Raw genomic sequence first — 144179 nt, forward strand, 5'->3', positions numbered from 1 at the left:
TGTGATTTTTGGTTGGCTGAAGTCCTACCAATGTAGGCAACACGATTGAGTTGCTTTCAGGTCAAATCAAAGTAACTCAATTCATGATCCTCAAAATTCAAATCCCTGTATCTTTTTATATACTTCGAATTGGAGAAAATTGAGGCCAGATTCGGGATCCTGAGCATTTTCCTTTGAAATAGTGTCCTTGTTTTTCATTTTTTCATTAAGTTGAAGGTGGACCAGTCTGGTGAGGTCCACCGGAGAAGATGACCGGAGCTAGGACTCCGGTGGTGCGTTGGCAAGGCCCAATCCATTTGATCTGGTTCTAATGTTTTAATCTTGAGCGTCCATTCTGATTACCAGCTTTGCAACGCATTTGACTCAGGTGTTAGGTGCACTCTAGCGCGTGGCCATCTGATCTGCCACCTCGATTAATGACGGAGATCTGATGGCCCTTGTTTTTTTCTATTTTATTTTTTATTTATGATTTTATGTTTAATCCTTTTATTTTGTTTAATTCATATTAATTTCATTTTTAATCCAAAAAATATGGGACTTTCACCAAAATCTTAAAATATTTTCCTCTTTTATTTTCTGAATTAAAATTATTTTTTGGATTAAGTTTGATATTTTTCATGAATTAAATGTTTCTGTGCATATTTTTAATTGTTTAAAAATACTTCTGACTTTTCAGAAATCATGAAATTTTTTCTCTAAGGTCCTTTCACCTTGTTTGACCTAGGATAAATCTCTTGCCTATTTATTTGGCATTTTGAAGAGATTTTAGGTTTTAACCAAATTAAAATGCATTTTAATTCATTTTTAATTTGATTTTTAATTGATTAAATGTGTAAAAATTATGTTGAGCCATTTTTATGGTCTTGTGATGTTTGACTATTTGTTTGGTCCTTGGTCAAGGTTGATTTGACTTTTGTTGGATTAAAACCATTGGATTTAGGGGATTGATGAAATGTACATTTAATCTCACAAAATGAATGAATGGTTATAATTTGATAAAATTCCTCCCATGACCAAGTTGTGTTTTTCTCATTCCCATCCCTCTTCATCTTCATCCCTATTCTTTCTCATTCCCTCATTTGACCAATGAAATCTCTAATGTCTTAAGGCTAATTGGTTCATTAATGACCTTGTGTCAGATGAACCAATACAAGTATGATTGAGATGGGTCCATCCCTCTTGATATTTTCTTTTAGTGTGTGGTATGTTTTAGTAATTTGGTTCATTATATCAAATCTCTAACATGCATTAACACATAAATTTTTATTGACCGACCTCAGATAGTTGTGACTTCTACATAAGTCCAATTACGATTGCGTAACATAGAGCTAAATTTGACCCTAAAGGCATAACATTCTAGTAATTGAGATTGTAAGTCTCTTATCCTTCATGGTATTGTATGGAAACTTGACATTTTTTTCCTTCCTAGGGAAGATGTCTTGGTTTAAGGATCCATGTTTGTGAATGGATGGTTGAGTGTTCTCCAAAGAATGACTTAATCAATTAAAAAACACCATTAACACTTGACTAACTTTTGACTAACATTTGATTAACTCTTGTTAATATTGATTTACTTTCAAGTCATTTACTTTATGCAATTTAAATTTCAGTCATTTATCATTCATTGCCATTTACATTTCATTTAACTTGTTTATGTTTATGCCATTTTCACTTTGCTCATTTGAGCCATATCTTGTGATTGTAATATTGTTTGTGCATTTTGTTTTTATTTGTGGTCTTAGGACCTTAAAACACTTAATAAACAACAAAAACCCTAAAAAATATTTGGTGGACTGTTGATCTAGATCTGAACTTTTGGACTTAGGATTAGGCAACATCCCCTATGCAAAAAGGACTTGGCCAGTGCCAACATTTTGAGACCAAGTTATTGTGAACTGAGCCTTCATCTGATGCAAGTCTTGGGATTTATTTGAATTTATCTGCTACTTTGTCTTGGTGCTAATTGTTATTTTGGTCTTGTATCTGATGCTTTTTTTTGAGTTGATAAAGGAATATTTCATCTGGTACATGAGAAGACAAAGAAGACTGATAGTTATGGGATTTGCTTGTTTGGATGTGGCTATCTTTATTTGATGCCTTGATCTTGATAATATTTGGATATTGCTAATTGCATGTTGAGTATTGCTTGATTCAAAGTCTAAAGGAAAAGTAGGTTTTCTATATGACATTCTTGTCTGTTGGATTGCATCCCATTGGTTAGATCTTTTCAACTCTCAACTTTTAATTTTGTGCTTAGGATAGCCTCTTCATCTTCTCCCACTTCTTAAATTTCAAAATCTCTCCCCCTTTTCAAAAACTTTCTTTTCTTGTGATTTCAAACTTATACCTTATTTTATATAGAAACTTTGGCCTTATGCCAATGAATTTTCAAACCTTTTCTTAAATCAAATTTGTAAATAAACTTAATCATATTGACTTAAAATTTCAAAAGACAAAAAGAATTAACCACTTCATTCAAATTTTTGGCCCTTTGTGCCATTTTCATTTAAATTTTGTATAAAAGCAATTCACCAACTTTGAAATTGTTACCAGGAACTACGATGTTTTGATCCCTCATTTTTATGTTGGTACGTAGGCAAAAGTCTGAAGGTATTGTCAAACACAAAAATATAATTAATGAATTCTTTTCTCATCCCTACACTCTATTTTTCGCAAACATCATTTATAACAAAAACACATACACACATACAAAAAGGCTCCCTACGAGTACCTAGGACATTTTGGGTGCTAACTCCTTCCCTGTGTGTAACCAACCCCATTACCTGTAATCTCTGACATTTTATTAGTTTTTATTTGAAAACTTACTATCTTTGGGTTTTGTTCGTACTTATCTCTAGTTTTGGTGAAGTTAAGCTTATCCATAGCCTAATGGTCATGAATTTATGGCTACAGAGTATATGAATGCAATTAAAAACACCATTTAAACCACGACACGACCTCCAGACGAAACAAGCTTACCTTTCGAACTTGAAAGTATGAAGTGAAGTTTATCAATGACTAGGTCCTAAGAGCTGCGCATTCGAGGAATTGTCCCAATCGGGATGCCCAGAAAATTGAAAGGGATATACACTATGCCAAACAAGACCTTAGACAACGCTTTTTTTGGCCTTAGACAGCGCTTTAAAGCGTTGTCTAAACCTCCGCTGCTAAAGGTTTAGACAGCGCTTTTTGAAATCTTAAAAGCGCTGTCTTAGCCCCCCCCCCCCCCCCTTAGACAGCGCTTTGGCCAAAAGAGCTTTCTAAGACCCTCCTATTTTAATTTTTTTAGGTATACCTTAGACAGCGCTTTTGGCCAAAGCGCTGTCTAAGGGGGGGGGGGGGGGGGGGGGGCTTAGACAGCGCATTTCAAAAAGCGCTGTCTAAACCCCCCCTATTTTAATTTTTTTAGGTATACCTTAGACAGCGCTTAAGGCAAAAGCGCTGTCTAAGGGGGGGGGGGGGGGGCTTAGACAGCGCTTTTCAAGAAGCGCTGTCAAAGCCCCCCCCCCCCCCCTTAGACAGCGCTTTTGCCTAAAGCGCTTTCTAATCCCCCTTTAGACAGCGCTTTTTCCAAAAGCGCTGTCTAATGTATACAAAAATTTTTCAAGCTTTTGTTTTAAACCACATTTTTTCCAGGTTTATAAACCAGAATTTCTACCTGTTTTCAACCAGATTTTGACAGACAGTTATCACATTTTATACATGCCATTTTGGCCTTTTTTCTAACAATTTTTGGCTAACAAATATATATATATATACCAATTCAAACCAATTTTGCCTTAAATGTATCAAAATATATACAAATTTATGTACACATTTACAAGTCATTACATATACTACAAATGTACACATTAATTACACAAATTTATGAAAAAACTTTGAGCTCTATCATGAATTGACACCACTCCTCTTTGATTTCGTCCACTTGATCCTTTGTATAAAATGCACACTTGAATTCCTCAAAGTACTACATAATAATATAACATATTTTGAATTAATTCCAACTATTTAATTATATGAGATATGTGCAAATATAAAAATAACTAATAAGTTAGAAATACATACATCGGTGGGAATCACTAATCGGCCCAAAGCAAGAGTATCCCGCATAAACCTCAACACGAAATACCCGCAATCTATTTGATTACGTTGTTGAGGACACTACATGAAAAAAAAATATGGATTATAAATCCTAAGTTTTATCAAGTGTCATCACTAATATAATAAAAAATGTGGTAATTAAAAATATACCGCCACTTTAATCCATGTAATGCGGTTGGCGCTCCTCCTTGAGGTTTGGATATCTCGTTGGGCCCGAAAAGCTTGTAGGACGCTAATAAAATAAAAATGAAGCAATTAGAACAATTCACATAAACTAAGAAAAATTTTGAACATTCTCACTTACGTGTCAATTAGGTCCTTCATATCCGGGTATGTTGTCCAATCATTTCCTAACGAGTCAAGATAATACACAATTTCTCGGATAGGATTGATTGCGAGCAACAACCAATGTCCACTGTAATGATTAGGCAAATGTTAGATGGTAACTTGGAAAATAATTATAATAGATGAATTTAGAATGAAATGCTAACCCGGTATTAAACGGTATAAAAAACAACTTCTCCGCATCTTTATTGTCCGTGAGGATCCGAAGAACATACTCCGTCACGGTATGCGGTCTACTTAAGATTAAACCTAAGTTGACGCTCGCGGGTGCTAAGAATCCGAATGACTCGTCCAAATCATTGGGGCGCATCAATTTGTCATACAAAAACCTAATATAAAAACATCATTAACACCTCTTTTGAAACATAAAGTAAACCGGATTAACATAAAGTAAACATCATTAACATAAGTTGTTTAATTAATAAAACAAAGTAGACCGGATTTACCTAATATATGTATTGACAACGTTGACGCCGATTTCTTCATGACCAAAAACTTGCATGAAGTCTTCATTACCAATCATTTGGTCGTGATCAAAGCCGAAAATCCCTTCCTCCATATGTATAGTCCGAACACCTCCGGCCGGTATATCGGTCATCTCTAGAAATGTCCTGAGGCACGACCTATACTTGGTGGTAGGTTTTTTCCTAGCTACGGTCTTCTTAGCACCAGAACTTTTTACCCGTGCGGAGGCGTTGCTAACCTCTTTTTTTGTTGTGCGGAGGCATTGCTAACCTCATTTTCTTTTGATTTGGATTTTGTGGGAGTCTATTTAACATAACCAAGGAAAATATGTAAGTAAAATTTTAAGCATAAATTTTAAACTTTGAATATACACATTAAAGTTAACATAAGTTTTAAGCATACCTCATATCCTACGCATATGAGGTTTGTCGGCCATGCAACAAACGAACCTACTGCTTCGTGCACCGTTGTTGCATCCGAATCATCGCTAGGATATGGTAATGCTGCATTCGGCTCAACTGCAATATCAACTGATACCTTCAAACATCCAGCAGGGAGCTCTCTAGTGTGGAGTAATACTCCGCTAACGTTATGCACTTTTCCCTTGCCAACCATCCGATAGTATGGTGACGCCAAATACAGCTGACAATGGGAAATGCCCTAAAACCAATAATAACAAGAAATCGTTAATGTGTATATATGTCAAATACATAATTTAAGCAAATAGTTCATTTTAAGACAATTATATGTAATTACCTCTGGAATGTTCGACTGAAAGGTACAGTTGATACTGTTTTTGTCCGAAGCATCTCTGTATACCATTGACGCGCTAGCCTCTCTTTCTCTCCTCAATGCATCAAGCTCAGCTTGCATGGCTTCCAATCTTGCATGAAGCTCCCGATTACTAGGAGCCTTTCCTTTTTTAACACTGAGGGAGGTCGGAGTGACTCCAAATCCCTTACCCCTCACCCGACCAGAATACTCAGGGACATCTAATGCCCGACTAAGTATGGTCTTAGTATCATCGGGAGATAGAGACTGAGATAGCTCCTCCTGAAAAATCATATGAATACCGTATACTTGTCAAATATTTGTGTATAAAAATGTTATTCAATTAATGAAAAAATGTTATACTTACACATTTCTGGTATACGTTTAAAACTTCTTCTTGAGGAACTCCAGATTTTCCCACACGGGCTTCCTTCCACAAAACATGTGCAGGAAGAGATGTTTCTGAACTTTCCTCCTTCTGCAGCTACACATTAAGTCATAGAATTTGATCAGATAAAACTAATATATGATGAACAAATTTGTTTTCGCAATTTATAAATACTTACCATGGATTGTTCTAAGCGTCCATATCCGACACGTCCTTTTCGGTACGGATATGCGGGACTTGATGCTCTTTCCCGATTTGTAGCACTTATTCTTTGAAAAGTCGGGTCTTGTCTTTTGGATTTGAAAGCTTCCCATTCTTCAGCCGATATCAAACTTTCATATTTTCTAGGAAGCTCCGCATCCACAAAATTACCATCCGCATCCTTAAGGAACTTGGATGATAAAAATGTCCGAAACCCTCTAAGAAGCTTTCCGGCCAATTTCATACAAAACCCTCTTCTTTCTTCTTCGATGTTAAAACATCGCTAAGAAAAACATACAGATTGATAGTTAGTATCGGTAATTGAAAAAACATAATTGATACCGTATAATTAAGGGCCAAATGATTGTACCTTTATCTCACTCCAAATTTTTTCTTTGGAGTCTTTCAACTCTTTATTTCTCCAATCATCACATGTAATGGGAATTTCATTCCTTACTAGTGCACCGATGAAACTAGTTAAGGTATGCCCATTAGGTTCTATAAGTTGTCCCTGGTTGTTCCAAGAGACATCTAGTATGATGCCTCGAGATCTTCCTTGGACCACCCTTCGCATTACCGTGATGCCTCTTCAAATTTCTTCTTCCGCGGATACTTTACTAACTTCCTCATGTTGGTCATCAGCCATGTCTAACCTGTAATAAACCAAGGAAACCATCAAATATCAAATATAACTTATAATCAAAGCAATTGAAAACAAAAAAATAAAGAAATCATGCATTATCAGATATAACTTATAATCAAAGCAATTGAAAACAAAAATATAATGAAATCATGCATTATCACATATAACTTATAATCAAAACAAATGAAAAAAATAAATAAAGAAACCATGGATAATTTACCTAAGTCACTAACATCTCTTTCTTTTCTTTGTTGGAATATTAATCACTTGTTTCTTAGCAATGCGTACGGATGAATTGATCCAAATTCCCTCATTATGATCGTTTCTTATATATGACTCATCCGGTATAAGATCCTCAACTTCATCATTTCTATTCAACTCATTCCGTCTAATGCATGACTCATTCTCAACATCAATATCACATTGATCGACACCGCTATCATCAGTCACTTTGTTAGAGAAAAGCACTATAGCCCATTTTGTACTCTTCGGGTCATTCACATAGAACACTTGTTTAGCTTGAGATGCTAGAATAAAAGGTTCATCTTTGTACCCCACCCTAGTAAGATCAACTTGCAAAAATCCAGACTTATCCATTCGTATGCCACTACTATTCACCCACTTGCAACCAAAGATGGGAATCTGAAACTTCTCGTAATCAAACACCCAAATGTGCTCAATAACTCCAAAATATGACAAATTTGCATATTTGGGGTTTAAGTCCTTCATACTTGATATATGCATTGCTTCAGCTAGCACAGTGAGACCACTATTTTGCATAGTACTCTTATCATCTTGTTCTTTGGTATAAAATGTGTATCCATTAATTGAATACGCGCTATGAGAAAACACATGCAAACTTGGACCATATGCCAAACATCTCAACCTTTCTGTTACCGAAGAAGGATCTGAAGAGCACTTCAAATAAATATGATCCTTCAACCATTGTATGAAACTTTGATTGTGCTCTATAACTATCCAATTTTCATTTCTGTTCGGATTTAACCTTCGGAGTACATCCTTGTGCATTTCAACATATGGCTCAACCTCATTATTATTGTGTAGAACATACAAATGAACTTGATCCCGTTCATCCCTTGATATTGTCACAATTTTATTCCCAATTAATTTTTTACCTTCCATTTTGTCGAAAATCTGAGCTCTGGGGAGTCCAATCGATTGAACGTTAGACAAATATTCAGTACAAAACTCAACAGCTTCTTCAACAATGTATCGTTCAACAATACAACCGTCTGGTCGACTTCGGGATTTCACGTACCCTTTTAATATTTTCATATACCGTTCAGCAGGGTACATCCATCTCATATAAGCTGGTCCACACAACTGTGTCTCTTTCACAAGATGAACAACTAAATGAACCATTATGTCAAAAAAAGACGGAGGAAAATACATTTCAAGCTCACACAAGGTAATTACAATCTCTTTTTGTAGTGTTGGTAAGATCTCGGGATCGATCACCTTACTACAAATTGACCTAAAGAAAAAACACAATTTAGTTATGGCACTTCTTACTTTTTCTGGCAAAATAGAACGTATACCTATCGGTAGAAAATGTTCCATTATAACATGGCAATCATGTGTCTTCAAATTCTTCAACTTGAGGTCTTTCATAGAAACAAGTCTTCTGATATCAGATGAGTATCCTTCTGGAACCTTAACTTCACTCAGAGACTTACACAAATTTTTTTTCTCCTTTCTAGATAAAGTAAAAGCAGCAGGTGGTAGATATGTTCGTCTTCCTTTCTTCACGGGTGCTAATTCAGTTCTCATTCCCATTTTTAACATGTCCTCCCTTGCTTTAAGGCCATCCTTAGACTTGCCTTTTATATTGAGTAATGTACCGATAACACTTTCAAATACGTTTTTTTCAATATGCATAACATCGAGAAAATGTCTCACGTACAAAGACTTCCAATATGGCAATTCAAAAAATATCGACCTTTTCTTCCACCCACCTTTCACAATCTTATGTGCAAAAGGCTTGCCAACTCAGTACGCACATCTTTCACCTTTTCAAAAACTTGTTCACCTGACAATGCGGGTGGAGCTCTACGATGTTCGGTGTCTCCATTGAATGCTTTTCTCCACCCGCGGTAGTGATGTTTAGAATGTAAGAATCTACGATGACCGAGAAACACATTCTTCTGGCAAAGTTCCAATCGAATCGTATCGGTTCCGTCTTCACAAACAGGACACGCACGTTGACCTTTAATGCTATACCCAAATAGATTCCCGTATGCTGGAAAATCATTAATTGTGCCAAACAACATCGCCCTCAAATTGAAACTTTCTTTCCTATATCCATCATAAACCTCCACACCGTTCTCCCACAAAATCTTTAAATCTTCGATCAGAGGTGTCAAGTATACGTCTATGTCATTCCCTGGTTGTTTAGGCCCAGAGATTAACATAGATAACATCATGTACTTACGCTTCATACATAGCCACGGAGGTAGGTTATAAATCATAAGAATCACAGGCCATGTGGTATGTGAGATACTTTGAAGACCATGTGGGTTCATTCCATCAGTAGATAATGCCAATCGAAGGTTTCTTGCTTCTGATCCAAACTCAGGATAATCATTATCAATCTTCGACCACTGTGGTGAATCAGCCGGATGCCGATACATTCCATCAATAATTCTTTCATCTGCATGCCAAGTAAGATGTCTTGCATCGGTTTCACTACGAAACATGCGCCTAAATCTCGGAATTATCGGAAAATACCATAAGACTTTTGCGGGAGATAATCTTTTCTTATATCGAGACAAACCGCATTTAGGGCACTCAGTTAACATTGCATATTCGTTACGAAACAAAATGCAATCGTTAGGACAAGCATGTATCTTATCATAGCTCATGCCAATAGAGCACAACATTTTTTTTGCCTCATAGGTTCGATTAGGAAGAACATTATCATCCGGTAGCATTTCTCTCATAAGGGCCAACAACTCTGTGAAACTTTTATCCGACCATCCATTGCCCGCCTTTAAGTTGTACAACTTTAATACCGCAGAAAGTCTTGAGAATTTAGTGCAACCGTTGTACAACGGTTTCTCTGCATCGCTTACCATCCTCTCAAACATTTCAGGACAATCATGAAGATCTTCTTCCAGTGCTTCTACAATCTCTTCAACTCGATCACAATCGTATCTTTCCGTGTCTTTGTCGTATGAAGCATAACTCGTATTACTTTTTCCACTCGATTCAACATTCTCGTTAATTTTCTCACCATGAAATATCCAGCACTGATAACTTTGATCAATTCCATGCCTCAGCAAATGCGATTTCAATCCATGTGCGTCAACCTTACCAATATAACAACAACGCAAGCAAGGACAATGCATTCGTCTGGGGTTTTCAGCGTGTTGAACAGCATACTTAACGAATTCCAAAACCCCACTCTCGTACTCTTTGGTCATTCGATCGGCACAGATCCATGTTTTATCCATGGTTTTCCTACTTATTAAAGTAAACAATTAATCCATACAATTATAAGCTAAGGTAGTATCTTTGAATATCCTAACAATTATAAGCTTTAATTCATTTTAAACTTCAAAAACCTATACATAACCAATGTTAATATAAACTTCAATAACGTATCCGATACGCCAATATACCAACTTTAATACTTAATACATAATTCAAAAGTAGAGATTTTATTTAAAACATTATATCTAAATTGAATAATTATTATTTTTGACTGTTATATTTTGTTTTGTTAACTGCAGTCAATCAAGGTCCATTCAATAATAAGCAACTTACTTATAAAAATATTTTATTATAAAATAAAATACTAACTGATCTTCTTTACTCTTAACTAAATTTCCATATATTTTCAATCTTTATAAATAAATCATTTAATATTTGACACATGTAGTACTACTTCTACCCAGAACAATCCCTAGTTAGTCCCTGCCCCCACATGAGCAACAACAAACAACCATTATATTTTCGAGTGTATTACCGACAAATCATGATTTACAAGCAAAAACCTAAGACTATAACTATTAATTTGTCTGTTTTAGTTGAATTTTTTGGTGCCATTATTACTCTCTCAAACTCTTCTAATAATGCATGAACATAGGTACAAATCCCCTAAGTTTTGAAAGGGTGCAAGAGTTACTAGTATGATGCAACAATTCTGAGCAAACAGTAACATATTCTTACAAATTCATGTGTTTTTGAGTCATTTTTTCCTGTAAAGAGTAATCATACGTGTTGTAGTAGGCATTGGTGAGTATATAAATATATATAGTACAGACAAAGAAAAACATCTTATATGCCACCTGAGTACATGCATTTTATATGCTCAGAAAAAACACACAAACACAAGAAAAACAATAAAAAATAAAAAGAAGTATCTTGAAACATACCAGTTCTGTTCGCTTGGAATCGATGCCCGGTTTTATATGTGCTTCAACAGTTTCGTCAAACTTTGCCTTGGCGTTGGCCTGAACAATATATAATGATATTAAAACATACAGTAAACAATGGAACATTGCAGGTAAAACAGGAACAGTGTAAAACAATGGAATACATTACACACAAAATAGGGTTGAGATTGTTGAGATTGTTGAGATTGTTGAGATGAGGAGTGCGGTGGCGGAAACGGTGGCGGAAACGGCGGCGGTCGCTTGTTTGGGTGACGGCGGAGGTGAATAGGGTTTTCGAACGTTGCGCTGAAAAAATGTGTTTTGGGTGTCTGAGAGGTGAGTGAAGAAGAGGGAAAACAAAAATACGTACTGAGAACGAAAATACAATCCTGAAATTTTATTTTAATTAGAGCTTAGACAGCGCTTTTGTGGAAAGCGCTTTCTAAGGTATGCCTTAGACAGCGCTTTCCAAAAGCGCTTTCTAAACCCCCCCTTAGACAGCGCTTTTGGTTTTAATTTTTTTTTAAAATTTAAAGACTTTAGACAGCGCTTTATCAAAAGCGCTGTCTAAGGTCTATATTTAAAAGCGCTTTCTAAAAGCGCTGTCTAAGGGGGGGTCTTAGACAGCGCTTTTTAAAAGCGCTGTCTAAGACCCCCCCTTAGACAGCGCTTTCATTATTTTCTTGGAACATTTTCAGCGCTTTATTTTAATTTTAACCTTAGACAGCGCTTTCTTTTAAAAGCGCTGTCTAAGATGCGCTGTTAAAAGTCATTTTTGCCATAGTGATAACTGGTTGGATGGGCCAATAAGTCAAAGGTTGCCACCAAGAAACCAAGGTGACTATTAAAGCCCAAATGGGAAATTATTTGGTCTATTAAATTGAGGACCACATCATCTAATGCGGCCGTAATATTGCGGTTGCGGTAGTGTCCGCATCTGCATCAGACCGCAATTGTGGTGTGATTGTAAATCAAACTAAAAACCGCATTATAACGCCGCAACAGTCACATCATAATAAGGAATCGATCGTATTTGCCCGCATTGGACCGCAACATAATACGCATTGCTTGAAAAAATTACTTAGTATACCTTTCTTCGTATTTATAACATAAATTAAAAGTATGTTTTAAAAGATTTAGATAGATATAAAGTGTTGACGGATTGTTAATGAGATATATATAAAGATTCGGAGAGGAAATGAAAGACATGTGAACTCTAATATAAATAATAAAGTATACTATTTCATAGCGATAAAAAATAAAGTCACGGCACAATGACCGCAATACGCATTGCAATAGCCGCATCCGCAGTGACGACAACTGCAACCGCAATTTAAAACCATGGTTGAGATGACATTACACCTGAATCTTAACTTCATGAAAGAGTGAAACAACTTTGAATTTTGATCTTCTTCCCTAAGCCATTTACATTTGGATTTCTGTCCAAGCATTGATTAACCGAGATGATGTTTTTTCTTGACTAGCTTGAGCTTGAGTTTTTGAACTTTTTCTAAATGCATCAAAGTTAATTGGAGCTGCATCATTAGCTAGTGAATGATCCAAAACATTTAAATCGTTAACTACTTCCTCAAATCTCAAATCTAGTCTCCTAAAAACTTCTAAATTCCAAGATTTCAATCTTGATTTTAGAAGTTTAATCTTCTCTTTTAAAATGAAAAATTTATTGTCGTGAATATTTGAAGAATTCTAAACCTTTTCTACCCGAGATAAATTCGAATGTAAGTTGAGTTAAAGGTAGTTGAATACTTGACAAATATTTTACAAATTCAAATAGTCTTCCAAAAAATCATAGAGATGTAATCAATGGCATGTCGAATTGATAATTCATCTCGAAAGAGTCATACTTCATGGTTTTAGCTCCAGAAGTTTAAAAAAACACTATCTTTTAAGGAACTTAATGCGAATGATTCAACTATAAAAACAAGAATACCCCTAGGCACACATTTGAAAAGAAAATCAGTCTTAAGAGATATTGTGTAAATCCCCGAAAACATTTTTTTATATTTGACAACAAATTTGAAACATGCAGTAAGACATTACAATCAATATAACCAAAAAATTCAACTCACTAAAATAAACTATTTTTATAAATACAATATATAAAGTATATCAAATTTAAAATATATATATTTTTATATGTTATATTTTTTTAAACATACTATGACATGAATATAAATATAATACACTACTAAAATTCTCTATTTTTCTGCGAATTTTTAGTTAAATTTTTGCAATAAATTTGTTTCCTGTGAATTTTTCTATTATTAATAGGCCACAGTTAAAACCTTCATGCATAATTCTTTTGGAAGGTATTGTAGTAAAACCGCAAATAAATTGGCACTAAATCCATAAAAATATTTGTAAGTAATATTGCATTTAATTTCGTCGGTAAACTCTAGGTAAATCCGTGGTTAATATATTTTAAAATAAAAAAAAGAATATTTGTTAAATTGAGACATCATTGTAAAATTTGCTTTTGTTCTGCATGTAAAAGTATGGTTTTGTTCAATATGTAAAACATGGTTTTGTCCTTCAGGTAATGTTGTGTTTGAACCAGTTGGATCAGATTGAGAATTTGTCCCTTGTGGAGTATTTAATGAGTTGTGTTGGTATAGGAAACAATGTGAGTTTGTTTAACATGTCGAGGTGCTCTACACAAGACTAAAGATAATGTGGAAATATGGTGAACTTGGATGGTATTTTCTATGTCAGGATTGTGTAATTGAGAATGTAGATCATTGTAAGGAAACTCGGTTTCATTGACGACCTCGTCTTTGGAGATAAAAATTATATCTTCCTTGTTTAGGCACTTGTATCCCTTATGGATAGTAGACACTCCCACAAAAACACACAGGTCATTCTAAGGAAACTCAGTTTTATTGAAGACCACATCTTTGAAGATAAAAATTATCTCTTCCTTGTTTAGGCACTTGTATCTCTTATGGATAGTAAACATTCCACAAAAATTCACTTAGAGTTTATGAATTGGAATTATGTTGGTTGTATGGTCTTAACAATGGAAAGAAAACACAACCAAACAGTTTTAGTGATCTATAATCAGGTAATTTGTTGTACATATCAAAAATATGTAACAAGTAATCAAGGGTAGCAGATGTAGGCAGTCTATTAATCAAATAAATTATTTGTGTGAAGCTATAGTCCTTGAACTTGATTGGAAAAGATGCATGATCAAGCAAAATGAGGAACACGTCTACTATCTTCATGTGCTTTCTCTCAATTGTACCATTTTGGCAAGAGGTATGAGGACAAGTCAATTTATGAAAAATGCCAAGGTGATTCAGAACCATTATGAAAGGCCTGAAAAAAATATATGAAGGTTTATGAAGGTCGTTGAGACCAGTTATTCCATCATGTATTCTTACTTTTAGAATGCTTTAAAGCAGGTGGATTTCTTTCACTCTATGATAAAGATTTTGAGGGAGAAAATTCATTCGAACATGAGATAATGGATGGAAAAGTGGTCATTCTTGGGGAGGAACCTATCTCGAGGCTTCCTTATATATCTTGACTATTTTGTTTTTGATTGTTTTAATTGGATTTTTTGGGCAGTTTTACTTTGTATGACTCGGATTGTCTTTTTACCCATTTGTAAGGGCACTAATATCATACCCTAATTTTTAGCCCTAAAATCCCACATATCATTGGCATCCTTGCACACAAACAAAATCACCTCTTGGTCCCTCTGCCTCTCACCTTTGGGGTTTTCCTTTTTCAGGGATCATCAAGCACCTATTTGTTGGTGTTTTTACCTTTGTGTTTACATGTTGATTACTCATCTAACTACTAATCAAATAGAAAAATATGTTTTGTTTTCTTTAAGTTTATTGTGCAATGTAAGGCTTTTCATAAAGAGTATCAAACATGATTCCTCAGCAAAGTGTGACCAACCATTAATGCTCAAGGAGGATATCTTTTAATGCATGATCTCAAAGGTTCTAAAGCACCTTTCAATTTAATTTTTATCAAGAGTACATCAAAGTTTTGGTGCTTACCTCTCAAGAAAAAGTCAAAGGTTCATGTGTTTATTTTCATGCCTTCTTCACCAAGTTACCTCAAGTTTTGAGCAATCTAATCAAGATACATTCAAGGACACTTTGTTTTGAGCCCATATAATCATCCATGTGCTTTGAAATGCAAGGAACATCCAAGTACACAAGTTTGTTCCAAGTGGTTTGACCAAAAAAGTCAACATTTGGAATCAAAGTTTCAAGGATCGCAACTCCTTCAATTATCAACATTTTTTAATGCTTCAGTTTGCATATGACTCTTCTCAACACGCTCTACAACTTCTCAATAGTGAAGAAGATAAGAAGGAGAAGGAGAACACGAAAAGGAAAGAGGAAGGAAGAGGTGAAGCACACCTGTTTATTTCATTACAGTCGTAATCACTTATGTAAGAGTAGTCACCATGTGGTCATAAGAACCTAGTAACGATCAGAGTAAGATAATTACCTTATCTTTGTCACGAATCTTTACTCCAAGCCTCACCAGATCAATGGTTATATTTTTGAAGACATTGACATATTGTTTCAACCCAGATCATGGATTCATTGTTAAACTGTATAATCGATAATCCGCGAATATTTTTTTCATTGGCGTCTTTGATATATATTGACTCTCCAATTTGACTCAAATATTCTTCGATGTCATCATGTCTAGGAAATGATACATCACCTCGTCTGAAACTTATAAGAAAATCAATCAAGCATCATTCTCCTTCATCTTTTCCCAACTAGTATCCTCCACGTCGTTTGGTTTTGTCTCACGTAGCGCCTTTTGTAAAATTTGTTGAGCCTAACAGATATTTAACCCCCCTTTGCCATAATCCAAAATTACTTGTCTCGTAGAACCTTGTTACTTCAGATTTTACACTAGAGTTAATCAACACTTGATACTACAACAACAAAACTGCATTTTAGCATCGGTCAAAAGCCCTGGCTAAATCACAAAAAAATGACGCTAAAGGGTATTAGTGTCGATCTAGTGTCGGGATTGGGATGAACACCTTAAAGCTGGAAGCAAAAGCACTAACTTTAGCATTGTCTCAACCAAACGCTAAAAGGAAGATAATACACAAAGGCCGACGCAAAAGTACAAACATGTATAGCGTCAGCGTTGGCTGGTGACGACACTATTATGTTTTATGTTTATCTAGTTGGCCCACTACGATGCTAGACATTATATATAAACATGTAGCGTCGGTCACTACGACACTAGATTGCTACACGTGTTTAAAAAGCATCGATTGAACGCAACGCTAGCTTGTTACACGTGTTTATTAAGCGTTGGTTTAAGCTCATGCTATATGTACAAAAATTTGATCAATTCATCAAACGTTTCAGAACATATTTAAAAACCTATTTTTAAAACTTGTTTTCACATATCCATACATAGACAAATATTTTTAACATACTAGTTTATTCCTTAATGGTTAGAACAACATAATTCTAAGTACAATTCAACTAAATCATGTCTCCATAAACTGCATGCTCACAATGATTAAGAATTTAACATCCTTAAATAATATAAAATAAATTTAATAAAAAAACTTGTATATATCCCCTCTCAAAAGAGATGTACGACTATGACTCCTCTCAAGTATCCCTTCCATAATAATCTTCTTATAATAAATAGAGTCAAAACCAGCGTCTCTTTATAATAAAACCTCCTCTTTAAGTTTTGTTTTCTATCTAGAAGGCACGATATAGAACCAAATTTAAGTACATAATAAAACATTTTTTAACTCAACTTCAAGGTGGTTCAAAAACATTAAAAATAGTGATTAATAAAACATTTTTCTGATTAGAAAATTACCAACAACATATTCAAAGACAATTATCCTCGTGAACTTGAGATTAGTATTTGCTATATTAGAAGTAATTCATATTTATTAATTATATTATTTTCTTAGCCCATAAGTTTGTTAGAGGGTATTTTAGTATTTTATCCTATTCTAGTAACCCTAGTTTTAGCTTATAAATAGGGTGACAATCATTGTAACTTTTATCATGTTTTGTAGCCGTCATTCTCTTAATAGAATATTCATCTTTCATTCTACCTTTTGCACCAACAATTGGTATCTAGAGCTCCGGTTCAGATTCATTGGGAAACACGGGAAACACGAGTGAACGTGAGGTCTTGTGTGTTTGATTTTGATTCTTAGATTCGTGTTGAATCTTGAACAAAATCTGATCAGAATTTTAATTCTGTGGGTTGGGAAACACTGTGTGAGAAATCTGAGTGTACTGTGCAAGGTAGAAAGATGAACGGAAACGGCAACATGAACACCAAACTTCCAGTATTTGACGGTAAAAATTGGAATCGTTGGATGATCCAAATGCGTGTACTGTTCGGTGCTCAAGATGTTCTAGATCTTGTCACTGATGGTTATGTTCCGGTAGCAGCAGATGCGACGGATGATCAGAAAAACGCGCAGAAGGAAGTAAGGAAGAAGGATCAGAAAGCATTGTTCTTCATTCATCAATGTGCTGATGTAAATGTGTTTGAGAAGATTGCAGATTCAACGACAGCAAAGGCTGCGTGGGACACACTGGTTAGATGTTATGGTGGTGACACATCAGTGAAGAAGGTGAAGCTTCAGTCCTTAAGAAAGCAATATGAGAATCTCAACATGAAGAATAATGAGAAAGTTTCTGAATACATCTCCAGAGTGATTCTGATCACTAATGAGATGAAAGCGTGTGGAGAAACTCTTTCTGAAGAAACAATCATGGAGAAGGTATTGAGATCCCTTACCTGTCAATTTGATTACATTGTGGTAGCAATAGAACATTCCAAAGATCTGAGCACCATGAGAATTGAAGAGCTGCAGAGCAGTTTAGAAGCGCAAGAGTTGCGTTTAACTGAGAGAACTTCTGAAAGGGAAGTAGAGCAGCAGGCTCTGAAAGCAACTTCTGATAGGAGGTATCAGAAGCAGTCAGAAGCCAGGAGAAGATCTGATGGTGGTCAGAAGTCAGAAAGCTCAACCTCTGATAGACAAAAGAATGCTCAGAAGGGAAAAGAGAAGTATGACAAGAAGAAAATCCAACGTTACTGCTGTAAGAAGTTTGGTCATTTTGCTAGAGACTGTTGGTCAAACAAGGAGAGAAAATCAGAAGAAGCAAATATAGCCAGAAGTTCTGATGACGAATCTGGGCTATTGATGGCCTCTGAATCTGATGATATGGATCTGATAGACTGGTGGTATATGGACACTGGTTGTTCAAATCATCTTACTGGAAACAAGAAATGGCTGGTTGACTTTGACTCTGAAAGGAGGACAAAGATCAGATGTGCTGATGACAAATATCTTAATGCAGAAGGTATGGGAAATGTCAGAGTGATTCTGAACAATGGGAAAACAGCATTGATTCAGAACGTGTGGTATGTACCTGGCATCAGAAGCAATCTGATGAGTGTGGGACAATTAATTGAGAAAGGTTTTTCAATTACCATGAAGGACAATCTTCTGAAGCTGTATGACTGCAATCAGAAGTTGATTATGGAGTCAGAACAGGGAAGGAATAGAACATTCAAGGTGAATGTCAGAACTGCAGACTCAGAATGTCTTAGTGCAACAAGTGCTGAGAAGGAGAGTGAGCTGTGGCACAGAAGATTTGGTCATTTGAATTTCAGAAGCTTAAAACATCTGAATTCAAAGAAGTTGGTACATGGAATTCCTGCAATTAAGAAGCCTGAAAAATCATGCAAAGTTTGCATGGAAGGAAAACAACCACGATTGCCATTTGCGTCAGAAACTGCTCCAAGAGCAAAACATGCCTTGGGAGTTGTACATTCTGATGTGTGTGGTCCATTTCCAGTAGCATCGATTGGAGGGAATAAATACTTTGTGTTATTTGTTGATGAATTCACAAGAATGACATGGGTATCCCTTATTAAGTTTAAACACGAGGTGTTTGATGAATTCAAGAAGTTCAGAATGAAGGCTGAGAATCAGAGTGGTCAGAAGTTGAAGATTCTTAGAACTGACGGTGGAGGTGAGTATAACTCCAAAGAGTTCCAGAAGTTCTGTGAGGAGAATGGAATTGAGCATGAGGTTACTGCTCCTTATACCCCTCAACACAATGGTCTTGCTGAAAGAAGAAACCGCACTTTGCTTGATATGGTGAGAAGCATGCTAAAGGAGAAGAAGCTTCCTCAGAAGCTCTGGGGAGAAGCTGTTGCCACTGCAACGTATGTACTCAACCGATGTCCTACGAAGAAGTTGAAGGAAATAGTTCCAATACAGAAGTGGACTGGAGATAAGCAAAGTGTTAGTCATCTGAAGGTGTTTGGTTCTGTTTGCTATAAACATGTTCCAGAAGCCAGAAGACAGAAGCTGGATGATAGAAGCAAAGTGATGATTCTGATAGGGTACCACAGTACAGGTGCATACAAGCTCTATTGTCCAGAAACCAATAAAATTGAATTCAGCAGAGATGTGATTGTGAAGGAATCAGAAGTTTGGAATTGGGATAAGTCTCAATCTGATTCTGATGTTAGAACTTCTGAAGAAAGGTCAGAGTTAAGAATTTCTGAAGTTGGAGTAAACTCTGACATTGATTCTGATTCTGATAGTGATTCTGACTCTGGAGAAGACTCAGAAGATGAAGGTGACTCTGATGATCCAGACTCTGATGACCCAGACTCTGATGGTAATCCAGATTCTGGTGGCAATTCAGACTCTGGAAATATGCCAGCCCCTGAAGATGGTCAAAGCTCTGGAGGAAGTCAACCATCTGAAGCTAGAAACTCTGAAGCTCAAGACTCTGAACAAGTTCAGAGACCACAAAGAATCAGAAACATCCCCAGAAGATATGCAGAATTTGACATGCTGCAAGACACTGAAGTAGACTCTGAAGGAGAAGTTATTCAGTGTGCCATGTTAGTAGACTCTGAACCCATAAGTAAAGAAGAGGCTCTTAAGCAGAAGCTCTGGCTGAAGGCCATGAAAGAAGAACTTGATGCTATAGAGAGAAACAAGACTTGGAAGCTGACAGAACTTCCAAAAGACAAGAAAGCCATCAGCGTCAGATGGGTTTTCAAGCAGAAGTTAAAGTCAGATGGTTCAATTGGCAAACATAAAGCAAGGTTGGTAGCCAGAGGATTTCTACAGAAACCTGGGTTGGATTACTCTGAAGTGTTTGCACCTATAGCAAGACATGAAACAATCAGAATGGTGATTGCAATAGCTGCTAACAGGAATTGGCCTCTGATGCATTTAGATGTAAAATCTGCATTTCTGAACGGTCCATTAGAAGAAGAAGTTTACGTGTCACAACCTCCTGGATTTGTGAAAAAGAATCAGGAAGGGATGGTGTACAGATTATACAAAGCTCTATATGGATTGAAACAAGCGCCCAGAGCTTGGAATCAGAAGATTGATTCATTTTTCAAGAAGCAAGGCTTTCAGAAATGTGAGATGGAGTACGGTGTCTATGTTCAGCATACTTCTGAAGGAAATATGACTCTGGTATGTTTATATGTTGATGATATACTGCTGACTGGAAGTTCTGAACAGGAGATAGCCAAGTTCAAGAAAGTTCTGATGAATGAATTCGAAATGACTGATCTAGGCAAAATGACATACTTTCTAGGGATGGAATTCAGATACTCTGAGAAAGGTATTATTTTGCATCAGCTCAAGTATGAATTAGAACTTCTGAAGAGATTTGATCTGAAGAATTGTAAGATTGCTGTCACACCTTCTGATACAAATCAGAAACTGGATTCTGACTCTGATGGAAAGGATGTGGACGCTACAACCTTCAAACAGTTGGTTGGTTCTCTGAGGTATTTGTGCAATACCAGACCTGATATTTGCTATTCAGTTGGGATGGTTAGTAGGTTCATGAGTAAACCTAAGTGGTCCCATTACCAAGCTGCTGTCAGGATTCTGAGGTATATCAAGGGAACTCTGAAGTATGGAGTATTATTTGCTTCTGGAAGAAAGGATGAGTCAGAACTTCTGAGTTATTCAGATTCTGATTGGTGTGGAGACAAAGTTGACAGAAGAAGTACTGTCATACCCCAAAATTTGCCCATCAATAGTTCAAGACATTTTTCAGGGGCATTCCGACTCATTTTATGGCACTGATCTTAAAGGGACAAAGGCCCAGCTCACGAATGGCCCAATCCAGAAAATGGCCCAAACTGGCCTGTTCGCTACACGCTCGCCTAGCGAACGTTACGCTCGCTACACGCTCGCCTAGCGAACGTTCGCTACACGCTCGCCTAGCGAAGCAAACGTTCGCTACCAGCTCGCCTAGCGAGGTTGACAGACAACAAAAAATTTCGGGCTTCGTTCTGAGCCCATTAGGTCATGAAAAAGGGCATTATAAATACCAGCACTTCGGTAATGAAAAAGGAAACGAAAACGGAGGAAGACGGACGGAACCCTGGCATAGAAACCCTGGAGATCAACTTGAAGGATTCCGAGTAAAGAAACCCTGAAGGCCGCTCATCCGCTCCGAAGCTACCACCGCCCAACTCAATCCAGCTCGCCAATTCAAGGTTGCAATTCGATTGCAAACAGGTTTGCATTACTATTATCGCTTTATTTTCTTAATTTGCATGTGATACCGCTTTATGTTCTTAATTTGCACGTGATACCGCTTTATGTTCTTAATTTGCATGTGATATTATAATTGAATTCATAAACATATTTGGGGTTTTGCATGTGAATTTAAGTGTGCCTGAATATTGTGAATGCTGAACCATGTAATTATGTGTTGGATGCCATAAGCCATGCTGCAGGTTGAAGTCATACTGTTCTGAAATTCAAAACCCGCAGCCGCTCGCTAGCACATCGCTAAGCGAGCATGTAGCGAGTATTCGCTAGGCCTTCGCTAGGCGAGGCAGCGGCGAACGGGACAGCCGTTGATATTTGTTATGTCCTATGCGTAACCTGATCTATTCTATGTTAATTATGCACTATTTTGCCTGACATTCATGCCGCTGTGTTTTCTTTTGCGGTGTAATCCTCGATTGCACCCGGATTTGGTATACTAACCCGTTTGTTGAATTTTGCAAAGGTTCATATGTCCCAGAAAAAAAGATCGCCGTTTAGGTCTTCCACTTTATTTGTGGGATACCCTTGTGGAGACTCACCCTAAATTGCTTAATTAATTTTAATGTGTTAATTTTAATGTATTAATTTTAATGTATTAATTTTAATGTATTGATTTTAATGTGGAGATTCACCTTAAATCACCTAATTGACTTTAAAATATGGCCTTTAAATATGTGATCTTGGACCTCTCTTTTGCCTTACAATATTACGGTATAACGGTCATGTCCCGCGAATGTAGGGATACACTTAGCAAAGACCCTTCGGTTAAATCATCATAAAATAAATCATAGTCCCTCGGATGTTGCCTTCGAATATATGATTTCGTCCCTCGATGACCCTTCGGTGTAGCCTACGGTTAAAGGATGATCGTCCCTTCGAACGCTAAGGTATCCTTACAACTGTTGCCTTCAATGACCTATCGATGACCCTACGATGACCCTTAAACATCCAAAGGGTAAAATTACTTACTTCTCAATAGTAAGGACAGTTTTACCCTCATAAGGATAGGAAACGTTCATAACGACCTTAGGAAGGTATAACTCTCAATTACTGGATCATAACCTAAAACATTTTCCACCCCTCACACTTTGCAAATCCTAGCAAATCACCACTTGGTATACATTCATACTAGAATCATTGCCAAGTTATATTTTCCCAAACCATTTTCAAAACTAAACGAGATAACCACTTTGTATACATTCATACGAGAATCATTACAAAGTTAAATTCTCTTTTTCAAAACATTTTCTAAACAATTCACCGACACTTTTCATACAAAAATATAAGTGATCCAGCAATTAAGAGCCCATGGATAACCATGGATACAAAGGGTGCTAACACCTTCCCTTTGTATAATGTACCTCCCGAACCCAAAATCTATTAAGGTCTTTCCTGTTCTTTTCCACCTTTCCTTATTGGATAAAAGAAAAGTCGGTGGCGACTCTTGCTATCCGCGACATTGCGATAAAAAGCAAAACACCCCAAGTCAGTTCACCGTATGACAGAACTGGCGACTTTGCTGGGGACACTTTAAAAAGAGAGGTTACCTTAAAAACAAGATCACTTATTCAAATTGTCTGATTTACTTTTAAGGGATTGCTTGGGTATTCTTGAGTGAAAGATCCTACACCGGATCTAGTGTACCTTAGGTAAGTAGCAATAGATCATCGCGACTATCCGGCGTATACCAAAATGGTCAAAATGATGGCTACGGTTAATGTGACGCTTTGGATGTCCTGATGTTCCTCATGTTTACTTGAGGAAAAATTTGGCTTCCGCGTGGTGTCATCAAAGCATTAACCAGACCTTTAGAACCCTAATTGACTCATCCTGGCCATTAGAAAGTAGTGAGATAACTGACTTCGGTTCCGACTGGGGTTGGTTGAGACTCGATACTACACTCTTTGAGATTGGACTTTAGGGAAGCTTTGGTCAACCACTTGGTGTTGCACTGAAGTGGACTTAAAGAAAGGTCGATGATTTGAGATCCTTCTAGAACCCGGTTACTATTCTAGGACAGGTTGAACCAACCAAACTTCAGTGGGGAGGGTACTTACCTATGGAACTCATGCAAGCCTTTAAACCTAGGAATGGTTGTTGTGTGACTTGCTTGTTATTTATTTAACATCATAACATCATCATAACATCATGGCATTGAACTAACCATTTCGAGGACTTAGGGATTTAACTTTGCTCTATTTGATAAAAAAAAAAAAAAAAAAATTAAGAAAAAAGCAATGTTTCCTTTTTTGGTAGTTTATGCAAAGTTAAATTCCAAAAGTCCTTGAAAACATTTCATACATTGCATAGCATAACATTGCATAACAGGTGCTCTAAAAGGGATCAATGTTCTCACGGTTTTCCTCCAAACAGAAAAATGGACCTCGAACAAATTGTCAAAGATCTCCAGGCTCGGAATGCTCAACTCCAGAAGATGATCTTGAACTTATCCAGGGGGCAGGAGGAACTGAAGGCTCTCTTGCTCGAAGAGAAGAAAGACAAGAAACCTGTGAGTTACATTAACCTGGGAAGAAGGCTTAAAAGACAGGCTGCGGGAGTTAGGATTAGACTTCCAAAGGATCAAGAAGAGGAGACAGAAAATGATTCGGAGGATGAGAATGCTAATCCTCTCAATCAGGAGGACGACGATGAAGAGTATGAAAATGAACTGTACTCTCCAAAAGATGCTAAATATAAGTTATTGGAGGAACGCATGCTAGCTATGGAGGGTCAGAAGGCGCCCGGTCTGGATTTCGAAAGCTTGGGTCTGGTCTCCGATGTGGTCATTCCTCGCAAATTCAAGATCCCCACTTTCACTATATACGATGGGGCATCTTGTCCTCAGATGCATCTGAGAGCTTATGTGAGAAAGATTCAGCCGTATACCACTAACAGGAAACTATGGATCCATTTCTTCCAAGAGAGTCTGTCTGGCACACAGTTAGAATGGTACTATCGGCTCGAGAGCTCTGACATCCACACCTGGACTGACTTAGCGACAGCTTTCTACAAGCATTACCAGTATAATTCTGAATTAGCACCTACTCTGTTACAGTTGCAGAATATGACTATGGGATCTAAAGAGAGCTTCAAAGAATATGCTCAAAAATGGAGAGATTTGGCTGGCAGAGTCAAACCTCCTCTGACTGACAGAGAGTTGGTGGACATGTTCATGAGCACACTGACTGGCCCATTCTACAGCCATCTATTGAGGAGTTCCTCATTGGGTTTCACTGAGCTTATATTAACAGGTGAACATGTTGAAAATGGCGTTCGAAGCGGAAAGATACAGGCGGCTACCTCTGATCCTCCGGAGACTCCTAATGTCATCATTGCTCCTCTGCCTAATCATGACGAGACTGTTAATGCTGTAGAAGATGCTGATAGCGATTGCAACCTGGATAGCTGGATTTTCCCAACAATTGGTGACAGACTCAATAATGGGAAGGCTGAAGACACTATCCCGATTTCCTTTAGTCAGGAATAATTGTTATTGCTCATCTAATGTATCAAATTTGGTTAAATGTTTGTCATTTTCATAAGCATATTCATATTCAATAAATCAATGGACTTTTTGCATTCAAATATTGCGCTCTTTATCTTTCCTGTCATTTTTCAAACAAGCTATGTTTTCTTGCACACACTCACGTAACAAATTGCAGATCCATAGCCACTCTGGATCCTGTTGATAATAATTCTGCTACTGTTCATTATGACTTTGAGAATCCGATCTACCAAGCTGAGGATAGAAGCGAGGAAGATTGTGAAGTCCCTAGAGAACTTGCCAGACTGGTACTACAAAAGACTATACAGCCGCATGAGGAATCACTTGAAATTATAAATCTGGGTACTGAAATAAACAAGAGAGAAGTCAGAGGTTTCTTGGGGCACTCGAATTACATTGCCCGATTCATTCCACACTTGACTACTACCTGCAAACCCATCTTCAAATTACTAAAAAGGAAAAATCAAGAGATGGTATGGAATGATGAATAACAAAATCAGGAAATATCTCCAAGAACCTCCAATTCTGATGCTACCAGTTGAAGGAAGACCTCTAACTATGTATTTGACCGTGTTAGAAAATTCAATAGGGTGTGCTGGGGCAACATGACGAGTCTGGTCGAAAAGAGCATGTCATACACTGCCTTAGCAAAAGGTACCGACTGTGAAACAAGATACTCACAGCTCGAGAAAGCTTGCTGCGCTTTGGCTTGGGCTGCTCGCCGACTAAGATAGTATATGTTGAATCATACCACTTTATTGATTTCTAAGATGGATCTTATCAAATATACATTCGAGAAACCTGCTGTCTCCTGAGAGAGTTATCACTGATAATGGTACTAAACTGAACTCTGCATACAGTTCAAAATAAAACCCCCTAACTCTTCTCCGTACCGGCCAAAGACGAACGACGCCGTGGAGGCTGCTAACAATATCAAGAATATAACAGTAACATATAAAGACTGGCATGAGATGTTACCTTTTGCTCTTCATGGTTACCGCACTTCGACAGGGGCAACCCCTTTCTCTTTAGTCTATGGAATGGAAGCCGTTTTACCAGCGGAAGTTCAGATTCCCTCTCTAAGAATTGTGAAAGATGCAGGATGAGTGGATTCAAACTCGACTCGATCAGATAAATCTGATTGATGAAAAGAGACTTGCGGCTGTTTGTCATGGGCAGATATATCAGAAGCGCATGACCCAGGCATTCAACAAAAAGGTCAAGAGACGAGTGTGCCAAATCGACAACTTGGTTATCAAGCATATCATTCTACCACAAGGTGATCCCAGGGGCAAATGGACTCCCACATACGAAGGGCCATTTGTAGTAAGAAGGTATTCTCTAGTGGAGCCATGATGCTTGCTACAATGGATGGCGAAGAGTTCCCGCATCCCGTGAACGCAGACATAGTCAAAAAAATACTACGCATAAAAGAGACCCGCTAGGTCGACGTACCTAGGCAAAAGTTAGGGCATCCCGGCGAACCAAAAGGGTTCGGGCAAAAATTAGGGATAAACATAAAAAATGTGCACCCGGCAAGTCGAAAACCTGAAAAAGGCGGCTTGGGCAAAAAGGGGTATCCTGGTGGATTGAAAACCTGAAAAGGCGGTCCAGGCAAAAATTAGGGATTAAAGCGTATGACTATGTCCCGTTCTCAGACAACTTCATCCAAGTTCAAAGGACTGAACGAGCTAATCACTTTTATCCGACAGCAGGAGATGAGAGACTTGAAGACATAATGACAGTAGTGGGATTAAAATCAATAGGACTTTTTCCGCATAGCTTTCTCTTCGTTTTCTTGACGATTTCCTCTTACTAGGATTTTTGTCTCCTTGTACATGAATTGCCTGTCTATAGGCCCTCTTTCAAAATCAATACAATTTCATTTCCAAAAAGATGCTTTTGTTTTACTTTCTCTGTTTTGTTTGCGTAAACGTCCATTGATTTAACTTGAATTGATATATGCATTTGAATATGATCAATGTTTATCAAAATACATGCATAAAATAACAATGACAATTACTGAAGGACTTCAGGATCGAGGAGAAGGTCTAACCAGGCTTTCCAATGAATCTGTTGCCAATTCTATGCCCCGGCAACGCCAGTTATTCCCCAGAAGAACTTGGCATCACTAGACTGGTCATCTCTTCTACCCCCAGCCAGGCTCTGTTGAATATCTCTGCCATCAGACAGAAATCAAATACCCCCAGCTGAGAAAGGGTCATCAATACAAATATCTCCGACCAGAAAACTGAGATTTATTTCCCCAGTAGCGTCCCCTGACGCATAATTCATTCATTTCATAACATATACATGCATACAATGTTCGCATTTATTTCAGACGCATAATTCATTCATTACATCATTTCACAGCACACACATGCATACAACATTTGCATCTCATGCATCATGACATAGCATGAAGCTAACTTTATTTTTCAGGTCAATTATCCTTCTGACACAGTCAAAACAAAGGTCCATTCAGACGGACATCTTTATCAATTACTTTCAAGATTCAACTATATCCCTCAGATACTGCCTAGCATACGGTATATTCCGAGGTGTAGTCTAGTGTACGACTACTTTCTTCTTCAGATACATCTTTCAGATATACTCCATGTTAACATTCAGTCAGACATCCTCCTAACGATGGCCTCTATAAGTTCATCCCAGACATTTATCGCAAATACAACATATACAAATACTATCAGATACAGCCCAACGTACGGTTCACTCTGATTCAACTCAACATATGACTCTTTCAACTCAGATGCGATCTAGCGTACGATCCATTCTGACCTTCAATAACTCAGATGCGATCTAACGTACGATCCATTTAGACCTTCCAGTCATCAAATACAGTCTAATGTACGACCAAGTTAGACCTTCCAGTCATCAAATACAGTCTAATATACGACCAAGTTAGACCTTCCAGTCATCGAATACAGTCTAATGTACGACCAAGTTAGACCTTCCAGTCATCGAATAGAGTCTAATGTACGACCAAGTTAGACCAGATGTTGCTCAATACAGTCTAATGTACGACCAAGTTAGACATTCATCTCCTCAGATGCTACCTAGTGTACGGTACATTTCTGAAGTGTAGTCTAGTGTACGACTACCCCCTTTTATCATCAGATTCAGCCTAATGGACGGCTCATTCTGCTCAGATACGGTCTAATGTACGACCCAATTTGACCTTCGTCTCCTCAGATGCTACCTAGTGTACGGTACACTTCTGAAGTGTAGTCTAGTGTACGACTACCCCCTTTTATCATCAGATTCAGCCTAATGGACGGCTCATTCTGCTCTGATACGGTCTAATGCACGACCTAGACCTTCGTCTCCTCAGATGCTACCTAGTGTACGGTACATGTCTGAAGCATAGTCTAGTGTACGACTACCCCCTTTTATCATCAGATTCAGCCTAATGGACGGCTCATTCTGCTCAGATACGGTCTAATGTACGACCCAATTTGACCTTCGTCTCCTCAGATGCTACCTAGTGTACGGTACATTTCTGAAGTGTAGTCTAGTGTACGACTACCCCCTTTTTATCATCAGATTCAGCCTAATGGACGGCTCAATCTGCTCAGATACGGTCTAATGTACGACCCAATTTGACCTTCGTCTCCTCAGATGCTACCTAGTGTACGGTACATTTCTGAAGTGTAGTCTAGTGTACGACTACCCCCTTTTATCATCAGATTCAGCCTAATGGACGGCTCATTCTGCTCTGTTACGGTCTAATGCACGACCCAGACCTTCGTCTCCTCAGATGCTACCTAGTGTACGGTACATGTCTGAAGCGTAGTTTAGTGTACGACTACCCCGTTTTATCATCAGATTCAGCCTAATGGACGGCTCATTCTGCTCAGATACGGTCTAATGTACGACCCAATTTGACCTTCGTCTCCTCAGATGCTACCTAGTGTACGGTACATTTCTGAAGTGTAGTCTAGTGTACGACTACCCCCTTTTTATCATCAGATTCAGCCTAATGGACGGCTCATCCTGCAACTCCAATACAGTCTATCATAAGACCCATTTGGATCTTCAACTCAGAGACGATCTAGCGTACGATCCATTCTGATTTTTCATCCTCGGCAAAGTCATTTGCCTAACGAACAACTCACTCTGGTATTCAGATACGGTCCAGTGTATGATCCATTCTGATCCCTTATCCCCAGCAGTATATAGCATACTCCGACTCCCCGGCGAAGTCGACAGCATGATGGATGACTCACTATACGGTCTGATGTACGACCCGGTGTGACACCCATGTCTCCAGATATCGTCTAACGTACGACAGAATCTGGAAATCTCCTCATCAAACTTCCTGGATGGCACCTTTAAGCCCATCTCCGTCAAGACTGATGGACAAGCGCAAATTGTTGGGGCATTCTAGTGTTCAATAATCTTTCACCTCCAGACCACGAACGGCCCATACCATTCTGACTCTCTCGGTTCAAGAATATTGAACAGGGGCAGCTGTCATACCCCAAAATTTGCCCATCAATAGTTCAAGACATTTTTCAGGGGCATTCCGACTCATTTTATGGCACTGATCTTAAAGGGACAAAGGCCCAGCTCACGAATGGCCCAATCCAGAAAATGACCCAAACTGGCCTGTTCGCTACACGCTCGCCTAGCGAACGTTACGCTCGCTACACGCTCGCCTAGCGAACGTTCGCTACACGCTCGCCTAGCGAAGCAAACGTTCGCTACCAGCTCGCCTAGCGAGGTTGACAGACAACAAAAAATTTCGGGCTTCGTTCTGAGCCCATTAGGTCATGAAAAAGGGCATTATAAATACCAGCACTTCAGTAATGAAAAAGGAAACGAAAACGGAGGAAGACGGACGGAACCCTGGCATAGAAACCCTGGAGATCAACTTGAAGGATTCCGAGTAAAGAAACCCTGAAGGCCGCTCATCCGCTCCGAAGCTACCACCGCCCAACTCAATCCAGCTCGCCAATTCAAGGTTGCAAGTCGATTGCAAACAGGTTTGCATTACTATTATCGCTTTATTTTCTTAATTTGCATGTGATACCGCTTTATGTTCTTAATTTGCACGTGATACCGCTTTATGTTCTTAATTTGCATGTGATATTATAATTGAATTCATAAACATATTTGGGGTTTTGCATGTGAATTTAAGTGTGCCTGAATATTGTGAATGCTGAACCATGTAATTATGTGTTGGATGCCATAAGCCATGCTGCAGGTTGAAGTCATACTGTTCTGAAATTCAAAACCCGCAGCCGCTCGCTAGCACATCGCTAAGCGAGCATGTAGCGAGTATTCGCTAGGCCTTCGCTAGGCGAGGCAGCGGCGAACGGGACAGCCGTTGATATTTGTTATGTCCTATGCGTAACCTGATCTATTCTATGTTAATTATGCACTATTTTGCCTGACATTCATGCCGCTGTGTTTTCTTTTGCGGTGTAATCCTCGATTGCACCCGGATTTGGTATACTAACCCGTTTGTTGAATTTTGCAAAGGTTCATATGTCCCAGAAAAAAAGATCGCCGTTTAGGTCTTCCACTTTATTTGTGGGATACCCTTGTGGAGACTCACCCTAAATTGCTTAATTAATTTTAATGTGTTAATTTTAATGTATTAATTTTAATGTATTAATTTTAATGTATTGATTTTAATGTGGAGATTCACCTTAAATCACCTAATTGACTTTAAAATATGGCCTTTAAATATGTGATCTTGGACCTCTCTTTTGCCTTACAATATTACGGTATAACGGTCATGTCCCGCGAATGTAGGGATACACTTAGCAAAGACCCTTCGGTTAAATCATCATAAAATAAATCATAGTCCCTCGGATGTTGCCTTCGAATATATGATTTCGTCCCTCGATGACCCTTCGGTGTAGCCTACGGTTAAAGGATGATCGTCCCTTCGAACGCTAAGGTATCCTTACAACTGTTGCCTTCAATGACCTATCGATGACCCTACGATGACCCTTAAACATCCAAAGGGTAAAATTACTTACTTCTCAATAGTAAGGACAGTTTTACCCTCATAAGGATAGGAAACGTTCATAACGACCTTAGGAAGGTATAACTCTCAATTACTGGATCATAACCTAAAACATTTTCCACCCCTCACACTTTGCAAATCCTAGCAAATCACCACTTGGTATACATTCATACTAGAATCATTGCCAAGTTATATTTTCCCAAACCATTTTCAAAACTAAACGAGATAACCACTTTGTATACATTCATACGAGAATCATTACAAAGTTAAATTCTCTTTTTCAAAACATTTTCTAAACAATTCACCGACACTTTTCATACAAAAATATAAGTGATCCAGCAATTAAGAGCCCATGGATAACCATGGATACAAAGGGTGCTAACACCTTCCCTTTGTATAATGTACCTCCCGAACCCAAAATCTATTAAGGTCTTTCCTGTTCTTTTCCACCTTTCCTTATTGGATAAAAGAAAAGTCGGTGGCGACTCTTGCTATCCGCGACATTGCAATAAAAAGCAAAACACCCCAAGTCAGTTCACCGTATGACAAGTACGTCTGGGTACTTATTCAAATTTCTGGGAGGTCCCATTTCTTGGTGTTCCAAGAAGCAACCTGTTGTGGCATTGTCAACTTGTGAAGCTGAATACATTGCAGGTGTTGTTACTGCATGCCAAGCTGTGTGGATTCTGAATCTATTGCAGGATCTGAAGATTAAAGTAAACAAACCTCTGAAGCTGATGATTGACAACAAGTCTGCAATCAATCTTGCCAGAAACCCAGTGTTGCATGGGAGAAGCAAGCACATTGAGACCAAGTATCATTTTCTGAGACATCAAGTTCAGAGGGGAGTGTTAGAAGTTGTACACTGCAGCACTCAGAAACAGTTGGCAGATGTTCTGACGAAAGCTATCAAGACTGATCAATTCCTCAGATTAAGGGATGGAATTGGTGTTACAAGCTTTGATGGAATATGAATTAAGGAATGGTATTAGAAGTAATTCATATTTATTAATTATATTATTTTCTTAGCCCATAAGTTTGTTAGAGGGTATTTTAGTATTTTATCCTATTCTAGTAACCCTAGTTTTAGCTTATAAATAGGGTGACAATCATTGTAACTTTTATCATGTTTTGTAGCCGTCATTCTCTTAATAGAATATTCATCTTTCATTCTACCTTTTGCACCAACATGCTAGAAGACAATTTTGAACCACACTTTCTAGAGGTCCATTTGCAACCATAACTCAAGGCAAGTTTATGAGTAACTGATTTAAAACTCGTTTCATCAAGCCACACCACATGTTTGGATAACAATAATAAACCTAACATCCTTCCATCAATTGTAGTATCCAAATATTCTCAAACCTTACCTCCATGACCATCATAAAAACAAAAAAATGAAATTGACATATCGAGATCAATATATGCAGCATGCTAAGAAAAGAAATGAGTGAAAAATCACCATCATATTAAGCGAACTAGCCGAAATCGATCTAATGTATGCAAAATCAACTGAATGATTTGCAACATACAAACTTAAAAAAACATAGTCAACAACATTAAGAATTTATAGGTTCTAGAAAGAAGATAGTGTAAATAAATGATCTTTAACAAAGATTGATACAACTTTAACAGAGGTTGAAAATCCGAAAAAGTAGACTCGGGAAACAAAGGAAAGTCTAGATATTTCTATCAAATAAAGTAGACTCACAAAGAAACACTAAAAGGTTCAACTGTGGTCCATCTCTGTCGTAACCACCTAGTATGACATTGACACCACAGCCAAAAGGTCTACAACACCATTATAGAATAGTCATTAATATAATGTTTGGAGAAATACAAATTCAAAAATGACTAGAACACATTCGAGCTTGCCACACGAACGACAAGTTCCTTAAAGACTTTCAACTCATACATAAAGTTTCAGAACTTTTCAATGATGATTAGCTTTTAATTATTAATAGGAACTACAAGACAACTGTGTACCTTTTAGGACCAAATCAAATGTATTATTATTAGGATCAAGGGACCATCAATTTGTTTTTGAACTAAGGATTATTTACTATAAAGTTTTCACTCATATGTTACCTTATTTAAAATTGTGTCCAACTATGAAATTTACATCACCACAAACAATCAATAACTGGTTTCAAAAGATCAGATAGTCTGTATTTCAATAGATCTTTTGATTTTTCAATTTGGTAACTTTGTCATTCATCAACACACAAGTTCAGCATACCATTAAACTCATACGGAAATTAAATCAATTCAATCTTGCCATATAAGAAACATAAATTCATCAATAAAAGAAAATGGTACGCATCTAATATGTTCTCATTCAACAATGAACACATGTAGATTGATTACTGAAAAACAAATGAATAACATATTATAGGGTTTGGTAGAAGAATTAAAATACCTCTCAGATCTACCAAATCCAAATCATTCAGCAAAGTTGAAAGACACAGAGAATAGCCAATGCAGGTTCTGGAAGTTCAGACAAAACTTCTTCAATAGATAATGTAACTTCCCATGATCCACCAAAATATGGGTACAGATAAAGAATCTCCTTTCCTTCCTCACTACCATAACTCTACATCTTTCTAATTGTCGAAGCGTCAATCTCTCCCCCTTTTTTTCTACTTGTTGAATTTTCCGAGTATTTTCTAGAATTCTCTTTAGAGAGTTATGTTAATTTTTCGACTTTTTCACCTCAATACCCCTTTTTTGAAACTTAAATCCTGAAATACCGCAAATTGAAAAAAATTATCTAACTGCCCTCTTTTTTGAACAAGCTCGATTATTCATTTGCTGAGAGTACGAATAAAATTTTTAAAAGAGAGAGTTCGGTCTTTCAATAGCCGAGGAGTCAAAGGTATTAAATAAACAATAAAAATGAAAAAATAATATAATATTAATGACCTCCTCTATTCATTGACCGAGTCCCCTCGTTTAAAAAAACTTAGTATATGAAATTCTAGTTATCAGACTTTGGATGTCACACGGGTTGTTATGACATCCAATTCTGCACAGATAGGGATTATGCAGAACTTAAACGTAAGTGTAGTAAATAACACAAGTAATTGTTTACCCAGTTCAGTCCAACATGACCTACATCTGGGGGCTACCAAGCTAGGGATGAAATCCACTATTAGTAGTATCAATTCAAAGCTAAACTCACCCGTTTACAACTTATCACTTAATCCCTACCCAATGCAATTTCAATCTTACACTAAGATCAGAGTTCCTACTCACTCCCCCTCAATCACCTCAGTGATTACTACCTTTAATCAATATTAAAGACACGTTGAAGTCACACTTCAAACAACTCTTGATTGTGCTTCACAGCTTTAATCAAGATACACAGCACTCACGCTTAAAAGCTTTGAGCGACACAACACTTACAACTCAATGAACACCCTATGCCACAACAATGATCTACTTGATAATGGCTTGGCTTACAAGATACGTCTAATACAAGACTCACAAAAATACAGCAGTGAAGTATGATGGACACACAAAATCTTCACGCCTCAAAATCTCCGAAACTGAATGAAGGAATGCCTTCCTTTTTATATTGCAGTACCTGGGCTTTTGCACCTGTATTCTCCTAAATTTAAGGTCACACGAGTTCCCATAAATTCAACATTTAGGTTACTAACAAATAGGCTATTTGTTAGGTTCATTAAATGTAACTTGGTTGTTGATTTCCTGGTTTTTCTCTAAGCTGTTGACTTCCTGAAGAATAGCCCAAGAAAACCTGAAACAGAAAACTGAACAACCTACAATTTAGCATATGTTGTCAGGAATGAATGTCACGACATTCAGCTTGACATCAAGGATCATATGCTGAGTTTGTTTTTCCAGAAAACAGACTGTACAATTTTGCTGACCTGTACATGACCAAAAAGACCACACTACAGTAACAGCTTACATTAATAAATGTCAAAGTATCCAATTTGACATTTACACATTTGGCCTTAAGTTAGTTCTGTTATCCTCTTGAAGAACAAACTAAGAGACATACTGAAGTGTAGCAGAACACCACTCTGTCTATTATTCAGTATATATTGTCCATGATGAGTGTCATAACATCCAGTTTGACATTCACACAGTAGGCCTTATACCAGGTCTGGTTCTTCCTTGATAACCAGACTGCAAATGAATACTGAGCTCTAACAGAACACCAACTGTTCTATTCCTCAGTAGCTGCTGACAGGGATGAATGTCACAGTCTCCAGTTTGACATTCAATAAATCCTGTATTAGCTAATCCTGCAGTAACTACTCAAGTGTGTCATGACATCAGTCAAGACATCAGAGTACAGTTAGATATTCTAACCTACAATGCAGTCACACATACACACCATGTCATGACATCAGTCAAGACATTAGAATCCAGCTAGTGTTTTACCATATAATACAGCCAATTAAACACCTACAAACTCCCCCTTTGGCAAATTTTTGGCTAAAACACTTTGATCCCCATAACAGAGTTCATAGCAGCGGAATCACACAACTAGCAGGAAATAAACCTAGCTAATACACTCAGAGTGGCAACACACTCACACATATGGAAGTTAAATAAAAACTTCACAAAGAAGCACACATACAGAAGTTAAATCTAAAATCTAAACTTCAACACACAGCAGCTGCAGGGGAGGATCTTCGAATCTGTCAAGAACGTCTGTTTTCACAGACCCATCTGTTGTCTGGGGTATCACCTGTTAAGGATCTTCGAATCTATCAAGAACGTCTGTTTTCACAGACCCATCTGTTGTCTGGGGTATCACCTGTTACTCCCCCTCTTTGTCAAAAATGTTGTCAAAGTCAACAACATAAACAGAAAACATGACAGACTTACAGACTTGGTTTTACTTCACAGTTTCAACCAAGTTAGTACCCACTTGATCTTGCTTCACAGCTTTGATCAAGTAATCACCCACTTTTGCTTTACTGTAGGTACAATCATATCAGATGCCATGACTTTGTTTCTGACATCCAGAACCACTCCTGCATGAACAACGTCCTTGAATTCCTGCAGGTGCATAGGCCTTCTCACGTTAGGGTGTCTCCTTACCCTCTTGTTGCCACACTTGTTGCACGTGGTAAAGCTATGATCTGTTGACCAATCAGAACATAGTTCCATTCCAATCATCAGTGATTGCTATAAGGTCTCAGAGAGACATATTCCCAGTTTGCCTCTTAAGTTTTCAAACTGAGTAGCATCCAGAGCCTTTGTAAATATGTCAGCCAGTTGAAGTTCAGTGGCTACATGTTCCAAAGTAATCACCTTGTCTTCCACCAGATCTCTGATGAAGTGGTGTCTAATGTCAATATGTTTGGTCCTGCTGTGTTGGATGGGATTCTTGGAGATATTGATGGCACTGAGATTATCACAGAACAATGTCATGACATTTTGAGTGACATTGTACTCAGTGAGCATCTGTTTCATCCAAACCAGTTGGGAACAGCTGCTTCCAGCAGCTATGTATTCAGCCTCTGCAGTGGACAGAGATACACAATTCTGCTTCTTGCTGAACCAAGATATGAGATTGTCTCCCAAAAAGAAACATCCTCCTGATGTGCTTTTTCTGTCATCAGCACTCCCAGCCCAGTCAGCATCACAGTACCCAGATAGGACAGGCTCAGACCCATGTGAGTACAGCATGCCATAGTCACAAGTCCCATTGATGTACTTGAGAATCCTTTTGACTTGGTTCAAGTGGCTCATCTTAGGCTCTGCTTGGTATCTCGCACACACTCCAACTGCATAAGAGATGTCAGGTCTACTTGCAGTTAGATATAGTAGACTACCTATCATGCTTCTATACAAGCATTGATCAACACTAGGCTCTCCATCATCTTTGGTTAACTTCAGGTGAGTAGGAGCAGGAGTCCTTTTGTGCCTAGCATTATCCATACCAAACTTCTTAACGATGTTTTTGGCATACTTGCTTTGTGAGAGGAACATAGAGTCCTCCATTTGGTTGACTTGCATTCCAAGAAAGTAGGTTAGTTCCCCAACCAAACTCATTTCAAACTCAGATTGCATCTGTTGAACAAAATGTGATACCATTTGTTCTGACATACCACCAAAGACTATATCATCCACACAGATTTGAGCAATCATGATTTTGCCTTCTTCATCCTTCACAAACAAGGTTTTATCTATTCCACCTTTTCTGTATCCATTTGAGGTCAGAAATTCGGTTAACCTTTCATACGATGCTCTAGGCGCTTGTTTCAACCCATACAAGGCTTTCCTCAACTTGTATACATGCTTAGGTTGGTTAGGATCACAGAACCCTTTAGGTTGTTCCACATAGACTTCTTCATTCAAGTAGCCATTCAAGAATGCACTCTTCACATCCATTTGGAATAGTTTAAACTTCAGAATGCATGCTACCCCTAACAACAATCTGATGGACTCAAGCCTAGCCACAGGAGCAAAAGTCTCATCAAAATCAACCCCTTCAACTTGAGTGTATCCTTGAGCTACTAGTCTTGCTTTATTCCTAGTAATTACTCCTTTCTCATCAGATTTGTTTTTGTAGATCCACTTGGTACCAATGATGTTGGTCCCTTCAGGTCTTGGAACTAGTTCCCATACTTCGTTCCTTTTGAATTGCTCAAGTTCCTCTTGCATGGCATTGATCCAGTACTCGTCAGTCAGGGCTTCTTTCACATTCTTTGGTTCAACCTTGGATACAAAGCAGGAATTTAAGCTTATTCCCCGTGACCTGGTAGTCACACCACTATTAGGATCCCCTATGATAAGATCCTTAGGGTGGTCTTTCTGAATTCTGATAGATGGCATTTTGGTGGTTGCATCTACTTCACATTCAGGAGGAGGTTCCTGTACTTCTTCAGGCTTGAATGGAATGTCAGTTGAACTGTCAAGGAATGTTTCAACATCCTCTATGACATCGATCCCTTCCTCTTTATCATCCATAATAACATTTATGGATTCCATCAGGACATTGGTCCTGTAGTTGAACACTCTGTAGGCTCTGCTGTTAGTAGAGTATCCCAGGAATATACCCTCATCACTTTTGGGATCCAGCTTCCTTCTCTATTCACAATCTGTGAGAATGTAGCATTTACTTCCAAAGATATGAAAGTACTTCACTGTGGGTTTTCTGCCTTTCCATATTTCATATAGAGTGGAGGAGGTTCCTTTTCTCAAGGTGACTCTGTTGTGGACATAGCACGCGGTATTCATTGCTTCAGCCCAAAAGTGCATGGGGAGCTTCTTTGCATGAATCATTGCTCTGGCAGATTCTTGAATAGTTCTATTTTTTCTTTCAACTATCCCATTCTACGGGGGAGTTATAGGGGAGGAGAATTCATGACTTATTCCTTCAGACGAGCAAAACTCATCAAACTTGGAATTCTTGAACTCCGTACCATGGTCACTCCTAATCCGGACCACACAACTTTCCTTTTCCCTTTGAAGTCTGATGCACAGTTCTTTGAAGACATCAAATGTATCTGACTTCTCTCTGATGAAGCTTATCCACGTGTATCTGGAATGGTCATCAACCACCACGTAGGCATATCTCTTCCCACCAAGACTTTCAACCTACATAGGTCCCATTAAGTCCATATGCAACAGTTCCAGAACTCTGGAAGTTGTAGGATGTCCCAGCTTTGGATGTGACATCTTGGTTTGCTTGCCCACCTGGCATTCTCCACAGACTCTTCCTTCATCAATGAGCAACTTTGGGATTCCTCTGACTGCTTCCTTGGATATAATCTTCTTCATTCCCCGTAAGTGGAGATGTCCAAGTCGTCTATGCCACAGCTTCACCTCCTGTTCTTCCTTGGCTGAGGAGCATATTGTGGAGAAGTTAGAGACTTTAGGTTCCCACAGATAACAGTTATCTTTGGACCTGGTTCCTCTCATGACTTCCTGATTGTCACTATTTGTCACAATGCACAGCTCCTTAGTAAACTGAACATAGAATCCTTGATCACACAACTGGCTTATGCTTATGAGGTTCACAGTTAGTCCTTTTACTAACAATACACCACTCAATTTTGGAGCTTCAGGACAGTCCAGCTTACCAACACCCTTGACTTCTCTTTTAGTTCCATCACCAAATGTTACAAACTTGGTGGTAGGAGGATGTAGATTCACTACTAGGTTGCTCATCCCAGTCATATGCCTTGAGCAGCCACTATCAAGGTACCAGTCTTGTCTGATATGTGCCCTTGAAGATGTGTGAGCAAGGTTAGCAACACACTGTTGATTCTCAGGAGAGAAGCGAAGCTTAGGTGCCTGCTGCTTAGGATTGACCTGAGGTGTCTGCTTAGCCGCCCATGTTTGTTTCTTAATGGGGACATTTTGCGTAGACACCTTCTTCTTAGGCCTACCTTGTGGGGTCTGGTTTGGGTAACCATGCAGCCTATAGCAGAAGGGTTTTATGTGACCGAATCTACCACAGTAATGACATCTCCATCTCTTGAATTTCTTCTTCTGATGATTGCTCATTCTGGTTCCTCGATGTTGAGACATTGTATGTGACTTCCCTTTGGATTTCTGAACTTTAGCCTTTGGGCGTGTGCGTTCATCTGATGATCTTTTCCCAAGGCCTAAACCAGAAGTGGTTCCAGACTTCTGTCCTATCTTAAGGATCTCTTCCAAGGTGTCAGATCCCTTATTCAACATTTTGATGGATTTGGTCATTTGGTCTAGCTTAGAGGTCAACACAGAGATCTCACCCTTCAGACCCTCTATGACTTTCAGCTGCTCTAGTTTCTCAGCTTCTAACTCTTTGATGAGTTTCTTATGCTTTTCTCCTTGGATACACACTTCTGCACTTTTAACACATAGTTCTTTATATGAGGCAGCAAGTTCATCCAAGGTGAGCTCATCTCCACTTGAGTTATCTTCTGAGGTACAGACACTGGTCAGAGCAGTGACATGTTTGGCAGATTCTCCTTCAGATTCACTCTAAGTGTCTTCTTCTGACCAGGTGACAGATAGCCCTTTCCTTTGCCTCATGAGGAAGGTAGGGCAGTCAGCCTTAATATGACCATATCCTTCACACCCATGGCACTGGATTCCCTTGCCTTGGTTGAACTTTTCTTCAGAAGTTGATCTTTTCCTTATGTCAGACGGGATGTTCTTGACATTAGGTCTACCCTGTTGATCAAATTTCTTTATGAGCTTGTTGAACTGTCTCCCAAGCATGGCTAAGGCTTCTGATATACTTTCATCACCTTCAGTATATCCTGCTTCTGACTCCTCTTCAGCATTAGATACAAAAGCTACGCTTTTGTTCTTCTTTTCAGCCTTCTCACACAAGCCCATTTCAAAGGTTTGAAGAGAACCAATGAGCTCATCCACCTTCATATTGCAGATGTCCTGCGCCTCCTCTATGGCTGTGACCTTCATAGAAAATCTCTTAGGCAAGGACCTGAGAATCTTTCTTACAAGTTTCTCTTCAGCCATTTTCTCACCTAGTCCACCAGAGGTGTTTGCAATTTCAAGAATATTCATGTGAAAGTCATGAATAGTCTCATCTTCTTTCATCCTCAGATTTTCAAACTTGGTGGTCAGCATCTGAAGTTTGGACATCTTCACCTTGGAAGTACCTTCATGAGTTACCTTGAGGGTATCCCAAACTTCCTTAGCTAGTTCACAGTGGTGCACCAGCCTGAAGATGTTCTTACTGATTCCATTGAACAATGCATTTAAGGCCTTGGAATTTCCAAGAGCTAATGCCTCTTGCTCCTTGTCCCACTCTTCTTCAGGAATCTGCACACTGACTCCGTCTTCACCTGTCCTCATTGGATGTTCCCATCCTTTGTTGACAGCTCTCCAGACTTTGCTATCTAGAGACCTTAAGAAGGCTATCATACGAGGCTTCCAGTCATCATAATTAGAGCCATCCAACATGGGTGGTCTATTTGAGTGTCCTATATCCTTGTCCATGGTACTAGAAAGTAACTTCCCTAGATCTCACCCAGAAAATCACAGGCATGGTGCCTGCTCTGATGCCAATTGAAATTCTAGTTATCAGACATTGGATGTCACACGGGTTGTTATGACATCCAATTCTGCACAGACAGGGATTATACAGAACTTAAACGTAAGTGCAGTAAATAACACAAGTAATTGTTTACCCAGTTCAATCCAACATGACCTACATCTGGGGGCTACCAAGCCAGGGAGGAAATCCACTATTAGTAGTATCAATTCAAAGCTAATCTCACCCGTTTACAACTTATCACTTAATCCCTACCCAATGCAATTTCAATCTTACACTAAGATCAGAGTTCCTACTCACTCCCCCTCAATCACCTCAGTGATTACTACCTTTAATCAATATTAAAGACACGTTGAAGTCACACTTCAAACAACTCTTGATTGTGCTTCACAGCTTTAATCAAGATACACAGCACTCACGCTTAAAAGCTTTGAGCGACACAACACTTACAACTCAATGAACACCCTATGGCACATCAATCATCTACTTGATAATGGCTTGGCTTACAAGATACGTCTAATACAAGACTCACAAAAATACAACAGTGAAGTATGATGGACACACAAAATCTTCACGCCTCAAAATCCCCGAAACTGAATGAAGGAATGCCTTCCTTTTTATATTGCAGTACCTGGGCTTTTGCACCTGTATTCTCCTAAATTTAAGGTCACACAAGTTCCCATAAATTCAACATTTAGGTTACTAACAAATAGGCTATTTGTTAGGTTCATTAAATGTAACTTGGTTGTTGATTTCCTGGTTTTTCTCTAAGCTGTTGACTTCCTGAAGAATAGCCCAAGAAAAGCTAAAACAGAAAACTGAACAACCTACAATTTGTAAGAACAAAAATTGTTCTACAACAGATTCCTTGATTTTGATGATAACAAAGGATGAAACCAAAAATGGCACCCTAACGAAAAGTTTCTAAGTGTGCAGGGTTCTAAAGAAAGAAGAAATGAATCTGATAATGTCATCAGATGCACAACAAGATCAGATACAAATTCTAGAGTATTAGGAGCATCTGAAGTGGAAGCACGTTCAAGAAAGTCTAGAAACTCTGACTCTGGACAAAACTGCAAAGTATCAGAAGCATCTGAACATGAAGTAAAGTCTAGAAGCTCTGATTCTGGAGAAACGTTATCTGTATATTCTGAAAGTTATCAGCGCCATCTGAACTCTCAAGAGATCAACATCAGAAGCAAGATTCCAAGATTCTCCAGAAACACAAATACTCTGATTATGGATTTGCTAATCATGAAGAAGTAACGTTCAAGTCAAGTAAAGATTTTCAAATAGATTTCCTAAACAGAGAAAGAGACGTTAATCTCCACTTCCAAGAGAGAAGATACTACTTGTGGTAAGTAGTCACTTCAAAGATGAAAAGTTAAACTGCAGAAGCTATTTAAGTGATGGAGTAAACTCAGTTTAATATCCACCAGATTCAACCACTACTTCAACTCATGTATAAATAGAGCTGCAATCAATATTCAGCAATAAGAAATCAACTAGCCAAAACTATACTGAATTATTTCACGCTCAAGAAAATCATCTTTGGTCTCAAAGAATTTCACTAAGCTTTTGCTTATTAAGTGAAAAATCTGTTCTTAAGTTTGTAATACTTGCTTTCTTAGAAGCACTCTAGATTACATATCTTGTATCTTTTATTTGTTTGATTTCCTCAAGTGACTCTGTGTAGTCTGTAGACTTGAGAAGACTAAGAGATTTTCTTCTCTCTTAGGTGTTGTTTGTAATCTTTCAAGATTAGTGGATTAAGTCCTTGTTAAAGGCGAAATCCCCTTGGCCGGGTGGACTGGAGTAGCTTTGTGTTATAAGCGAACCAGTATAAAATCATTGTGTGATTTTCTTTTTGGAAAAGCGCTTATTTTTCAAACAATTCAAACCCCCCTTTCTTGCACTTTAGAACAGAAACTGGTGAATACAGAGTGAGATTCACTCTTGTGCTTTAGGAATTTTACCCATGTCCAGCGGCTGTAATCATCAACGATTACTAGTCCATACTTCTTTCCATTGACTGATGCTGTTTTCACAGGACCAAATAAGTCAATGTGAAGAAGCTCCAGAGGCTTAGAGGTAGAAACAACATTTTTCTTTTTAAAAGATGTTTTTGAAAACTTTCCTTTCTGACGAGCTTCACACAGAGCATCTGAAGAAAACTTCAGTTTAGGTAAGCCTCTGACTAACTCAAGTTTAGTTAGCTGAGAAAGTTTTCTCATGCTAATGTGGCCTAAGCGTCTATGCCATACCCATTGCTCTTCGTGAACTGACATTAAACATTTAACATTTTGATCTTTTAAATCAGAAAGATTTATTTTATAAATGTTGTTTTTCCTCTTGCCTGTGAAAAGGACAGAGCCATCGTTCTGATTAATGGCTTTACATGTTTTTTGATTAAAGATTACATCATAACCGTTATCACTTAATTGACTTATGGATAACAAGTTATGCATTAATCCTTCTACATAAAGAACATCAGATATAGAGGGAAGAGTACCATTACCAATAGTTCCGGAGCCTCTGATCCTTCCTTTCTGATCTCCTCCGAAGCCTACAAATCCAGCGTCTTTAAGTTCCAGGCTTTGGAACATAGACTTTCTTCCCGTCATATGTCGCGAGCATCCAGAGTCCAGGTACCATGACTGGTGTCTGAACTTTGCTGCATAGGATATCTGTAACATAGATAATCTTATCTTTCGGTACCCAGAATCTCTTGGGTCCTTTCAGATTAGTTTTCCTAGAGTTTCTTACAACTTTGGGTCTTCTAGCATTTTTAAATTTGTGTTCTTGTGTGTGTGTGTAGTGATATGAAAAAGGCGATTTAATTTGGTTACTGGTAGAGGTTTCATCTTCCTTAGGATCATACCCAATTCCTCTTTTATTATTCTGACTTACTCCATAGATCATGGATGCCATAATACTCCTATCTATTCCATTCTTCAGAAATTTTTGAAAGGCTTCTTCATATTTATAAATAATTTCATTTGAAGTTTGTGGTGCTTGAGACAACGCTTCTTCTAATTCTAAGCTTTTTGTTTTAGCTCCATCTCTTTCTAACGTTAAAGATCTGATTGTATCTTCTCGTGCTAGAATTGTTGTCTCAAGTTTACTACATTCTTCAGATTTTGCTTTAAGAAGGCCTTTAATGTTTTTAACTTTTTGTTTTAATTTCTGATAAGAAGTAAGAGTTTCTGACAAACATGATTCTAAGTCAGATCTAGAAAGTTCAGAAAATACCTCTTCAGATTCTTCGTCTGAGCAGCTGGATGTGGTAGCCATAAGTGCTACGTTAGCCTGTTCATCAGAATCAGATTCTGATGATCCAGATTCACTGTCATCCCAGGTAGCCATCAGTCCTTTCTTTGTTCTGAAGGTGTTTTTCTTGAAGCTTTCTTTTCTAGGATTGTCTTTCTTCAGCTTGGGACATTCATTTCTGTAATGACCTGTTTCTTTACATTCATAACAGGTAATATCTTTGTTAGCTTTACCTTTTGAAGTTGACTCTGATCGATCCCCTCTGGGTCTTGATCTTCTGAAGTTGTTGTTGTTCCTCTTTTTCCAGAGTTGCTTAACTCTTCTGGTTAGTAGGGACAGTTCTTCTTCATCATCAGAGTCTTCAGGTTCAGAGTCGTCAGTATCTGCAGTTTCTGCCTGGAGAGCTTTGGTTCTGTCTGACTTCCGTCTTTCAGGTCTGGACTTTAGCGCCACGGACTTGTTTCTTTTCTGAGGTTCATCCTCCTCTAGTTCTATCTCATGACTTCTGAGAGAACTAACAAGTTCTTCAAGACTGATATTGTTCAGATCCTTTGACAGCTTCAAAGCAGTAACCATAGGTCTCCATTTCTTTGGCAGACTTCTGACAATCTTCTTAACATGATCTGCAGTCGTGTATCCTTTGTCTAGCACTTTAAGACCTGCAATAAGAGTTTGGAATCTGGAAAACATAGCTTCTATAGCTTCGTCATCTTCCATTTTGAAGGCTTCATACTTCTGGATAAGCGCCAGAGCCTTCGTCTCTTTGACTTGGGAGTTTCCTTCATGAGTCATCTTCAGAGAGTCAAGAATATCTTTGGCTGTCTCTCTGTTGGTGATCTTTTCATATTCGTTGTATGATATAGCATTTAGAAGTATTGTTCTGGCCTTGTGGTGATTTTTGAAGACACGTTTCTGATCTTCTGACATCTTACTTCTGGGAACTTCAGCTCCATTTAAGATTGGAGGTTTGTATCCATCTGTGACAATGTCCCAGAGGTCAGCATCATAACCCAGAAAGAAACTTTCGATTCTATCTTTATCGAAAGTTTCTTTCTGGGTTATGATGCTGACCTCTGGGACATTGTCACAGATGGATACAAACCTCCAATCTTAAATGGAGCTGAAGTTCCCAGAAGTAAGATGTCAGAAGATCAGAAACGTGTCTTCAAAAATCACCACAAGGCCAGAACAATACTTCTAAATGCTATATCATACAACAATATTCAAACCAAATGTTGAAGGAAACCCCTCTAAGAACAAAGAGCTACACCAGAACCTCCGAGTGTGGCTAAAAATCATTCTGGGTACTATTCACCATCGCCCAGCCTCCAACTCCTCTGATTACATAAATGCTGATCAAAAATGCATTTTATACTATATTCAGAAGGGTATCCAGATCAACCTTCCTGTTCTCCTTTTCAGATATCTGAGGGACTCTGTCAAAGAAACCAGAAACAATATGAAGCCAAGGTCTTACATCCCTCTGGGAAGATTGCTTTCTGATGTCTTCATTGAGCATGGAATGGTAGACGATCTGGAAAAGACCAGATGTATGGATGATCTGGCAATTGATGTAGGGAAGCCTCTGAATGCCAGAAACCTCAAGAGTATGGGGATAATCAAGAAAATACAAGTCAAGCCAACTCTGGATACAACCTGGAATAGCTTGAAAGATCAGAGGAAGATGCCTCATGGCCTGGCCAGATTCTTCAAGAACGAGCCAAGAGATGCTGTTGCCATCTATCTTCAGCGTCTACTGGATGATGGTGTGGATATATCTGATTTCAGCCTCGACGACTGTTTGGACTCTGAAGAAGACTTAGTCAGATACAAGAGAGGTATTTCTGAGAAGAAGATAACACCACCAGCAAAGAAGGCCAGACTTGAAGGAGCTTCTGGAAGCGGATCTTCAGCTCCTCTGCAAATCTCAACTGGTAAGTCTGTTCCTCCTGTCTCCTCTAATCTTCAGATGGCTTCCTCTAACCCTCTCTCTTCACAACCCATTTATACCTCCTCTGACATTACACCCTCAATCACCAGAACCTCCCAACCTACACCAGTTCTAAACATAGCCAGAACTTTCATTCCTCCCTCTAAACCTGCACAAACTCACCAAAGCACCTCTTCTTCTTCATCCTCTGAACCAGAATCACCACCTTATGTTTCTGTCTCATCTGACCCTGAATTTTCTGACCCTGAATCCCCTACCATAGCCACACTATATGCTCAGAAACTTGCTTCACAACAACAAACACAAACCGCAGAACCTGAAATAACTTCACCACTACAACAAACAATCACCATCCCCTCTGAAACTCAACCCTCTGAAATTCAACCATCTGATCCCCACACCTCTGATATCACCCCACCAAAAATTCCCGCTGCACCTGAAGCAGAATCTGAACCCTTAGACTTAAACCCTCTTTACGCTTCATCCCAATCTTCTGAACCTCAACCTGAACCAGAAATTGAACCAGAACCTCTCACTTTAAATCTTAGCCCTCAAAACTCTCCACCTCACACCTCTGAACCAGAACCTGAACCTGAGCTTTCTAAACCTACCCTTAAGGAAGCCATCTTTATGATTGCAGAGGCTTCAGCTCAAAAGGTTGATTCTCTGGTCACTAACTCTGAAATCAGTGATGATCCTGAATCTGTAAGGACACACTGGAACAGAGTCATTGGCTGGATGACATCTGAGTCCTTTAGGCTGAAGAGCATATCTGAACAAGTCCGAAATGACTACATCAGAAATGCTGAGGCAAGACTCCAGGAGAGACTTGCCAGAAAGGCTGAAGCCAGAAGGCTAGAGGAAGAGAGGTTGGCTAGAGAAGCAGAAGAAGCAAGAAGAATAGAAGAGGAAAGAATTGCTCAGGAAGCAGAAATCCTAAGGCAACAAGAAGCTGAAGCTAAGGCTCTGGCAGATGCAGAAGCTCAAGCTGCTGCAGAAGCTGAAGCCCAGCAGGCTCTGACTTAGGGGGAGTCTTCAACTGTTGTTCCCATGATCCTTCAGACTCTGAAGGACCTTAAGGAAGATCAGAACATCCTCCGAGATAGAATGGACAAGCAAGATACGGTCAATGAGAACATCCAAAAGATGCTTGCCATGATCTTGCAGAAATTGCCTCAGAATCCTTAGGCACTTAGGATTTTATGTCTTTGCTTGCTCTTTTGTTGTTTTGCTTCTGTCTTCTTTTTGGATCTGATGTTTTGTTCTTGATTTTTTTTTGAATCTGATGTTTTGTGTTTCTATTTTTTAATGAAATGTTTTTCTTCTTAATTCAATTTTTTTTATTACTATGTCTTTTTGATTCTGACAAAAAGGGGGAGAAATCATTAAATGCTCTGATGAAAATTGTCTAAAAACCTTATGCACTCTGCAACAATTGTAGAAATGGCTCTGATAAAAATAACTCTGATTAAATAGCTCTAACATTAAATTTAAGAAATTGCAGAAAGTTTTCAGAAATCTCATTACTTGGAAAGCTCTGGTAAGAACTTCTGAACTCCCTAGCACTAACTCAGGGGGAGCTTCTGTCTATCTGATCTTATTTCATTCATGTTTCATCTGCTATTTTAAGTTGTTTTGTCATCATCAAAAAGGGGGAGATTGTAAGAACAAAAATTGTTCTACAACAGATTCCTTGATTTTGATGATAACAAAGGATGAAACCAAAAATGGCACCCTAACGAAAAGTTTCTAAGTGTGCAGGGTTCTAAAGAAAGAAGAAATGAATCTGATAATGTCATCAGATGCACAACAAGATCAGATACAAATTCTAGAGTATTAGGAGCATCTGAAGTGGAAGCACGTTCAAGAAAGTCTAGAAACTCTGACTCTGGACAAAACTGCAAAGTATCAGAAGCATCTGAACATGAAGTAAAGTCTAGAAGCTCTGATTCTGGAGAAACGTTATCTGTATATTCTGAAAGTTATCAGCGTCATCTGAACTCTCAAGAGATCAACATCAGAAGCAAGATTCCAAGATTCTCCAGAAACACAAATACTCTGATTATGGATTTGCTAATCATGAAGAAGTAACGTTCAAGTCAAGTAAAGATTTTCAAATAGATTTCCTAAACAGAGAAAGAGACGTTAATCTCCACTTCCAAGAGAGAAGATACTACTTGTGGTAAGTAGTCACTTCAAAGATGAAAAGTTAAACTGCAGAAGCTATTTAAGTGATGGAGTAAACTCAGTTTAATATCCACCAGATTCAACCACTACTTCAACTCATGTATAAATAGAGCTGCAATCAATATTCAGCAATAAGAAATCAACTAGCCAAAACTATACTGAATTATTTCACGCTCAAGAAAATCATCTTTGGTCTCAAAGAATTTCACTAAGCTTTTGCTTATTAAGTGAAAAATCTGTTCTTAAGTTTGTAATACTTGCTTTCTTAGAAGCACTCTAGATTACATATCTTGTATCTTTTATTTGTTTGATTTCCTCAAGTGACTCTGTGTAGTCTGTAGACTTGAGAAGACTAAGAGATTTTCTTCTCTCTTAGGTGTTGTTTGTAATCTTTCAAGATTAGTGGATTAAGTCCTTGTTAAAGGCGAAATCACCTTGGCCGGGTGGACTGGAGTAGCTTTGTGTTATAAGCGAACCAGTATAAAATCATTGTGTGATTTTCTTTTTGGAAAAGCGCTTATTTTTCAAACAATTCAAACCCCCCTTTCTTGTTTTTCTCACCTTCACAATTTAGCATATGCTGTCAGGAATGAATGTCACGACATTCAGCTTGACATCAAGGATCATATGCTGAGTCTGTTTTTCCAGAAAACAGACTGTACAACTTTGTTGACCTGTACATGACCAAAAAGACCACACTACAGTAACAGCTTACATTAATAAATGTCAAAGTATCCAATTTGACATTTACACATTTGGCCTTAAGTTAGTTCTGTTATCCTCTTGAAGAATAAACTAAGAGACATACTGAAGTGTAGCAGAACACCACTCTGTCTATTATTCAATATATACTATCCATGATGAATGTCATAACATCCAGTTTGACATTCACACAGTAGGCCTTATACCAGGTCTGGTTCTTCCTTGATAACCAGACTGCAAATGAATACTGAGCTCTAACAGAACACCAACTGTTCTATTCCTCAGTAGCTGCTGACAGGGATGAATGTCACAGTCTCTAGTTTGACATTCAATAAATCCTGTATTAGCTAATCCTGCAGTAACTACTCAAGTGTGTCATGACATCAGTCAAGACATCAGAGTACAGTTAGATATTCTAGCCTACAATGCAGTCACACATACACACCATGTCATGACATCAGTCAAGACATTAGAATCCAGCTAGTGTTTTACCATATAATGCAGCCAATTAAACACCTACAGTATACCCTCGGCCATTCAATGGTCGAGTCCCTTCATCAAATGGAGTAGCTTGAGATTTTATTTTCAAAGTGGGACAGTTATGGAATTTTATTTCAAAAGTAGCGCAAGGGAGTAAAAAAGTCTAATTTCTCCTCGTTTTAGTTGAGAAATTATCATGTATAATTTTTAGATTCTCTTTAGAGAATTATTCGAATTTCTCTTTGTTTGAGAAATCATTTTGAGTGGTCAAATGACCATTATTGAATTCTCTTTGGAGAATTATTGGAGTTTCTCTTGATTTGAGAGATTATTGCGACGGGTCATTATACTAGATACTATGAATGGTATTTAAACCATATTCAAATGGTCTTTGTACCATTAGAGGGTGTATTTCTAGATCGATTATCTACCGTGAAAGTAGTAACCGTACAATATAGAACTATGTTGTTTTATCCTTGAGACGTCGTGGTAGTTCGACTGTTTTGCATAACTTTGGGCAGTGTTGCGAAACATCTTAAAGAGAGCGACCTAGTTTGCGACTCAACCTGATAATTTCTTTTGTGGCTAATTTTCAAAACTATGAACCAACAATTTTAAGACGTTTCAAATTTCCAAGACTATGGAAGAAATTAATGGTAAAAAAAAATGGATTTAGATGGAACAATAGTATTGAAGTTGAATAAGTTGCACATATTAAAGAGAACATTTACAACTCAGGAAATAAATCAACTTATGAAAAGAGAATGATTATAAAATCATATTCTGAATGGACTCGTAGATGATTTGTGATTATTACAGTAGTTGTGATACTGCTTTCATGTTGAAGTTATGTTGAAGTCAAGAACTAATTTTGCTTGGAAAATCATTTTTTATGGTGAAAGATTATAGGTCATTTTGTCTGAACCCTAGTTTGGAGATCAACTTCCCAAGACCTCAACTTGCTCAATTTTTATGAGATGAAAGCCATTCAAATTCAATGACTAAATTCCGTATGTCTACTTCAACTTTGATGTTTGGAGGAAGCTCAAATTCAACTTGCAAATGCATGTTCCTAGAGGAAACATTATAGGTCATTTTGGGCCATTACCATTGAACAAGTGAGTTTCCTCAACTTCTAAAATGCATAACTCCTTCTTGCCAAACCCAAATAAGGTCCAATTTGTGACCAAATTGAAGAGGTATGAAAGAGATACAACTTTGATGAAGGAGCCGTTTCCATTTGAAGTCCATAGCAATAGTTATTCAAGGTTGAAGAAGTGAATATTTGACTTGGTACTTAGAAAATTTTCAAACATGTTTCATTTTCCAAAACTCCACCTCAAAATTAATCATGATCCAAGCATCAAATAAAAAAGTGTTCAACACGAAAGTTGTTCCCCTTGATCTCACCTTTCCAAAAAGTCCAAGATCATCTCATTTGATAAAAGAATGAAGGACTTGCGCATGGGTGCAATGTGAGGTACCAATTGGATAATTTTCACTTCCATATTTCAAACACAAATGCATGGCCACATGACATGATTTCAACATGATTCTCAAGCAATTTTGGACCTAAATACATCACTTGATGGGCCTATCACATGCCCATGCAAGCATGCAAGGTGAATTGCTAAAATTGGCAAAATTTGGAAGTGTGTGGAAATGAATCTCATGGCCTATAAATACAACCCCTCATGCTCAGAATCGAGGACCTGTTGCCCATGCTTTGAACCTGCAATCCAAACCCTCACCATTAAAGGATAATCTTAAAGGTTTTCATTTGAAAATCAAGATTCAAATTTCCTTCTGTTTTGAGATTGAAACTTCGAGAGTCCAAGCCATTTTCTGATCTTAATCACTTCCTACAAGCTTCTGAACCAAAGCCCAACACAATTGGAATCAAGATCAAGCAAGGTTGAAGCTCCCTCGAAGGTAATTTTTTCAGAATTTTCATCTCTTCGATTCCTCCTCAATTCTGCACTATTCTTTGTGATTTTTGGTTGGCTGAAGTCCTACCAATGTAGGCAAGAAGATTGAGTTGCTTTGAGGTCAAATCGAAGCAACTCAGTTCATGGTCCTCAAAATTCTAATACCTTTATCTTTCTATATACTTGGAATTGGAGAAAATTGGGGCCAGATTCGAGCTCCTAGGCATTTTTTCTTCAAATCCATGTCCTTGTTTTTCATTTTAATGATGGTTGATGATGGACCATTCCGGTGAGGTCCACCGGAGAACAAGACCGGAGCCCTAGCTCCGGTGGTGTGTTGTCACGCCTCTCAACCACTAGATCCATTTAAATTGTTTTAATCTTGGCCCTTGGTTCTAATTACCATTGGTGTGACGCGATTGACTTGGTCTATCGTGGATAGCGCGCGCCTGACCATCAGATCTGCCACCTCAATTAATGAGGGAGATCTGATGGCCATTGTTTTGTTTGAATTCTATTTTATTTTTTTTATTTTTTATTTAATCCTTTTATTTTATTTTTAATTCATATTAATTTCATTTTTAATCCAAAAAATATGGGACTTTCACCAAAAATCTTTAAATATTTTTCTATTTCATTTCTTGAATTAAAATTATTATTTTTGGATTAATTTTGATATTTTTTATGAATTAATTGTTTTTGTGCATTCTTTTAATTGTTTAAAAATACTTCTGAGTTTTCAAAAATTATGAAATTTTTTGTCTAAGGTCCTTTGACCTTGTTTGACCTAGGATAAATCTCTTGGCCATTTCTTTGGTGTTTTAAAGATATTTTAGTTTTTGACCAAATTAAATTGAATTTAAATGCATTTTTAATTCGATTTTTAATTGATTAATTGTGTAAAAATTATGTTGAGCCATTTTTATTGGCTTGTGATGTTTGACTATGTGTTTGGGCCTTGGTCAAGGTTGATTTGACTTTTCTTGAGTTAAAATAATTGGATATTGGGGATTGATGAAATGTACATTTCATATCCCAAAATGAATTAATGATTTTAATTTGATAAAATTTCTCCCATGACCAATTTGTGTTGCTCTCATCTTCCCTCCCTCTTCATCTTCAATCTCTTTCTTTCCCATCCCTTTCATTCACTTTGTGTCAGATGAACCAATAAAAGTATGGATGAGATAGGTCCCTCCTTTGATCTTTTTTCTTTTAGTGTGGGGTATGTTTTAGGAGTTTGGTTCATTATACTAAATCTCTAACATGCATTAGCATCTAAATTGTTATTGCCGACCACAAATAGTTGTGACTTCTACATAAGTCCAATTACGATTGCTTAACATAGAGCAAAATTTGACCCTAAAGGCATAACACTCTAGTTAGTAAGCTTGTAAGTCTCCCTCTTTCATGGTATTGTGTGGAAACTTGGCCTTTTTTTCCTTCCTTTGGAAGATGTCTTGGTTCAAGGATCCATGCTTGTGAATAGATGGTTGAGTGTTCTCCAAAGAATGACTTAATCATTTGAAAAGCAAAACTCCAATAACATCTAATTAACTTTGACTAATACTAACTATTATTAACTTTGCTTTACTTTCATGTCATTTACTTTATGCAATTTAATTTCTAAGTCATTTACCATTCATTGCCATTTACATATCATTTAACTTGTTTATGCTTATGTCATTTTCACTTTGCTCATTTGATCCTTATATTGTGCTTGTCTATATTTGTTTGTGTATTTTGTTTGTACTTGTGGTCTTAGGACCTTAAAATACTTAATAAACAACAAAAATCTTTAAAAAAATTGTGTGGACTGTTGGGTTTGATATGAACTTTTAGACTTAGAATTAGGCAAAATTCCATATGCAAAAGGACTTGGCCAATGCCAACATTTCTGAGACCAAGTTATTGTGATTTGGGTTTTCATCTGATGCCAGTATATGGATCCACTTGAGTTCATCTGCTCCATGGTCTTGATGCAACTTTTATTTTGATCTTGTGCCTAATGTCTTATTCTGAGTTGATCAAGGAGTATTTCATCTGATACATGAGAAGACAAAGATGATTGCTAGCTATGGAGTTTCTTGCTTGGATGTGACTATCTTTATTTGATGCCTTGATCTTCATGATGTCTAATATTGATAATTGCTTGCTGATTATTGCTTGATTCAAAGTCCAAAGGGAAAATGGGTTTTCTATATGACATTCTTGTCTATTGGATTGCATCCCATTGGTCAGATATTTTCAACTCTTAACTTTTATTTTTATGCTTAGGATAGCCTCTTCATCTTCTCCCATTTCTTAAATTTCAAAATCTCTCCCCCTTTTCAAAAACTTTCTTTGCCTGTGATTTCAAAACTTAAACTTTATTGCAAAATTAGAAACTTTGGCCTTATGCCATTGCATTTTCAAATTCTTTTCTTAATAAAACTTGTAAATAAATCTAACCATATTTGACTTAAAATTTCAAAAGACATAGCGTTTAAACTTAAACTTTTGTTAAAAACACTAGGGCCCTTTGCGCCTATTTAAACTTAAACTTTTGTTAAAAATAACCCACTCATTTTGAAATTGATACCACGAACTATGAGGTTTTGATCCCTCATTTTTATGTTGGTACGTAGGCACAAGTGCGAAGGTCTTATCAAACACAAAAATATAATTAATGAATTCTTTTTCTCATCCCCACACTCTATTTGTTTCAAACATCTTTTATTCCAAAAACACATACACACATAAAAATAGACTCCCTAGGAGTACCTAGGACACTTTGGGTGCTAACACCTTCCCTCTGTGTAACCAATCCCCTTACCTGTAATCTTTGGCATTTTATTAGTTTTGATTTGAAAACTTCTGATCTTTGGGTTTTGTTCATACTTTTCCCTTTTCCTTTGGAAACAATAAAAGCGCGGTGGCGACTCTAGTTTTATTGACGTTAAGCTTATCCATAGCTTGATAGTCATGAATTTACCGCTACAGAAATTAAGTGGGGACTGTGATGGGGAGTAGTCCTCAGTGGATTTAGCCTACTTTTTTATGTGTAGATTTGATGTTTATATACTTGTTCGTGTGATATAATCTGCTTGTTGTGCTTGGTGATCTCTGAGTGGTGAGATAAGTTTTAACCCGAACTTGAGTGCAATTAAGATAGGAAGATGGTATGGTCATGTTCGACATGTGTGGAGTAGTCCTTAACAAGTTGGCTTGAAATCCATCTACTAAATGAAGACTCTTTTGGAGTTACTAATGTCACACAAGTTATTTGTGGTTAGGCATTACTTTCTCTAATTTGGGGTCCGAGAAGCTGAGGACCGTAGAACATTTAACCCAACTTGGCCTATTTAGGACATAGTGCGGAGAGTGTTCAGGTGTAGACTTGATAACAGTTGTTATGCGATACTACACTCAGACGAGTTTCTCTTGAGAATATTGTGGGTTGATGAGTCATTCATCCTAACCTATAATATCTGATAGATGGAATTAGGACTCTGGGAACTTTTTAGAACATGATCTACAGGCTTTTATCCTTAGTACGCTCCTTTGGGATGGTTCTTAACTTGACTCCATGCTCGCGACTCACAACAAACCCTTTGATTCTTGGTTGATCCAATCAAGTCTTGTCAATATCAATGGAACTTGGGTGTTGATAATGTAAAAACCATAATCCACCAAAATGGATGATTGATCTTGACAATGGCTTGATTCATCCATTGACCTTTGTTTGTGTTTGCCTTGTGTGTGGTCCCTTGTTTGTGATTGTTGCATTCATGCATTCATGCACATCATAGCATTCATCACACAAAAATATCTTCAAGGAACTAAGGTCTTATTTGCAAATATTTTCAGACCATGGATTATGGACGAAGGAACACTAAGAAGTACAGTTTCAGATGTCCTGATTTGAAAAAGCTAAGGAAGTTGTCATCCTTTGTATTAAATCCCTTAGATTTCAAGCAACGTCTTGGGAATATTCTATATGTGTTATCTACTGATGTAGTTGAAGGACTCTTGAGTGTGTTGTTTCATTTTTATGACCCTTTCTACCATTGCTTCACTTTTCCCGATTATCAGTCTATGCCTATGTTGGAGGAGTATGCCTATCTCTTGGGAATACCTATTTCTGACAGGGTGGCTTTTAGTGGATTGGAGGAGATTCCCGGATCTCATATCATAGTTGAAGCTCTTCATCTGAAGAAGTCTGAGATTGAGGATTGAGTCTAAGGACAAAGATGCGCTTATCGAACTTCTTGAAGACCGAGGAGTGAAGAGACAGAGAGAACCAGAGGGTCCATCTTCCTCTACTATGCCTCAGCCTTCTGGTGCTTGGAAGAAGATTGTTGATCAGCATGTCCTTGAGAAGGCTCAGATGAAGACATCTTTTGATACCGAGATCCGACGCATCTGAAGGAAGTACACGCCAGCAGCCAGATCATCTGACATTGTGGCTAGAGGATCCTTAGGATGATTAGTTTCCTTTTCTCTTGTATTTGTACTTTGGTTTCTGAAAATGTACTCAGTGTAATCCTTCCAAATTTTACGAAATAAAAGAGATTTTTATGGTCAATCAAATTGTTATTATTATTATTATATGTTTGCAAATAAAACAACACGTTCCTTGAAATTAAAACAATAAAAAACATTGCATTTCATGCATCATTTGCATAGAAGGTTTTCTTCTGCCAGATGTCTTATCGGTTATTCTTCTGTGCTTCAGCCATGCTGACTCACCGATACAACACTCGCGCCAATCAACCCAGAATTATGGAACATTTAGAACAACAGAACAGAGAGCTGATGGATGAGATTGCACGGTTGTTTGCCATGATGGAGTCTGTTCTTGCTACGCAAAATCAGTCTTCACCAACTCCCGCAACTCCTCCCCAGAGGAATATCATCTCCGAGGTGGCTACCTCAATCATTCCTATTGTTGCTACTCAATCCGGTTCGTCTATGCCCGCTAGATTCCAGTGGGGAATGTCACCAAGTTTCATGCCTGAAGGATTTGCGCCCACTTTTTCTTCTATGTCGACATCTAGCCCGATCATGTCTGTACCACCTCTAGTTGTTCATACCTCGCCTCATGTTGACGACACCATTTACCATTCTGATCCATCTGAGGGCCCATATGTATATGATAAAATGGATGAAATGAAAGATCAGTTTCTTGAGTTGCGCAAGGAGTTGAAAACGTTGAGAGGAAAGGACTTGTCTAGTAAAAGTGTTGTTGAACTTTGCTTAGTGCAAAATGTGAAGATCCCGATGAAGTTCAAAGTCCTTGACTTTGAAAAGTACAAGGGAAATACTTGTCCACTTAGTCCCCTTGTTATGTACCCCAGAAAGATGTCAACTCAAACTGATATTGATCAATTGTTGATTCACTACTTTCAAGACAGTTTAAATGGTGTTGCTCTAAGATGGTATATGGGGCTAGACAATGCAAGTGTTCATACTTTGAATGATTTGGGTGAACCTTTTGTTAAGCAGTACAAGTATAATGTGGATATGGCGCCTGATAGAGACTAGTTGAGGTCTATGTCTTAGAAGGATAAAGAGACGTTTAAAGAGTATGCTCAAAGATTAATGGAACTTGCTGCTCAAATTAATCCTCCATTGGAAGAGAAGGAGATGACGAAGATTTTCCTGAAGACCCTGGGTTCATTTTATTCTGAAAGAATGATTGCCAGTGCCCTAGTGACTTTACCGAAATGGTAAATATGGGGATGAAATTAGAAGAAGGAGTCCGTGAAGGACGTCTATCCAAGGAATAGGTGTCATCCAGTAAGAAGTATGGAAGTGGTTTCGCCAAAAGGAAGGAAAGGGAAACCAACTCAGTATCTGTGGGAAGGAAGAGGAGGCCTTAGGTCAAAAGAAGTTCTCGACCGCGTCAGCATCAACATCAAGTTTCTTCAGTGATTCCTGTGTTTTCCAATAATTCCAACAATCAATTTGTTCCTATTCAACAACAACAACATCAACAACCGCAACAAAGAACCAACTAGAACAACAACAATAATCAACAACAAAGTTTTAAGAGGAAGAAGGTATCCTTTGACCCTATCCCTATGACATATGCAGAATTGTATCCATCTTTGATTCTCAAGAACCTACTCCAACCAAGAAATCCACCTCAAATTCCCGAGCCACTTCCATGGTGGTTCAAACCTGAACTCCGTTGTGCCTTTCACCAGGGAGCCCCTGGCCACGACATTGAGAATTGTTACCCACTAAAATATGAAGTACAAAAGCTCGTGTAGAGTGGAATGGTGTCCTTTGAGGATCGTGCGCCTAATGTGAAAGCCAATTCATTTCCTACTCATGGTAATGCCTCTGTCAATATGGTGGATGGTTGTCCAGGAAATTTCTGAGTCTTTGATGTACGATGTATCCGTAGGTCCTTGGTGGAGATGCATAAGACTTTGTGTTTGATTAGTGATTGTGAGCACGACCATGATGGTTGTGCAATCTGTAGTATGAACCCCCGTGGGTGTATGATCGTCAAGAGGGATATCCAGATGTTGATGGACAAGAATGCAATCCAGATTCAACAGTCAAGGGATATAGATGATGTCAATTTGATTGTTCTGGTGTTTAAGACCCCTGATCGGGTAGTAATTCAATATAACAACAGCAACAACAACGCCAATAGATCGGTATCTCCCTTGGTTATACGGTTGTCGGGCCCTGTCCCATACGCATCCGATAAAGTTTTGCCTTATCAGTATAATGCTACAATGGTGGAGAATGGTTAAGAGGTTGCATTACCTGTAGCAAGTTCTATGGTGAATATAGATGATATAACAAAGGTGACCCGTAGTGGTCGTGTGTTTGGTCCGGTCTTTCCGAAGGAAGTAGAGGATGTTTCAGCTAGTAAGAATATGGATGTACCTGCGATGAATCCAGTTAGTGCTCGAGTGTGTCAGTCTGGTGAATCCAACAAACTGATGACTAATGATGATGATGAGGTATTAAGATTAATTAATAGGAGTGAGTTTAATGTGGTGGAACAACTGCTCCAAACTCCGTAAAAGATTTAAGTGTTGTCTCTGATAATGAATTCTGAAGCACACAGAGAAGTGTTGTAAAAATTACTAGAGCAAGCCTATGTTGAACACAATGTTACTCTGGATCAATTTGACCACATTGTTGCTAACATCACTTCTTGCAATAATCTGAGCTTTTCTGATGAAGAACTTCCTAAGGAAGGTAGAAATCATAATCTGGAACTCCATATTTCGATGAACTGCAAGGAGGATGCGCTATCTAAGGTGTTGGTTGACACTGGTTCTTCGTTGAACGTACTCCCGAAGTCAACTCTTTCCAGACTCTCCTATCAAGGCACTCCTATGAGGCATAGTGGCGTGATTGTTAAAGAATTTGATGGTTCTCGCAAAACCGTCATTGGTGAAGTGGACCTTTCAGTCAAGATAGGTCTAAGTGATTTTCAGATTACTTTTCATGTAATGGATATTCACCCGTCCTATAGTTATTTATTGGGAAGGCCATGGATTCATGAAGCAGGAGCTGTGACATCCACTTTGCACCAAAACCTGAAATTTGAGAAGAACGACAAGCTTGTCTTTGTTGGTGGAGAAAATGCGCCTTTAGTGAGCCATCTGTCATCCTTTTTCCTATGTTGAAGCTAAGGAGGAGGTTGGAGCTCCGTTCCAAGCCTTGTCTATTGTTGAAGTGAAGAAATTTGGGGGCACCCATGTCTTCTTTCAAGGATGCTCAGAAAGCTATTGAAGCTGGCTGCACTGATCAATGGGGTCGCATGATAGAGGTTGCTGAGAACAAGAATAGGGCCGGATTGGGATTTCAACAAGAGTCATTCAATGTCAAAGCTGAAGATGTGCAACCGAATTTTTGCAGTGGAGGGATCATCCATGGTAATGAACAACACTTAGTTGCTGTGATCGAGGATGATGCAGACGAAGCTTGCGCCAACTTTGTGACGCATGGCATGACTTGCAACAATTGGGTTGCTGTTGATGTTCCTGTTATTATTCACCGATATAAGTAATTTGTTTTCATTTTAAAGAAAAATCCTTCTCCTATGCCTAAGAGAGAAGTGAACATTGTTTGGAATTTCAATTATCATCGATGAAATACAATTTTATTCATCCACATCTATGATGTTTTATTTTTACTTGTATCATTTCTGAAAACGGTAATCACAAAAAACATAAATAAATAATAATTATCCATCTGCATAATATTTGGTTACAATTCACTTCTCTTAAATCAAAATATCAAATCATTATGCAGGTTGGTTCCCAAACCCATTGAATACAATGATCCTACTCCCTCTCCAAAATTTGATTTCCTTGTGTTTGAGGCTGAAGAAGAGACTAACGACGAAGAAGTATATAATGAATTGTCGCGTTTACTTGAGCATGAGGAAAAAGCCATTCAACCGTTTGAAGAGAAGATTGAATTAGTCAACTTGGGTTCCGAGGATGATGTGAAGGAAGTCAAAATTGGGTCTCCACTGTGTCCAAAGGATAAGAAGGGGTTGATTGATCTTCTTCGAGAGTATTCATATGTCTTTGCTTGGTCCTATCAACACATGCATGGGTTCGATTCTGATATTCTGGAGCATATATTGTCGTTGAAGCCAGAATGCCCTCCAGTCAAGCAGAAATTGAGGAGGACTCATCCTGACATGGCAGTTAAGATCAAAGAGGAAGTGCAGAAGCAGATTGACGCTGGTTTTCTTGTTACCGCAGAGTATCCGCAGTGGGTGGCCAATATTGTGCCTGTTACGAAGAAGGATGGAAAAGTCCGTATGTGTGTTGTTTACATAGATTTGAACAAAGCTAGTCTTAGAGATGATTTCCCTATGCCACACATTGATATGTTGGTAGATAATACAGCTAAATTCAAAGTCTTTTTGTTTATGGACAGATTTTCCGGTTATAATCAAATCAAGATGGCTCCTGAAGATATGCACCCTGGGGAAAATTCTGTTATAGAGTGATGCCCTTCGGTTTAAAGAATGCTGGTGCAACATACCAAAGAGCTATGACTACTCTTTTTCATGATATGATGCATAAAGAGATTGAAGTCTATGTTGACGATATGATTGTCAAATCAAGTGATGAAGAAGAACATGTTGAGCATTTCTTGATGTTATTCCAGCGTTTGAGGAAGTACAAACTCCGCTTGAATCCCAATAAGTGCATGTTTGGTGTTCGTTCTAGTAAGTTGTTAGGCTTTATTGTTAGTGATAAGGGTATTTGTAGCATCTCAAATTTTCCCTCCTCATTCATGCATTCATTTTAGGTCATTTAACATTTCATATTGCATTTCATCATGTCAATCAGAATTAGCTCCAAGAGTTTATCTTCCAAGAAGCTTGGATATCATCCAAGTCAATTGGTTTCATTTTCAGAGGTTTTCTTCATAAGATCAAGCTTAACAGGCTCAGTAGAGTTCAAAATTCAACTGTGAAATTGAAAATCAACTGTTGGTCAACTAAAGGTGAAATGGCCAGGGAATGACTTGAGTTACATCCAACATGTTGAAATGAGGCCTATTCATCATTCGACATATTACTCTTGAAGGAACAAAGGTCCAGCGCACAGGTTACAAATTTGGAAAGATGACTTGAACTGTCATGCTCGCTAGGCGAGCAGAATGGTTCGCCTAGCGAGCCACCAGAGTCTGAACTGTCATGCTCACTAGGCGAGCAGATTCTTCGCTAGGCGAAGCCCACGCGTTTTAAAAATATAACAGAAAAATCTTGGACTTGGACCTCTCTCATTTGAGCCTACAAAGCCACGAAAATCAGGTTATAAATTCAGTGAAAAAACCCTAGAAGAGGGAACAGAATTCAAAGCAGCCTCCGTAAACACTGAAGAAAACTCTTTTGCACAGGATTACCTCTACCAATTCCATCTCATATAAACCCTAAGATTGCTTTGCAAATCCCAACTGGGCAATTTAATTTCAATAGATCTCTCCAATCAGGTTCGCCCTATTTTCACTACTTTATGCTTTCAATTTGAAGTTTCTAAATGTATGAGGCATTATGGGTGAATTTAGAAGAGTGAGTGTCGTTAGGTTTTGCGTGTGGGTTTAGATGTGCATGAATGTGTAGAATAATGCCTTGAATGTTTAATCACTTCGTTGCTGAGATGGATACCATAGGGTTTGGCATTTCTGAAATCGTACTGTTATCCATGGAAAATCCAGAACCCGCAGGCATTCGCTAGCCGCATCGCTAGGTGAGCCTGCAGCGAAGCTTCGTTAAGCCTTCGCTAGGCGAAGCAGTAGCGATCGCGACAGTAGCTGATTTTTTCTGTTTTCTCTCCAATCTGTTTCACGCTTTGTTATGACATGCTTTCTATTGCCTCCGGGCACATGTTTTAGTATATATGTCACGTCTTGATATGTGGATCCTTACCCCCTGACTTTGAGTTTTGATACCCTTTTTAATGCATTTGTTTGATAAGAGGTTTAGGCCTCCTACCCTTGGTTGCTTCTTGTGAGCTTTTTGTGAACTTTAATGGCATGATTCATGTGGTTACATTCTGATTTGGTGCAACTCTTGATTGCACCCCATCTTGTTATTCTAACCTGTTTGTTGAGTTTTTGTGAGGGCTCACATGACTCTTGAAGAGATAGCTTGCTTGGTATTCCACTTTATTTTTGGGATACCATTTGGAGATTTATTCTGATTGCTTTGCTGGCTTGTTTTCTTTGATGGTGCTAGCCTGAGAGATCTCCGGGTTTCTTATTTCTTTAGTTGTTGTTACTTCGGATCTTTATCCGTGTGGTAGATCTCTTGATCCCTTTATCTTCCCCGCATTTCACCGCTTTCTTAGTTGGAAGACTTCGATAGGAGGCAATCTTTTTGTGTATTCACTTTTGTGCCCAAAGACCTCCATGAAGAGGCAATTGACAGATAAAAGGGATTAGTAGTCAATCCCCCGTTATTCAGTGTTTCGTTCTTTATGCTCGCACTACGTGTCAATGCTTCAAAACAAAAGCCCAAGATATTTTTGTCCGGTCGGTCAGTGGAGAGGGTTCCACCTTCCTGAATCCCCACTTTTTGTCATGAGCTCACCCTGTCCAGGGTTAAGAGTTATGAGGTCTTATCCTCATTACCCTTTTGATCTGCTCACCCTGACGTTCAATGTCAGTGGTTAAGAGCCCATTTGATTACCTTTCCATGGCTTGTTTGTCGAGGTTGATATGATCCCTCTTGACTAAAGCCCTACCCATGCATGTTTGAGCCCCCTTTGTTAGTGTGTTTATTTTATGCTATATCTTTTGTACGGTGTGGTCGTCCCCCCCATAGGATTGCTAGGCTTCGTATAGTCTTTCGTTTGTATGTCAATTAAGGTAACACGGTTCCTTCGTCTAGGACTTCCTTTTTGCATGAGCATTCCTAAAACACAAACAAACTCATTGATTTTTCTTCTCCTAAGAACACGTTAACTCCTTCTACTACAGGCGAGTAAGTCTCCAAAGGTCGAGCATCCGGTAGATTGCGTAGTAACGTCGTTCACCTAAAAAACACAAAACAAACAAATAGGTTAGCCGAACTATGGCTTGCTCTGATTCTCATTCTAGATGAGATACGTAGGCATAAGACGCGATGTCTTAGCGAGCACACTCCTTTTTAACCCATAGGTAGCCGAGCTACGAAGACTCTGATTCTGATATTCAGATGAGATACGTATGCAGTGGATGCGACATCCGTGCGAGTCATTTTCTTTTGACCCTTCTTTTTGGAATAGTACATTAGATAAACCCACACCCTTTAGACAAGAACAACAAGAGTGGATCCCGTAGAGTACTACGAATGCGTAGGGGTGCTAATGTCTTCCCTACGCATAATCGACTCCCGAACCCAAGATTTGGTTGAGAGACGTTGTCTTTTCCTTTCCTTCTTCCAGGTTTACTTCGAGCGTTTCCTTTCCCCCATTTGGGATAAATAACGCACGGTGGCGACTCTTTTGTCATTGCTTTTTTTGCAGGTTGTTTCGTTTCGCATTTAGGTTGCGACAACTGGCGACTCTGCTGGGGACCCGATTTCCCTAAGCGAGTCCCTCCTAGCTTTTGTAGGTTTCCTGTTTGTTGGGTGTTTATTCTTTTGTACAATTATTTATTTACCTGCTTTACCTTATTGCATTCATGTACATATGTCTGCTATATTTGTGGGTTCTGTTGGGTTGTTTGTTTGTTGGGGTGGGATGTTCTATGAGAGATAAGCCCACTACCCAGGCTTGAGCGTACACACAGGTTTTAGAATGGATAGTCATGAGGCTTGCGTGGCATGTTGTTACGTTAAGTCGTTCATGAGACCCACATTCCAGACGAGGTTTCTGTTGGATATATTCTGTCTTATGGGGGTTCCATAAACGACAAATGTTCCTTTAGAAATCGTCAACTCTGGTGACCATTTCCCGAGAACTCAGTCGAGGCCTCTCCTCTGAGACGCGTTTATGTTAGCTCTGGTGGGCCCATTCTCGCTGCTCAAACCGAGGAACCCGAGACTGGGAACTTGCTTTAGGATGTCCTGTTGAGGGGAGTCAGTGGAGGTCTTTTATCCCGTAATAATGCCAAACCTTCAGTGGTAAACGTATTATTCTCGACTGAAGGGCCAAAGTTGACGATCTTCTGTTCTTAGACCCTACCAGTGAGGGGCAGGCTAAATTCAGGAAACCTTAACCTCCAACCAACCCGGTTTTCTAGAGCAGAGTTTTGATCTTGCATTATATTCCTCAGTGGGTTTCTCTTCAAACAGTGCAACCCAAGAGCTGTTCAAGCAGATACAGTAACCTTGATTTGCATGTCACTGCATTGCATCACATCATTTTGCATTCATATCATTTAACACATGTTTATCTACTTCTAGGGGGTTTATATCTTCTTCTTGATTCTAGTCGGGGTTTTCTGGTTCTCCTAAGATGGATGTTGGAAGAAAGAGACATGTCTCCTACAAGTTTCCCGTGGTCTGTTTGGAGCCTATTCAATAGTTGATGAAGTTAATGGACAGTGTTTCTCTAGAATGATTCCGGAAGGATTACGGTTTGATTCTAAGTTTCGTCACGGTTCTCTCCAAAGATCAACACGATGCTCTCTTTACACTGCCGCAGTTCTATGACCCTCCATTGAGGTGTTTCACGTTCCTAGATTATATTTTGGTCCCTACTTTGTAGGAGGTTGCCAGTTTTCTCAGAGTCCCTATCAAGTCACAGTTGTTGTTCTACAGTTCTGAGTTTCTGCCTAATCTCAACATGGTTGCTTCGGCCACATATTTAGGGAAATCAGTCCTGAAGGCTAATATGTGTCAGAAGGGAGGAGTCAATGGTTTTCATTTGAGTTTCTTACTGGGAGAAGCAAAGAAGAAACTTGAAGATGGTGACCAAAGGGGTTTTAATGCTTTGTTGGCTCTTTGTGTGTATGGGATTGTCCCGTTCCCTAATATGGAGAAATTTGTGGACGTAGACGCCATACGCCTCTTCGTGTTGGGAAATCCGGTGCCGACCTTGTTGGGAGATTTCTTTCATTCAGTGCATCACAGGAATGAGAATAGAAGGGGAGGATTGGTGAATTGTTGTGCACCTTTGTTGTATAAGTGGTTCAGTTCCCACCTACCCATGTCGGGAGCGTTCGTTGATGTCAAGAACTCGTTGAGTTGGTCGAAGAGATTGATGGGGATAAGAGCCAAAGATATTTCTTGGTGGTCTGACCGGAGCTTGCTTCGGGCGGATATTATTCACAGTTGTGGGAACTTCCCAAATGTACCGTTGGTAGGAAGAAGAGGAGGTATCAACTATAATCCTTCTCTAGCAGTCAGACAGTTTGGATATGCTTTAAGAACTCCGCCTTTGGAAAAAGATGTGGAAGAATCTCTATCTTTCCATTCTTCATCTGATTTAACTGTATCCCGTAAGGCAGCTGAGGCTTGGCTCAAGGTGATCAAGAGAGGAAGAAATGTGCTTGGAAAAGGAGATTGTAGAACATACCCTCAGTATGAAGAGTGGCTTCAAGGAAGAGTCGAAGAGCTTGGTCTGCCATTTCCTATTGAAGAACCTTTGTATCCACCTACTCCTGAGCAGACAACAATGATGAGCCGAGAGGAGTATGATAAATTGAAGAATGCCATTGAGGAACTTCAAACTGAAAACTCGGAGTTGAGTGTGAAGTTGCAACACTGTATGCGTCAATTCTATGAGGCGGAATATCAGAACGGGGAAGCCGTCAGATTGCAAGGGGAAGTAGAGAGGAAATTAGTTGTGGAGGTGGACTTCTTCAGGAAGATAGACAAAGCCCTGGGATCATCTAGTTCTGAGTTGAGGCGAGTCAAACAGCAGTTAACAGATGCTCTTGGTAAGCTAGCTGGTTGGCAAGAGCAATGGGATACATTTTCAGCTTCTAGGAAGGTAAAGGAGGGGGAGATGGTGGCCGAATTGACTGGTCAGATGGAGAAGTTGAAGATTTTGTTAAAGGAGAAGAACAATGAGCTTCTGTGCGCCTGTTCAACCAATGGTTATATCACAGATCAACTCAACACAGCTCAAGGACAAATTGAAGAACTGAAAGTGCTGGCAGGTTTGAAGAGATCCAGACTTGAAGAGGTGTTCGGAGAAGATGATGGGAATTACTACAGAGAGCACATCAACGAGTTGGATGGAGTTATTCACAAGAGAAATCTGCTTATCCGGCGTTTGAAAGAATCTCCGGATCATCCTGACACAGTGGTACTACTGGCTGAAGTGAGGAGCAGTCCTTATGGGTTGTATACAGGAGGCCGATTCCTGATTTTTGTTCCTCTCTTTACTTATTGTATTGTAGTTAGGATCCACAGGCTTGTTGTGGAGATCCTTTTTTGATGAACTTTTGGTTAAGGCCTTTCCCTTCTTGAACCCATTTATGTGATGGTTTTTCTTATTGCATCTTGATCTCAGAAGTTTATCCACAACCCGGTCTTCTTGCGCTTTCTGTCGGATGTGAGACTGGAATCAAGGGGGTAAAATACCCGTTGGAATTGATAAACATGGCATTGCATTTACATATTCATTTGCATATCTTGCATAACAGGTACCGCTGCGGTGTTCTTATAATATTTGGTGTTCACTAGCAGGATAGCTGATTCAGGAATTCACCGGTACGGTACCTGCAGAAACCAGCAGAGAGTAATGGAAAGCTTTCAAGCAGATCTAGCAGAGATGAGGACCAACATGGCCCAATTCATGAGTATGATGCAAGGGGTAGTGCAAGGGCAAGAGGAACTCCGAGCTCTGGTCCAGAGACAAGAAACTGTGATTCCCCCTATCGGTCAGAACCCGCCAGAAGGTACCCCTGTCGATGACGCTGCTGTTACCAACCCTGTCAACAACCATGCTAATGGTGACGAATTGCGTGGTATTAGAATCAATGGACAACCCATCATTACAGAGGCTGCTAATGCTCGAGCGGCACGTGCTCCAGTTCACCATCCTTCTCATTTGGTTGACAAGCAAAAGGATATGTTCACCATTCCCAATGATGATGATGAATTTGGAAAGGCGGAAGAGAGAGATAGAAAGGTCGACGCCCTTGCTGAAAAGATTTGCGCCATGGAGTGCCAGAATTCTTTGGGTTTTGATGTTTCTAATATGGGTCTAGTTGATGGGTTGAGGATCCCGTACAAGTTCAAAGCGCCATCTTTCGACAAGTACAATGGCACTTCTTGTCCCCGAACTCACGTGCAAGCTTACTACCGGAAGATATCCGCTTATAATGATGATGAAAAGATGTGGATGAACTTTTTCCAAGACAGCTTGTCTGGAGCATCTTTGGATTGGTACATGGAGTTGAGAAAAGAATCTGTCAGAAGCTGGAGAGAGTTAGGTGAAGCTTTTCTGAGGCAATACAAGCATAACATGGACATGGCTCTGAGCAGAACCTAGTTGCAGAGTTTGTTTCAAAAGACTGGTGAGAGTTTCAAGGAATACGCCCAGAGGTGGCGCGAGCTAGCTGCAAGAGTACAACCTCCGATGTTGGAGAGAGAATTGACTGATATGTTCATTGGAACCCTACAAGGTGTATTCATGGATCGTATGGGAAGTTGCCCGTTTGGTAGTTTTTCGGACGTTGTGATTTGCGGAGAAAGAACTGAAAGTCTTATCAAAGCGGGAAAAATCCAAGACCTTGGTTCTTCAAGTTCTTCAAGTGCTAAGAAACCATTTTCAGGGGCACCCAGTAGGAGAGAGGGTGAGACAAATGCTATACATAATCAGAGAAATGGAAACAGAAGACAACAATACCGTCAAGTTGCTGCTGTGACTATTCCAGTAACCCAACCTCAACAACAACAAAGAGGATAACCACAACAACAACAACAACGCCAATTACAACCGAGACAAAGAATACCAGATCGTCATTTTGATCTGTTGCCGACGACTTATGCTGAATTACTCCCTGAACTGCTCAGGTTAAAGTTTGTTGAACTTCGCACTATGGCTCCATTAACAAGGATTCCCACTGGTTATGATGCCAATGTCCATTGTGATTTTCATTCTGGTGCGCCAGGGCACCACATCGAGAATTGTCGGGCTTTTCACCATAAAGTCCAAGACTTGATCGATGCCAAGACGATTAACTTCGCTCCTACTCCGAATGTGATGACTAATCCTATGCCTTAGCATGGAGGCCCCAGAGTAAACAGTGTGGAAGATGGGGAAAATTTGAGCTTGGTAGTCAATGTTAATGATGTTCAGACTTCGTTGATTGTGGTGAAGGAACGTCTGCTTAGAGGGGGGGTATTCCCGGGATGTGACAAGAATTGTTCAGATTGTGGTAATCATGAAAACGGATGCATGAAATTGAAAAAAGGTATCCAGGAATTGATGAATGAAGGTTGCTTACAGTTTGATCGAGTAGTGAAAGACCGTGAAGAGGTATCAACTGTTACCATTTACTTTACACCGTCAGAATATCCTGTACGTGCTCCAAGAACTATTAGTGCGCCTGTGACTATTGGTACTCCGGTGACTGTTGGTGTTCCCGTGATTAATGCTCTAGTAACTATCAGTACCCCTACCACCATTGCTGCTTCTAGTGGAAGACTTTATGAGAATAATAGAGCAATCCCGTGGCAATATGACAATGCCTCTTGCAGAAATAGAAGACCTGAGAATCATACCAGATCAGTAAATCATACTCCAGTGACGATTGGTTCGTCAAATAAGACTCCAGTAACAATTGGTTCAGCTGTGGGTAATGTGGGAGGACCTGGAGGATTTACAAGAAGTGGTCGTTTGTTTGCACCACAGGTTCCGAAGGATAACAATGCTGAGGCTCTTGCTAGAACAAAAGGAAAACAAGTTGCAGTTGAAGAAGAACCTGTGCGAAAGGAAGTGCCCGAGAATTCTTTTGAGAAGGACGTGGAGGAATTTATGAGAATTATCAAGAAAAGTGATTACAAGATCGTGGATCAGTTGAACCAGACACCGTCAAAGATCTCTATTCTCTCTCTGTTAATGTGTTCCGAGGCACATCGTAACACCCTGTTGAAAATGTTGAATATGGCTTATGTGCCCCAAGAGATTTCTGTTAACCAGCTCGAAGGTGTTATTGCAAATGTTAACACGAGACATGGTTTGGGATTCACGGATCTAGACTTGACACCTGAGGGTCACAATAACAATAGAGCCCTGCATATCACGATGGAATGCAAGGGCGCCGCTTTGTCGCATGTTTTGGTTGATACCAGTTCTTCTTTGAATGTGCTGCCCAAAAAGGCTCTGAGTAAGCTTGATGCCGAAGGGGTTGTTCTCACACCTAGTGATCTTGTTGTCCGTGCTTTTGATGGATCCAAGCGATCGGTTTTTGGCGAAGTCACGTTGCTTGTGAAGATCGGCCTGGAAGTGTTTAATATTGTCTTCTATGTGATGGATATCCGACCAGCATATAGTTGTCTGTTGGGGCGTCCCTGGATACATGGAGCCGGAGCAGTTTCTTCGACTCTCCACCAAAAGCTAACATATGTGTGGGATGGTCAAGTTGTGACCGTATGTGGCGAATAGGATATCTTTGTGAGCCATTTATCCTCCTTCAAATATGTGGAGATGGATGGCGAAATTCATGAAACTCTATGTAAAGCTTTTGAGACTGTCAGTATTGAGAAGGTGGCTTTTGTTGAACAGAAGAAACCAGGTACCTCGATCGCGTTCTATAAACAAGCGCTGGAGGTCATTCATTCAGGTAACGCGGAAGGCTAGGGCAAGATGATTGATGTGCCCGTAAAAGAAGACATGTTTGGCATTGGTTATCAGCCTTTTCAATCATCAGAGCAGGGTGTCCAAGATCAGAAAGGGTCGTGTACTTTCACTAGTGCTGGATTGATGAATCACGGGGATGTCTTTGCAACAGACAATGAAGATGGTGACAATGATTGTGATATGGATAATTGGGTGTGTCCGTGTGCTCCAGGGGAGAAGATCAACAACTGGATTGCTGAAGAAATAATCCAAGTTACTCTTCAGACAGAGTAATTTTCTTTTGTTTTGCATTTTGCATGAAAGCCCTACGCTCTGCCCAAGGCGTAGTGGTTCATTGTAGGGCCACATCATGTTTTGAATTTTTAATGATTATCGTCAATAAAGGACGTTTTGCAATCAAATTTGTGCTCACTGTCTTTCTGTTTTTTTTGTTTTTAAAACAATAAAAATGGCAATGTTTTTTTCTCTGTGACTTCCTTGAACTCTTTTCTAAAATAAAGCATGAAACATCGTTCGTGCAGAATTGATCTTGCGGATTCCATTAAAAACAGTTTTGTTATAGCTCAGTATGACTTTGATAATCCCATTTACCAAGCCGAAGAGGAAAGTGAAGAATATTGTGAACTCCCCAAAGAATTGGCCAGACTATTGAAACAGGAGGAAAGGGTCATTCGACCTCATCTAGAATAGTTGGAAGTCATTAACCTTGGTACTGAGGACGCAAAGAAAGAGATCAAGATAGGGGCTGCATTAGAGGAAAAGGTCAAGAGAGGGCTGATTAAAATCCTGCAAGAATATGTGGATGTATTTGCATGGTCGTATCAAGATATGCTTGGTTTGGATACAGATATTGTGGTGCACAGGCTACCCCTCAGAGAAGATTGTCCTTCGGTAAAGCAGAAGCTTCGCAGAACTAGTCCCGATATGGCTGTCAAGATAAAAGAGGAGGTTCAGAAATAGTTGGATGCAGGTTTTCTAGCAGTTACCAATTATCCCGCTTGGGTGGCCAACATCGTACCCGTGCCGAAGAAGGATGGTAAAGTCAGGATGTGTGTTGATTACCGAGATTTAAATAGAGCCAGTCTGAAAGATGACTTCCCATTACCTCACATTGATGTATTGGTCGATAACACTGCTCAATCCTCGATTTTCTCTTTCATGGATGGATTTTCTGGTTATAATCAGATCAAGATGGCGCCAAAAGACATGGAGAAGATGACATTCATTACGCCTTGGGGCACATTCTGTTATAAGATAATGCCATTTGGGTTGAAGAACGCCGGCGATACCTACCAAAGAGCTATGACGATACTCTTTCATGACATGATGCACAAATAAATTGAAGTGTACGTGGATGATATGATTGCGAAGTCTCAGACAGAGGAGGAACACCAGGTAAACTTGCAAAAGTTGTTTGAAAGATTGAGAAAGTTCAAACTAAGGCTGAATCCAAACAAGTGTACATTTGGAGTGAGATTTGGAAAGCTGTTAGGTTTCATTGTCAGTAAGAAAGGGATTGAGGTTGGTCCAGCGAAAGTAAAAGCTATTCAAGAAATGCGTGAACCAAGAACGGAAAAGCAGGTCCGTGGGTTTTTAGGGAGGCTGAACTACATTGCGCGGTTCATATCTCACCTAACAGCTACGTGCGAACCGATATTTAAATTGCTAAGAAAAGATCAAGCAATTAGGTGGAACAATGATTGTCAAAAAGCTTTTGATAAGATAAAGGAATATTTGCAGAAACCTCCAATTCTTATACCTCCAGTTCCTGGGAGGCCTCTGATAATGTACCTTTCAGTAATAGAGAATTCGATGGGGTGTGTATTGGGACAGCATGACGAGGCTGGTCGAAAAGAGCATGCAATATACTACCTTAGCAAAAAGTTTACCGACTGTGAAACAAGATATTCCCTGCTCGAGAAAACTTGTTGCGCTTTGGCATGGGCTGCTCACCGACTAAGACAGTATATGTTGAATCATACTACCTTGTTGATTTCTAAGATGGACCCAGTAAAGTATATCTTTGAAAAGATGGCTCTTACCGGACGAGTGGCTCGTTGGAAAATGATTTTGACAGAGTATGATATCCAGTACACGTCTCAAAAGGCCATCAAGGGTAGTATTCTGTCTGATTACCTTGCCGAGCAACCCATTGATGACTATCAGCCGATGATTTTTGAATTCCCCGATGAAGATATCATGTACTTAAAGATGAAATATTATGAAGAGCCTCTTGTCGAGGAAGGATCGGATCCCGATGGCAAGTGGACACTGATGTTTGATGGGGCGGTAAATGTGAATGGAAATGGTGTTGGGGCAATACTCATTAATCCTAAAGGTGCACACATACCTTTTTCCGCCAGATTTACTTTTGAAGTAACCAACAATGAAGCTGAGTACGAGGCCTGTATCATGGGGATTGAGGATGCCGTCGATCTAAGGGTCAAAATTATGGACATTTACGGAGATTCTGCTCTAGTGATTAACCAAGTCAAGGGAGACTGGAATACTCATCAGCCGCATTTGATTCCTTATAGATATTACACCAGAAGGATCCTGACTTTCTTCAAGACAATAAAGTTGTATCATGTACCCCGAGATGAAAATCAAATGGCTGATGCCTTAGCCATATTACCTTCCATGATTAAAGTTCATTGGCAGAATCATGTGGCACACGTTGCTGTGAATCGACTCAAGAGGCCTGCGTATGTGTTTGCAGCCGAGTCTGTTATTGATGAGAAGCCATGGTTTTATGATATTAAGAATTTCCTCAAAAGCCAAGAGTATCCTGAAGGAGCATCAAAGAATGACAAGAAGACACTGAGAAGGCTAGCTGGAAGTTTTTACTTGAAAAAGGATGATGTGTTGTACAAGAGGAACTTTGACATGGTTCTGCTCAGATGCGTGGTTAGACACGAAACAGACATGTTAATGCAGGAAGTACACGAGGGATCGGTACCCATGCTGGTGGTCATACAATGGCCAAGAAGTTGTTAAGAGCCGGTTATTACTGGATAACCATGGAATCTGATTGTTTCAAATACGCTCGGAGGTGCCACAAATGTCAGATCTATGCAGATAAAGTGCATGTACCACCAAACCCTCTGAATATTATGAATTCTCCTTGGCCATTCGCAATGTGGGGCATCGATATGATTGGAAAGATTGAACCTACTGCTTCTAATGGACATTATTTCATCCTAGTCGCGATTGATTACTTTACCAAGTGGGTGGAAGCAACTTCCTATGTCAATGTTACCAGACAAGTGGTTGCTCGATTCGTTAAGAAGGAAATTATCTGTCGTTATGGTGTTCCTGAGAGAATCATCACTGATAATGGTTTGAATCTCAATAACAAGATGATGAAAGAGCTTTGCAAAGACTTTAAGATCGAACATCACAATTCTTCTCCTTACAGACCAAAGATGAATGGTGCTGTAGAGGCGGCAAACAAGAACATTAAGAAGATTGTGCAAAAGATGGTTGTGACGTACAAGGATTGGCATGAGATGTTGCCTTTCGCTTTGCATGGGTATCGTACCTCAGTGCGTACGTCAACCGGGGCAATTCCGTTTTCACTTGTGTATGGCATGGAGGCAGTCTTGCTAGTAGAAGTTGAAATCCCTTCTTTGAGGGTGATGATGGATGTAAAACTTGACGAGGCTGAGTGGGTTCAAGCTAGGTTTGATGAGTTAAATTTAATTGAGGAAAAGCGATTAGAAGCTGTGTGCCATGCACAACTATAACAGAGAAGGATGAAGAAGGCCTTTGATCAGAAAGTGTGTCCTCGAAGCTATCAGATAGGTAACTTAGTTTTGAAGAGGATCCTTCCTCCCGGTACAGATAACAGGGGCAAGTGGACTCCGAATTATGAAGGTTCGTATGTTGTTAAAAAGGTCTTTTCTGGTGGAGCCTTGATGCTTACAACTATGGATGGTGAAGATTTTCCATCTCCTGTGAATTCAGATGTAGTCAAAAAATACTTCGCATAAACTGACCCGCTGGACAAAAAAAAGAAAGTCCAGGCAAAAAAGGGCATCCCGGCGAACCAAGAGAAAAAGAAAAGAAAAAGGTTCGGGCAAAAAGTTAGGGATAAAGAATAAAAATAATATGTACACCCGGTAAGTCGAAAACCTGCAAAGGCGGCTTAGGCAAAAATGGGTATCCCGGTGGATTGAAAACCTGAAAAGGCGGTCCAGGCAAAAGAGGGATTAAAGTGAAGACTAAAGTTTGAGTTATTTGTACTTCATCGTGTTTCAGTGTCTACCATCTTGAAGGATATGATCGGTCCATTCACTCTTCTCAGAAAGCAAAGAATTTGGGGGAAATTGAAGATCTGTGAGTCATAATAGAATTGGAAAATAGTGGAATGTCGTGTTCACATTGCCAATAGGATAGTTTATTTTCTCTTTTGGCGCAATTACCTCTTTCTAGGAATTGCTTCCTGATGTATTTGCCTCTATACGCCATTTTCAATCAATAAAAGTCGTTATTCAGTCAAATTGCTCTCTTGTTTTTTTATTTCTACTGTTTTGTTTGCAAAAAAAAACGTCCGAATTTTTGATAAACATTGCATCTAAAAACATGAAGGCTAGACAATGACGTGCGGAAAGATAAAACATCTGAAAATCATTTTGAATGTTGAGTACACTTGAGTATATTTTGTCCATACCATCCCCTGGGGCATGGGTGTCTTGCCATTTTGCAGGTTACTATCTTTGATTGATGGCTAAAGTAGATGAGCCAAAGTTTGTTCGAAGGAAGACCCCGTTGTTTCAACATTGTCCAGTTGTGTAAGAAGTTGGGTCGTCTATGTCGAGTTCAGAATTTGTTTCCCCAGCATGGCCGAGAGGTTGGTGTTTTCCCAACAAGTGACTCCCCAGTTGAGTTGGTTTCTCTACCGTTCCGAGAATGTCAGATCAGTAAGCAACCTCGGCAGAATTGTTGTATGTCCCCACAGAGTTGGAAGATCGAATCAGAAATTGTGTGCTCAGTAAAGTGATCATTTGCTTTCCCAGCAGGAGTTTTCCTCCCTTTGCATCTTGCATATAGTAATCATGATTTGCATTCGCATTCTCAAATGGCGTATCATTTCCATTCAGTGTGGAGCATTACCCCATAGAAAACTCAAGCATATGCATACATGTATTAAACCAGATTGGATCATATCCCCGGAAGAGACGGATCATTTTTCACATCAGTATAGCACATTTGCAGCAGTTGCTCTTGGCAACATTCAGAATCGATAATCCCAGTGAGATTTATTTTCTCACCAATCCGTGAAAGGAAAGCTTGATTCCCTTTCGATTTATTCCCCGACAAATGTCTGCCTTATTTTGACATATGTAAATATCATCCTTGTGATACCGGTAAGTGTCTTGTTGATCCCCGTAAATGTTTGTGCTTTTCTTTGATGTCGGCAAACATCATCTTTCGATGTCGGTAAACATCGAATTCCAATTGTTGGCCATCAGTAAATGGCAAGTCTCGCATGGTGTCTACAAAAAATCATTATGTCAACACCCATGTGTGTCCTTTCCTTTCTTTGGTGTTGGTAAACATCATTGTTCGATGTCGGTAAACATCAGCCGCTTGTTAACCATCGGTAAATGGTTTTGTCGTTTAAGATTCCCCAGCAGGTTCGCTATCCGTAAATATCAAGTGTTTCATTTTCGCCATCGGTAAATGGTTTCGTCATCGGTAAATGTTTGGTCTTGTTTCGCTTATAAACATCATTGTTTGATGTCGGTAAACATCAAGTTCCTTCCCAGTCATCGGTAAATGTATGGTCTTGTTTCACTTGTAAACATCTTTTTCCTCCCCAGTGAAGCCGCCATCGGTAAATGGCCTCGGTTTCTTTGATATCGGTAAATATCAAATTTGTTTTGAAGCCGCCATCGGTAAATGGCCTCGCTTTCTTTGATATCGGTAAATATCAAATTTGTTTTGAAGCCGCCATCGGTAAATGGCCTCACTTTCTTCGATATCGGTAAATATCAAATTTGTTTTGAAGCCGCCATCGGTAAATGGCCTCGCTTTCTTCGATATCGGTAAATATCAAATTTGTTTTGAAGTCGCCATCGGTAAATGGCCTCGCTTTCGTCGCTTCGTCACCTACAAAGTGCAAATTCTTCTGTTCTTTTGGTATTCAATCCCTGTTTACCTTGAAGGTCTGATATCCGCTGCTTTCATCCGTTTAGGTTCACAGTTGATTGAATAGGGGCAGCTGTAGCACCTCAAATTTTCCCTCCTCATTCATGCATTCATTTTAGGTCATTTAACATTTCATATTGCATTTCATCATGTCAATCAGAATTAGCTCCAAGAGTTTATCTTCCAAGAAGCTTGGATATCATCCAAGTCAAATGGTTTCATTTTCAGAGGTTTTTTTCATAAGATAAAGCTTAACAGGCTCAGTGGAGTTCAAAATTCAACTGTGAAATTGAAAGTCAATTGTTGGTCAACTAAAGGTGAAATGGACAGGGAATGACTTGAGTTACTTCCAACATGTTGAAATGAGGCCTATTCATCATTCGACATATTACTCTTGAAGGAACAAAGGTCCAGCGCACAGGTTACAAATTTGGAAAGATGACTTGAACTATCATGCTCGCTAAGCGAGCAGAATGGTTCGCCTAGCGAGCCACCAGAGTCTGAACTGTCATGCTCGCTAGGCGAGCAGATTCTTCGCTAGGCGAAGCCCACGCGTTTTAAAAATATAACAGAAAAATCTTGGACTTGGATCTCTCTCATTTGATCCCACAAAGCCACGGAAATCAGGTTATAAATTCAGTGAAAAAACCCTAGAAGAGGGAACAGAATTCAAAGCAGCCTCCATAAACACTGAAGAAAACTCTTTTGCACAGGATTACCTCTACCAATTCCATCTCATATAAACCCTAAGATTGCTTTGCAAACCCCAACCGGGCAATTCAATTTCAATCGATCTCTCCAATCAGGTTTGCCTTATTTTCACTACTTTATGCTTTCAATTTGAAGTTTCTAAATGTATGAGGAATTATGGGTGAATTTAGAAGATTGGGTGTCGTTAGGTTTTGCGTGTGGGTTTAGATGTGCATGAATGTGTAGAATAATGCCTTGAATGTTTAATCACTTCGTTGCTGAGATGCATACCATAGGGTTTGGGATTTCTGAAATCGTATTGTTATCCATGGAATATCCAGAACCCGCAGGCATTCGCTAGCCGCATCGCTAGGAGAGCCTGCAGCGAAGCTTCGCTAAGCCTTCGCTAGGCGAAGCAGTAGCGATCGCGACAGTAGCTGATTTTTTCTGTTTGCTCTCCAATTTGTTTCACGCTTTGTTATGACATGCTTTCTATTGCCTCCGGGCACATGTTTTAGTATATATGTCACGTCTTGATGTGTGGATCCTTACCCCCTGACTTTGAGTTTTCATACCCTTTTGATGCATTTGTTTGATAAGAGGTTTAGGCCTCCTACCCTTGGTTATTTCTTGTGAGCTTTTTGTGAACTTTAATGGTATGATTCATGTGGTTACATTCTGATTTGGTGCAACTCTTGATTGCACCCTATCTTGTTATTCTAATCTGTTTGTTGAGTTTTTGTGAGGGCTCACATGACTCTTGAAGAGATAGCTTGCTTGGTATTCCACTTTATTTGTGGGATACCATTTGGAGATTTATTCTGATTGCTTTGCTGACATGTTTTCTTTGATGGTGCTAGCCTGAGAGATCTCCGGGTTTCTAATTTCTTTAGTTGCTGTTACTTTGGATCTTTATCCGTGTGGTAGATCTCTTGATCCCTTTGTCTTCCCCGCATTTTACCGCTTTCTTAGCTGGAAGACCTCGATAGGAGGAAATGTTTTTGTGTATTTACTTTTGTACCCAAAGACCTCCATGAAGAGGCAATTGACAGATAAAAGGGATTAGTAGTCAATCCCCCGTTATTCAGTGTTTCGTTCTTTATGCTCGCACTACGTGTCGATGCTTCAGAACAAAAGCCCAAGATCTTATTGTCCGATCGGTCAGTGGAGAGGGTTCCACCTTCCTGAATCCCCACTTTTTGTCATGAGCTCACCCTGTCCAGGGTTAAGAGTTATGAGGTCTTATCCTAATTACCCTTTTGTCCTGCTCACCCTAACGTTCAATGTCAGTGGTTAAGAGCCCATTTGATTACCTTTCCATGGCTTGTTTGTCGAGGTTGATATGACCCCTCTTGACTAAAGCCCTACCCATGCATGTTTGAGCCCCCTTTGTTGGTGCGTTTATTTTATGCTATATGTTTTGTACGGTGTGGTCGTCCCCCCATAGGATTGCTAGGCTTCGTATAGTCTTTCGTTTTCATGTCAATTAAGGTAACACGATTCCTTCGTCTAGGACTTCCTTTTTGCATGAGCATTCCTAAAACACAAACAAACTCATTGATTTTTCTTCTCCTAAGAACACGTTAACTCCTTCTACTATAGGCGAGTAAGTCTCCAAAGGTCGAGCATCCGGTAGATTCCGTAGTAACGTCGTTCACCTAAAAAACACAAAACAAACAAATAGGTTAGCCTAACTACGGCTTGCTCTGATTCTCATTCCAGATGAGATACGTAGGCATAAGACGCGATGTCTTAGCGAGCACACTTCTCTTTAACCCATAGGTAGCCAAGCTACGAAGACTCTGATTCTCATATTCATATGAGATACGTATGCAGTGGATGCGACATCCGTGCGAGTCATTTTCTTTTGACCCCTCTTTTAGGAATAGTACATTAGATAAACCCACACCCTTTAGACAAGAACAACAAGAGTGGATCCCGTAGAGTACTACGGATGCGTAGGGGTGCTAATACCTTCCCTTTGCATAATCGACTCCCGAACCCAAGATTTGGTTGCGAGACCTTGTCTTTTCCTTTCCTTTTTCCAGGTTTACTTCGAGCGTTTCCTTTCCCCCCTTTGGGATAAATAACGCTCGGTGGCGACTCTTCTGTCATTGCTTTTTTCGCCGGTTGTTTCGTTTCGCATTTAGGTTACGACAATATTGAAGTTGATCCTGCCAAATTCAAAGCAATACAAGAAATGCTTGCACCCAAAATAGGGAAGCACGTTAGAGGTTTTCTCGACCGCTTGAACTATATTTCAAAAATTATATCGCATATGATTGCCACGTATGCACCGATATTCAAGCTTCTTCAGAAAGAAGAGTCTTGTGATTGGACCGAAGATTTCCATAAAGCTTTTGACAGTATCAAAGAGTATCTGCTTGAGACTCTTATTCTATCTCCACCGGTTGAAGGAAGACCATTGATCATGTATTTGACTGTGCTTAACGAGAGTATGGGTTGTGTTCTAGGTCAGCAAGACGAAACTGGAAAAAAGAATATGCAATTTACTACCTCAGTAAGAAATTCACCGACTGTGAGACTCGGTATTCTATGCTTGAAAAAACTTGTTGCACATTGGCTTGGGCTGCTAAGCGTCTACGTCAATAAATGTGGAACCATACTACTTGGTTGATATCTAAAATGGATCCGATCAAGTACATTTTTGAGAAGCCTGCTTTAACTGGGAGGATTTCCCGTTGGCAGATGTTGTTATCCGAGTATGATATCGAATACCGATCTCAAAAAACGACTAAAGGTAGTGTCTTGGCTGACCATTTGGCTCACCAACCTATTGAAGATTACCAGTCGGTGCAGTATGATTTTCCTAACGAAGAGATTTTATATTTAAAGAAGAAATATTGGGATGAACCATTGCTTGAAGAAGGGCCAAAGCCTGGTTCCTATTGGGGCATGGTATTTGATGGAGCTGTTAATCAATATGGTTATGGCATTGGGGCAATAATTATTACTCCTCAAGGCACCGATTTTCCGTTTACAGCTAGATTGACTTTCAAATGCACAAACAATATGGATGAGTATGAAGTTTGCATTATGGGGCTTGAAGAAGCCATCATTCTCAGAATCAAATATCTTGACGTCTATGGAGATTCAGTTGTGGTTGTAAATCACATCAAAGGTGAATGAGAGACGAATCAACCCGGTTTGATACCATATAGAGACTACGCGAGGAGGATATCAACTTTCTTTACAAAGGTTGAGTTTTATCATATCCCTCGAGATGAAAACCGCATGGCAGATGCTCTTGTAACGTTGGCTTCAATGATTGCGGTGAAATTTTGGAATGAGGTTCCTAATTTAACTGTGATGCGTCTTGATAGGCCAGCTCATGTGTTTGCCTTTGAAGAAGCTAAAGATGAAAAGCCATGGTATTTTGATATCAAGTGTTTTCTCCAAAGTCAGATTTACCCGCTTGGGGAATATTTGAAAGATAAGAAGACTTTGAGGAGATTAGTTGGTAACTTCTACTTGAACGGTGATGTGCTTTACAAGAGAAACTTTGATATGGTTCTTCTCAGATGCGTGGATAGACACGAAGCAGACTTATTGATGACTGAAGTCCATGAAGGTTCCTTTGGTACTCATTCCAATGGTAATGCTATGGTAAAGAAGATGTTGAGAGCATGTTACTATTAGCTGACAATGGAATCTGATTGTTGCAAGCTTGTGCAAAAATGCCACAAGTGTCAAATTTATGCAGATAAGATTCATGTGCCTCTGACACTGTTAAATGTTATTTCCTCTCCATGGTCCTTCTCCATGTGGGGAATTGATATGATTGGCATGATTGAGCCTAAAGCTTCAAACGGACATCGTTTCATTCTGGTTGCTATTGATTACTTAACAAAGTGGGTTGAAGCAACATCGTATGCAAATGTAACCAAGCAAGTTGTTGTGAGGCTTATCAAGAATCAGATTATATGCCGTTATGGTGTGCCAAGTAAGATCATTAATGATAATGGATCTAACTTGAACAATAACATGGTGGAAGCTCTTTACAAAGACTTCAAGATTACACACCACAATTCTTCTCCCTACAGACCTAAGATGAATGGGGCTGTTGAAGTTGCGAATCAAAATATCAAGAAGATCATTCAGAAGATGGTTGTTGTAAGACCCCAATTTTGACCCTAAGATCCCTCATGCAATTTCATCATATGCATTAACATTGGGATCACACTTTGGCATCCTCCTTACCCCTCTTTCATTGGATTTATTTTGGGAGAGATCATCAAGCACTATGTGATTGTATCATACTTGTATTATCATTTTACTAACCAAAATTCAAAAAATATGTCTTTTCATTTGCCTAACTCTTTTGTAGGAAGGGCATGATCCCCATTTGATCAATCAAGTTCATATCTAGGGTTTAAGACCCTCATGGCTACAAAGATCACAACCAAGGAATGATCCAAAAAGTCTCTAAGCATCATATATGAGTCCCCATGATCTCTACATGTTATTTTGATCAAGTTTTCTTCAAGATTTTTGAGTTGATTTGCCTTGGAAACCCTAGTTTGTCTGGGTATTTTGAGTAACTTCTTCAACAAGATTCCTCACCAATTGATCAATTTTTTCAAGGGACACTCCAAAATTCATCATCTTATGCATATATGATCTACCATGAGCCTAAAAGTCAAGAGAATTGCAAGTTAGCAAGTTGGTTGATGGTAGTTAGCCATATGAATTCATCTGATCAAAATTGGGTCTCCCTAGACCCTATCTCCTACAATATTCACCATATGAAAATGATTCCAAGATAAAAGTTACTCTAAATGACATTCCAAACAACTTTAATGTTGAAGTCTCAAGCTAATTTTTCTTGGAAAGTCATTTTATATGTTGAAACATTATAGGTCATTTTGTCTAAACCCTAATTTGAAAGTCAACTTCCCAAGGCCATAACTTCCTCAATATTTATGATATTAAAGATTTACAAGTTGCACCATCAAATTAAAGATGTCTACTTCAACTTTTATGTTTGGAGTGAAATCTAATTCAACTTTTATGAGCATGTGATATGAGGATACATTATAGGTCATTTTTTACCTATACCATTAAACAAGTGATTTTCCTCAACTTCAAAAATGCATAACTCTACCATTCTAAATCCAAATGGCATGAAATTGGTGACCATTTTTAAGTTCTTTGAAAGACCTATAACTTTTATAAAGACACTTTTCTCATTTGGAGCTCACATGAAAAGATAAGTAAGGTGGAACATTGAGGTATATGACTTAACACTTAGAAAAATTTCAACATGTTGAAATTTCCAAACTTCCACCTTCAAATTCACCTTGATCCAAGTTCCAAATAGAAAAGTGTTCAACATAAGAGTTGTTCCCTTTAATCTCAGATTTCCAAAGAGTCCTATTTCATCCATTTTGGACAAGGTTTGTTAGGGCTGCGCATGGTCTTAACAAGTCTGCATCAAGTGGAAAGATCAAATGTCCAAAACATCACATAACATTGCCTTGCCATTCAAGCTTCATTTCAACTTCATTTCAGATGCATTTAGACCAAATTGGATTGCTTCATGGTCCTGTACACGCCCATGCAAGCATGTGCATGACATTGCCAAATTTGGAAGCAAATTCAAGTATGTAAATAACATTCCCAATTGCTATAAATACAAGCCCTTTGAGATCATTTGAAGGATCCCTTGCGCACCAGTTTTTCCCCCTCTTTCCAAACCCTCACAATTCAAAGGAAAACCTGAGAACTTTCAATCCGAAAATTAAGTTTGAGTCTCATTGATTGGAGATTCAAGAACTCCAGGATCCAAAGCTTTGTTCCATTTCCAAACCACTTTTGCAAGTTCCCTGAGTGTAATCAAGCAAGGTTTGAAGCAAGCAAGATCAAGTTCTTCACAACATTGAAGGTATTTTTCAGAAATTTCCTTCTCTTCGATTCTCACTCAATTCTCATCAATTCTCTTGGATCTTTGGTTGTCTAAAGTCCTACCAATGTAGGTAAGAAGATTGAGTTGCTTTGAGGCCAAATCGAAGCAACTCAGTTGACACACCTCAAAATTCAACTACTCATATCTTTCTATATATGTGGAGTTAGTTAAAATTGAGGTCAGATTCGTTCTCTACGCCATTTTTTCTTTCAGATCATGTCCTCCTTTTTCATTTATGTGATGGTGATGATTGAACCAGTCCGGTGAGGTTCGCTTGAGAAGGTGACCGGAGGTTTAGCGCCGGTGATGTGTAAGACAGGTTCTGAGCCACATGATCAATTCAATTTGTTTTAATCTCACGCGTTGGTTTTTGTTACCATCCCTGTGGCGCATTGACTTAAGTCCATGATGGAAAGCGTGTTGATGACCATTTGATATGCCACCTCAATTAATGAGGGAGATCAAGTGGTCCACGTTTTTTTGTGTTTTCTGATTTTCATTTTATTCTTTTGATTTTCATTAATTCATATTAATTTTAATATTAATCCAAAAAGTTGAGAGTTTCGCCAAAAAAATTTAAATAAAATCCTCTTTCATATTTTGAATTAAAATTACTTTTTGGATGATTATTAATATTTTTCATGATTTTATTGATTTTGTGATTATTTTTAATTGTTTAAAAATACTTTTAAGTCTCTAAAAATTTTGAAATTTTTTCTCTAAGGTCCTTTGACCTTGTTTAACCTATGATAAATCTCATGGCCATTTCTTTGGTATTTTGATGAGATTTTAGGAATTTGACAAACCATATTTAATTTAATGCATTATTTTTTAGTATTTTTAAATTGAATAAATGCCAAATAATTGTGTTGAGCCATTTTGATTGTTTGTATGAGTTTGACTTGTGTTGTTGGGCCTTGGTCAAGGTTGATTTGACTTTGCTAGGTTAAGATCATTGGATTTAAGGGATTGATGGAATGTACATTCCATCTCCCAAAATGAATGAATGACCTTAATTTGTTAAAAGTCCTCCTTTGTCCAATTTGAGTTTTGATCTATTCCCTCCCTCTTCATCTTATTCCCTTTCTTTATGCATTCATGTCATGGTCTTATGATATCTCAATGTCTTAAGGCTAGTTAAATGAAAATCAACATAAGTATGGATGAGATTAGGCCACCTCTTTTGAATATTCTTTTTGTGTGTGGTATGTTTCATGAGCATAGTCCATTATAATATGTCTCTAACATGCATTAACACCAAAATTCTATTGCCCGACCTCAAATAGTTGTGACTTCTACATAAGTCCAATTACGATTGCTTAACATAGCGCTAAATTTTTGACACAAAAGGAATAAAATTCTAGTTTGTGAGATTGTAAGTCTCCCCTCTTTCATGCTATTGTGTGGAAACTTGACCTTTTTTCCTTCCTTTGGAAGATGTCTTGGTTCAAGGATCCATGCTTGTGATAAGTGGGTTGAGTGTTCTCCAAAGATTGACTTAAAACAAAAAGCAAAAACAATACTAACTTCTAACTCATTTACAACAAACATTTACTTTCAAGTTATTTACTTTAATGCACTTTATTTTTAAGCCCTGTTCATTTGCCATTATTCATACCATTCTAATTGTTTATGTTAATGTCATTTTCACTTTGTCCATTTAGACCATATTTTGTGATATATTTTGCTTGTGTATATTTGTGTGTGTTTGTGTGGTCTTTGGCCATTAATGCACATAATAAGAACAAAAAACTAAAAAAACATCTTGTGTGGACAGTTGGTTTGATCTGAGACAATTGGACTTAGAATTTAGGCAACACTCCCTATGCAAAGGACTTGACCAATGCCATCTTTCATGTAACCAAGTGCTTGTAATCTGAAACTTCATCTGATACTTCGTTGAAAGATCCATTTGAGCTCATCTACAACTTGATCATTATGAAGCTGTTATTTTGAACCTATGATTTATGGCATTATGGAATTTATCTTCTACATGGGCAAATTTGGAGAAGATCATGGAATGTCTAAGCTTGGATGTGGTTATCTTTATTTGATGCCTTGCTCTTCAAGTTAATATTGTGTGCCTTGTTTGTTGCTTGATTCTAATGTCCAAGGGAATTTGGTATATGACATTCTTATCTATTGGATTGTAACTCATTGGTCAGATCTTTTCAACTCTTAACTTTTAATTTTGTGCTTAGGATTAGTCTCTTCATCTCTTTCATTTCAAATTTCGCCCTCCTTTTAAAAACTTCTTTGCAAATTAGAAACTTTGGCCTTATGCCATTGCATTTTCAAACTTCTTTTCTTAAATCAAACTTGTAAATAAACTTAACTATACTTGAATTAAAATTTTCAAAAGGCAAAAAGAACTAACTCATTCAAACCATTTTCTAGGCCTTTGTGCCTTTCAAACCTATTTTTTGTTAAAAGCAATGCATCCACTTTGAAATTTGTATCACGAACTACAAGGTTTTTATCCCTCATTTTTATGTTGGTACGTAGGCACAAGTCCGAAGGTCTTGTCACACACAAAAATATAATTAATGAATTCTTTTCTTACCCCCTGTAGCACCTCAAATTTGCACCTATCATTATGCATACATTTTCATATTAAGTCATAGTATATCATGATCCATTGCATAGCATTTGCATTGTCCCTCAGTTGCCTCAAGAGCAAGCAATCAGAAATCAGGTCAAACTAATCTCCTGATCAGTCAACCAAGCAAGCAAAGGAATTTCTCATTGAATCAAGGCCTTGGGGTTTGTCCAACAAGTTCACATGGCTTGGAGGTTCATTTGACGTGTTAAAGTCAAGGGTTGAAGGCTCAGAGGTCAGCAGTTCATACACAGACAGTCAAAAGTCAAAGAAAGTCAACTGTCAGTCAAAGCAGTGGATGGTGGTCATTCTTGTGGAATTTGGGCACCATGATCAATAATCAAGAGTCCATACAACTTGAGACATCTTTTGAAGTCAAGTCCTCAAGGAATTAGGGTTTGGAAGTCATCAGTCAATGCACAATCGGTCAGAAACCCTAAAAGTCAACTGTTGGTCAACTGTCTGTTTAATCAGTGATTGGATGATTGGAATTGGTTTGTGAGAGTTCATTCATGTCCAAATAATCATCATATATCATGCCAAACACCATCATGGAAGAATTTGAAGCCAGATCAAAAATTTCCCAAAACGGAAACTGGGCCTGTAACTGAAACTTACCAAAAATGGAAAGTTTTGATCCTCAAACTTACATCATGATACAAGCCTCAAATGAATTTTTGCCCAACATGAAAGTTGAAGATCTTGTTCTCCCATTTCCAAAAAGTCCTAGAACTCTCAATTCCCATGTGTGGTTGGCAAGTTATGATCGAATCGATTTCAGAAAATCTTGAACTTCAAAGGGCCATATCTCTCAAACCGTTTGGCCAATTTTGGTGGGGTTTTTTCCTACAAGTCACATTTGATCCCCTCTTTCCAAAAATATAAATTTCATGAGCCAAAACTTCACCAATCAAAATGGCATATTTTGACCTTTTTCATTTAAATGCAAGTTTGACCAAGAGTTGACTTTTTGATTTAAACATTTTTTCAACATTTGGCCAATTGGGACAGCTCATAAATATCATTTTAAGTGTGTTTGCAAAGTCAAATTATGCAGCACATGTGAATCTATACTTGGTTGCTTGAATTATAAGAAAGGTACAAATGCATCATACTTGTCCATGCTTCCATAACCATGCCTTGTACCAGCAGCATTATGCAGCATTTTTCTGTCATGTTGAGACCTCATTATACAGCCAAATAACCAACAAGTACATATGGCCTTACTAGCTTACTTGAACATTGGAAAAAGGACATGTTTACAACAAATCCAATTCATGAACCATACCTCTTGCAACCTTGCCTTGTACCACTCTCACATAGCAGAATTTTTGGGGCCATCATTTTCTGTTTGGACACACACATAGCAGCAGACCACTGACTCTCTCAAGACCACACCCTGCTGTGCATTTTCCAAAGGAACAACCATACCTCCATACCATGCTTGTACCATATGACATAGCAACTTTGATGATGATTTCTTTTTTTCTGCATATTGAGGGAGTAGCAGCAAGGGCAGAGAGGCCTCAAAAAAAAAACTACTTTGGCCAAGGCAAATAGATTGTGCATTCTCATTCTAAAGACACACATTGCTTGCCATTTGCATTCTTGCTGTCAAAAAAGAAACAAATAACACCAACCCTGCCACAAGACAGGTCACAAACCTTGCCCTGCTAATCTGCAACCAACAAGCACATAACACTGCAGCAGAAAATCTTGCCTTCACCTTGCTTTTTTCTGTCCAAACATAACAGACTAAGGCTGGCTTGAAAAAGGGTCCTGCATCATTTTCCTACCCTTGGTAGACAACAGCATCCATAAGAAAGAAGATTGGCATATAGAAATGGATTTTTGCTTACTAACCCTGCTATCTTGCATCTCACTTCATCTGTCCAAAACAAAGGCATGACTTAACCTGCCTTGCCTTGCACAATCTGCTCCCCACTTTTGAAACTAGCAGCCAGCATACCAAAACACTCTTCACTCATTCTCCAAAAAGTTCTTCTTGCACTTTTCAAGACCTGTTCAAAAAAGAACACCAAATAACTTAACATGGTTTTTTAGCTTGATGCAGATTTTGCCATCCATTTTCTGTCTTTGAGAAACCAACCTCTCACACTCTCTCCAACTCACCCTGCTATTGGCATTGCATTGGTCCTGTCCAAAAACACAAAAACAAACCAGTAGCAGAACCAAGCCTAGCCCTGCAACATGTTTTCATCATCCATACACAACACTTCCTGTCATGAAATTAGCAGTTTACCACCACCAACTTGACCTAGCCTTGCCAATCCATCCAACAGCACAAGCATCTCACCCTAAAACTGCATTGACCTTTTGCCTTGGCATTTTAATCAAATCACAGAAATTTGTCCAAGAACTTAAGAGGAGTTTGGCCTTGCTTTGCTTAGGACTGCATCTAAGCATCATGTTGACATACCACAAACCAACATAACCAACTGAAAAACCATAGTTCATTCACTTTCTAAAAAAAACACTTTTGGCCATTTCTCAAGCAACAGCCCAAAACTTCCAGAGGGGTTGAACCTTGCCTTGCCTAAACACCATCCAAACATCTTTCTAAGCTTATGGCAATTGCTTTTCACAACTGGAAGCAACTCTGCTAAGTGCTGTTTTAGAAGAACATTCATCCATGGCCATCCAAGATTGAAGCATCCATAAGTCAAACAACTTTCATCATTCATCATCAAGGAGGCTCTAGGACAATTATTTCACTTCAACTCCATCCAAAAGCATCAGCAACACAACTGCTCTTCCAAATTGGTGAGTTTTCGAGTTCCATGAATTCTCAAAATTGATACATGTTTTCAAAAGATCTTTCAATGCTGAGTTTAGTGATGCTTTCACTTTTTTGGAATGGTTGCTTATTCATGAAGATATGATGAGATAAAGTTTGATGCTTGAAAATGTTTCCTTTGATTTCTTGTTGTATAGTTCGAATTAATGAAAATAGGGTTTGGATTGTTGTTGTATGTTGTTTGATGATTACAATGGTGTAATCAATTGGCATTTTTGGGAGGAATTGAGAAATTCGATTTTGGATGGTGATGAACATAAACCCTAGTTTCCCAATTTGTATTTTTTTCAGATTTTTCTTCCATTTCACGTGTGCATGCTCCTTCATTCTTCCAGCCAATCAAAACATTTCAATCCTTGCCCAAAACGACAGTGTTTGGATAAGTGAATCATAATATTACCAAAATGCCATTTTCTCCATATTAATTCAATTAATTTCTTCACTTTGATTACCAATCTTCCAAAATTCATAACTTGCTCATTTTTGATTCAAATTAAATGGGATTTTTTGTGTTGTGTTCATCATGATCTCTACTTTTTTATCATTATTTTTCCAGAATTTTTGGATGGGTGGTTTTTAAATGGTGCTAGGGTTTGTGACATGTGACCAAATTTTGTACATCTTGCCAAAACATTTGTGAAATGATGATACTTTATCCAATGGCTCCCAAATATTTTGTGCTTAAACTAGACACATTCCTGGTGATTTTGGTATAAAGTTTGTGAATTTATCATTTGTGGTTTGTGAGATATGATTTTTTGAATTAGGGTGTGACAACTTGTGTCACACCATTGATGTCCAACTTCATGATTTTCATTACCATGCTTCCTTACATCCAAATGACCCCAAATTTTGCATGAACCTACTCTTGTATGTCTAGTTCACATGTGAATTTTCTTGGATTTATTTGAGCTATTTTCCTAATTGTTTGAGATTTTCTCCCCTGCCTAGTCAATAGTTGACTTTGTGTGACACATGTTCCCATTTCATTTGTGAAATTCTCATACTTTATTAGATGGACATGAAATTCGATATGTGATAACTAGACATCTCAAGCTTGGCATTGGTGTTAATCTCATTCATTTCTCATCTGTTTTCAATTTGATATGATTTTTTGAAGTTGACCCATGCTTGTTGACTTTCTTTGTGCATGCTTGAAAGTGCTTTGACTTTCTGATTTTCATTGACTGCCTTCCACTTGCCCAAATGGGATGAAATTTGACATGCTTACCATGCTATGTGTGAGGATTGATCATGATTTATTTGGTGATTTTTGGAAAATGTTTAGATTGCTTTTGAGTTAAGTCTTGCTGTTGACTTCTATGAGCTTCTGTTTGCCATACTTTGACCTAAATGGTTCATGAAATGATGATGATGATTGATATGAATGTGAACCCAATTGGTTTTGTTTCCTATTTGTTTGAACATGATTTTGGATACTTACCCCTTGCTGTTTGGACTTTCTCATTCACTTTTGACCCTAGGCTAGCCCTAGTGGCCCTGTTACTCACCTTTGAGTTTGTGATTTCAGGTTGACCATCAAATGGCCATTGAGACCATTTCTTTTGACTGAGCTTACTCAAGTATCATTGTCTAACCCCTTTGTTTTGTAGGTGGCTTGGCTCACATGCCATAAGCCTTGTGCCTTGCACATCCTTGTGCCCTCCAATTAACTGTTGGTGTCTGTTTCTGTCTGTCTTGTTTGAAGTTGCATACTAACATCGGCTTGACTGTTTCAGGTGCTTTAGTTGCTTAGTTCCTTGTGAACTTTTTGCTTTGCTTTGCTTGTATAAGCAATTTGCATTGAGGTATGTCTCTTTTACTTCATGTAGTCTGGAAGACCTGGCCTGTTACTTGGCCAGGCAACTGTCTGAAGTCCTCCTTAAGAGGCAATGTTTGTGGATGTTTAATTTTGTCCTTGCATAGAGTCAAAGTCCTCCTAAGTGAAGAGGCAATTGGTGGAAGGTAGGGATATGCAATCTATCCCCCACTATTCAGTGTGTCATCTGCTTTGCTCACACCACTGTGTTGATGCATTACAGATAAAAACCCAAGATCTTGTGCAATTGCACAGTTGAGTCAGTTTCAAATGTGTAGAAGGGTTCCCACTTTCTGAACCCACACATTCTTGTCTTGAGCTCTCCCTGGCCAGGGATAAGAGCTGTGAGGTCTCATCCTCACTTCATCCTGTCATCTGCTTCACCTTAGTCTCTCAATGGCAAGGTTAAGAGCACATTCACCCAGTTCCAGAGGTTTGTTTGTCGAGGTTGATATGACCCCTTGACTAAAACCTAACCCTTGTTTGAGCCACTTGTTTGTGTATAGCGTGTGCTATCTGTGCTTGTAGGATTGTTTGACTTGCTTCCTGTGCAAGTTAGGATAGTTTGACTTGCTTCCTGTGCAAGTTAGGTTTGTTTGACTTGCTTCCTGTGCAAGTTAGGATAGTTTGACTTGCTTCCTGTGCAAGTTAGGATAGTTTGACTTGCTTCCTGTGCAAGTTAGGATAGTTTGACTTGCTTCCTGTGCAAGTTAGGATTGTTTGACTTGCTTCCTGTGCAAGTTAGGATAGTTTGACTTGCTTCCTGTGCAAGTTAGGATAGTTTGACTTGCTTCCTGTGCAAGTTAGGATAGTTTGACTTGCTTCCTGTGCAAGTTAGGATTAGTTTAGACTTGCTTCCTGTGCAAGTTAGGTTTTGCTTGGCTTGCTTCCTGTGCAAGTTAAGTGTGTGTGGCTTGCTCCCTGTGTGAGCCATACTTAGGATAGGTTGGCCCTTGTGCCATTTAGCTAGAAACCATAACTTAGGGTTGATTTTGCATGACAACATCTAGGCTCGAGTTGTAGTCTCCCTAGTTGTGTCTCCCTCTGTTATCTGGTTAGGCTAGTCCTGTATCCCTGCGTAGGGGAACTACATCGCCCTGATCTTCATACCAGATGAAGTATGTAGGCAGGAGATTGAGCTGATCTCTCCGGGCGCCCTTTTTCCTTTTTGTGTGTGTTGTTTGACATTTGCTAGGCTCGAGTGCCTGACTCCTTAGCAATTTGTTGTCTGTTTGTTTGGGTGTGTGCTTGACAGTTATAGGCTCGAGTCCCCGACTCCCTATTAACTTGTTGTGTCGTTGTGTGCTTGGAAGCTGATGTAAGTCCATCGAGTGGCATTTGGGTTCCAGTGTGTGTGTGTTTAGGTTCGGATGTCAATGTAAGTCCAGTGATTGGCATTCGGGCTCCATGTTTGCCTTCTTGTGTGTGTGTTTTGGTTCGGATGCTGATGTAAGTCCAGTGATTGGCATTCGGGCTCCATGTTTGCCTTCTTGTGTGTGTGTTTTGGTTCGGATGCTGATGTAAGTCCAGTGATTGGCATTCGGGCTCCACGTTTGCCTGTGTTTGTTGGTTTGTGTGCGTGTCAGCCGAGCTACGAATGCTCTGATTCTTCTCTCGTCCGAGAAGATACGTATGCATAGGATGCGATATCCTAGCGAGCATGTGTCGTTTCCCCAGTCCGAACTACTTCGACTCTGATGTCTATGCCTGATAGACTAAGTAGGCCCAGGATACGATATCCTGCCGAGTCAGCTTCAGTCAGTCTCTTTTGTCTCTTTCAGCCAGTGTGTGTGAGTTTGAGCAGTGTTTTAGCAACCATTTTCCTTCCTTTTGTGCGTGGATCTCGTAGAGTACTACGGATGCGTAGGGGTGCTAATACCTTCCCTTCGCATAACCGACTCCCGAACCCATTCTCTTTGGTCGCGAGACCATGTTCTTTCCCAGGTTTACTCTGAGCGTTTCCTTTCCCTCTTTTGGGATAAATAACGCACGGTGGCGGCTCTGTTGTTCTTCTTTTCCCGCCGGTTTTTCGCGCGATGCGACAGCTGGCGACTCTGCTGGGGATTATAGAGAAGTTGACCTATGCTGGTCCATCTTCCCTGAGCGAGTCTCTCCTAGCGCTCTCTAGGTTAGGGTTTTGGTTGCTTTGTGCTGTGTTTATTTATTGCATTCATTATTTACTGTTTGCATTCATTGTCTATTGTTTGCATTTATGTTTGCATTAATGTTTGCATTTATTCATCTGTTCACCTGGCTGGTTGTTTGTTTCTCTCTGTGTGGGGGGAAGAGTCAGTTGAGGTAAAAGGTCCAATACCCAGACCATGAGTGCAATCTAGGATACTTAGGAATAGAGTGATTCATGGGAAGCGGGTGGTATGGCGCCACTTAGCGGAACATTGATATCACGAGCAGTTCAGACCCTGGTGGGATGCTGTCGTTACATACTTCGGGTGTGTATATGACAGTATTCTGCGAAAGGTTATTTATGCTGCGTTTCTCTCAAGCTTTACCCTGGCCTAGACTACACCCGTGAGTGGGGAAGGGTTATTTCATTACAGGTACCGTTGGTGACTCGGTTCTGTTGGTGACTTGGTTCTGATGGTGACTTTGTGTTCAGACAGTGTTCAGTTGACCTTAAGTTGGATTTATGTTCTGATTTTGACTGAAGCTTCGACCTAGTGATCAGAGATTGCACAAACAGCCAGCCGTGTCTGCATCATGTGCATCATAGCATATTTATTTTTCAAAAGAAACGCATTGAAAAAAAATATATAAAAAAAAATCAATCAAAAAAAAAAAAAAAAAGAAAAAAAAAAGAAGAAAAAAACTAATCTCTGCATGCATATCATTTCTCAGGTACATTCCTGAGCTTGTCTACTGATAGAGATGGCAACAGTCCCAGAGTTGAAGCGGAAGACCTGTTCCTACAGTTTCCACCGTGAGCCGTTGACTCCGCTAGTTGAGTTGGGTAGCCTCGTGACAGACGATCGACTGAAGAGTTTTGTTGGGCGGTATGGAGATATCTTGACAGTATTGAAGACGGTAGTGGATCCAGTGCCTCTGCAGACGCTTCTTCAGTTCTACGATCCAGAGCTCAGATGCTTCACTTTCCAAGATTACCAGTTAGCACCTACTCTCGAGGAGTATTCTATCCTGTTAGGTATCCCTATTCAGCATCAGACTCCCTTCTTGGACGTGCCAAAGGAGGTCGACTTCAGATTGATTGCCGGAGCTCTCCGGTTGAGTGTTGAGGAGGTCGGTAAGAATTGGAAACCCTGTGGGGAAGTTGTAGGTCTGCCATTGAAGTTCCTGTTGAGAGTAGCCAGAGTTGAAGTAGATAAGGGGAATTGGGAAGTGTTTCACGCTCAGCTAGCTGCCATGATCTATGGGATCATCCTATTTCCCAGTATGCCAAATTTCATTGACTTCACTGCTATCAGCATTTTCATCAGAGGGAATCCAATCCCTACTCTTCTAGCAGATACTTACTATGCCATTCACAACAGGCATGGTAAGGGAGGAGCCATCAGGTGTTGCCTACCTCTTCTGTTCAAATGGTTCATGTCTCTTCTGCCAGCCAGTGGACCATTTGTGGATACCCAGAGCACTCTTAAGTGGACTCAGAGGGTCATGTCGCTTACTTCCTACGACATCAGGTGGCAGTCGTACCGGATGGATGTGAAGGATGTCATCATAAGTTGTGGTGAATTCCGGGGCGTGCCACTCATAGGGACCAAAGGTTGCATCAATTACAACCCAGTTCTTTCTCTTCGCCAGCTAGGGTTTGTTATGAGCGAAAGACCGCTCGAAGCAGAGATAGCTGAGAGTTTTTGTTTTGAGAAGAAGGATGACCCTGTTAGGTTGGAGCAGATAGGGAGAGCCTGGAGAGATGTGGGGGTGAAGGATGGATCCGTCTTAGGGAAGAAGTTTGCCATTGCAATGCCCGATTACACCGATTGGGTAAAGAAGAGAGTAGAAACTTTGTTGTTACCCTATGATAGGATGGAGCCGTTGCAGGAGCAACCACCTTTGATCCTTGCTGATAGTGTGTCTGCTGAACACTATAAGCAAGCCCTAATGGAGAGTCGTCGTCTGAGAGAGAAGGAGCAAGACACTCAGATGGAGTTGTACAAAGCTCAGGCTGATAAGCTGCACTTGGCCCATCAACTCAGGGAAGTGCAAGGAGAAGATGCTAGCAGACTGAGAAGCAAGAAGAGATCCTACGAGGAGATGGAGAGTATGTTAGATGCAGAACACCGGGAGCGCTTGAGGCTGCAGAGGGCTGAGGCCAGTTATCAGAAGAAGATCAGAGACTTGGAGAGGCAACTCAGAGACAAAGACATCCAGTTGAAGAAGAAAGAGATGGAGTTGAGACAGAAGTCAGAGGATTATCTTGAAGGAGAAGTCTTGGAGCTGAGAAGACAGTTGAAAGAGAAGATCACTCCTTTACCAGATTGCTCAGAATGTTCGCTGTTGATAGACCAGTGTCATTACCTGAAGACCCTCATTCCGGAGGACCGTCTGCTATAGACTGTATCCTTGATTGTATTTTGTTGAGAATCACCTCCAGGCTTGTTGGATGGGATTCATTTGCGTGTAAGCCATCTCTTGGATCTTTTTGTTGAGAATCACCTCCAGGCTTGTTGGATGGGATTCTTTTTCTTTGTATGTTGTTTATTCAGATTTTCTGTTGACATTGGTTGTATGCCTTTTATCCTTATGTATATATAAGGATGTCAGCATTTCCTTGTATCTGTTTGTTCTCTTGTTGCTGCAGGTTGCCATCTTTTCAGGATGGGTCAGGCTCTTTGAATGCCTGAGAAATGAGCATATCATGTGCATCATACGCATCATTAGCATCATACTCATATCATTTTGCATAACAGGTGTCCTTGATCGTGACTTCTCACTCTTGGTTCCTGTTCAGGCAGGATAGCTGATCAACGTCCGCACCGCTACTCAACAAGACTGAATCAACAGAGAAGTATGGATCAATTTCAAGCTGAGTTGGCTGAGATGAAGGCTAGCATGGCCCAGTTTATGAATATGATGCAAGGGGTTGCGCAAGGTCAAGAAGAACTTCGAGCCATGGTTCAGAGACAAGAGGCTGCAAATCCACCGGTCAACCATGCTCCGCCAGAGGGAGGCCCGGTCAATGATAACAATGTTGCTGCTGCTGTACCCGTCAACAACTATGCTGTAGGTGATGAATTGGGGGGTATTCGAATCAACGGTCAACCTATTGTTCCAGATGCCGCTAATGCCAGAGTAGTCCGTGCTCCGGCTCGTAATCCTGTTCCGATTGTTGACAGACAAGAGGATATGTTCTCTCTGCTCAGTGAAGACGAAGACGTTCTGGGAAGGGTTAATGAGAGGGACCGTAAAGTTGAAGCTCTTGCTGAGAAGATCCGTGCTATGGAAAGTCAAAATTCCCTCGGTTTTGATGTTACTAATATGGGGTTGGTAGAAGGTTTGAGAATCCCTCACAAGTTCAAAGCACCGTCCTTTGACAAATACAACGGTACTTCTTGCCCTCGCACCCATGTGCAGGCTTATTACCGAAAGATCTCTGCTTATACCGATGATGAAAAGATGTGGATGTATTTTTTCCAAGATAGTCTATCTGGGGCTTCTTTGGACTGGTACATGGAATTGAAGAGAGATTCTATCCGCTGTTGGAGAGATCTGGGTGAGGCCTTTTTGAGGCAATACAAACATAACATGGACATGGCACCGAGCCGGACTCAGCTGCAGAGTCTATGTCAGAAATCCAATGAAAGCTTCAAGGAGTACGCTCAGAGGTGGCGTGAATTGGCCGCTAGAGTTCAACCCCCTATGCTGGAGAGGGAGTTGACAGATATGTTTATCGGTACTCTTCAAGGTGTATTTATGGACCGGATGGGGAGCTGCCCATTCGGTAGTTTTTCTGATGTTGTCATTTGTGGAGAGAGGACTGAGAGTTTGATCAAAACTGGGAAGATTCAAGATGCTGGCTCCTCTTCTTCTAGGAAGCCGTTTGTTGGGGCACCTCGTCGAAGGGAGGGTGAAACTAATGCTGTTCAACACCGCAGAGATCAGAACAGAATTGAATACCGTCAAGCTGCTGCAGTAACCATTCTGACACCTCAACCTCGTCAACAACAACAAAGAGTTCAACAACCGCAACAACATCAACAACAACAACAACGTCCTTTCCAGCCTAGGCAGAAGTTACAGGCTGATAGAAAATTTGATCCTCTGCCTATGTCTTACGCAGAGCTACTACCCGAACTACTCAGGTTGGGGATGATTGAGTTGCGTACAATGGCTCCGCCTACAGTATTGCCTCCTGGATACGACGCCAACGCCCGTTGTGACTTTCACTCTGGGGCACCAGGCCACCATACCGAGAAGTGTCGAGCTCTCCAGCACAAGGTCCAAGATTTGATCGATGCCAAGGCGATCAACTTCGCTCCAGTACCTAACGTCGTGAACAACCCTATGCCTCAGCATGGTGGGCATAGAGTGAACAATATTGAAGGGGAAGAAGCTGAAGATCTGGTTGTTAATGTTGATGATGTTCAGACTTCTCTGCTAGTTGTGAAATGCCGTCTGCTGAATGGGGGTGTCTACCCGGGCTGTGATGAAGATTGTTTGGGCTGTGCAGAATCTGAGAATGGTTGTGACCAGTTGAGGACCGGTATCCAGGGTATGATGGATGAAGGTTGTTTGCAATTCAGTAGGGCTGTAAAGGATCGTGGAACAGCGTCAACTATCACCATTTACTTTAAACCGTCTGAAGAACGTGGACAAAGGGTCGTCAGTGCACCTGCAGCAAATGGTACCCCAGTTACCATTCCCGTGCCTGTAACCATCAGTGTTCCAACTACTATCGTGGCGTCTGAAAGAAGGGCTGTTGAGAACAGTAAGGCCGTGCCGTGGAAGTATGATAATGCTCACCGCAATTACAGAAGGGCTGAAGGTCAGACAAGACCGGTGAATCAAACTCCAGTGACAATTGGTTTACCGAATAGAGTTCCTGCAACTGTTGGTCCGGCTGTGGATAATGTAGGGGGGCCAGGAGGTTTTACCAGAAGCGGTCGTCTGTTCGCACCGCAGCCTTTGAGGGACAATAATGCTGAGGCTCTCGCCAGAGCAAAGGGTAAGCAAGCTGTGGTTGAGGAAGAGCCTGTCCAGAAGGAAGCGCCCGAGGGGTCATTTGAGAAAGATGTGGAGGAGTTTATGAAAATAATCAAGAAGAGTGACTACAAGATTGTAGATCAGTTGAATCAAACTCCGTCCAAGATTTCTATACTTTCACTGTTAATGTGCTCTGAAGCACACCGTAATGCCCTGCTGAAGATGTTGAATCTGGCTTACGTGCCTCAGGAGATTTCTGTCAATCAACTGGAGGGCGTGATGGCCAATGTGAGCACCAGGCATGGTGTAGGATTCACCAACCTAGACTTACCGCCTGAAGGGCGAAACCATAACAAAGCCTTGCACATCACCATGGAGTGCAAGGGGGCAGTGTTGTCTCACGTATTGGTAGACACCGGGTCATCGCTGAATGTGTTGCCTAAGCAGATTCTGAGGAAGATTGATGCGGAAGGGTTTGTGCTTAATCCCAGTGACCTGATCGTTCGTGCTTTCGACGGATCCAAACGTTCTGTGTGTGGAGAAGTTACCTTGCCTGTGAAGATAGGTCCTGAGGTATTCAATATCATCTTCTATGTTATGGACATCCAGCCCGCCTATAGCTGTTTATTGGGGCGTCCATGGATTCATGCAGCAGGGGCAGTCTCGTCGACTCTCCATCAAAAGCTCAAGTATGTCTGGAACGGTCAGATTGTGACTGTGTGCGGTGAAGAAGAGATTCTGGTAAGTCATCTATCCTCGTTCAAATATGTTGAGGTGGATGGCGAGATCCATGAAACCTTATGCCAGGCGTTTGAGACTGTGGCTCTTGAGAAAGTGGCGTACGCTGAGCAGAGGAAGCCGGGTGTTTCAATTACTTCTTACAAGCAGGCTAAGGAGGTTGTTGATTCTGGCAAAGCTGAAGGCTGGGGAAAGATGGTGGATTTGCCGGTTAAAGAAGACATATTTGGTGTTGGTTATTAGCCTCTCCAAGCAGAGCAGAATGGTCAAGCGGGTCCGAGTACCTTTACCAGCGCTGGGCTGATGAATCATGGTGACGTCTCCGCAACCGGTATTGAAGACTGTGACAGCGATTGTGATTTGGACAACTGGGTTCGCCCGTGTGCACCAGGGGGGTCTATCAACAACTGGACGGCTGAAGAAGTGGTTCAAGTTACTCTTCTGACAGAGTAATTTTCTGTTGTTTTGTCATTTTGCATGAAAATCCTACGTTCTGCCCAAGGCGTAGTGATTCATTTTGTAGGGCCTCATCATGTTTTAATGATTATCATTAATGAAGGACATTTTTTGAAATCAAACTTTGTGATCCCTGTCTTTCTATTTTTGTTTTCATTTTTCTTTTTCAAAAACAATAAAAAATGGCAATGTTTTTTGTTTTTTGTGACTTCTTGAACTCTTTTTCTAAAACAAAGCATTAAACATGCAGAAGCGATCTTATGGCATTCACTATGAACAGTTCTGTTATGGCTCAGTATGATTTCGATAATCCCATCTACCAAGCTGAAGAGGAGAGTGAGGAAGACTGTGAACTCCCTGCAGAATTGGTCAGATTACTGAAGCAGGAGGAAAGGGTCATCCAACCTCATCAGGAGGAGTTGGAAACTGTTAATCTGGGTACTGAGGACGACAAAAGAGAAATCAAGATTGGGGCTACTTTAGAGGACTCTGTCAAGAGGAGGCTGATTGAGATGCTGAGAGAATATGTGGAAGTGTTCGCCTGGTCGTACCAAGATATGCCTGGTTTAGATACAGACATTGTGATGCATCGATTACCTCTTAGGGAAGGATGTCCTTCGGTCAAGCAGAAGCTTCGTAGAACGAGTCCTGACATGGCAACTAAGATCAAGGAAGAGGTACAGAAGCAGTGGGATGCAGGTTTTCTGGCTGTTACAAGTTATCCACCGTGGGTGGCCAACATTGTTCCTGTGCCGAAGAAGGATGGCAAAGTCAGAATGTGTGTCGATTACCGGGATTTGAATAGAGCGAGTCCGAAAGATGATTTCCCATTACCTCACATTGATGTATTGGTTGATAATACGGCTCAATCCTCGGTATTCTCTTTCATGGATGGTTTCTCTGGATATAATCAGATCAAGATGGCGCCAGAGGACATGGAAAAGACGACGTTCATTACACCTTGGGGCACGTTCTGCTATAAGGTGATGCCATTTGGGCTGAAGAATGCTGGTGCTACCTATCAGAGGGCAATGACGACTCTCTTTCATGACATGATGCACAAAGAAATTGAAGTGTACGTGGACGATATGATTGCGAAGTCGCAGACAGAAGAGGAGCACCTGGTTAATTTGCAGAAGCTGTTTGACCGGTTGAGAAAGTTCAAGCTGAGGTTGAATCCGAACAAGTGTACGTTTGGGGTGAGATCAGGGAAGCTCTTAGGCTTCATTGTCAGTGAGAAAGGGATTGAGGTTGATCCAGCTAAAGTCAAAGCTATTCAAGAGATGCCTGAACCGAAGACGGAGAAGCAAGTCCGTGGGTTTTTAGGGAGGTTGAATTATATTGCAAGGTTCATATCTCACCTAACTGCCACATGTGAACCAATTTTCAAACTGCTTAGAAAGAATCAAGCGATCAAGTGGAATGATGACTGTCAGAAAGCTTTTGACAAAATCAAGGAGTACTTGCAGAAACCTCCAATCCTGATTCCTCCAGTTCCAGGGAGACCACTGATAATGTACCTTTCAGTCACCGAGACTTCGATGGGGTGTGTATTGGGACAGCATGACGAGTCTGGTCGAAAAGAGCATGCCATATACTACCTTAGCAAAAAGTTTACCGACTGTGAAACAAGATATTCACTGCTCGAGAAAACTTGCTGTGCTTTGGCCTGGGCTGCTCGCCGACTGAGACAGTATATGTTGAACCATACTACCTTATTGATTTCTAAGATGGATCCAGTGAAGTACATCTTTGAGAAACCAGCTCTCACCGGACGAGTTGCCCGTTGGCAGATGATTCTAACAGAGTATGACATTCAGTACACGTCACAGAAAGCCATCAAAGGTAGTATTCTGTCAGACTACCTCGCCGAACAACCGATCGAAGATTATCAGCCTATGATGTTTGAATTTCCTGATGAAGACATCATGTATCTGAAGATGAAAGATTGCGAAGAGCCTCTCGTCGAGGAAGGACCAGACCCGGACGACAAATGGACACTAATGTTTGATGGGGCTGTGAATATGAACGGTAATGGTGTTGGGGCAGTGTTGATCAATCCCAAAGGTGCTCATATACCTTTTTCTGCCAGATTGACGTTTGACGTCACCAACAACGAAGCTGAGTATGAGGCTTGTATCATGGGGATAGAAGAAGCCATTGATCTGAGGATCAAAACACTTGACATATTTGGAGATTCAGCTCTAGTGGTCAATCAAGTCAACGGAGATTGGAATACGAATCAGCCGCATTTGATTCCGTATAGAGATTACACCAGAAGAATACTGACGTTCTTCAAGAAAGTGAAGTTGTATCATGTCCCCCGGGATGAGAATCAGATGGCTGATGCCCTTGCTACTTTGTCATCTATGATCAAAGTTCATTGGTGGAATCATGTGCCACATGTTGCGGTGAATCGACTTGAGAGGCCTGCGTATGTGTTAGCAGCCGAGTCTGTTGTGATTGATGAGAAGCCGTGGTATTACGACATCAAGAACTTCCTCAAGACTCAGGAATATCCTGAAGGTGCGTCGAAGAATGACAAGAAAACCCTGAGAAGGCTAGCTGGAAGCTTCTATTTGAATCAGGATGATGTGTTGTATAAAAGAAACTTTGACATGGTCTTGCTCAGATGCGTGGACAGACCCGAGGCGGACATGTTGATGCAAGAAGTTCATGAAGGTTCCTTCGGTACTCATGCCGGCGGACATGCAATGGCTAAGAAATTGTTGAGAGCGGGTTATTACTGGATGACTATGGAATCCGATTGTTTCAAGTATGCTCGGAAGTGCCATAAGTGTCAAATCTATGCTGATAAGGTGCATGTACCACCAAGCCCTCTGAATATCATGAATTCGCCTTGGCCGTTTGCCATGTGGGGCATTGATATGATTGGGAAGATTGAGCCTACTGCTTCGAATGGACATCGCTTCATCTTGGTAGCGATTGACTACTTCACCAAGTGGGTAGAAGCAGCTTCCTATGCTAACGTTACCAAACAAGTGGTTACTCGGTTCATCAAGAAAGAAATCATCTGTCGTTATGGAGTTCCTGAGAGAATCATCACCGACAATGGTTCGAATCTCAATAACAAGATGATGAAAGAGCTTTGTAAAGATTTCAAGATTGAACATCACAATTCTTCTCCCTACAGACCGAAGATGAATGGTGCTGTGGAAGCGGCAAACAAGAATATCAAGAAGATTGTGCAGAAGATGGTCGTTACGTACAAGGATTGGCATGAGATGCTGCCTTTCGCTTTGCATGGGTACCGTACCTCAGTACGTACGTCGACCGGGGCAACCCCTTACTCCCTTGTGTATGGTATGGAAGCTGTCCTACCTGTTGAAGTGGAGATTCCTTCTCTGAGAGTTTTATTGGATGTCAAGCTGGACGAAGCCGAGTGGATTCGAACAAGGTTTAACGAGTTGAGCCTTATCGAGGAGAGACGGCTAGCAGCTGTATGTCATGGACAGTTGTATCAGCGAAGGATGAAGCGAGCCTTTGATCAGAAAGTGCGTCCTCAAAGCTATCAGATTGGTGATCTAGTTTTGAAAAGGATCCTCCCTCCCGGTGCAGATAACAGGGGCAAGTGGACTCCTAATTACGAAGGTCCGTATGTTGTGAAGAAGGTCTTCTCCGGTGGAGCCTTGATGCTTACAACTATGGATGGTGAAGATTTTCCATCTCCTGTCAACTCAGATGTAGTCAAAAAATACTTCGCATAAATTGACCCGGTGGACAAAAAGAAAAAAGAGTCCAGGCAAAAAAGGGGCATCCCGGCGAACCAAAAAACAGAAAGAAAAGGTTCGGGCAAAAATTAGGGATAAAATGAAAAAAATGTGTACACCCGGTAAGTCGAAAACCCGCAAGGGCGGCTTAGGCAAAAATGGGTATCCCGGTGGATTGAAAACCCGAAAGGGCGATCCAGGCAAAAGTTAGGGATTAAAGCGAAGACTACAGTCTGAGTTGTCTGTACTTCATCAAGCTTTGTCGTCTGCCATCTCGAAAGATGTGATCCGTCCAGTCATTCTTCTCAGAAAGCAAGGAGTTGGGAGGAAAACTGATGATCTGTGAGTTATAACAGAATTGGGAAATAGTGGATGCCGTATTCACATTGCCATTAGGATAGATTTTTTCCTTTTATGCGCAATTACCTCTTCCTAGGAATTGCTTCCCGATGTATTTGCCTCTTCAGGCACATTTTCAATCAATAAAAGTCGTTATTCAGATAAATAGCTTTTCTGTTTTTATTTTTACTGTTTTGTTTGCAAAATGTCCGAATTTTTGATAAGCATTGCATATAAGAACATGGAGGCTACACAATAGCTTGCAGGATGGCGAAACATTTGAAAATCATTTTGAATGTTGAGGACACTTGAGCGTATCTTGTCCACGTATCCCCTGGGGCATTTTGTTGTGCTGTTTTTCAGGATGGCGTCTGTGAGGACGTTCCCTCGGCAGATATTCTCCCCAAGCAAGTTTGGAAGCTATCAGAGCTGTGTTCCCCTACGAAGGCGTCCGTGGGTAGGGCCTTCTATTCCCCAGCAGATCTAAGGATTGCCTATTCCCAGCAGGCCTGTATTTGCCGTTTCCTCCCCGAGTGGAGCGGGTTTCAATGAAATATTTCTCCAGCAGAGTTCATCCTACCAGTGGATTGGACGAGTTTCTGTAGCAGATTGGTATCGGCATCCCCAGCTGAGTTGATTCTACCCGTGGATTGCACGAGTCATCCCCAACAGAGTAACAAACATTCTCCAAGCAGAGTTTTATCCTATCCGAGGATTGGTTAGGCCTTCTTCCCAATGAAGTCGCTTTGCCATTCCCCAAGCAGAATTCCCCGCAGAGTATTTCCTCAGTCAGAGCTTCCCCACAGAGTTGGAGTACCTGATCTTTTGGCTCCTTAGCCAGGGTTCATTTGCATTTCGCATGTAGTGATCATTGCATCCTCAAAAATCGTGTAGCATTCCCATTCCTAAATGGAGCATTACGCCATAGAAAAATTCAAACATGTGCATTCATGTGTTAACTTCACCAGACCGTATCCCCGGCAGAGGCGGATCATTTCATTCAACATCAGCACAACACGTCTGCTACAGTTGCTTCGACAGCATTCAGAATTGGTTATCCCCACAGAGGTTTATTTCCTCACCCGTTGGTGACAGAAAGTTTGTTTCTCCCCAGTGAGACCCCCTGCAAGTGGTCAACCTTGCCCTGATGTATCTAAGATGTTGATACCAGTAAGTGTCATGTCAACACCCGCGCGTGTTTCTCATTTTTGGTGTCGGTAAACACCATTGTTTCGGTGTCGGTAAACATCGAGTCTCACCCAGTCATCAGTAAATGTCTGGTCATCATTTTGGTGTCGGTAAACACCATTGTTTCGGTGTCTGTAAACATCATCTTTCGGTGTCCGTAAACATCGAGTATTTTCTCCAGTCATCAGTAAATGTCTGGTCATCATTTTTGGTGTCCGTAAACATCATCTTTCGATGTCTGTAAACGTCGAGTTTCTCCCCAGTCATCGGTAAATGTCTGGTCATTTTTTGATGTCGGTAAACATCATCTTTCGATGTCGGTAAACATCGAGTCTTTTTCTGCAGTCATCGATAAATGTCTGATAATCCCCAGCTAGAAATCCCCAGTAGAGTCATCTGTAAATGTCCTATTTGGTTTCCAGTTGCGAATATTTACTCCCCAGTCATCAGTAAATGTCTGGTAGTTTTGTTTTGATGTCGGTAAACATCATCTTTCGATGTCGGTAAACGTCGAGTCTCATCCCAGTCATCGGTAAATGTCTGGTCATGCTTTGTCCCCTTGTTGATAAAGTCAAGATCCCCAGAAGTCGTCGGTAAACGTCTTGTCTGGTTATACCACAAGGATTTTGTTCCTCCCCCAAGTGGAGATGCCATCGGTAAATGGCCCCGTTTTCTTCGATATCGGTAAATATCGGATCCCCAGTTACAGTAGCCATCGGTAAATGGCCAGTTTGAAGTTGACATCGGTAAATGTCAAGTTTCTTTGAAGCCACCATCGGTAAATGGTCTTGCTTCCTTATTACATCAATTCGTTTTTCCCAGCAGCCATCGGTAAATGGTCGTGCTGAAGTTGATATCGGTAAATATCAAGTTCTAACCATCGGTAAATGGTTGTTGTTTTTCAGAAGTTTATTTTCCCCAGACGCCATCGGTAAATGGTCGTGCTGAAGTTGATATCGGTAAATATCAAGCTTCCAGTTCTCCAACCATCGGTAAATGGTTTTGCTTTTTCTGAAGCTGTCATGCAGTTTGTCATCGGTAAATGACGTGGTTCTTTGGTATCATATCCAGTCTGTGCAAATTCTACGGTTCTTTGGTATTCAATCCCTGTTTACCCTGAAAGTCTGACAGTCGTTGCTATCATCCGTTCGGGTTCCCAGCTGATTGAATAGGGGCAGCTGTAGCACCTCAAATTTGCACCTATCATTATGCATACATTTTCATATTAGGTCATAGTATATCATGATCCATTGCATAGCATTTGCATTGTCCCTCAGTTGCCTCAAGAGCAAGCAATCAGAAATCAGGTCAAACTAATCTCCTGATCAGTCAACCAAGCAAGCAAAGGAATTTCTCATTGAATCAAGGCCTTGGGGTTTGTCCAACAAGTTCACATGGCTTGGAGGTTCATTTGAAGTGTTAAAGTCAAGGGTTGAAGGCTCAGAGGTCAGCAGTTCATACACAGAAAGTCAAAAGTCAAAGAAAGTCAACTGTCAGTCAAAGCAGTGGATGGTGGTCATTCTTGTGGAATTTGGGCACCATGATCAATAATCAAGAGTCCATACAACTTGAGACATCTTTTGAAGTCAAGTCCTCAAGGAATTAGGGTTTGGAAGTCATTAGTCAATGCACAATCGGTCAGAAACCCTAAAAGTCAACTGTTGGTCAACTGTCTGTTTAATCAGTGATTGGATGATTGGAATTGGTTTGTGAGAGTTCATTCATGTCCAAATAATCATCATATATCATGCCAAACACCATCATGGAAGAATTTGAAGCCAGATCAAAAATTTCCCAAAACGGAAACTGGGCCTGTAACTGAAACTTACCAAAAATGGAAAGTTTTGATCCTCAAACTTACATCATGATACAAGCCTCAAATGAATTTTTGCCCAACATGAAAGTTGAAGATCTTGTTCTCCCATTTCCAAAAAGTCCTAGAACTCTCAATTCCCATGTGTGGTTGGCAAGTTATGATCGAATCGATTTCAGAAAATCTTGAACTTCAAAAGGCCATATCTCTCAAACCGTTTGGCCAATTTTGGTGGGGTTTTTTCCTACAAGTCACATTTGATCCCCTCTTTCCAAAAATATAAATTTCATGAGCCAAAACTTCACCAATCAAAATGGCATATTTTGACCTTTTTCATTTAAATGCAAGTTTGACCAAGAGTTGACTTTTTGATTTAAACATTTTTTCAACATTTGGCCAATTGGGACAGCTCATAAATATCATTTTAAGTGTGTTTGCAAAGTCAAATTATGCAGCACATGTGAATCTATACTTGGTTGCTTGAATTATAAGAAAGGTACAAATGCATCATACTTGTCCATGCTTCCATAACCATGCCTTGTACCAGCAGCATTATGCAGCATTTTTCTGTCATGTTGAGACCTCATTATACAGCCAAATAACCAACAAGTACATATGGCCTTACTAGCTTACTTGAACATTGGAAAAAGGACATGTTTACAACAAATCCAATTCATGAACCATACCTCTTGCAACCTTGCCTTGTACCACTCTCACATAGCAGAATTTTTGGGGCCATCATTTTCTGTTTGGACACACACATAGCAGCAGACCACTGACTCTCTCAAGACCACACCCTGCTGTGCATTTTCCAAAGGAACAACCATACCTCCATACCATGCTTGTACCATATGACATAGCAACTTTGATGATGATTTCTTTTTTTCTGCATATTGAGGGAGTAGCAGCAAGGGCAGAGAGGCCTAAAAAAAAACTACTTTGGCCAAGGCAAATAGATTGTGCATTCTCATTCTAAAGACACACATTTCTTGCCATTTGCATTCTTGCTGTCAAAAAAGAAACAAATAACACCAACCCTGCCACAAGACAGGTCACAAACCTTGCCCTCCTAATCTGCAACCAACAAGCACATAACACTGCAGCAGAAAATCTTGCCTTCACCTTGCTTTTTTCTGTCCAAACATAACAGACTAAGGCTGGCTTGAAAAAGGGTCCTGCATCATTTTCCTACCCTTGGTAGACAACAACATCCATAAGAAAGAAGATTGGCATATAGAAATGGATTTTTGCTTACTAACCCTGCTATCTTGCATCTCACTTCATCTGTCCAAAACAAAGGCATGACTTAACCTGCCTTGCCTTGCACAATCTGCTCCCCACTTTTGAAACTAGCAGCCAGCATACCAAAACACTCTTCACTCATTCTCCAAAAAGTTCTTCTTGCACTTTTCAAGACCTGTTCAAAAAAGAACACCAAATAACTTAACATGGTTTTTTAGCTTGATGCAGATTTTGCCATCCATTTTCTGTCTTTGAGAAACCAACCTCTCACACTCTCTCCAACTCACCCTGCTATTGGCATTGCATTGGTCCTGTCCAAAAACACAAAAAACAAACCAGTAGCAGAACCAAGCCTAGCCCTGCAACATGTTTTCATCATCCATACACAACACTTCCTGTCATGAAATTAGCAGTTTACCACCACCAACTTGACCTAGCCTTGCCAATCCATCCAACAGCACAAGCATCTCACCCTAAAACTGCATTGACCTTTTGCCTTGGCATTTTAATCAAATCACAGAAATTTGTCCAAGAACTTAAGAGGAGTTTGGCCTTGCTTTGCTTAGGACTGCATCTAAGCATCATGTTGACATACCACAAACCAACATAACCAACTGAAAAACCATAGTTCATTCACTTTCTAAAAAAAAACTTTTGGCCATTTCTCAAGCAACAGCCCAAAACTTCCAGAGGGGTTGAACCTTGCCTTGCCTAAACACCATCCAAACATCTTTCTAAGCTTATGGCAATTGCTTTTCACAACTGGAAGCAACTCTGCTAAGTGCTGTTTTAGAAGAACATTCATCCATGGCCATCCAAGATTGAAGCATCCATAAGTCAAACAACTTTCATCATTCATCATCAAGGAGGCTCTAGGACAATTATTTCACTTCAACTCCATCCAAAAGCATCAGCAACACAACTGCTCTTCCAAATTGGTGAGTTTTCGAGTTCCATGAATTCTCAAAATTGATACATGTTTTCAAAAGATCTTTCAATGCTGAGTTTAGTGATGCTTTCACTTTTTTGGAATGGTTGCTTATTCATGAAGATATGATGAGATAAAGTTTGATGCTTGAAAATGTTTCCTTTGATTTCTTGTTGTATAGTTCGAATTAATGAAAATAGGGTTTGGATTGTTGTTGTATGTTGTTTGATGATTACAATGGTGTAATCAATTGGCATTTTTGGGAGGAATTGAGAAATTCGATTTTGGATGGTGATGAACATAAACCCTAGTTTCCCAATTTGTATTTTTTTCAGATTTTTCTTCCATTTCACGTGTGCATGCTCCTTCATTCTTCCAGCCAATCAAAACATTTCAATCCTTGCCCAAAACGACAGTGTTTGGATAAGTGAATCATAATATTACCAAAATGCCATTTTCTCCATATTAATTCAATTAATTTCTTCACTTTGATTACCAATCTTCCAAAATTCATAACTTGCTCATTTTTGATTCAAATTAAATGGGATTTTTTGTGTTGTGTTCATCATGATCTCTACTTTTTTATCATTATTTTTCCAGAATTTTTGGATGGGTGGTTTTTAAATGGTGCTAGGGTTTGTGACATGTGACCAAATTTTGTACATCTTGCCAAAACATTTGTGAAATGATGATACTTTATCCAATGGCTCCCAAATTTTTTGTGCTTAAACTAGACACATTCATGGTGATTTTGGTATAAAGTTTGTGAATTTATCATTTGTGGTTTGTGAGATATGATTTTTTGAATTAGGGTGTGACAACTTGTGTCACACCATTGATGTCCAACTTCATGATTTTCATTACCATGCTTCCTTACATCCAAATGACCCCAAATTTTGCATGAACCTACTCTTGTATGTCTAGTTCACATGTGAATTTTCTTGGATTTATTTGAGCTATTTTCCTAATTGTTTGAGATTTTCTCCCCTGCCTAGTCAATAGTTGACTTTGTGTGACACATGTTCCCATTTCATTTGTGAAATTCTCATACTTTATTAGATGGACATGAAATTCGATATGTGATAACTAGACATCTCAAGCTTGGCATTGGTGTTAATCTCATTCATTTCTCATCTGTTTTCAATTTGATATGATTTTTTGAAGTTGACCCATGCTTGTTGACTTTCTTTGTGCATGCTTGAAAGTGCTTTGACTTTCTGATTTTCATTGACTGCCTTCCACTTGCCCAAATGGGATGAAATTTGACATGCTTACCATGCTATGTGTGAGGATTGATCATGATTTATTTGGTGATTTTTGGAAAATGTTTAGATTGCTTTTGAGTTAAGTCTTGCTGTTGACTTCTATGAGCTTCTGTTTGCCATACTTTGACCTAAATGGTTCATGAAATGATGATGATGATTGATATGAATGTGAACCCAATTGGTTTTGTTTCCTATTTGTTTGAACATGATTTTGGATACTTACCCCTTGCTGTTTGGACTTTCTCATTCACTTTTGACCCTAGGCTAGCCCTAGTGGCCCTGTTACTCTCCTTTGAGTTTGTGATTTCAGGTTGACCATCAAATGGCCATTGAGACCATTTCTTTTGACTGAGCTTACTCAAGTATCATTGTCTAACCCTTTGTTTTGTAGGTGGCTTGGCTCACATGCCATAAGCCTTGTGCCTTGCACATCCTTGTGCCCTCCAATTAACTGTTGGTGTCTGTTTCTGTCTGTCTTGTTTGAAGTTGCATACTAACATCGGCTTGACTGTTTCAGGTGCTTTAGTTGCTTAGTTCCTTGTGAACTTTTTGCTTTGCTTTGCTTGTATAAGCAATTTGCATTGAGGTATGTCTCTTTTACTTCATGTAGTCTGGAAGACCTGGCCTGTTACTTGGCCAGGCAACTGTCTGAAGTCCTCCTTAAGAGGCAATGTTTGTGGATGTTTAATTTTGTCCTTGCATAGAGTCAAAGTCCTCCTAAGTGAAGAGGCAATTGGTGGAAGGTAGGGATATGCAATCTATCCCCCACTATTCAGTGTGTCATCTGCTTTGCTCACACCACTGTGTTGATGCATTACAGATAAAAACCCAAGATCTTGTGCAATTGCACAGTTGAGTCAGTTTCAAATGTGTAGAAGGGTTCCCACTTTCTGAACCCACACATTCTTGTCTTGAGCTCTCCCTGGCCAGGGATAAGAGCTGTGAGGTCTCATCCTCACTTCATCCTGTCATCTGCTTCACCTTAGTCTCTCAATGGCAAGGTTAAGAGCACATTCACCCAGTTCCAGAGGTTTGTTTGTCGAGGTTGATATGACCCCTTGACTAAAACCTAACCCTTGTTTGAGCCACTTGTTTGTGTATAGCGTGTGCTATCTGTGCTTGTAGGATTGTTTGACTTGCTTCCTGTGCAAGTTAGGATAGTTTGACTTGCTTCCTGTGCAAGTTAGGTTTGTTTGACTTGCTTCCTGTGCAAGTTAGGATAGTTTGACTTGCTTCCTGTGCAAGTTAGGATAGTTTGACTTGCTTCCTGTGCAAGTTAGGATAGTTTGACTTGCTTCCTGTGCAAGTTAGGATTGTTTGACTTGCTTCCTGTGCAAGTTAGGATAGTTTGACTTGCTTCCTGTGCAAGTTAGGATAGTTTGACTTGCTTCCTGTGCAAGTTAGGATAGTTTGACTTGCTTCCTGTGCAAGTTAGGATTAGTTTAGACTTGCTTCCTGTGCAAGTTAGGTTTTGCTTGGCTTGCTTCCTGTGCAAGTTAAGTGTGTGTGGCTTGCTCCCTGTGTGAGCCATACTTAGGATAGGTTGACCCTTGTGCCATTTAGCTAGAAACCATAACTTAGGGTTGATTTTGCATGACAACATCTAGGCTCGAGTCGTAGTCTCCCTAGTTGTGTCTCCCTCTGTTATCTGGTTAGGCTAGTCCTGTATCCCTGCGTAGGGGAACTACATCGCCCTGATCTTCATACCAGATGAAGTATGTAGGCAGGAGATTGAGCTGATCTCTCCGGGCGCCCTTTTTCCTTTTTGTGTGTGTTGTTTGACATTTGCTAGGCTCGAGTGCCTGACTCCTTAGCAATTTGTTGTCTGTTTGTTTGGGTGTGTGCTTGACAGTTATAGGCTCGAGTCCCCGACTCCCTATTAACTTGTTGTGTCGTTGTGTGCTTGGAAGCTGATGTAAGTCCATCGAGTGGCATTTGGGTTCCAGTGTGTGTGTGTTTAGGTTCGGATGTCAATGTAAGTCCAGTGATTGGCATTCGGGCTCCATGTTTGCCTTCTTGTGTGTGTGTTTTGGTTCGGGTGCTGATGTAAGTCCAGTGATTGGCATTCGGGCTCCATGTTTGCCTTCTTGTGTGTGTGTTTTGGTTCGGATGCTGATGTAAGTCCAGTGATTGGCATTCGGGCTCCACGTTTGCCTGTGTTTGTTGGTTTGTGTGCGTGTCAGCCGAGCTACGAATGCTCTGATTCTTCTCTCGTCCGAGAAGATACGTATGCATAGGATGCGATATCCTAGCGAGCATGTGTCGTTTCCCCAGTCCGAACTACTTCGACTCTGATGTCTATGCCTGATAGACTAAGTAGGCCCAGGATACGATATCCTGCCGAGTCAGCTTCAGTCAGTCTCTTTTGTCTCTTTCAGCCAGTGTGTGTGAGTTTGAGCAGTGTTTTAGCAACCATTTTCCTTCCTTTTGTGCGTGGATCCCGTAGAGTACTACGGATGCGTAGGGGTGCTAATACCTTCCCTTCGCATAACCGACTCCCGAACCCATTCTCTTTGGTCGCGAGACCATGTTCTTTCCCAGGTTTACTCTGAGCGTTTCCTTTCCCTCTTTTGGGATAAATAACGCACGGTGGCGGCTCTGTTGTTCTTCTTTTCCCGCCGGTTTTTCGCGCGATGCGACACCCCCCATTATATTTGTTTGTAAACATCATTTTGTACAAAATACATATGCACACAAGAAAGGGCTCCCTAGGAGTACCTAGGACACTTTGGGTGCTAACACCTTCCCTCTGTGTAACCAACCCCCTCACCTATAATCTCTGGCATTTTATTAGTTTTGATTTGAAAACTTCTTATTTTTGGGTTTTGTTCGTACTTTTCCCTTTTCCCTTGGAAACAATAAAAGTGCGGTGGCGACTCTTGTTATTTGATGTCTTGCTTATCCATAGCTTGATCATCATGAATTTACCGCTAGAGTTGTGACGTACAAAGATCGGCATGAGATGCTCCCATTTGCTTTGCATGGGCATCGTACTTCTATCCGCACTTCAACAGGGGCAACCCCTTTCTCACTTGTTTATGGTATGGAAGTTGTGCTTCCAGTAGAGGTTGATATCCCATCATTGTGTGTCTTGATAGAAGCCAAGTCGACTGAAGCTGAATGGTGTTAGACCAGATATGATCAGCTGAGTTTGATTGAAGAGAAAAGGTTGACTACAATGTGTCATGGTCAGTTAAACCAATAGAGAATGAAGAAGGCGTTTGATAAGAATGTCATGCCTCGTGTGTTTAGAGAAGGTGACCTTGTGCTCAAAAAGATTCTATCTTTTAAACTTGATGCTAGGGGAAAATGGACTCCTAATTATGAGGGCCCATATGTTGTTAAGAGAGCTTTTCAGGCGATGCCTTGATTCTTACAACTATGGATGGTGAAGAGTTCACACGTCCTGTTAATGCCGATGCAGTCAAGAAATACTTCACTTAAAAAGAAAAGAACAGCTCGCTAAGTCGAAAACCCTAAAGGGCGGCTTAGGCAAAAATGAACGTCTTGGTGGATTGAAAACCCGAAAGGGAGATCCAGTCAAAAATTAGAGACATAAAATAGAAAATTTATTCCGGTAGACCGAGTACCCCACCTTGGGGCAATCTAGGCAAAAGTTAGGGATTATGGAAAGTAACTGCATTCGGTTGATCTCTAGTCTTGAGAGCAATTTTGAGCAAGTCTGTCAACTCTGATTCATCATCCTCAACCGAAGCCAAGAGCATAGTGGATATTGAAGTTGGTAGGGAGAGTAGTGATCATTGTATTCAATATAGCCCCTTTCCATGTCAATTACAATTTTTCAATTTTCGTAAAGATCTGTGGAGTCTTATCATTTACAGGCTACCATCCTATTTAATAAAGTTGAGCTTTTAATCCAATTGTTTCTACTCTTATTTATTTTCAGCCAAATAGAATTGAATATTTATGATGATAATTTTGGAATTTTGAAATAATAAAATAAAAATCATTTTTCTTAAAATAATAAAAGCAATTACTTTAAAAGGCAATCAATTTTAGTAAGGAATATCAATAGCAGTCTAAGAACAGGTGAGTCCTAAACTGCAAAGCATTGTTGGTCTTTCTCAAGCAGTTGGTTTGGTCACTTTTTCCTCCCCAACGACAAATCAATTTTCCCAACTGAGTTGTAGGCTCACATTCTCAACGGTTTGCATGGATCCAACATAGAGTTTCACTCCCCGTAAATTCCGCAGCGGAATTCACTTCTGATCCCCGCGAGCGTTGATTCTTGAGCAGTGTTTACGGTCCTCTGCAAGGTTGTCTCCCATTTGATATGGTGTTGATCTAAAATTCCCCACAAAGTTGACATTTCAGGTCCTCAGCAGATCTTTTCTCCTTCCTCAGCCGGGTTTGAGATATTCAGAGATGGATGACTTATATTCATCCCCAGCATTTTTCTCCAGTTGGTGCTTCCATTCTGTCGAGATTGGTCGAGTGTTGTAACGATGATTCAAATCAGTGAAATTTGTATCCTTTGTGGTTGTTTTATCAACACACTCATCAATCATATATACATACACATTCATACATCAGATATTTCATCATGCATGCTATTGTATCTGATTCCTTATTTTTCCAATCCTATGCTATGGTGATATTGTTTCTCCATACAGATTTGGTGCGTCAGTCCTCCCTCAATTGTAGAGTGTCAGCCCTTTAAGCAGAAAGAATTTAACCTTTCTCATTCCCCACTGAGTTATTTCCTCGTGGATGATTATTATTTCAATTTCCTCCCAATTTGTTGGTTTGGATGGAACCACTCCCCCTGAGTTATATCCTCATCGGGTCGAATCTTTGTTTAATCATATCTTTCTGGTCCCTCAAAAGTTTATTACCCAGTAACTGGTAATAATATTTTTGATTTGCGGGTACTTTACTTTTAAATAAAAATCGGTAATAGTAATCCCATTCCTCTTATTTTTTCCCAGCGGATTCGTTTTATGTTTCCCCATGAAGTCTATCCTTGATCTGTTCATCTTAACTGATGACAAATATTTTTCCTTGAGTCTATCCCTGATATGTTCACTTTAACCGGTGACGGATATTCTCTCTTTGCGATTTCCTACCCAGTGAAAAGGTAGTTGTAATACCTATTTTATTCTCCAGAGAGTTAATCCTCGATATGTTCATCCTAACTGATGACGGGTTTTCTTCTCTTTGCGTTCTTCTGCCCAGTAACCGGTAGTTGTAAATCCTACTTTTCCTTTGAGTCTATCCTTGATATGTTCATCCTGACCGGTGACAGATATTCTCTCTTTGGTATTCTATCCAGTAGCTGATAGATATAATTCCTATTTTCTCCCTGGTGGTCTATCCTTGATATGTTCATCTTAACCGATGACATATATTCTTCCCTTGAGTCTATCCTTGATATGTTCACTTTAACCAGTGACGGGTATTCTCTTTCTTTGGTCTTCTGCCTAGTAACCGGTAGTTGTAAATCCTATTTGATATTTTTCCCCAGAAGGTTATTTCCTTCCCAGTGACCGGTAACGAACGCACCTCTTTTTCCTCAGCGAGTCATCCTTGATATGTTTACCCTAACCGCTAACGGGTGCCTCTCTGTCAGATTATGTTATCTTCATATCCAGTAACCGGTAATAGATAATATATTTATGATCCTCCTGTGTTGAAAATTATTCTTCCCCAGCTGATTTTGGTTCAAGTATTTCAGTTTTATTCTGATCTATCCATTTCCCCTCCATATTTTTCTTTATCCCCAACCGAGTCCTTCCATTGATTTATTTTTATGGAATCCACTTGTGTCTCCAGTAGTTTTTTTAAGTCGTAGCCTGGCATACGCCTTACTTTTTATCCCCAGAGTCTATGTCTCCCCAATGGGTATTCCTTATGGAATGCATTGTATTCCTGTGGATTTTCAGGCTCTCCGAATTCTTTTCTTTGTGGCAATATTTCCCCACAAAGATTATTTTAACATTCATGTCATCTGCATCATGAGGTCTCTTAGGGATAAAAATTTGTCTTTATTGTTGTTATTTAAGTCCATTCTACTGAGTCGATACGAAGATTTTAACCTTCACATCCTCAGTTAGAATGTCCTTAAATAGGGGCAGCTGTAAGACCCGAATTTTGACCCTAAGATCCCTCATGCTACCTCATCATATGCATTGGCTTTGGGATCACACCTTGGCATCCTCCTTGCCCCTCATTCATTGGGCTTGCATTGGGAGAGATCACCAAGCACACTTTTGATTGTATCATACTTTGTTTTTCATCATTTACTAACCAAAATACCAAAAATATGTCAAAGTATAGTGTGTTACTTTTGTAGGTAGTGTGTGTGTTCACCCATGCTATATCAAGCTCATATCTAGGGTATGAGACCCTCAATGCAAGGAGTTCAATCAAGAAATGGTTCACATTGACTCTAGACATCATATATGGATCCCCATGATCTTTACATGTCATTTTGATCAAGAATTCATCAAGAGTTTGAAGTTTGTTAGCCTTGGAAACCCTAATTCATTTGGGTGTCTTGTGCGACTTCTTCAACAAGTTTCTTCAACATTTGATCAAATATATCAAGGGATACTTCATATTACATTATCTTACACATATATGATCCTCCATGAGTCTCAAAAATCAATAGAATGTCAATATAGCAAGATGGTTCATGGTGGTTGACCAGAGAAAGTCAACTGGTCAAAACTGGGGTTCCCTAGACCCTATCTCCTACAATTTTTGTCATATGAAAATGATTCCAAGAGAAAAGTTACTCAAAATGACATTTCAAACAACTTTCATGTTACTCAAAATGACCCTGTCTCCTACAATTTTTTATGGTGAAAGATTATAGGTCATTTTGTCTGAATCCTAGTTTAGAGATCAACTTCCCAAGACCATAACTTGCTAAATTTTTATGAGATGAAAGACATTAAAAATCCATGATAAAATTAAGGATGTCTACTTCAACTTTGATGTTTCGAGGAAGCTCATATTCAACATGCAAATGCATGTGCCAAGAGGAAATATTATAGGTCATTTTGGGTCATAACTCCTTCATGCCAAATCCAAATAAGGTCATATTTGTGACCAAACTTAGGAGGTTTGAAAGAGCTACAACTTTGATGAAGGAACGTTTTTGATTTGAAGTCCATAGCAAAAGTTATTCAAGGTAGAAGAAATGAACATTTGACTTGGTACTTAGAATATTTTCAAACATGTTTTATTTTACAAACTTCCACCTTAAAATTTATCATGATCCAAGCTTCAAATGAAAAAGTGTTCAACATTAAAGTTGTTTCCCTCGATCTCACCTTTCCAAAGAGTCCAAGATCATCTCATTTGGCCAAAGAATGAAGGACTTGCACATGGGTGCAATGTCAGGTATGAATTGGATGATTTTCACTTCCACATTTCAAACACAAATGCATGGCCACATGACATGATTTCAGCATGATTCTCAAGCAATTTTGGACCTGAATACATCACTTAATGGGCCTATCACACGCCCATGCAAGCATGCAAGGTGAATTGCTAAAATTGGCAAAATTTGGAAGTGTGTGGAAATGAATCTCATGGCCTATAAATACAACCCCTCATGCTCAGAATTGAGGACCTGATGCCCAAGCTTTGAACCTGCAATCCAAACCCTCACCATTAAAGGATAATCTTGAAGGTTTTCATTTGAAAATCGAGCTTCAAATCTCCTTCTGTTTTGAGATTGAAACTCCAAGAGTCTAGGCCATTTTATAATCTCAATCACTTCCTACAAGCTTATGAAACAAAGCGAAGCACAATTGGAATCAAGATCAAGCAAGGTTGAAGCTCCCTCGAAGGTAATTTTTTTAGAAATTTCATCTCTTCGATTCTCCTTTAACTCTTCACTATTCTTTGTGATTTTTGGTTGGCTGAAGTCCTACCAATGTAGGCAAGAAGATTGAGTTGCTTTGAGGTCAAATCGAAGCAACTCAGTTCATGATCCTCAAAATTCAAATACCTGTATCTTTCTATACACTTGGAATTGGAGAAAATTGGGGCCAAATTCGAGCTCCTGAGCATTTTTTCTTTAAATCCATGTCCTTGTTTTTCATTTTGGTGATGGTTGATGGTGGACCAGTCCGGTGAGGTCCACCGGAGAAGAAGATTGGAGCCCTATCTCCGATGGTGTGTTGTCACGTCTCTCAACCATCAGATCCATTTAAATTGTTTTAATCTTGGCCCTTGGTTCTGATTAACATTGGTGTGACGCGTTTGACTTGGTCTATAATGGATAGCGCGCTCGTAGCCATCATATCTGCCACGTCAATTAATGAGGGAGATTTGATGGGCCGTGGTTTTTTTTTAATTCTATTTTATTTTCTGATTTTTCATTTAATCCCTTTATTTTGTTTAATTCATATTAATTTCAGTTTTAATCCAAAAAATATGGGAATTTCACCAAAAATCTTTAAATATTTTTCTCTTTCATCTTCTGAATCAAAATTACTTTTTTGGATTAATTTTGATATTTTTTGTGAATTAATTGTTTTTGTGCATATTTTTAATTGTTTAAAAATACTTCTGACATTTCAAAAATTATGAAATTTTTTGTCTAAGGTCCTTTGAACTTGTTTGACCTAGGATAAATCTCTTGGCCATTTATTTGGTGTTTTGAAGAGATTTTAGGTTTTGACCAAATTAAATTGAATTTAAATGCATTTTTAATTTGATTTTTAATTGATTAATTGTATAAAAATTATGTTGAGCCATTTTTATTGACTTGTGATGTTTGACTATGTGTTTGGGTCTTGGTCAAGGTTGATTTGACTTTTATTGAGTTAAAATCATTGGATTTAGGGGATTGATGAAATGTACATTTCATCTCCCAAAATGAATGAATGATTTTAATTTGATAAAATTCCTCCCATGACCAATTTGTGTTTCTCTCATCTCCCCTTCCTCGTCATCTTCAATCCCATTCTTTCCCATCCCTTTCATTGACCAATGAAATCTCCAAATCCTAAGACTAATTGATTCATCAATGACTTTGTGTCAAATGAACCAATACATGTATGGATGAGATAGATACTTCCTTTTATATTTTTTTCTTTTAGTGTGTGGTATGTTTTAGTAGTTTGGTTCATTATATCAATCCTCTAACATGCATTAGCATCTAAATTTTTATTGCCCGACCTCAGATAGTTGTGAATTCTACATAAGTCCAATTACGATTGCATAACATAGAGCTAAATTTGACCCTAAAGGCATAACATTCTAGTAAGTGAGATTGTAAGTCTCCCCTCTTTCATGATATTATGTGAAAACTTGGCCTTTTTGTCCTTCCTTTGGAAGATGTCTTGGTTCAAGGATCCATGCTTGTGAATAGATGGTTGGGTGTTCTCCAAAGAATGACTTAATCAATTGAAAAGCAAAACTCCACTAACATCTAATTAACTTTGACTAACACTAACTATTATTGACTTTGCTTTACTTTCAAGTCATTTACTTTATGCAACTTAATTTCTAAGTCATTTACCATTCATTGCCATTTACATATCATTTAACTTGTTTATGTTTATGTCATTTGAGCCTTGTATTGTGCTTGTATATATTTGTTTGTGTATTTTTTTTGTACTTGTGGTTTTAGGACCTTAAAATACTTAATAAACAACAAGAACCCTAAAAAAATTATGTGGACTGTTGGGTTTGATCTGAACTTTTGGACTTAGAATTAGGCAACAATCCATATGCAAAAGGACTTGGTCAATGCCAACATTTTTGAGACCAAGTTATTGTGATTTGGGTTTTCATCTGATGTCAGTATTTGGATCCACTTGAGTTCATCTGCTCCATGGTCTTGATGCAACTGTTATTTTGATCTTGTGCCTAATGTCTTATTCTAAATTGATCAAGGAGTATTTCATCTGATACATGGGAAGACAAAGAAGACTGCTAGCTATGGGGTTAATTGCTTGGATATGGATATCTTTATTTGATGCCTTGATCTTCATGATGTCTAATATTGCTAATTGATTCCTGATTATTGCTTGATTCAAAGTCCAAAGGGAAGGTGAGTTTTCTATATGACATTCTTGTTTGTTTGATTGCATCCCATTGGTCAGATATTTTCAAATCTTAAATTTTATTTTTATGCTTAGGATAGCCTCTTCATCTTCTCCCATTTCTTAAATTTTGAAATCTCTCCCCTTTTTAAAAACATTATTTGCCTGTGATTTCAAAACATAGACTTATTGCAAAATTAGAAACTTTGGCCTTATGTCATTGCATTTTCAAATTCTTTTCTTAATCAAACTTGTAAATAAAGCTAACCATATTTGACTTAAAATTTCAAAAGACAAAAAAGAACTAACACTCATTCAAACTCTTGGGCCCTTTGGTCTCTTTAAACTTAAACTTTTGTTAAAAACAACCCACTCGTTTTGAAATTGATACCACAAACTACGATGCTTTCATCCCTCATTTTTTGGTGGTACGTAGGCACAAGTCCGAAGGTCTTGTCAAACACAAAAATATAATTAATGAATTCTTTTTCTCATCCCCACACTCTGTTTGTTTCAAATATCTTTTATACCAAAAACGCATACACACATAAAAAAGGGCTCCATAGGAGTACCTAGGACACTTTAAGTGCTAACACCTTCCCTCTGTGTAACCAACCCCCTTACCTGTAATCTCTGAAATTTTATTAGTTTTGATTTGAAAACTTCTTATCTTTAGGTTGTGTTCGTACTTTTCCCTTTTCCTTTGGAAAAAATAAAAGCACGGTGACGACTCTTGTTTTATTGAAGTTAAGCTTATCCATAGCTTGATGGTCATGAATTTACCACTACATATGCATTTGACATGATTGAATAGGTGTAGGAAAAGTTGTAGATTGAGATGGTTAAAATATTTAAATCCTAGTCTGAATAGAGAGAGTTTTTCTGAGGATGAAGTTGATATGATCTTAAGGTTACATAAACTTTTAGGAAACAGGAATCAGTCATTTAAAAGTTTAAATAAGTTAGCAGTTTATGAAGATTTACTAACTCATATGTATGATTCATATAATATAGATGATCATTAATTGATGCAAGACTTTTTGGAAGAATAGGTAATGATGTAAAGAATTATTGGCACACACATTTACGCAAGAAGATAGTTTCGAGAAAGTTAGATGAAAAGAAAGAAAAACAGAAACTTAGTGAATCCATGAAAGCTCGTGAAGTTATTAAACCTCTACCTCGAACTTTCTCATATCATTCACCGTGGATGAATGGAAAACATATTGTGAAACCATCAGTGGCAGTTTCAACAAAAGATGCTAGTGTTGCGAGAGATAGTGACATAGATGCTAAGTGGTGGGAAAGTTTGTTGAACGTGAGCAATGAGAAATTGGTTCATGCTCTTCATTACAAGAGGAGAAAAAAAATTTAACTGAAGGTCCCAATACTGTTGGTGATTGCTATTGGGATTCTAATCTTTGTGAATTTGATTCTCTTTTAAATATTTTAAATTAGGATTAAATTTTAATGTGTGCAGTAAAAGAATCTAAGTTCAATTTTGTTACTTATGAATTTAATGAAGTTGTTCTTGATGCATGTAATCAAACATCTAATCAATTTTATACCTAAACATTCGACATACCTCTTGTTTTCTTCCCCCTTCCAAACAAAGGCTCACTGGATTTTGATTTTGTCTTGGATCAAAATTTTAGGTGCTCTGTAGAAAGAGAAAAGGAGTATATGAATGCAATTAAAAACACCATTTACAACACAACACGACCTTCATATAAAACAAACTTACCTTTTGAACTTGAAAGTATGCAGTGAAGTTTATCAATAACTAAGTGTAGCACCTCAAATTTGCACCCCCACTCATGCACTCATTTCATTTTTTTAGGTCATTAACATTGCATAGTACATTGCATCTTATCAGTCAAGACTGGCATCAAGAGGATTCATCTGTGCAAAGAGACCAAGGCTTTTCTTGAGACAAGGGCCCTATGGTTATTCTAGAGAGCTTATATGAATCAAGGTTCATTTTGAAGCAACTTTGCCAAGTGTTAGAGGCTCAAAAGTCCACAGTGCAATTTCAAGACATCTGGGGCCATAAAAGTCAACTGAAAGTCAACTGAGGGCTAGGAGGTGGAGAAATGGTTTGAGACACTTCATTCATGTCCAAGAGAGGCTTATCCATCATGTCAAACACTTATCTTGAAGGATTTGAAGCCAGATCAAAAGTTTCCAAAAATGGAAAGTGACCTATAATTTCAAGTTTCCAAAAACGGCAAGTTTTTGGACCAACTTCAACTTGACTTTCCAACACCAAAGAGGCTTCAAATGAAATTTTGTCCAACACTAAAGTTGAATATTTTTCTCTCCCATTTCCAAAAAGTCCAAGATCATGAGCATCTGATGAATGGTTAAGGAATTATAATCAAATGATTGCAAAGTGTGCTTGAAACTTCAAAATGCCATAACTTTTGATCCAAAACTCCAATTTGAGTCCCTCTTTTTGCATTATGCTCCTTATGACTCATATTTTTCAAATACATCATGACATTGTATGAAATTATCTCATACAATCATTTGTTCATCCTGTCGCGGCTGGAAAAATGATAGTGTCGCCACCATCCTTTATTCGTTCCTAAGGAACAGGGAAATAATGATAAAACCTAATAGTTAAGAGTAAGAGACTAGGTTCGGGAGTCAGTTAAGTAAGGGGAAGGTGTTAGGCACCCCTTACCTCCATTGTACTCAATGGGATCCTCCTACAATTTTAGGGCTAGTGTGTGTTTCTAACGTGTTTGCTTTAATATTTATTAATTACTAATTATTTATTTATTTACATACGGTATTACTTTTTAATGGACGAGAGACCCAAAAATATTTTTCATAATTGTACTCGCTAGAGTTTACAACTCTATGCCTACGTACCTTCGCATTAGGCGAGGGATCAGAGTACCGTAGTTCTTCTTGGAAATGTTGTTTGGTTGGTTGTTTTTATCCCTTGAAAATTCTCACGCCTCGGGGACAGTGAAGTAATTGATTTTAAGAAAACCCCTGAATACACTAGGGTAGAGGACTTACAGTTTGAAGTGTGTTGAATTTGATTTTATCCCTTGATTGTTTGTAAAGATAGTATTTAATTTATTAAAAATAAATAGATTAGTGATTATACTAGAATATTAGACATAATCCTTTATCCCGATTTTATCCCTCATTTAACCCTTGAAAACCTTAGAGTTTTACCCCATATTTTATCCCATGGTGTCCAATTTGATTTGAAAATATAATTTAATTTAACTAAGAAAGTTAAATAAAATGTAATAAGATATATCCCTTATCCCAATTTTATCCCTAATTTTTATCCCTTGAACTTGTTAGAAAAAAATTTATTCCTAAAACCCTAAAACTTTATCCTTATTGATTATCCCAAAGTTATCCCTAAATCATCTCGTAATTATTCTTTATCCCTTCAAAGCATAATATTTTATCCCATAAAATTATCCCATTTTATCCCTAAAATTATCCAAATTAATTATTTGCAAAAAATATAATCATTAGGTTATTTAAAAAAATAATATAAAAACCCAAGTGTTATATCCCTATTTATTGTCCCAAAATTTATTCCTAAATTATCCCATAAATTTTTATCCCTTAAAATTCCAGGGTTTTGTCCCATAACCTTACCAATATTATCCCAATTAATTATTTGCAAATATGTAATTATTAGTTCCAAAAAAGATGTATAATCATTTTATGGTAAATAAAAACAAGTTAAGTATAAAGATTAATATTATATTTTATATCCCTTATTCCTTAATTATTATCCCTAATCAAATAATCAAAACCCTAAACTTATCCCAAGAAGTGATTCCACTATCCCAAAATTATCCCAAAAATATCTCATAAATTAACTCAAATTCCCTAATTAATTAATATTTCATAATTAATAGTATTTTATATTCCTTGTTAATTATATTAAATGGAAATTATTAATTATTTGATTAATTATTAATCCAATCATATTTAATTATAGAATTAAGTCTAATCCCAATTTAAACCTCTAATTATATATTATGATTTGATTTGAAAATTAACTTTGTGATATTTGTTAGAAAAAAATGATTTATAAATTATCTCTGAATTTCAGTTATAAAAGATTTATGATGTTTGTTAAAAAAAAATTATTTATAATGATAGTTTTTATGAAAAAAATTGTGATGTTAGTATAAACAAAATTTGATCAAAATAATTAACTTGAACAAAATTATTTATAATGATAGCTTTTATGAAAAAAATTGTGATGTTAGTATGAAAAAAATTGTGATGTTAGAAAAAAATGATTTAAAAGTTGGTTTAGAAAAGTTGAATAAAGTTGATTTAAAAATAATTGATTTTTGTTAGGGATTAGATTTATAATACCAACTTAAAATTATTATAAATTTGTTTAGAAAATTGTTATGTTCTTTTTATTTTATTTTTTATATAAAGTTTAATCAAAACATATACAAAAATGAGATATAAAGAAAATCAAATTGATACCAATTCCAATTCATATAAGCAAGCATAAATTATTATTGAGAGGTTAAAGCGAAAACCAACCTACGGGGAAGAGATTGTCCCCGGTGAGCAAAATAATTTATTTTGAGCTTTTCACCTTCTTCACGCCACCAATTATAATCATTGCCTTCTGATCCGATCCTTTCCCTTTTCTTTTGATAGAATAAATACCGGTAGGAGTTTTAGGGTTTAGTGTTGTTATTCTTTATTGTATAGAATAATGGATAGGAGAATAGTAATGTTTAATATGATTGAGTTGGTTTGTTTAATATTTACAAGGATGGTAAATTATTAGTAAAATAATTATTCTAGATTATTAATATGAAATTTTGTTAATAAATAATCTAAATTATAATTAAAAAAAACAAAAATAATAATAAAAAGTAAGAAAACAAACCATCAGGTAATCATCATGTGGTAGAGTAGTAATTGATTCATATTACTTACAAAAAAAAATTTGATTGTAAATTATTAGTAAAAACTATCATTAGTAAATTATAAGAAAAATAAAAAATATATTAGCAGATAATCTAAAAACGATAAAAAATAAATAAAAGAGGAATGATATAGAAAAACAAACCATCAGATGATCATCATGTGGTTTTGAAAAAAATAAAAAGTATAAAAAGAAATCGCCATCAGAAATCGTCATATGGCCAAAAGATTAAATTAAAAGATGTAGAAAGAATTAAAACACAAAAATAAAATTTGGAACCCTGGAGCAAAAGTTTGAGACTTTGTGAAACTCGTATGAAACCCTGTGTAAAACCCTGTGTAATTCCCCCTACTCCTATTGTGAGAAAAAGGAGTTCTATTTATAGGACAAATTAGGTCATTATAAATGGAAATGAATTAATTGTGATAAAAGCACAACCAATCAGAAATCAGATCTGAAAATTTGACAAAATACATTGAACCTGGACACTTTTGATATTTTTTATTTTAAATAATTTTTAACTATTTTTATGAATAAAATGCAAAAAAGTGAAAAAATCAATTTTTAAAAATATATAAATTAAAAATACGAAAATTAATTAGTATAAGATAAAAAAATGCAAATTTTAAATTTTTTGGGATTTTTATAATTAAAACACAAAGGAAAAAATAAGAAAGTTGAGATTTGAACACATGACCTCTTCATTCCAATTTCTTAGAAGTCATCTTTTACCAATTTTGCCAATGTGCTTAGTTGAAATAAAATGGAATCATAATACTAATATGTTAATGAGAGTTAATTATATTAATAATATTAAAACCTCTATAATTTCATCAATTTTTACTTTTATTAAGTAAATACTATGCCTAATTAATTGATTTTTTTAAATCAATAAGACATATTATCCTGATTACTAAGACTACTAACTTTCCTAAAAAATAATAATAATACCCCTTTTAACATGCTCCTACAAATTATGTTTTTTTTTTAAATCTAAATAATACCCCTAAACTAAAATCAACTCCTAAGAGGGACTAAAAAATCAAAATGGTATCCCTTTAACTTTTTAGGTCATTTGACCAGATGACTGGTATGTTCTGGATGTGTTAGTGTCGGCTAAAACAAATGAAAAGGTGGTCAAAATTTAGGGTACGACACATGCATATCCATTTTGGAAGGAAAATGCCAAATTCAAATTTGGTGCATCACATGAACAAAATTCCAATTCCAACATGTGCATGGGATGATTTTAAGTGAATTTGAGCCCTCATGTGGTACTGTTCACGTGTGCTTTCACCATGCAAGGGTGTTTTTACCATTTGTGCATACACCTTATATCTTGCTAATTTCCATTAACCTTGGCCTAATGACAATTTCAGAGTAATTAGGAGAGCATATAAAAGCTCAATTGTAACTGTTTTATTCATTACACACATTTTCAGATCTAGAATCCTCTTTCACTCTCAATTTTCTCTCCATTGATTTTTCAAAATTCTACACATAAACCTTGATTTTTCTTGCATAATCATGAACATGGAGTGTTATTGAGCAAGATTCAATGTGTATTTGGTGGATTTCATCTCAGATTCGTGCATACCACAAGCTTGAATGCATTAATGGAAGTTCCAAATTGAGCTTTATTCAGGTCTTTTCACGTGCCATTTCTTGCATGTAACTTCAGTGGAGCTCAAAGGAAGTGGATCTGGAAAGCTGGGAGCCTTGAGGACGCTGTTTTCGGTCACTGCTCTTCAAACAAGGTGAGTTTCGACCTTCAATTTTCTCTATTTTATTGCCATAGTATTGTAGATCTTGACTCACTGATCACGCTGATATGAACAATTCTGAAAATGGTTGAGAATTGTTTGAGTAATATGGATTTGAAGTTTGGTTGATCATTATGTTTTAGCTCGATTTGCTTTTGTTAATGAGAATTAGGATTAATGGAGGTTGGATTCGTGTTGTGCTTGAAGAGACGGTTCTAATGATGTATCGTATGCTAATTTCTGCAAAAAATGGTTGAGGTGCACTGTACAGCCACCGTCTCAACGAAAGAGACGGTGGAAACCACCGCGTTGGAACAGTGCCACCGTCGTCTGGTTTATGTCTTAGGGTTTGGCCATGCATGCATCCCCGTTGGCGCTTACGTAGCGAAATGGTTGGCTATTGCTTCGTTGACTAGTTCCACGCGTGTTGTGGACGGTGAGTTGGCACGCCAGCTCATAAGTGATGCGCAGCGTTTTGGACGTTCCTCATTTCGATCCCCAGCGAACACATTTTCGCTCCCTTTTGTTTTCTTTATCCAAAATGCATGCGTTTTGATGCCTACAGGGTTCGATCCCCACCTGCAGCGTTTTGTTCATTTCATTTTCAATATCATTCCCAATTATCTCACATTTTATTTCACTATTTTCATCCAATTTCAAAAAATCATATCTAATTGAAAATAACTCCAAATTTAATGCAATTTTTTGCCTAATATTCCTTGAAGTGCCTATTATTTTATGATGTGATTTTCTGATTTTTACCATGTCTGGATTTTTGAATGTGGTGGATGGATTGAACATGATGCAAAATGTGATATGTTATGCCATTTGACTTGTGAAATGCTCATAATTTCTCCAATTGCCATGAAACTTGACATGATGATTCCTAACACATAACATGACTTTTGAGGCTTAGTTGTGCATTTTTAGCATTTGTCATTTCTGTTTTAGGTACATGAACTTAGGGTGTGATAATGTGTGTCACACAATTTGATGTTGATCATATTCATTTCCATTCCTAGGTCAATTGATGTCCTCTGTTTCCAATTTTTTGCATGATAATTTTGTTTAATATGTTGAGCTTGCACAAAAAGTTTCATGATTATTGGATATGTTTCTGATTTAATGTACATTTTCTCTTCTTGATGCTCAAGTGTGACCACCATTGTGGGTCTTTGCCTTAGCTTGATTAATTGATGGCCTTGCCTTGTGATTTAAGTTTGGTCCTTTTTAGGACATGTTCATGCTTGATATTGAATATTAGCTGCTGTTTTGACATTTTGCTTTGCTTTTGACCCTAGTCTTTGGACTAGTGGTTTGTACTCACCTTTTGAGTTTTGCATTTCAGGTTCAAGCAATTAGTCCTAATGGATGATGTGATCTCATTCCATGAGATACAAGTTACTTTGGTTAACTAATCTTTCTGTTTTGTAGGTTCTTTGAATGATGAAACAATTTGAGTTGCTTGCATCTTATGCCTTGTACTGTTGTTGTCTGTTGATTGGTTGTAACACTGTTGTTGATTGTTTGGTTGTCTGAATAGCCTACTGATGGTTTAGCTTTTCTTACAGGTACTTTAGCCGCTTTTGCTCATTATTTGAGTTTCGCTTTGCTTGTGGTTGGAAAACCACTTAGGTAATTTCTTTTCTCCATGTAGTCTGGAAGACCTGCTATCTTTGGCAGGCACCTGTCTGAAGCCCTCCTTAAGAGGCAATGTTTGTGGTTGTTTATGTTTGTGCCAAGTACTTCAAAGACCTCCTAAGTGAAGAGGCATTAGCAGATAGAAGGGATGTGCAATCCATCCCCTGCTATTCAGTGGAGTCTTTCATCTTGCTCGCACTACGTGCTGATGCATTTTGAATAAACACCCAAGATCCTTGTATATAGAGTCAGTCAAGTGGAGTAGAGTCCCACATTCCGGACTCCCACATTTTCATTGATTGAAGCTCACCCAGACCCGTGTTAAGATCTATGAGGTCTTACCCTCATCACCTTTCATCTGCTCACCCTGACGGTCAATGTCAGTGGTTAAGAGCCTCAGATACCCTTCCAGTTGGCTTGTTTGTCGAGGTTGATATGACCCCTTGACTAAAGTCTTACCCTTGATGTTTGAGCCCCTTGTTGGTGTGTTTAGTTCATGCTGTATGTGTTTGTGTGGTGTGATTGTATCCCCATAGGATTGCTAGACTTCGCATAGTCTCGTTTGCATGTCAATTAAGGTAGCACGGTTCCTTCGTCTAGGACTTCCTTTCTTGCGTGAGCTTTCCTAAAACACAAACAAACTTTATCCCCTCTTAAGGGCACGATAACTCCTTCTACTACAGGTGAGGAAGTCTCCAAAGGTCGAGCATCCGGTAGATTGCGTAGTGATGTTGTTCACAAAACAAACAGAAATAGTTTAGCCGAACTACGGCAACTCTGATTCTCATGTCCAGATGAGATACGTGGGCACAAGATGCGATGTCTTGTCGAGTTTGACTAACAACTAACTTTGATCCTTTTCTCTCTCCCTCGTTGCGATCGAGACCTCCCTTTCTCTTGCCCTAGTTGCAATCGAGACCCTTCTTCTTTTCGTGTGCGTTTGTTAGGAGTCTGATGTAAGTCCAGCGATTGGCATTCGGTTTCCTGTTTGCGTTTCTTTGTTCGGAGTCGGACGTAAGCCCAGCCATTGGCAGTCTGTTTCCAGGTGTTTTCTTTTGACGTCTCAGCGTCCCGTTTCAATGTTTGTTTGGCATGCGTCTGCCGAGCTACGAGTGCTCTGATTCTTCCTCTTGTTAGAGAAGATACGTATGCATAGGATGCGATGTCCTAGGGATCACGTTTCCCGTTCCCCCGAACTACGTCGACTCTGATGTTTGTGTCTGACAAACTACGTAGGCCTAGGATGCGACATCCTGCCGAGTCCGCTTTCTCCGTCTTCCGCCTATGTTTTATTCCACTACGTGCAATTTTTGAGCAGTTTCTTAGCAACCTTTTTCTATTCTTTCTGAGCATGGATCCCGTCTGTAGTACCTCAAATTTTCACCCCACATTCATTCATTCATTCATTTCATTTTTAGGTCATTAACATTTCATTGACATTACATTAACATTGCATAGTACATTGCATCTCATCAGTCAAGACTGGTAGCAAGAGGATTCATCTATGCAAAAGGCAAGGCATTTCCATGAGAAAAAAGGCCCTATGGTAGTTCTAGAGAGCTTACATGAATCAAGGTTCATTTTGAAGCAACTTGACCAAGTGTTAGAGGCTCAAAGTCCACAGTGCAGTTTCAGGTCATCTAGGACCCATAAAAGTCAACTACAAGGCAACTGAGGGCTAAGAGGTGGAGAAATGGTTTGAGACACTTCATTCATGTCCCAATGAGGGTTATTCATCATGTCAAACATCTACCTTGAAGATTTTGAAGTCAGATCAAAAGTTTCCCAAAATGGAAAGTGACCTGTAATTTCAAGTTTCCAAAAATGGCATGTTTTGGACCAACTTCAGCTTGACTTTCCAACATCAAAGAAGCTTCAAATGAAATTTTGTCCAACATGAAAGTTGAATATCTTTCTCTCCCATTTCCAAAAAGTCCAAGATCATGAGAATTTGATGAATGGTTGAGGAGATATGATCAAATCATCACCAAGTGTGCATAGCTAAAATGTTCTATGTATTGATACATACGAGTTTTGTATCGATCCATGCATGGAAAAATGTTCTATGTATTGATACATACGAGTTTTGTATTGATCCATGCATGGCAAAATGTTCTATGTATTGATACATACAAGTTTTGTATCGATCCATACATGGCAAAATGTTCTATGTATTGATACATACGAGTTTTGTATCGATCCATGCTTGTATTAATTCTCTAAAATTAATCAAAGCTATAGTATGTATCGATTCATAATCCTTTGTATCAATACATAATTCTGTTTTGATCATGCATTGGCTACTATTCACGTCCAAATGCTCCATGCACCTCCAATTCTCAAAATTTTGCCATACACCTTATATTGCTTAATCTCAACTAAACCATGCTTAATTTTGATTAGAAGGTGATTAGTACAACATATAAATACCAAATCCTAATAGAATTTCTCATTATTCATCATTTCTAGATCTAGAACTTTTTTCCCTCCAAAATTTTCTCTCCACCATAATTCAAAAATTCTTCAAAGAACACTTGATTTTTCTTCCATATTCTTGTTCTCTGGTATTGATTTAGTGCAGATCAAGCATTGGATCGTTGAATTCGAGCAGAATTTGTGCATACTCCAAGCAAGAACATGAAGATGGAAATTGTTGATTGAGCTAGATCCAAGCATCTCCAGGCCTCAATTTCAACTTCAGAAGTCATTACAAGGTTGACAGAAAAGATTTGGATGCTTGCCAAGCCTTGAATCCACCACTGCCATTGTTGGAGCTTCAAGAGGTCACAATTTCTCCTCTCTTAATTCTTGCTTTTATTGTTATAATGTTGTAGTTCATTGCTTGCTGATTCCACTAGTATAAAGAACATGAAATTTGGTGCAATATTCATGGAGTTATGATGATTTAAAGTCTTGATGCATAAAAATGTTCTTCATCGATTTGCATGATTCTTTAGGAATTAGAGTAAAATAATAGTGGATTTGAGTTCCTTAGGTCAAGGTGAATCGATTGGTGTATCCACTTGCCAATTCTGCAAAAAAAATTGCATGCGTTACTGTTCACCACCGTCTTCATGAGGAAGACGGTGGTTTGCGCCGCTAGGTCCACCGTGCGCCACCTTGTGTGCAGCGCTAGGGTTCTTGAATGAAGAACACCTTTTGATCCATGTTTCTCACTTCGATCCTAGCCTAGCGCGTTTCTGTCTTTATTTTTTTCATTTTCCTTGCCAAGTGAAACGACGTAGTTTTGTGAGGCGCATGCACCCTCACTTCGAATCTGGCCTGTAGCCTTTTCCAATTTCATAATTCATTTTTATTATTTTATGCTTTTTCACACTTTATTTCATTTTTTAGCCAACTTCAAAAATGCATATCAAATTGAAAAATGATCCAATTAATTCCAGGTTTTTTCTACATGACCCAATGAATGACTAGAATTTTATGGTATTGATTTTGTGATTTTACCATGCCTGGAAATTAAATTGTGTTAGAGTGATTGAACATGTATGCTTTTGTGACCTTGCTTCATTCATCCTATCATAGAATGCTCATACATGATCCAAATGCCATGAAATTTTGCATGATGATTGTTAACATGATGAGGGATTTGTGTGATTTTATTTGGCATTTTTTGATATTGTCTTCACTGTTTGGGACACATGTACTTTAGGTGTGACAATGCATGTCACACAATTGGATGTCCTATTTGTTCATTTTCATTGATAGACCAATTGTTCTCTTTTGTTTACAATTTTTGGTATGATGATTATGTTTGATGTGTTGAATGTGTCATACCCCGATTTTGGTCCTGAATTTTTTATGTTTGTTTAGCATGCTTGGCCTAACCTTACTTTGGTTTTATATGAGGATTGGTTTTGGTCCAAAGTCATGGTGTTTGTTCATGTGATTGTTAATGCACATATGGTCTTGGTCATCTAAACAATCAAGCTTCTTGTGTTTCGAGCCACTTGCTAGTCATGTTATTGGTTCATGGATACTATGTCAAATCCCTGACCTTATGGTCTCAGTTCATGGCCTTGTTCATGTGCATTATCAGTCATGTTCTTTTCAAAGTCAAACATTCAAGTCATAAGGAAAAACAATTTGGAAACCAACTTCAAACCATTTGTTAATCCATTTCAATCTATTTCATCCATTTTAAACCAGTACATATGATTCCATACAAGAAAAATACAAAAATTGACACTTTTGACCAATTGTTGACTTTGGTCAATAGTTGACTTTGGTCAACAGTTGACTTTTTGGTCAACTTTGACCAAAGTCAACCCAAATCCGAGAACCCTAAAATAAACCCATGTCCATATCCAAATTACACCAAAGGTACTGTTACATGTGGTAAAACAACACTGAAGAGCTTCTTCTCTCTCTCTCTCTCTCTCTCTCTAAACATACTCTCTTATCCACAAAATTCCATAACAAATCTCTCTGATTTTCTTTCATTCATTTTTCAGAAACCAATCACACATACAAAAAAAACCTGTAATAATATAACCATGACCCTTTAGTGTTGAAGAAAAATCTCTAATCATCTTCCATTGCCATTGGTCAAAATTCAGTTTTTTGGTTTTGACACAAATAAAAAGGTTTCATTTTTATTCTTACACTGATGGCACAAAATTCAGTTACAATTTCAACTGACAAAGCCAATGATTTCACTTTGTTACAAGTTCATGATTTGGATTCTCCAATCTTTCAAGCGAAGCAAAAAAAATCAGCAATACAAAATTTTGTCCCTGCTATAACATTTCTAATGGCAGTAATATTAAGAATAGAGCAAGTGAGACTGAATAGAAAAATGGATTGGCCAAAGTGGCAGGAACAATATTCTGTGTAATTGGTGCAACTGTGATTACATTATACAAGGGTCCAACAATATATACTCCAAGTAATCACGTAAATAGTACTGCAACATTGATAACAGAGTTAACAACAACACCAATGATTGATTTTGGAACATGGTCTTTGAGTGATGCTGAAGGAAAAAAATGGACACTTGGATGTGTTTATCTTATTGGTCATTGTTTGTCTTGGTCTGGTTGGCTTGTGTTTCAAGCACCTCTCCTTAAGAAGTACCCTGCTCGTCTTTCTGTCACTTCTTATACGTGTTTCTTCGGTCTCTTGCAATTTCTTTTTCTTGCTTTGCTTTGCGAAAGAAATGCTCAAGCTTGGTTATTCCACTCTGGCGGCGAAGCTTTCACCATTCTAATCGCCGGAGTGGCGGCATCTGGAATTGCTTTTGCAGTACAAATATGGTGTATTGATAGAGGAGGTCCAGTGTTTGTTGCTGTGTATCAACCTGTTCAAACTTTTGTTGTTGCTATTATGGCTCCTATTGCTTTAGGAGAAGAGTTCTACTTGGGAGGGATCATTGGTGCAGTGTTGATTGTTGCTGGACTATACTTTGTTTTGTGGGGTAAAAGTGAAGAAATTTACTAAAGAGCAGCTTGCAATTGCTTCATCCAAAGACATGTCCTACAACCATATAAACATGGCCTGAGATACCTTGAAGTGCACAATGAAGCCTGGCTAAATCCAAAACTCAGCAGGATGGCAAAGCTTACCATGGCTGCAGGCACATGAACCTTGTCTTTCCTTGCTTGCTGTTGTTGCCAATGCAAAATCCACACATCATATTTATGCCCACAAACCAATGCCTAACCTCTTGTGCAGAATCACAACACCCTGCAACCTATACAGCAGACCATAACCCCGCAGTGAATATGCACCAACACACAACATTCTTATCGGTATCATTTCTGCCATGAATATTATGGTTCAAAGCAAGGACCAATTGTAGAGTCCTCCTGCAGCAGTTGGAAAACCACAACATTGCATCGTCAAGTAATGACCTTTTAATCATAAGCATAGCAGTCCAATTCAGCTAACATTTGCAACAACCATCCAATGCTAATTGACCAAACACAACCTAGTAACATACCTGTGGGAACACTGCTGTGTAAAACCAGACCAAGGTTGAACTTAGGCGAGTGGAAATACATGGATAAGGTGTGCTGCAGAATTGAGCAACATTAAGCCTACAATCATCAACCCCATTCCTCATTGGAAGCATATGCTGCTAACTCAAGTCATCGACCCAGCTTGCCTTGCCATACTATGACTATACCCACCTGCATCAAGCCAAATTACCATGACCATAGCTTGCTGCAATAATCCAGGTGAAACCATGCCAAACCAGTGAAGATGAAAAGAAGAACCTGCTACCAGCTGCAATCATACAGTCATCTGAGCTTACATAACTATTTAGACATGCTAGCACCTGCATTTGGCCTTAAAATTGTAATGATGAAGGGCTCATGAAAACTGCAGCAAAAGAATCATCTCTGCATGAACTCGACCTCATCCACAACCTCCCCAATACTCTGAATTCACTGCAGTAACACAATTGAATTAGCTGGAGGTTACAAGAAATTCACTGCAGTAACACATAATAGCCAGTAAAGTGTTAGAAATCCAAAAATTCCCAAAATGGGCATCAGGACAAAAACGAAGACGAAAGTACGTAGATTGGTTACCGTTTCCGAAGTTAACATCAAACAGGGGAATCCCCAACTGAGCACAAAAAAAGGGATTTTGGAAGAAACACCTGTTGGGATAACCAAAGACAAAATTGTAAACCCTAATCAGGAGATATAAATAGGAAGAGAAGAAATCAAAGCAGGGGAGAAAAAAATTAACGGCGAGAATTCGAAAATGAAAAAAACCTAATCGGAGGAGGAATTAAAAGCTACCAAACAGAAAAAACCCTAAGAATTTTTTTGACGGCGAGAAGGCGAAAACAGCAAAACCCTAGCGAAAATTAAGAAGAAGAGAAGTCTAAAGAACACTAGACCTTGTTACCACCATGGATTGAAGCTCATATCGGAGGCAAGGGAGGCGAGTTTTAGTGCATTAGAGTGGAATCGATCGGTGAAAGAGTGAAAGGTGCAAGCGTCCGCCGCCCCAATTGCCGTGTGACTTCTTCGTAGCTGGTTCTGTTCGTTGCTTTCCGGTTGAGTCTCATTTTCGTCGCCGACGTTCGTTGGTGTTGCGGTTATTCGTCTGTGGATCTCCTTAAATCGAGAAGGTTTGTTTTCTCTGGAAATAATGGTTTTCATTTAGGGAAGAGGTTGTGATTTTTTACTTTTCATTACAGACTTCTGCTTTAAACCTTTTTCTTTGCGTTTTAATTTCTTCCATTTTTTGAAATGATTGCACCCATTTATTGTTGACCGTTGGCTTTAGCGTTGGGACTTGCTTGGTTCCCTATTACAGCCACCCATCATAAATGCCGACAGTTGGCATGGTCATGAGAGGTCTCTTCTGCTTCCGTCACCCAACAGCCATGCGGCTAGGGTGACCGTTGGGCTTTTGACTTTTTCCTGTTTTTGTGATATGGCCACTGCTTCGTGGGCTTTGGGTTTGACATACTCCATCGGCCCATTTCATTTTTTTAGTTAGTTTCTTTTTATTATTATTCTTTTTATTTGTTCTTGTTTATATGTTTGGTCGTTGTTAGTCTAATAGTTGATTGCCTATGGCCGGGTGGAGGGGAAGGAGTCTCATCTCCCCTTGTGTGGTGGGTTCGATACCCCTATGTGTAGTTTTTTTTTTTTTAAAATTTCTTTTATGTTTATGCTTTATTATTCATAGTTTTTTATTATTGTTTAATAACATAGATTTGTTTTCCTTTTAATTGCATCATGCGTTCGAAACCATTTGAAAACTATAAAAATCATATTTTTCTCGATTTAATATCGAGCCCTTTTTTCACACCCTTGTAAGTCGATTGCTTTTTAAGCATCGTCGTCGACCTCACATAGCTTACTCTTGGGCTTTCTTACAATGAGCCGGTTCCTTTGCACTTACACTCATACATTGCATTATTTATTGTTTGGACCCGATTTAATTATTCCAATACTTTGAATCCCCATTCATAACAAATGTATCCCTCTCCCATGAAATGTATAATATTCTTTCATTCTTTATCCATCTGTTAATACAAGAAATAAAATGAACATCCGATAGTCATTTCAAAACAAGATCAAAACCTCGATCCAACGTCGAGTAATCATTTTTCAAAACCTAACAGAACCAGCACGTATTCATCCACCCTTTTGTAAGTCGATTGCTTTATGCATCGCCATCAACCTTGTAAGTCGATTGCTTTATGCATCGCCATCAACCTTGTAAGTCGATTGCTTCATGCATCGCCATCTACCCTTATCCCTAACACTTCTCCTTGCTCCACTCGTCAACTCTTGTTCCGATTAGGTAGCACCCATTAGATAGAACCCTTTGTATGATAACATAGGTAAGATTCCCATATCCCTTTGTATGATAACATAGGTAGGATTCCCTTATTCTTTTGTATGATAACATAGGTAGAATTCCCATATTCTTTGCATGTTAACATTAGGTAGATATTCCCATTTGTAAATCCTAAACACTTAAGTACACATTGCATGACAACTCTAGGGCAGAGTTTCCCCCACTTCTAGACCTTTCTGTGCGTCTCCGATCTTGTGGCATGTAGTCCGTCCTATTGCAAAGAGGTAACTGCCTAAGACTCGATTCAGCGAGCTGCGACACCTACTGCTAGGATGTGAACACATCGCCCACTCTCCTCTGACACAACTGGTGTCCTCCTTTGTAAGTCCATATTCAGATGGCAATCCCTATGTGGGGGAACTACGTCGCCCTGATTCTCATACCAGATGAGGTACGTAGGCAGGAGATCGTGCGAGATCTCTCCGGGCACTCTTTTCCTTTTTTTGTGTGTGTTTGCTTGACAGCTAGCAGGCTCGAGTACCAGACTCCCTGTTAGCTTGTTTGTTCAACTTTTTTGTTACTTCTAACGATTCAGCGTCCGGTTAAACCCTTTGTGTGTGTAGGAGTCTGACATAAGTCCAGCGATTGGCAGTTGGTTTCCTGTGTGTGTTTGTTGGTTCGGAGTCCGATGTAAGTCCAGCGATTGGCATTCGGTTTCCATGTTTTCCTGTTTGTGTGGAGTCTGACATAAGTCCAGCGATTGGCAGTCGGTTTCCTGTGTGTGTTTTGTTTGGCGTCCCTATGTAGCCGAATTACGGCAACTCTGATTCTCATGTTCGGATGAGATACGTAGGCACAAGATGCGATGTCTTGCCGAGTTTGACTAACAACTAACAACTAATCCTTGTTTGCTTTCGCCCTCGTTGCGATCCTTTCTCTCGCCCTCGTTGCGATCGAGACTTTCCTTTTCTCTTGCCCTAGTTGCAATCGAGACCCTTGTTCCCGTAGTTAGTTTGAACTACGTTTTGCTCTGATTCTCATTCCCGATGAGATACGTAGGCATAAGACGCGATGTCTTAGCGAGCACACATCTCTTTCACCCACAGGTAGTCGAGCTACGAAGACTCTGATTCTCATTCCAGATGAGATACGTATGCAATGGATGCGACATCCGTGCGAGTCATTTTTCTCTCGACCCTTTTAGTAAATAGTACATTAGATAAACATACACCCTTTAGACAAGAACAACAAGAGTGGATCCCGTAGAGTACTACGGATGCGTAGGGGTGCTAATACCTTCCCTTCGCATAATCGACTCCCGAACCCAAGATTTGGTTGCGAGACCTTGTCTTTTCCTTTCCTCTCTTCAGGTTTACTTCGAGCGTTTCCTTTCCCTCCTTTGGGATAAATAACGCACGGCGGCGACTCTTCTGTCATTTCTTTCTCGCCGGTTGTTTTTTCGCACCTTTGTATTTTTCAGGCTGCGACAGAATGCTCATAAAAATTTCCAAAATTGTTTGAGTCTTTTCTGTTTTAATATGGAATTTTGATTCTTGATGATCAATTGCATGCTTTGAAATTGCCTTTGCTTTCTCATGCTCATGAAATGGTTTTGCTTAATGCTTTTGATTTGGTCCTTTTTAGGACATGTTAATGATAGAATAAATGTGATTCATGTTGAGTTTTAGTTTCTGTTTTGACTTTTTGCCCCACCTTTGACCCTAGCCTTTGAGCTAGTGGTTTGTTCTCATCCTTTGGACTTTGTGTTTCAGGTTTCAAGCAATTAGCCACATTGGTTGATATGATCTCATCACTTGAGATACAAGTTATTTTGGTTGACTATCCTTTATACATATCATTCTTGCATTACAGGTGTTCTTGAACAAGACTTGTCACTCTGGTTTTTGTTCAGGCAGGATTGCTGATCGTCGTCCGCACCGTTACGCTACTAGACTGAATCAACAGAGAAGTATGGACCAAGTTCAAGCCGAGTTGGCAGAAATGAGGGCTAACATGGCCCAAATTATGACCATGATGCAAGGGGTCGTGCAAGGGCAAGAGGAGCTGCGTGCCTTAGCCCAGAGACAGGAAGCTATAATTCCACCGGTTAACCGTACCTCACCAGAGGGAGTCCATGTTAATGAAGTTGTTGCTGCTACTATTCCCGTCAACAACTATGCTGTGGGCGATGAGTTGAGGGGTATCAGGATCAATGGACAACCTATTGCTGCAGAGACTGCTAATGTCAGAGCAACCCGTGCTCCTGTTCGCCATCTTGCTCCGTTAGTGGACAGACAGGAGGACATGTTTACTCTCCTGAGTGATGAAGATGAAGTTGTGAGAACTGAAGAGAGGGATAGGAAGGTTGATGCCCTAGCTGAGAAGATCAGAGCCATGGAGTGTCAGAACTCTTTGGGATTCGATGTGACCAACATGGGATTAGTTGATGGGCTGAGAATTCCTTACAAATTCAAGGTGCCATCCGTTGACAAGTATAATGGCACTTCATGTCCTCGCACCCATGTGCAGGCTTACTACAGAAAGATTTCCGCATATACAGATGATGAGAAGATGTGGATGTACTTTTTCCAGGACAACTTGTCTGGAGCTTCCTTGTACTGGTACATGGAGTTGAAGAGGGAGTCTGTTAGAAGCTGGAGGGATTTGGGTGAAGCGTTCTATTGGCAGTATAAGCATAATATGGATATGGCTCCAAGCAGAACCCAACTGCAGAGCTTGTTCCAAAAATCTGGTGACAGCTTCAAAGAGTATGCCTAGAGGTGGCGTGAGTTAGCTGCAAGAGTGCAACCTCCTATGTTGGAGAGAGAGCTGACTGACATGTTCATTGGAACCCTGCAGGGTGTGTTCATGGACCGTATGGGAAGTTTCCCGTTTGGTAGCTTTTCAGATGTTGTAATCTGTGGAGAAAGAACAGAGAGTCTCATCAAAGTAGGAAAGATACAAGATCCTGGCTCTTCGAGTTCTTCGAGTTCTAAAAAGCCATCCTCTGGGGAACCCAGAAGGGGAGAGGGTGAAACAAATGCTGTGCACCGTCGGAGGAATGTGAACAGAGGACAGTATCGTCAGGCTGCTGTTGTGACTATTCCAGCAACTCAACAACAGCAAAGAAGACCAACTCAGCAATATCAACATCAACAACATCGTCCTCAACAGCAAGCTTACCAGCCTCATAATGATAATCAAGCTGGTACGAGTAATGAGAGGAAGAAGATCACTTTTGATCCGATTCCTATGTCGTATGCAGAACTGTATCCCTCTTTGATAGAGCGGAACTTGATTACTCCCAGAGACCCGCCGGCTATACCCGTCAACCCTCGGTGGTGGTATAAGCCTGATCAGCATTGTGTGTATCATTCGGGTGCTCCTGGTCATGACGTGGATAGTTGCTTTCAGCTGAAGAATAAGGTTCAAGACCTTATGAGATCAGGTATTCTGAACTTTGAGGACTTCGGTCCCAATGTTAATCGAACCTGAAGACAACAAGTCCCGGGCTGGCGTTGGCTTGTCTTCTGAGGTCTTCAACGAAAAAGGGTTGTTCAAGAATGGAGGTTTTATCCACGTAAATTAGAGTGGGGAAGCTGCTGATGCAGAGGATACTGACATTTGTCATCCCTGGAGGGATCTGTCACAATTGGGTCGGTGTGGATGTTCCCACAGTCATTCATAAGTCAGAGTAATAATCACTTTGTTTAAAAACCCTTCTCCCATGCCAAAAGGAGAAGTGATGACATTGTTGGCAACATTTGTGCAATGATATTTTCATTCAAATAAATTCGTGTTAAAACATTTGTTTTTCCATTTGTTTTCCCTTTTCGCTTTTTGCATGAAATTGGTGATCACAAAAAACCCTAAAAACAAGAATAAAAGCAATCTTTTCATCTGCATAATGATTGCCTTGTTTGATTTCCAAAAAGCTTTCATATTCAAAATCATTATGCAGGTTGATTCTAAAACCCATTGAACATAATAATCCAACGCCATCTCCCAATTTTGAATTCCCTGTATTCGAAGCAGAGGAAGATGATGTTGAAGGGATTCCTGACGAGATTTCCCGACTTCTTGAGCAAGAAAAGAAGATCACTCAGTTGCATCTCGAGAATCAGCAAAACAGTCCAACTGGGGCATTACAAATGTAATAAAAAAAAAGAGAAAGAGGAGGGTGCAAAATCAAAATCAAAATCAAATCAAAATCAAAAGAAATAAAAAAAGAAAGAAAGAAACAAAAGAATAATAGCACCCTCAAATCCCAAGTTGACTGATGCTGAATGGATTCAGAGTCGTTACGATCAAGTGAATCTGATCGAAAAGAAGAGATTAACTGCCATGTGTCATGGTCAGTTACATCAGCAGAGAATGAAGAAAGCATTCGATAATAAGGTCAAGCCTCGTGTGTTCCGAGAAGGTGACCTTGTGCTTAAGAAAGTCTTGTCTTTCGCGCCCTATTCCAGGGGCAAGTGGACTCCAAACTATGAAGGTCCATATGTTGTCAAGAGAGCCTTTTCAGGCGGTGCTTTGACACTTACAACAATGGACGGGGAGATTTCACTCGTCCTGTGAATTCAGATGCAGTCAAGAAATACTTCGCCTAAAAAGCAGAATAGCTCGCTAAGTTGAATACCCGAAAGGGCGACTTAGGCAAAAAGGAGCGTCTCGGTGGATTGAAAACTCGAAAGGGCGATCCAGGCAAAAGTTAGAGACATTGAAAAAAAGAATTTGCATCCTGCTAGATTGAGTACCTCACACTAGGGCAATCTAGGCAAAAATTAGGGATTTGGCAAGTAACTGCATCCTGACAAGACTGTGTTCTACATCTGTCATCCGCCAGGAAATTCTTGATTCATCGTCGACTGAAGCTTCAAATACATCGAAATTCGGAATTGGTGGAGAAAAGGTCATTATGTTCAATGTAGCCCTCTCCAATATATATCACCGATTTCAAACTTGTACAGATCTGTGGAGTCTTGCCATTCGCAGACTACCATTCCATCAAATCAATTTGAGCTTTTATCCAATTATTTGCACTCTTATTTGTTTCAACTGAACAAATGTTTTGCATGTTTTAATTGATAAAGTATCATTATTTTCAAAATAAACAAATTTTTCACAAATTGTTCTTAAACAAAGTGAACATTCACGATGATGGAAGGATACTTAGGAGATCTGCAATGCTCTCCCAAGGGTGGTATGATTCCTAACAGGTTAAGACTTTTGTTCATATCTCTGATATAACTGTATATTTTTCCTGTAGAACCTTTCATGGTTTCTCCTCAGCGAAGGTGCTCAGTGCAGTGTTGTTTGAAGTTGTTCATCTTCATTTCCCCGGCAGTGCAGCATTCTTCCTCCAAGCCTTGTTAGCCCCTATTGTGGGTCATCCCCAGTAGGTTGTTGTTGGGACACTTTTGTGGGCCAGTCCCCAAGCAGAGTGTTTGTTGAAGACTTCAGCTTTCTCCTCTCCAGCAGAGCAGTTGTTTCCTCTCCCAACATGGGTGCTTTTCTGTGAAGATTCGGTATTTGGTGGATTGACATCCCAGTACTCCATCATTTCGTCGGATAGATCCCCAGCGGAGTTCTTGGCATGATGAAGTTTATCAATGCCTATCTATCCCCACCAGAGATCTGGTTGCTTCTTGGTATCTTTGACCCCCAGCATGAGTTGCTATTGTGGCAGTGCCTGCCTGTGCTATGAACTCTTTTCTCCGGTTGTGACTGATGATCTCTCCGGCAGCCTCTTGCGGCCTTCCTCCCCTGCAGGATGGTGTTGTCCCCTGATATCCCAGTCTCCGGCAGATCTCTTTGGCTCCCGGGTAATCTTTTGGCTTTCCCTCGGGAAGGGTAGTACCGGGTGGTTGATCCCTGGACCTATGTGTGTTAGACATGTCTGTTTGTCAGCATTCATCATGCATAATGCATATACGCATAATCATAGCATTCAGATATTCATGTTGCATCTTTTGCCATATATCTGTTGATTGTGGTCTCCTGCTAATTGGTGATACAGATTTCCCTAGTAGATCTCCCCAAACAGATGTTGGTGTGTCTGATCTCTCCATATAGAGTCAGCCCCTTAGGCAGAAAGTGCCTACCATTTCCTTCTGCACTCCCCACTGAGTTATATCCTCGTGGATGACGGTTGTTTCCGTTCCCTCCCTACACACATAACGGGATGGATTTTCCCTATTGAGTTCTTTCCTCATTAGGATGAGTCTTGATTCAGTTTGCCTTTTTGGATCGATCCTAAATTGGCTCCCTATTGGCTGTCTCTTGTGCTTCCCTGTGGTATAAATGAATAGTTGCTCACTAACCGGCACTCATTCATCTTATCCTCAGCGGAATTTTGGTGGCTTCTACCTACTAACCGGTAGTTGTAAGTCCTATCTTTACGGTTTTCTACCTACAAACCGGTGGTTATAAATCCTACTTTCATCCCCTAGCAGAGGTAACCTTTGGGGTTCATTCTGGTTGTTGGCGGATTTTTTGCGGTCTTCTACCTACTAACCGGTAGTTGTAAATCCTATTTTCTCCCATTCTGTTCCTCAGCAGATTGTTGTGGTCTTCTACCTACTAACCGGTAGATGTGAACTCTCTTTTCTCCCCTTTGTGGAGTCAACCCTTGTGCTCATCCTAGTCGATGACGGTTACTTTTCCGTGGTTTTCTACCTACGAACCGGTAGATGTAATCCCCTCTTTGCGGTTATCATTATCCTGTTTTCGGTATTGATAGTCCTTTTCCCTTTTGGATATTTGCTTTGATTAAGCAATCTTATCCCCAGCGGGTCTTCCTCTTCCTTTTGGATAATTGCTCAGAGTAAGCTGTTTTATCCTCAGTGGGTCCTCTTTCATTCACCGTTTGCCGGTAATGTCTGTGGTTTCCCCTTTTGGTTGGTCATCTTTACATACCTAGTCTGGTGTCCCGATGCCTTTCTTTTCGGTTGATTTATCCTTTGACAACCTACAACCCGGTTATGGATAATCTTCCATGCGAGAGTGTTATCTACGTTTTGACGGCTATAGATAATATATCTCATGCGCTCCTTGGTCGAAGCCTTGTCCTTCCCAGTCGAGTAAGATTCGTATTCCTTATGGAATCGAATGTCCATCCTTTAACAAGGTTGCTTTCGCTCACTTCAGGATGATGAGTGTTTTGGAACACACACCAATTCACGATTTCGGTCGATTTATCCTTTGTCAACCTACAACCCGGTTATGGATAATCTTCCATACGAGTATATTATCTATGTTTTGACGGCTATAGATAATATATCTCATGCGCTCCTCAGTCAAGGTTTTGTCCTTCCCAGTTGAGTAAGATTCGTATTCCTTGTGGAATCGAATGTCCATCCTTTAACAAGTTTGCTTTCGCTCTCTTCAGGATGATGAGTGTTTTGGAACACACACCAATTCACGATTTCGGTCGATTTATCCTTTGTCAACCTACAACCTTGTTATGGATGATGTTCCATGCGAGTATATCATCTACGTTTTGACGGCTATAGATAATGTATCTCATGCACTCTTTGGTTGAACCCTGTGTTTGTTTCCCCAACTAAGTAAGATTCGTATTCCTTGTGGAATCGAATGTCCATCCTTTAACAAGATTGCTTTTCTAGCTCTCTTCAGGATGATGAGTGTTTTGGAAAACAAACCAATTCACGCCTTGGTCGATCACCTGTTATATGCCTACAACCGAGTATCCTTGGTGTTCCTTCCTGTCTGCTCCCTATTGCGACCTTGGTCCCCTGTGGAGTCAGATCTTCCTGAGTCGAAATTTGCCTCTTCAGGTTTTCCTCAGATGTTTTTGGTTGATTGATATCTCTCCCGTTCACCGGTCTTTGATATGCCTTCTTCCCGAGCTTGTTACCTATTAACCAGTAACACCTATCCCTTTCTTGCTTCCCCAAGAGAGTCTTTTCTAGACAATTGTTGCTGTGTTGGCGTCTTCCCCAATACATGCATGTTCCCGGCAGGGGCATCTTGTTCAGATTTCTCCCATTCATCCGTTGATGTCTGGTTGAGTCCTTCCTATTCGTCCGTTGGCGTCTATTCGTGGTTTCTTTCTCCCATTCATCCGTTGATGTCTGGTTGAGTCCTTCTTATTCGTCCATTGGCGTCTAGTCGTGGTTTCTTTCTCCCATTCATCCGTTGATGTCTGGTTGAGTCCTTCCTATTCATCCGTTGGCGTCTAGTCATGGTTTCTTTCTCCCATTCATACGTTGATGTCTGGTTGAGTCCTTCCTATTCGTCCGTTGGCGTCTAGTCGTGGTTTCTGTCTCCGAAAAAAATCAAAATCCCCAGTAGAGTCGTTGGTAAACGTCTTGTCGGGTCCAGTAATAAGTATCAAATTCCCATTGGAAGATGCCATTGGTGAACATTCTTTTCTTTGCTTCATCCCCCGCATAGTGCATATTCCAAGTTCTTTGGTATTCAATCCCAGATTACCTTGAAAGTCTGACAGTCGTTGCTCTCAGTCGTTCAGGATCTCGGCTGATTGAATAGGGGCAGCTGTAGCACCTCA

General features: G+C 39.2%; 2 pseudogenes; both read left to right on the forward strand.

Moving 5' to 3' along the window:
• The first annotated feature begins 59652 nt into the window (after window positions 1-59652).
• On the forward strand, window positions 59653-120469 carry LOC127122092 (transcription factor MYB1-like; annotated as a pseudogene).
• An 11515-nt stretch (window positions 120470-131984) lies between these two features.
• Window positions 131985-132875, forward strand: LOC127122093 (protein WALLS ARE THIN 1-like; annotated as a pseudogene).
• Window positions 132876-144179: the final 11304 nt, after the last annotated feature.

The sequence above is a fragment of the Lathyrus oleraceus genome, chromosome 2, assembly GCF_024323335.1.
Source record: "Lathyrus oleraceus cultivar Zhongwan6 chromosome 2, CAAS_Psat_ZW6_1.0, whole genome shotgun sequence".
NCBI classification, from domain to species: domain Eukaryota; kingdom Viridiplantae; phylum Streptophyta; class Magnoliopsida; order Fabales; family Fabaceae; genus Lathyrus; species Lathyrus oleraceus.